This window comes from Podarcis erhardii, assembly GCF_964252035.2.
Source record: "Podarcis erhardii genome assembly, chromosome: 17".
Classification (NCBI taxonomy): domain Eukaryota; kingdom Metazoa; phylum Chordata; class Lepidosauria; order Squamata; family Lacertidae; genus Podarcis; species Podarcis erhardii.
The window spans coordinates 10,664,388-10,806,935 of NC_138515.1; the positions used below are offsets into that span (position 1 = coordinate 10,664,388).

Below are 142,548 nucleotides of genomic sequence, written 5' to 3' on the forward strand. Positions count from 1 at the left end.
CTTTTCAAAATGAGAGCAAGAGCATCAAGTAATGCTGAGGACAATCTCCTCCTATAAATGAGATTACCCTTGGGGGCATCAATGTAAATAATGATAACGTGCTGTTCTCTTTGACATGAGGGGGGGCAGGCGGGAGGGGGGGGAATTAAGATTTTTATTGAAATTGGTTCTCCGTGTGATTGCTACGTGTCTATGGAAGCTGGGCCTTTGGAACGATAACAACAACAAGAAGCAGCAGCGCTCGGCCGCTTCCCGCGTTTCCGTGGCAACCGCGAGCGTCCGCTGCACCCCAGCGCGCCTGCGCGGGACTCTCTTTCTCGAGGGCCCCGGAAGCACTTACGGCGGAAGTGGGCGATGGAAGCGCCGCTCGGACAGAGGCGGAGGCGGGTAGGTCTCCCGTTCGCCTGGGGGGGGGGGGATGTAAAGGAAAGGGGTTGCTGAGCGAGGGGCCGTGCTGGGGCGGGGCGGCAAAGCATGGGTACCCCCCACCTCACACACCTGCGTCCCCTGCATCGAGGTTGGGGGTGGGATAAGGTCCCCTTCGTCTTCTGTTTCCTTTTTCTTCTCCTCCCCCCCCCGAACATTTCTGGAGGGGTTATTTGCACGGAATTGTGAAGCTCCGGCGGCTCCCTCCACGGTTTCTCTATAGGTGGCCGTTTCCCTCGTCGTCGTTACATAGTGCGCATTTGTTTCTCAAGCTTAGGGCTCCAGTTGTTGTTGGACTACATCTCCCATCATCCCTGGCCACTGGTCCTGCTAGCTAGGGATGGTGGGAGTTGTAGTCCAAAAGCAGCTGGAGACCCAAGCTTGGGAAACACTGATCTAATTAAATGAAATGCAGGTACAGTGGTACCTCGGCTTATATACGCTTCAGGTTACAGACTCCGCTAACCCAGAAATAGTGCTTCAGGTTAAGAACTTTGCTTCAGGATGAGAACAGAAATCGTGCTCCAGCGGCGCAGCAGCAGCAGGAGGCCCCATTAGCTAAAGTGGTACTTCAGGTTAAGAACAGTTTCAGGTTAAGTACGGACCTCCGGAACGAATTAAGTACTTAACCCGAGGTACCACTGTATACTTAATATCAGTGCCTTTTTTCTAAAAACAAATGTTTAGGGGTACAGTGGTACCTCGGGTTACAGACGCTTCAGATTACAGACTCCACTAACCCAGAAATAGTACCTCGGGTTAAGAACTTTGCTTCAGGATGAGAACAGAAATCGTGCTCCAGCGGCGCGGCAGCAGCAGGAGGCCCCATTAGCTAAAGTGGTACTTCAGGTTAAGAACAGTTTCAGGTTAAGAACGGACCTCTGGAACGAGGTAAGTTCTTAACCCAAGGTACAACTGTACTCTCATTTTCCTACTCGTATTGAAACACTGCCCCTCAAAGATTGATGGGAGTTGTAGTCCAGCAACAGTTGCTGGAGACCCAAGTTTGAGAAGTCTGTTAATTGCGCCTACATCTTTAGCTGCTCTTCTTTTTCATCAGTAAGCCGCCTCAATGACCAGTGTGTTTGTGCAGGGAAACCCCAGAGTCCTATCTCAGTCAACCCCCCTTCAACCTCCATTTAGATTCCCCCCCCCTATTTTTGACAAGTACATAGAATGTAAATAGAATGCCTTATCTATTTTTGCAATAAGTGCTTTTCCTCTTCTCTCACCAATTCTAGAGTGCCTTAAACATGGACACAGGAAACTGACGGTGCTCTTCTGTGCCCAACTCCAAAAAAGTCATTTTTGGATGTTGTCATTGGGCTCCAGTCATGATGGTAAGATTTTTCTCTCTTCTGCTGTCAGATTCTGGTTTCTGAAATGCGTGCTTGGGACAGGGGAGAATAAATTAACTGTATCTTCTCTTTTTATTATTTGTAATTAGATTCAAAACATTGTGCTATAAGGCATGTTCAGACCTTGGTCAGATTAAACCACGGTGTATTAGACCAAGAATGCTACATCTGAACCAGTTCAGGGCTTTTCAAGATGATAGCAAAATGTGGATAGTGAACAGAGGAGCCAGATGTGCAGCATCTTAAGATCTTTCTTGAGGCTCCTCTCTTTTCTAGTGAACACTTGCAAGCAAGATGGTGTGAAAGGGTTATTTGCTGATTGTTGTGCAGCGGGTGGCGCTGTGGGTAAAACCTCAGTGCCCAGGACTTGCTGATCGTAAGGTCGGCGGTTCGAATCCCCGCGACGGGGTGAGCTCCCATCGTTCGGTCCCAGCTCCTGTCAACCTAGCAGTTCGAAAGCACCTCTAAGTGCAAGTAGATAAATAGGGACCGCTTTATAGCGGGAAGGTAAACGGCGTTTCCGTGTGCGGCACTGGTGCTGGCTCGCCAGATGCAGCTTTGTCATGCTGGCCATGTGACCCGGAAGTGTCTTTGGACAGCGCCGGCTCCCGGCCTCTTGAGCGAGATGAGCGCGCAACCCTAGAGTCGGTCATGACTAGCCCTGACGGGCAGGGGTACCTTTACGTTTACCTTTAGATTATACAGGCAGTGACCCATTTGCATTACGTTCTGGACTTCCATGTGCTTCGACTACACTGCCCTGTTCCTCCCCTTTTTGTGACTTTTGGGGTTTCTTGGATTCAGGCCAGTGCACATATGCACGGTTGCACACATTTTGGACAAGCGTAAAATGGCCATTGCCTGTATAACAGGATATGTGTGAGTGCTGTTGACATGTCTGTTTGCCTCTGTCGGTCACTATACTAATAGAGTATAGTCTTGAATGGATAAAATAAAAAGCAAGATGCAAATCTGATGGAAAGCTACTTTTAAGTCCTGCTACTAGTTAGTGACAAGTGATGAAAAGCCAAGAACAGCCCATTTCATCACCAACTTTTCCAGTATTGCCTGAGATTATTAATACAATTAGCTCCATTTTTGTGAATATAGTTTAAGATTATTTTCTTTATCTTGTACCAACAAGCTTTATAGAGCACATGCAGTTGTGTATCTTACTATAATTATAAAATCATATGGTCCTTTCTTCCAAGTTTTCCTGTCTAGGAAGTGAATTCTTAATTGTGATTAAGCATTAATGTTAATTGTGGATTATGATACCCAGGCTTCCTGTTTAACCCTGATTTGAAATTAGCGTTAGTTCTGCCTTGAAACCATAATTTCAAAACAATTTAACAAGAGTCTTGTTCAGCCATATTTAACAACAGTTCTGACATGCTTAACTGCTAAAGGAAAAACTGGAGAATTTGCTGTCAAGGTGGGAGAGAGCAGCCTGCTCATTGTCTCTTAAGCATATGTCTGCATCAGACTATAGTGTAGGCATTGCCAGTTATACATCTGCTTTGAGGTAGCTTCTGCTGTCAAAAACCACAATGTAAGCAAACTTGTGCTTGTCTCAAATATTGTCTTAATTGTCTGTGACTTGATGATTGTTGATAACTTATTGCTTGCACTCAAGTCCTAGTTATATTTACTGAGAAGTCTGATTAATTTTCATGAGATTTGCTTCTAGGTAACTACACTATTAAATAAGGTATTTGTAATAATAATAATAATAATAATAATAATAAAAAAAAAAATTTTATTTATACCCCGCCCTCCCCAGCCAAGGCCGGGCTCAGGGCGGCTAACAAGCAATAATAAAACAAGTTGAATGAATACAACTTAAAAACAAGATTAAAATACAACAATTAAAATATTGAAACATTAAAATATTAAAATGCAGCCTCATCACAGGAGGAGAAAGGAAAAAGGAAAAAGAAAGAGGGGAGGGAATCAAATTGGCTCCAAGCCAAAGGCCAGGCGGAACAACTCTGTCTTACAGGCTCTGCGGAAAGAAATCAGATCCTGCAGGGCCCTGGTCTCATGAGACAGAGCGTTCCACCAGGCCGGAGCCAGTGTTGAAAAGGCCCTGGCTCTGGTTGAAGCTAATCTAACTTCCTTAAGGCCCGGGACCACTAGGGTGTTGCTATTTACGGACCTTGAGGCTCTCCGTGGGGCATACTGGGAGAGGTGGTCCAATATTTGGTCAGAATTATTGGAGGACCAATAATTGGTCAGAACACTTTATCTGGTGAAAAAATGATAGAATTAATAAATATTATATGATACTATTGGTGTTCGAAATTAGCCAGGGGCCAGGTGCATTTTACACCTGAATATTGACCCCTTGTAACCAAGTGAAGATGCCCGGGTGTCAGAATGGCATCTGGCATCACCACTATCTGGAAGGGCATGCCTGGGGATCATTGATCATTGATTGTTTTCACACACTAATACCCCATCCTGTAGAATTCTTCAGTTCTATTTTATCTGCACAATCAGAATGAATTTCAGGAACCAAAAAGTTATATTGAAAAATATGGTTTTAGAAGAAGAAGAAGAAGAGTTTGGATTTGATATCCTGCCTTTCACTCCCCTTTAGGAGTCTCAAAGTGGCTAACATTCTCCTTTCCCTTCCTCCCCCACAACAAACACTCTGTGAGGTGAGTGGGGCTGAGAGACTTCAAGAAGTGTGACTGGCCCAAGGTCACCCAGCAGCTGCATGTGGAGGAGCGGAGAAGCGAACCCGGTTCCCCAGATTACGAGACTACCGCTCTTAACCACTACACCACACTGGCTCTCTTAGAGCCATTTCCCCCCAAAATGGCAACTAGGCATTCCACTTTGGCGACTAACCCTGGTTAAAGGATCCATTTGGTGCCTAGAGTTTCTAACACTGGGTACTATTTTATATCAGATGATATAGTACAAGAATCTATATTAACATATGCTTTCTAAGAAAGGTCTTTTTATCATTTTGCAGCAGCAGGCTTTAGAACTTGCATTGGATCGTGCTGAGGTAAGTAGTAGATTGTGTGAATTGCACACATATTTAATGTTACATTTAATAATCATCTGCATTGTACCAAAGTTTACCCAGTTATTCAGAACACTGTACAGAAAATAAATTTCATAATCTGAAAATGTAATAGGAGAGAAAGAGATTTATCACTCATTTTTTGTTTAATTTAATGTAAACACAATTCATGTAAACATAATTTAATGTAAACATACACACTCCTAAATCCCCTAAAGCAGTTTGCATATCTTTGTACCACTAAGCTTATTTGTGTGGGGTTTGTTTTTTTCAGTATATCATTGAAAGTGCACGCCAGAAGCCTCCCAAACGAAAATATTTATCCAGTGGGAGGTAAGAATTATTTAGTGCTTCTTGTTTACTTCAACAGACAAAATGGTTACTGAACTGTGTTTCCTCTTCACAATTTTAGAAAATCTGTGTTTCAAAAATTATATGAACTGTATCTGGAAGAATGCGATAAAGAGCCTGAAGTAAAGGTAAGTGGGACTTATTTGCCAAGCACTCGTTCCATTACTGTCTTTGTGGTCTGTACTAGAGCTCTGATAAGCCCCGCTTTCATTTTGTGTTATATAAAAGCTATTAAAGGAATTGGCATTTTCACGCAATGCCCAGTTCCTGACTTGAGGATGGGGAGAAGTAACACCTCCCTGAAAGTAAAATTCAAAAGCAATAAGAGTCCAGCCAGAATGTGTGCTTCTCCACATAGTTCTTCCCAGAGGCAGGTTACTAGATTGGCAGGTTACTAAATTGAAGGGCGCATGGTGGTTCTGGCCATCATGGCTTTGGTGGTACAGCAAAGAACACTTGTTTCCTAGATCTGACCTGACAGTAGAGCAGGTAACAATGTTTGGGTGAGATCAGGACTCCTCCTGCCATGTAGGTCTTCCTACAGATTTGTTGGCAGGTAGAACTTGAGCAATGCTAAACGACTCCTTCCTTATAGAATCGAATTTGGAAACTGTGGCCCTCCAAATGTTGAACTCCCATCAGCCCCAGCCTACATAGCATAAGGTCAGAGATGTTGGGAGTTGTAGGACCAGAGGTTCCCCATCCCACCTATAGAAGGTGATGAGGAAAGCCCTCTCTGTGAAAGATGATCTAAAACCCCACAGCCCTTATTTTTCAGCAGGAGCAGTTCAAGGGTGACCAACAAGAAGGAAATGGAGACACTCTTTTGGGAAGCGATCAAGAGATTGTATTTCTGGACAGGGCAACATTCTATGAAAATGCATTGCAGCAAACGCACGCTAAAGCCTCGTTTTCTTAGTGGATGGTTTTATTAACTCAGGAAAGTGGCGGTGTTAAATTATTTTGAGAGATTCAAAGCAGTTCTTAAAACCTTCACATAAACGAAGGTGCACCAACTTTGTTGAATAAAAGTAGGTCGAGGGGGCGCTGCAGAACTTGTATGTGCTGCCTTGAGTTCTGTGGCAGGATATACATGTAATAGATAAACAGTAAACATAATTATTTGTTATTGGGAAGTGGAGTGGATAGGAATGGTTGAAGGCAGGACAAGTGTAGTAGCGGGTGAAATTTTCCTTCTGGGAGAGAAGTCTCCTATTCTTGGCTCTACCTTCACCAGGAGAGCAGAGTGAATAATTTGTCCCACGGCTTTTCTCAAGAATGTTCCAAAAGATCGAGCCCTTCCCTTTTTGTTTCTTTCCCTGCAACCATTAGATCTTCAGCACATAGAATGAAATGTTACTTATGAAACCAAGGTAGACTTAGTAAGGTAATTATAGTGAATAGCTGCTCGTTTCCGTATTCATTATTTCATCTTGTTAGCTCCTGGATGCATTGTTTTCATGAGTGTCACCCATTTTGAAACAGAAGCTGAGGCGAAATGTGAACTTGTTGGAGAAGCTGGTTTTGCAAGAGACATTGTCATGCCTAGTAGTGAACCTCTATCCAGGGAACGAAGGTTATTCGCTGATGCTGAGAGGGAAGAATGGGTCAGGTAAAGTTAACACTAAATGGCTGTTAACCTCCTGATTGTGCTTTAAAATAAACAGTGCTTCAAGCTGTTGGTTTTATAAAAAACTCTTTTGTGCCATTGCTGTCTTTAGCTGTGAGTAAACCTGTTTAAAGCCTGATATGATCTTCTGGTTTTCTGTGTACTCTGTGTGTCTGTTTGAATTCTTTCAGCTACTGGATTTTATTTTACTTAGTAGAAGAAAGACCATAGCTGTCTTTCTCTTGATTGGGGTGGCTAACCAGTGTGCCCCTATCCCCAGAATTTTTCCTCACCACCACCCTGAGTTTTTTCTCACCATGCCCTCAAAGTTGTCATTGGGGAAAAAGGATTTTTTTTTTGATAGACAGACAGGAAGACTGCTCCTTGGGATCCTCCACTGCCACAATGTACAGTACTCCAAGGCCTCTCTGAAACATATCCTTTTTTAAAATTACTGTCTGCTCCCTTTTATCCATATATTAAACTGTACTGATCACACCTGTTGTGACACCAAAAGTATTTTTGTGACCACTGCCCCCGAGACTGTTAAAAATGTGCCCTTTACGTTTTCTGGCCACGTCCACTTTTAAACATTTTGGCTGTGCCCACTTTGACATGCTCCCCCCCCCCCACGAGAGTTGACAGTGTGGCCTTGACTAGAATGAAGGTCGGCCACCCCTGTTCTAGATCATCTATTCATTTAAAACATTTTTAACCAGCCTCTCCTCAGTGTGAGGTAGCTTGTTACGTAACAGAATCACAATTTTGTAAGTTAATTTTTTTCCTCTTTTTTCCAGAAAGGAATAATAGTGAAAGCAAATAGTTCACACACACATATTCATAGTCAAATACATTCTTTGGTTTTAACGCAGATTCAGAAACCATTCGGCTTCCTTATGAAGAGGGAGAATTGCTTGAATATTTGGATGCAGAAGAGCTGCCTCCTATTTTAGTTGATCTCCTGGAAAAATCACAGGTTTGAAAGACTTTGAAATGGTGTTTTTGTTTTAGTGGTTATGGGGAGGGTAGTGGAAGTAACAGTAACCATATACAGTAGTAACTATATGGAGGGGGGTTGTCTACCAATATGGCTGAACCAGAACTTGTCTAGCTATGCTTTCTGAGGCTGCTAGGAGCTGTGATTCAGCAGCCTTTGGAGGACCAAGGATTTCCCCATTCCTGCTGTATATAGTGTATGTTCAAATAACTGACCAAATTCAGTGCTGAAGCAATGATTCTTCAACAACAACTTTGTTGGACTGGTCATGTTGTGCGGATGCCCGATTATCGTCTTACAAAGCAACTACTCTATTCTGAACTTGAAAATGGAAAGCGTAATGCTGGTGGTCAACAAAAGAGGTTTAAAGACTCTCTCAAGGCAAATCTTTAAAAATGTAGTATAAACCCCGACAACGGGGAAACACTGGCTTGCGAGCGCTCCAATTGGAAAACAGCCTTTACCAAAGGTGTCATGGATTTTGAAGACACTCAAACTCAGGACGCAAGGGAGAAATGTACTAAGAGGAAGGCACGCTTGGCAAATCCACACCATGATCAGCTCCCACCCAGAAACCAATGTCCCCACTGTGGAAGGACGTGTGGATCCAGAATTGGCCTCCACAGTCACTTACGGACTCATTGTTAAAACCGTGTTTGTGAAAGACAATCTTACTCTGCTATGAGTGATCGCCAAATAAGGAGTATATGTTCAACTAACTGACCAAATTTGCTATCCTGTCTGGAGACCAAACTGCCATTTGGGTTCTAAAACTATGGTTACAACAAACCACAGTTTGGCATAATGTCTAAACTGAGCACTAGTATAAAATTAAAAATTTCAAAACTTAAGAGCAACCCTTGAAAAATATTTCTAACCCTTAAGAAGAAGCACCAGTTTTTACATAATTTGGTTATTGTCCTTGTTAAGTTTAATAATAATAATGGAGTTTTTAAAAAGAGAGAGGAAGTATTCCCAGGGATATAAAGATCTGTTTAGTTCCAGGTATAAATATATAGAAGTGCTGATATGTACATTTTTGTTTGCTTTTAAACAGATAAATATTTTCCATTGTGGCTGCGTCATAACAGAAATACGTGACTATAGACAATCTGGTAATCTCAAATCTCCAACATACCAAAGCAAGTACATACTTCTGCGCCCAACAATGCAGGTAAACAACTCGTGTATTTCAGCTTTGGTGTTGCTCTTAATTTTTTAAAAAAACAATCCTGATGCATCGTATTTAGAAATCCTGTACTTCACAAGTAATGAAAGGTTTGCCTCATTTTTCTAGACCTTGATTTGTGATGTGCATTCCATTACAAGCGACAACCACAAATGGACGCAGGTAACAAACGTGGCAGCTAAAGGAGTTGGTTTCACTAGTGTGGTAGTTTCCTAGTATTATGGTATATTGTGATGATAATTTCTGGTGCAATGTGGTCTTCCAACCCCAGGAAAGGCCATCTTGTTCAGTGGCATAAAGGTCTACAAGGAGATGAATAGGCCTAGGTTTCAGTGAAGTGGCAAGGTTATGTCTGGGCTCTGCTAGAGGTCTCAAATGATTTAATTCAGTGCCATAGATAGATAGATAGATAGATAGATAGATATTTAAAACCCTTCCAGATAAGATTGGAAAGCAAGCATGTTGGAGAAAAGGCTAGTTTAGAGTCTTCCCTGACATCTAACATTTTTTGTTCTGGAAATGTTTTGTATGAAGGAAAATTTGCGCAAGACCCGACCCTGGAGTTTGCCACTTCAGTGAGAATATGTCATAGTGAGTCGGAGGTGTAGACCTATTTTGCATGATTCTGTTTATTAATATCAATATTAGGCAGAATCCAGAACATTTCTTCTACAAGATCTGTTTGTATTGTGGGAGTTCAAGATCCTCTTAACACATCCCATGCCATTTGGTGGGGGGGGGGCAGGAGCTGACCTTCCGGGCAGCTTTTGAGGTTGCCCATAAGGGGCTGCAGCAGGAAAGAGGAGGCTGAAAAGCATTGTTGCCCAAGTAGAATTCCACCTGACCCCATCTGTAATTATAATTACCCATGCGCCGCCCTAAGGTCCCATTGAGATGATGGATGGCAGAAAGGGACTTGCGTGCATGCTCTGATTCTTTAGTGATGCTCACATGTGCAATTTCAAATTGGGAATCTTCCAAAGATTCTGTAATAGAAATTTCGGTTTAGATCATTGAAACTTTGGCAAGAACCATAATAGTTCTGAAGAGAGGAGAGAGATGTCAGATTTTGGGCAATTGTGTTTGCTGGTCTCCTCTCTCAAACACAATCTTAAGTCCCTATGATATGAAAGTATAATAATCACTTAGATTACAAGTCGAGAACACCCATTTCACACTGTGCAGACACTCAACTATCATGTATGTTAATGCCAAAAATACTGTTCAAATATTTACAAATACTGTTTAAAATATTTGTAACGTGCAGCCAGTCGTATGCATACTTATTTATTTATAAAAATATTTATCAGTTGAAATGGTTTACCACAATAAAACATAAAATTGTACCGTAAACACCATATAAAAAGGTTAAAAACAGGCATCAATTAAACCTTGTGGAAAGACGTACTTTAGTTGCAGGGTGTTCAGCAAGTGTTCAAAAGCTGGCACAGAAGTTGCCTGCTGTGTACTTGAAAATAAGTCCTATTGAGTTAAATGGAACTTACTCCCAAGTAAATGTGTATAGGATTGCAGTCTTTAATGCAGTTTTAGAACACTCTCTGTATTATAGGAAGACAAACTCCTGCTAGAAAGCCAACTGATACTGGCTACAGCAGAACCTCTGTGTCTGGATCCTTCAATTGCAGTAACTTGCACAGCAAACAGACTTCACTATAACAAGCAGAAGATGAATACTCGCCCAATGAAAAGGTATCTGAAAGTCATACTCTACTGGTCCTTGATTTATAAAAAGTCTGTTGAATGGAATAGGCTGCCTTAACGGGGGGAAGTTATTTGTTGTTAAGTTTCGAAGAACATTTTAGTTGCTCTTAAAAATCTGTTCAAAGACCTGGAATGTCTGTAGAAATTTTCCCCAGAACAAACGCCCTTTGTTTGGAGCAGAACACATTTGTGATGAACAGTGATCATTTTAAAAAAGAATCACTCACCAGGCCCTGGAATTGCATCATTGGATAGCTCTTTGAGTGAATGCAAGCTTTAGAGCATGGGTAGGCAACCTAAGAGACGCGGGTGGCACTGTGGGTTAAACCACAGAGCCTAGGACTTGCCGATCAGAAGGTTGGCGGTTCAAATCCCTGTGACGGGGTGAGCGCCTGTTGCTCGGTCCCTGCTCCTGCCAACCTAGCAGTTCGAAAGCATGACAAAGTGCAAGTAGATAAATAGGTACCGCTCCGGTGGGAAGGTAATCGGCGTTCCCGTGCGTTGCTCTGGTTCGCCAGAAGCGGCTTAGTCATGCTGGCCACATGACCTGGAAGCTGTACGCCAGCTCCCTTGGCCAATAAAGCAAGATGAGCAGCGCAACCCCAGAGTTGGTCATAACTGGACCTAATGGTCGGGGTCCCTTTACCTTTACCGTTACCTTTAGGCAACCTAAGGCCCGGGTCCCGGATGCGGCCCAATTGCCTTCTCAATCCAGCCCGTGGACGGTCTGGGAATCAGTGTGTTTTTACATGCATAGAATGTGTCCTTTTAAAATGCATCTCTGGGATATTTGTGGGGCATAGGAATTCGTTCATATATTTTAATTTTTTTTGCAAAATATAGTCTGGCCCCCCCACGAGGTCTGAGGGACAGTGGACCGGCCCCCTGCTGAAAATGTTTGCTGACCCCTGCATTAGAGGGACTACTTGTGTGTCGTACAAAAGAAGCAGCGGCTGTTCACCACCAAAAGAGAGGACACAAAGTTGCATAGAGGGTTGCCCTCCTGTTACCACAAGGACTTCCACCTGCACAAAGAGACTTACTTTCCCTGCACTCCTCATCGGTGCTAGGGTGGTACATTGGGTTAGGTGAGGGAGTGGAAGTCCCATTGCGCAGCCAGACATCCTTGTGCTATCAGGACGATTTTGTTGGCTGCTACCCCAGATTTGCATATATTATACATTTAGAAACAACTACCGTGGTACCTTGGTTCTTGAACGCAATCCGTTCTGGAAGTCTATTCGACTTCCAAAACATTTGCAAACCGAGGCGCGACTTCTGATTGGCAGATTGGCCCCAGGAACACTTCCGGGTTTGCGGTGTTCAGGAGCCGATTTGTTCCTCAACTAAGCTGTTTGGGAACCCAAGGTACCACTGTATTAGAATTTAGGCTCCTGAGAAGGTGAATCAATTTCCCATACAAATCACCTCAAATGAATTAATTGGTTAATTTGTACCTCTCCCCAGATCGCCAAAATAAATTCTTTTGGTTAATTTACCTCCCAGCTAATTTCCCATTCAGATACAGTGGTGCCTCGCAAGACGAAATTAATCCGTTCCGCGAGTCTCTTCGTCTAGCAGTTTTTTCGTCTTGCGAAGCAAGCCCATTGACGCCTTAGCGGATTAGCGCTATTAGCGGCTTAGCGGATAAGCAGATAAGCAGATAAGTGGCTTAGCGGCTTAGAAAAAGGGGGGGGGACCCACAGGAACTCACAAGACATTTTCGTCTTGCGAAGCAAGCCCATAGGAAATTCGTTTTGCGAAGCACCTACAAAACGGAAAACCCTTTCGTCTAGCGAGGCATTCGTCTTGCGGGGCACCACTGTACTGCTCCAGTATCAATTTCTCTTCAATTACCCTCACTCACCAATCATCATTACACCCCACTAAAATAAATTCAACCCCTTATTCAACCCCTCAACTGAGAGGTTTCTTCTGTGAGGTGATGTGACCAGAGAGTGTAGACATGGTCTTTCTTCCTTAGTTCATTATCTGTTGTACTTCGCCTGGAGACATCTGTGTGGATGATTATTAGTAAATAATAATTGTTCAGCCCAAGCTCAGCCGGTGGCCTGTTGCCATGACAGAAATTGAAACCTCATTTGCCACTGGAAAATTGCCCCTGAGAGGTGACGTCCCGTTTCCATTTCCAGAGAGGTTACACACAAAAATAGTGACTTCTGTTTTAGGGCCTAAATGGGCAGTCCTCTTTCCACATACAATGTCCATTGAAAGAAATGGCAGTCTTCCATCACAAACCGTAATTTCTCAGAAGCATTTCAGGCTTCAGCTCATCAGGCTGGCAGTGCAGTCAAGCCATTGGGTTGACACTGGATTAACTAGTGAAAAGAGAAATATTGACAACTCACTGGCCATATTGTCTCTTGAGAACTGGTATCCCCTTCCTGTATATCTGGTATTGGACACAAAGTAAATTAGATGCCTATCCGCACAGTGCCTTTCATGCTGGATTATCTGCTATGAAAGAGGATGCCTGGCCACTCTAGCAAGCTTGTATGAAAATGGTCCCAACTGCCTGTATTCTTTCCATTAATATTTTCAATATTTTACAGGTGCTTCAAGAGATACTCCAGGTCATCTCTGAATCGGCAGCAGGAGGTGTCTCACTGCACAACACCGCCGCAGCTCAGGTTGTTTGATTATTTGCAGAAAAGAAAGGAAAAGAAGGGAGCCCAGCAGTACGACCTCAAAATTTCCAAAGCTGGAAATGTATGCATGTTTTTAAAAGACAGCGCATTAGATAATTAGATAATCTTACTTACTCTGATAACTATTGTTCATTTATCTATTTGGTTTCCTTTTTTCCAGTGTGTGGATATGTGGAAACAGAATCCTTGCTATTTGACGGCGCCTTCTGAAGTGGATGTAAGTTCATAGATTTCTGGAACATGCCGAGATGAGTAAAATTTGTCATTCCTAGGATTGTGTCCAGAGCTGTCAGTCTTTTGATGGAGCTCTGGCCCAGGAGCTTGTGCATACAGATCTGTACATGCCAATGTAATCTCTCAGCTTCTGAAACATCTTGTTCAAGAAGTTCTGCTTATACAAGCCGGCCTGCTAGCAGAACAAGTTCAACACTACCTCTGTTTAGCATAGCTGCTGGTTGGACATTGCTCTTTTTCATTCTCTTCTGAAAAGAAGACAGATCCCAGTCCTTAAGAATAAATTGGCTAGCTTAAGAAGAAGAACATTTGAAAATGAAAACTTCTAGATTTGAAATCAGATTAATTACACCGTTTTTGTGAGGCCTGTTAAAATAAGTGGACATGTAAGAGCCATTATTTAAAGGATGTATTATATTTGAAGAGGGTGAGATCTGTCAAGATACAAACTGGACTGAAAACATGAGGTTTATAATCATGCCTATTCTGGGAATTCTTTTTCTCCCACTAGTAAGGATCATCACAACTCAATAAACCCTCATTAGGATTGTCTTGCCTTCACTCTCTGAACCCATCAGTATGATTATAATTCTTTTTTCAATTATAAGGACATTTACGCTCCTCATCCACATCTTTAATCTGCTCTCATTTTAATTTACTGATCTCTTAACTGTTTCTGAAGGTGGAAAAATACGCCAAAGTGGAAAAATCTATCAAACCTGATGACTCACAACCCAGTGTCTGGCCCGCTCATGTGAGTAATAGTAGATTGCTTGCTAACCTTTTCAATAATTAAGAGACTTTGTGTTCCAAAAGATAGGAACACAGAGAACAATCAGTACTTGAATGTGTTTAGGTGAGTAAGGGAAGGCTCTAGGAATCATTTCAAATTGTTATTAGGAAATACGGGGAAATGGGTCTTGTGACTTTTTCAGGAGTGCGGTTACATGGCATTGAGAGGTAACTGCTGCTGTTGCTGTTGATTGTGCAACTAAAACCAACATAGATCTGTAGTCTTCTCTGTTCATGAGCCATGTCTTACGTTGAGCCTCAGAAGCAACTGCCTCTGAACTAGGGTGTTTGATCAGTTAGACCTCCCAACTCGGTGGTATTGGTAGCAGTTTAAAATGTGATATATATTTTTTAGCAAATTGAAACCACTTTGCGTACTCCATATACTTCTCATCAATTACGTGGTCAGTTGCTCTGTGTTGTTTCATTTCAACCACCATCCCTTCTCAATTTTTTAAAAATACAGTTTAACTCAGGGATTTGATTTGCCCCTATTGAAATGAATGAGAAACTGAAACCATTAGACTGTCCACAGCAGCTTCTCAAAATCAGGGTGGGGAAAATAACGACTTTCCGCCCATATAGTGAATCCTATATTTTTGTTGTTAGATCTTTCCCCCCCATTTTTGTAGTTTTTCCCTCAGTACATTATTGTGGTGATACCCAAAGTTGGTGCAGATTCGTTGAAATTGATAGACAAACTGGGTAGACCAGGATTTTTCCTTTGGCCAAATTGCTAGCCTATATTGAATGTGCCTTGTACGCACATTGAAATCCTGTCATAGCAGAGCTGCCCTTCTGCTGTTTGGGTTCAGAAACCCAGCAAGGAGGAGGAAGTTTTAAGTCTTTGCTGAATATGAAACTGCTGAGATTAGAAGCATACAGGTCTGTATCTGAGCTGCAGAACAAGTTCTTCTGTTCACTATTGGGACAGAAGGAGTAGGGCAGACTCTTATAAAAGGCATGGACATTTGTAGCTACACTTAGCTGTGTGGTGTGGTTAACTTGGGTGGCAACTTTGCAGCTGGCAAAGATGTCACGTGCAGCTCATTGCCATAGCTGCTTTCCTCTGCTCCCTGAAACTGCTCAAATAGTGGCCCATTTGGAACTCATTTGGGGACAGGCCTAAAGGCACTGATACTCTGGTGCAGCAATAAAACTGCTAGTATATTTGCAAAGCTAAGCAGGAACAAGTATGGTTTCACATTGGATGGGGAACCGCTTGTTGAGATTCTTTATTTTATTTTATTTTATTTGCTTTAAACAAATACAGGTAAATATAAGCAACCAAAATTACCAAAGATAAATCCTTAATAATAATAGTAATAGAAAGGGATACAAAACTACCAAGAATATCAAAATACATGGCATAAAACATGAGCCATTATGGGAAAGAAAAAGGAAGGAGAAAAAGAAAAGAAAAGAAAAGAAAAGAAAAGAAAAGAACATAAAAGAAAGAAACGAACCAAAACACAGGAAGGCTCATCTATTGTACACTTCCGTCAAGGTCACAACAGATCATTATTCTTATCAATTCTCTCTATCTGCATTCCATAGAATCCCTCATCTTGGTATCAGGGAACATTTCCCTATGCAGTATCATTCTAAACATAACCAGGTCTTTATTGATGAACCCTTGCATCGTGGGGGGTTTGACCAGATGGGTGTCCCTTCCAATTCTACAATTCTGTGATTCTATTCTTCTTCTTCTAGAATTTACTTGGAAGCAAAATTTAAAAATGCACACCCATCCTCTTGTCTCAAGGGCTCTCCAGCGGTTTGCCTCCTTTTAATCTGTGAATTGGAGGAATCTTTTGAAATGGTCTGCTTGTATCAATATTTCTCTCTTTGACAGGAAATAAAAGATGATTATGTCTTCGAATGTGAAGTTGGCAGTCATCTTCAGAAAACAAAACTGACCATTTTTCAGTCGTTGGGAAATCCATTATACTATGGTAAAATACAAATGATTAAAAATGACGAAGACAATGAGAGCTCAACAATTCCATCACAGTAAGTGGCCTTCATCTTAAATTTTGGAGAAAAACACGTATTTTAAGGCAACAGACCTTCCCCTGTTGCTCATTCCCAGTATCTAATATTTTGAAATACACAGCTTCTGAATATAAAGAAGCTTCCATTTGCAGCAATGACTAATAGTCGTTTTATTTATTCCATTTATATTGCATCTATTCTCCAAGGAGCTCAAGGCGATGTACATGCTTCTTTGTCTCTTCACCCGCCATGAAAAACGTTAGGCTGAAAGATGGTGACTTCCCCAGGGTCACTGTGCGAACTTCAGGACTGAGTGGGAATTTGGACTAATGTGCTGTATTGAATGTAGAATGCAGAATGTTCCACCAATGCAAGGATTTCTCCTGTGCAGTGGAATGTTCTGCTCCTCTCCTCTCCCTGAGCTCCCCCTAATTCTGGTCTGGGGTTTGCCCAACCCTCCAGAACAGGTTTGGGAGTGGTATGGGGTGTGCAGGCCGGCAAGGGGCAAAGTCTCATTGTGTTAGTGCTAGCCCAAATATCTAGTTGAATAGTATTGGTGTTTTGCAACTTTGACCTGTTGCAGGACCTTAGCCAGACCTTAGCAGAGCATACGCAGAGTTCCAGAAAGCAATCAGTTGCAGGCAGGATGGAAGAAGCAGGAATAAATGCTGCTACTAGTAACTTGGTTACTTATAGGTGTTTATTATTTACAGCAGACTCTACAAGTTACTACAGTGGTACCTCGGGTTACATACGCTTCAGGTTACAGACTCCGCTAACCCAGAAATAGTGCTTCAGGTTAAGAACTTTGCTTCAGGATGAGAACAGAAATCGTGCTCTGGCAGCGCGGTGGCAGCAGGAGGCCCCATTAGCTAAAGTGGTGCTTCAGGTTAAGAACAGTTTCAGGTTAAGAACGGACCTCCGGAACTAATTAAGTACTTAACCCGAGGTACCACTGTATATACAAGAACAGATACACTGATCTTAACTAGCACTCTCTTAACAAACTCCAAACGGCTCTCAGAACACCACACTGACCAACAACAAACATTCCAGTCAGTAAGGTCATAAATCATTATGCCTGTGTGAGACCTTAACCAATGGAGAAGCTGTTTCCAGGCATCCATATCTCCAGGCAGGTAACTCCTCTCTGCTCAGTCATCTTGGCTGTCGGCCAACTCTTAATTGACTCTATGTGAAGCTGCACAGAATTGCACGTAGTCAAAAATCCCAACAAATAGTTCCCCAAGTTTACAGTCCTAATCAACGCTCTAATTAAACTCTAAGCATTAGTCCACACTGGCTTTATAATAGTGTCCACCTCAACTGATCAGATGTATGTCAACTCTTCTTTTTGCCTTAAACAAATCTTTAATTCATGTATTGTGTCCCCTACAGTTTTCTTATTGGCTCAAAGACAGAGGCAGAAAGGTAAGGGGTTCATCAGTATTTTTGTGATTCATGCTTTGTGATTCAGTATTTTCCATTCATGCTTCTTAGCGCTAGAATTAACACCGGTCCATCTGACCTGCATTTTCCCAGTTTATTTCCCAACTTTGCTGTCGGAACCCTTTGGGCTGGATCCATGGAAGGAGATCCCATGGAAAGGGACTGGCAGAAGCTGACTTTGGGGCCCTCTCTTGCTTACCTGCTCACTGAAAAGCCGCTCGCTAGGGTAGGAAGTCCTGGGGAATGAAGCGTGCTTGGTCTGGGGGAAGGGGGAATCCCTAAATATCAGAAGGAGACCCTTAGGAAAGAAATAAGCTTTTTATTGGCCAGTCAAGGGGAGGAAGAGGTAGAAAGTCAGCTTCCTCCAGCTCACACTTCCATGGGCATTATTCACACTTTTATACTAACAGTATATGTACATTTATTTATTTTTAAAAGGACTCCTGGTGGTACTAGGTGAAAGTCTCCAAAGCCTCTTTCACTCTTCTTTGTGTCCTGTAGCTGAAATGTTTCTTACATATTACCCAAACCCTTTTGTTACTACAATTCTGGGAAGGGCGAAATTTCATCCCTCTAATAAGGCAAAGGCAATTTGTCATCTAATCACACTCCTGTAATGGAACCTGACTGCTGTTCCTTTAATTATACAATGCTAACTTCATTAGTCATTTATTGTCTCTCTTTAGATATTTCTTGTTTTGTTAAGAACTAAGTTCTTCTGCAGAATCTTATTAGGCAGCTTTCCAAGCTGTGTTTATTTTCTGTTCCATTCTCCCTTCATACTTGCACATATAGCCTTGCTCACTAGCAAGCTTTTATTCCTGAGCAGTCTGCACCCATTAGCAGTGTGCTTTGAGCGGCTATTCTCCTGGTCCCAGATCAGCTGTGTGGAAGATGCTGGCAGCTACCCGCCACCTCTATGGCGAGACTATTGCTCCTGCCATAGTCTTCAGCTTGATAGCGATCCTCCATTTTCTTTGTCCTCTTTTTCAGGAATGAATTCTGTTCCTGAGATTTATGAACTCAGTGCCATGAGGCCAGCGCTTCTAATGTTGCAGGGCTCCAACTCTTGTCAGCCTCAGCATTGGCAATGGTCAGGGATGATGGGAGTTGACATCTTGCAACATCTGTCTTGCAACATCTGGAGGGCCACCATTTTCTCATCCTGGTTTTAGATCAGTAGCTATTAATAGACTAGCTTCCATGGTTAGTGCTGGTTATTTTCTGCATGACAGCCTGAGGATTTTTATTTTATTTTTTACAGAATTTGGAAAAACAACATGCACATAATCCAAACTCTTTTATTTTCTCTAGCCCTTAATGGTTTCAGCACGGTGTTTAGAAACAAAAGGAATCTCTGATAGCTCAGTTTGTAGAGCATCAGACCCTGAACTTCAGGGTGGTGGGATTGAGTCACATGTTGCACAAAAGATTTCTGCATTGCAGGGGGTTGGACTAGATGACCCCCATGGTCCCTTCCAACTCTATGGTTATGTGATTCTGTTGGTTTTGTTTTTTTTTTTTAAAAAAAAAAAACCTTCAGTGTTCATGGAAGAGTTTCATGCTCTACATGTTACCATGCTCATCCACCCCCTGGTTGCCTTTATTCATTATGCACATACCTCCTCACTGTCCTGCTTTTTGTACTATCCCAACCCCATCTGCTTCTCAAAATAAATATTGAGCTTGGTAGGAGAGGATGCCAAATTAGACTGTATTTGAAAAAATTGAGTAAAATCTGCTCATGTCACTTCAATTATCGTTGCATCTTAGGTATGGTCTTTTACTTCAGTTCCATAATTTGTTGATTGGAAGTAATGAATAGAGAAAAGGCAAGAATATAGAAACCTCTGGATTGTTTTGGTTCTGGAGACGCCTTCACCTAGTACTTACGTGATCTCATGAATGACCTCTGCTTAATGTTACGTTACAGAGTAGTCAATCAGTACCAGGAGCTAGTTCAAAACGAAGCTAAATGCCCAGTGAAAATGCTTCACAACTCCTGTGGATCTGTCCATCTAAGCCAGCTCTCTCCTGGGAAGGAAATGGAAGTAAGTTATTAATGAATGAATTAAATGACACCTTTGTAACTCTTTGAAAAATGCAGTGATTCCATTTAATCTCAAGTTTACACAACAGGGACAATCATTTTTTTCCCCTAGGACTTTTTAACTGCTTGGCTTTTGCCCCATCCACTTTCTTCTATCTTAAGACTCTGCTTTTCCCGATATTCATGAATGAGAGCCACGAGGATAGGGCTAAATCTGTCCACTGGTGAAATTTTGGCCCCTTTTAATTACATCTTCAAGTACAACCCCAGTAATTTGTGTGAAATAACCAAATCAGCCCCAACCAGCATAGCCCAATGCCCCGTTCTGTTTCCTGAGCAGTCTGAAACGTTTTCAGAATGTCGGGAGAGTCGGGTGGAATGCCGGGAACTAGTCTTAAAATAGAGGTACCAGTGAATTAGGGACGGGTGTTTTGCAGAATCAAAAATTAGGAACTCGGGTGTTCATTCTCCTGAAATTGAGAAAGGGAAGAATGAAAAAGGATGAAAGCTGGAAGAAAAGGTTGACATCTAGTAAGAAGGGTTGTTGTTTTCTTGTTTTGCTTCTAGCAGCCTGAGAGTGTGTCGGGCTATATTCAGTCTTCAGTGCTGGGGAAAGGTGTGAAACATCGACCACCTCCCATCAAACTACCTTCAAGTTCAGGAAGTAGCTCATCAGGTAATTGTTGGGTTTTTTTTTAAAAAAAAAATAGTAGGGTAAGAGAGCAGAAAACATCACATCTGGCAACCAGTGTTCCCCTTTGCTTTCAGATAGTACATGGGTAAAGGGGACCCCTGACCATTAGGTCCAGTCATGGCCGACTCTGGGGTTGCGGCGCTCATCTCGCTTTACTGGCCGAGGGAGCCGACATACAGCTTCCGGGTCATGTGGCCAGCATGACTAAGCTGCTTCTGGCAAACCAGAGCAGCGCACGGAAACGCCGTTTACCTTTCCGACGGAGTGGTACCTATTTATCTACTTGCATTTTGACGTGCTTTCAGACTGCTAGGTTGGCAGGAGCAGGGACCGACCAACGGGAGCTCACCCCATCGTGGGGATTCGAACTGCCGACCTTCTGATCGGCAAGTCCTAGGCTCTGTAGTTCAACCCACAGCGCCGCCCACATCCCTAGTACATGGGTAAACAAGTCTAAAAAGCCCAGGACACAAATTTTCACGGCTCTCTAGCGGCTATGGTGACTCATTTACCAGAATCAATATGTTTAGTGTTAACTCTGGAGGTGTATACTTGATTCTGACCAAACTAATCCTTCTGATGTATATTTTGCTCAATGAGACTTAGTTTGATCAGAATCAAATATACTCTTCCACAGTTAACTCTAAATATATTACTTCTGGTAAGTGAGCCAGCATAGCCACTAGAGAGCTGTGAAAGTTTGTGTCCTGGGCTTTTTAGACTTATCTACCCATGTACCATCTGAAACCAAAATGGCGCATTGGTTGCCAGATGTGAAATATATTTGCATTAGCTTCCGTTTTCCTACCCCTTTGTTTCTCCTTTGTTTCTATTGCTGCATATCTTTGAGAGAGTAATCCTGGCTGTGATTTGCTTTTTTTTGTTTCTCAGTGTCCAAATACATTTATAAATTTGCCTTCCTCACCCTTTTACTTGCTGTTGCAATACAGTAGCAACGGCCAACCTCGTCAGCTTTTATTAAGGTGCCTACCTGGCTAAACCTGCTCGAGGAACAAAGTCCCCTTGACTTAAACCGCCGCCATGCCCTCCTTGGCAGCAGTTTTGACTGGGAAGAGTCTGCCCTCTGAATAGCCTGGCAGGTACCACCTCCACTGGGAAATGAGGTGTAGTCAGGCTTTGAGAAAACGGCTTCCTCCCTCCCTTTGGCCGTGGATAAGCAGAACAAAGCAAAATTAGTCTCTTACCATTTAAAGAGATTTTAATGATCACAGCTCCAGAACAAAGAATCAATCTCAGAGAAAAGGTCTCCCAGTTAAGGTGTCCACCCACTTCCCCCCTAGTCACTTGCGTCTTGCAGCCACCATGCTTTTTGTGCAGCCACCTCACCTGCTCTATGTGACCTTGGACTGATAGGCTGGACACTTTCTAGCGAGAGAGAAAGAGTCTGTTAGCTCTCCCCCAGTTCTTCTTCCCTTTGCTGTTCAATCTGCCCCCAGTTCTTCCCAACTTTTGTTTTCAGAACTATGTCCCTCTGCAAATCACTGTTCCAAATCTATACTGCTCCACAGCTCCTGGGCATAGCTGTCAACCGTCCCTTATTTGGCGGGAAAGTCCCTTATCCCAGCGCTGTGTCCCGCTGCTGTCCCTTATTGATGATGTCCCTTAAAGCAGCTCCTCTCCCTCCCTCCCTGCTGGCCTCCCTTTCTGCCTTTGGCTCGGAGGGGCTCAGAAGTCGAACATAATTGTGCTCTGAAAATCCCTTATTTTGGCTGCTGATCCCTTATTTCCGAGGCTGCTGGTCCCTTATTTTCAAATCTGTAAGTTGACAGCTATGCTCCTGGGCAGCTTCAGGATCCTTTGCGTGGGGAGAGGTAGACTCCCACCATTCCTCATCAGAGCTGTACTCCTCAGCCTGGTCTCTGACAGGTGTCATCCTAGAGCAGGCTTCCTCTACCTCGGCCCTCCGGCTGTTTTTGGCCTACAACTCCCATGATCCCTAGCTAGCAGGACCAGTGGTCAGGGACGATGGGAATTGTAGTCTCAAAACATCTGGAGGGCTGAGGTCGAGGAAGCCTGTTCTAGAGGGTCCCTCATTTTTTTATTTTTTAACCAACAACCAAAAGACAAACAGTGAGAACCCCCAGGCGGCTGATACATTGGGTATACATAATCAATAATAACATATTCAAATCAACCATATGTACAATTCTATATACCTTAACACTCCTCCAAAAGGTTTATTTAACTTTAAACATTTTAATTGCCCCAGATTGTTCAAACCTGCCCAAATAATGCAATATTTTCTCAAATCAATGCTCCTCCTTCTCTCTGACCTTAAACCCTTTCATTTTATGTATTTTCACAGTTAGATATTCTAAGTTTATAATATTTTTCAATTTTTCCCTCCATTGGTTCACCCCTAGCTCTTCTGCATTTTTCCAATTACTCGTTATAACCTGTCTGGGTGCAATTACCATCAGTATTATAGAGGGTCCCTCATGCTTCAAACTTTGGCACAGGAAGGGGATGAAGATATTTACATACCTGCAATATGTAGATTCAAGTTACAGTGGTGCCCCGCAAGACGAATGCCTCGCAAGACGAAAAACCCGCTAGACGAAAGGGTTTCCCGTTTTGGAGGTGCTTCGCAAAACGAATTTCCTATGGGCTTGCTTTGCAAGATGAAAATGTCTTGCGAGTTTTTCCGACTTTCCCCCCCTTTCCCCCCCTTTTTCTAAGCCGCTAAGCCGCTTATCTGCTTATCCGATAAGCTGCTAAGGCGCTAAAAGCCGCTAATCCGCTAATCCGCTAAGCCGTCAATGGGCTTGCTTCGCAAGATGAAAAAACCACTAGACGAAGAGAATCGCGGAACGGATTATTTTCGTCTTGCGAGGCACCACTGTACCTTTTGCTGCAGGTAGCAATGGCAGATGTTGCTGTGCACTTCTTATTTTGCACACCTAAAGCGCACACTTTAGAGAACAAAGTAACTCTTTTCTGGTGTTGGTTCACAGAACGTAACATGGATTATTTGTGCTTTTTCAGGTAATATTTTTAGTTCACAGCAGTCAAGTGGCCACCTAAAATCTCCAACTCCTCCTCCTCCCAAGCCTCCCAGTGTGTCTCGGAAGCAGTCTCTGGATCTGAATCAACTGAGCATGCTTTCTCCAACCGCCACGTCTCCTGCAAGCTCGTCACAAAGTGAGTCCCGCCCTAAATTGTCCATTAAGTCTTCCTAGGCTTCTCGTGCTATAAACTTCCTAACCAGCTGATTGGAGAATCTAAATGCCCATTGTACCCTAGATTGTGTATAAAGTTTGCATCACTTAAGGCAGGCTGTATGTACTGTATGTACTTCGTTTGCTGTAACTGTACTTGTTTCTCTGTATAAATATATGTATGCACCGTTTGTGTATACGTTCTATTCTGTTTTACGCAAGAAGCATTAGTCCCTCGCTTTGACACAGCCTGGTAATTAATGTGACTGTAGAAGCTCCCAAAGTGCAGCCCTTTCTGCTAGTGTATAAACAGTAGCTCGTTTAATGCCTCCTTAAATTTGCATTTTTTTTTAAAGCAGCTAAAACTTCTTAAATGTCGTCAAATACGGTGCAGTTGTATCTCTGTGTATGTAAATAACATGATCAGTCTCAAGGTGGTGATACAATAAACTACAAACTGATTTTTTAAAACACTCCTATATCGTTTTACAAATCATTGCTGATGATGAAAATGTAAGAATAATTTCAAGACAACACCATTTTGCTAAGTGTTTACTCAGTTGAGTGGCAGCCAAGTTTTAATTTTGGGACAGAATCACTGCATTGCTGTGGATTTTTACCTACTTTTGAAATAGTTACATGTCTCAATAGATAGTCAGTAGCTTGTAAGGCGAGAAAGAGGGAATTGGTAAGAATAGCTCATAGCTGCCTGCTCCGTTCTTTAGACTGCTGCACAATGTCCTGTCGCTTGAGTGTGGCATAATCTAAAATTGTCTGGGTGGCTCAAAAGGTGTCATTTTTCTGCCTTCCTGTTTTGCACAAAGAAAACCTGTAAGGAAGCTTTGATCAATTTTCCAACAGTTTGATTCACACAACCCTCTCCCTTCTTTTTATGTTGCTAGTAGTAATTGTATAAATCTGTTGCACACAGTTGTTGCTGTAAATAAGGCTTTGCTCACAGCTTCTGGACATTCACATTTCTTTCCTTTCTTTCTGCAGGACATGAAAGCTAAAAAAAACAAAACATAAAACGAAAACACCTCAAGAGCTTGGTTTTTTGTTTTCATTCCATTGATATGATGTCATCATGCTAAATTTATGCTTTAAAACACACAAGTGTTTGTTTTCTGCCACAAGCAATGCTTCCTTCCTTCCTTCCTTTGCAAATTAGGCCTAAATTAAGCAAGCTGGTTACTGATAACTATTTGTACTGTTCCCCCTGCCCCAGTTTGATCATAGTCTGTGTTTTTTGTTCAGATCTGTTTTTCTTTGTTTTATGACGCAGATGTTCTATTACGTGTGTTGAATGCCTATATTTTTGGCAAGAAAAATGCTTTGTTTAAAGGTAGCCCTCGAAATGTTCATAGCAGTTGCATAAGTGTATTGTCAAGTGTTAGAACGATTTAATAGGGAAATACAGCGTTGGTGTTCATTTGCAGGATTAAGCCTAATGATATTGTTTGTGTACACCTGTAATTAACAGCAATTACTAACCCTTGCATTTCGCTGGTTTTTATTTATTATTTTAAACTGGAGCAAGCTATCAGAGCTAAGTGAGATTCCGCAAACCTTATTTTACAAAAGGACTGGCCTCTTATAACAAACTAGTGCTTTTTATTTTTCTCAATGAGCAGGGTCTGGAACTCCTAAGCCATCTACTCCTACTCCAACCAGCACCCCTTCATCGACCCCACACCCTTCTGAGGCTCAGAGCTCAACTCTGATTACCCATTCTGCCTCCCCTACTCCCCACGATTCAGGCTTCACCCCTCAGCCCACCTTGCTCTCCCCGTTCGCTCAGCAGCACATGCCTCTGAGCCAGGCACTGCCTGTAATGACCATTCCTCTTTCCACCATGGTAACGTCCGTTACTACAGGAACCTCCTCCAACCAGGTCATGGCAAACTCTGCAGGACTTAACTTCATCAATGTAGTGGGCTCTGTGTGGTAAGTTGGTTTCTGTCTACGGCGCTTCACACTTCTTGATTGTTACAGTCGTTTTGCCCCTGAATTCTGCTGTCCTGATGACACGACACCAGGCTTGAGAAGGGCTTGCCAACCCTCGTCGGCTCCCTGTCTGTGAAAGTGAACGCTTTATGCGCTGCATAAGTATTAAAAGATAACCATAATTACCGTATTTTTTGCTCTATAAGACTCACTCCCCCCCCCCCCTAAAAAGTAAGGGAAAATGTATGTGCGTCTTATGGAGTGAATGCAGGCTGCGCAGCTATCCCAGAAGCCAGAACAGCAAGAGGGATTGCTGCTTTCACTGCGCAGCAATCTTGCTGTTATGGCTTCTGAGATTCAGAATATTTTTTTTCTTGTTTCCTCCTCCAAAAACTAGGTGCGTCTTATAGAGCGAAAAATACGGTATGTGGATTTGGTGCAAAAAGCAAAGAATTGCTAAAAGCTTCGTTTTTGCTTAGCGTGGAGACGTCATTCCTTGTTAGATTTGAGAGCTTAAAGTTAACTGTTACACGTGAAAAGTGGCAAGAACAAGCAATTTCCCCTAAAGACGAGTGGCAAAGTAAGTTGATTGAATACATAGAATTAGCCAGCATAATGACAAAAGTCAGAGATCAGGGTGAGACACAGCTGAGGGTAGATTACTTAAAGAGACAAAAGAACAAAATGTCAATTAGCACACATTTTTGTTTTTGTTTTCTTTATTATTATTTAGAAATATAAGTTTAGTCATGGGAGAACTGAGATGTTATAATGTGATTCTATGAATGTAAATTAAAAGAAACCAATAAAGATAATTTGCAAAAAAAAGATAAGATCTATGAGCAGCAGTAATTAACAACCAAGAGAAAGACTAGAATGAAATGGTGGTTAAAGAGAATATGCAGCATAACAAGTAAATAGGATGTCACGGAGGGAAGGGTTGGGAAGTCTAGAGGTATTAGATGGGGGTGATATTTACAATCTGTATTGAAATATTTGAAATAATTATAATACTAATGAAGAAATAGTTTATTTCCTCATTATTCTCTCTTTTTTTTAAAATATTTTTATTGAGTTTCATTTGAACACAAAATACAAGAAAAAGCGAAGCAAGTGCATTTGAGAAAAAAAAAACACACAAATGCAACTACTCACTAAATATCTTGACAAAAAACAAAAAAGAAAAAAGCATTTAAAAGTAGGAAAAAAGTAGGTCTCCTATTTCCTCATTATTCTCACTGTCATTGGAGTTATGTTTTTGGCACTTTTTCATATCCTCCCTAATGTGGGAGAGTTCATGCAGCACTGTGAGAATGTCTAAACCAGGGTTTCCCAAACTGGGGTCTCCAGCTGTTTTTGGACTACAACTCCCATCATCCCTAGCTAGCAGGACCAGTGGTTAGGGATTATGGGAATTGTAGTCCAAAAACAGCTGGAGACCCAAGTTTGGGAAACCCTGGTCTAACTAAAAGATGGCATCTAGACAGTGCGGAGAAATGGACCCATTTCCGATTTGTTTATTTTAGAGCAGCATATTTTACTTGCAAGTTTCAGTACATATTTTTTTTCTGAGTAATAAGACATAATAAAATCAGCTGGTGATTGAACTATATAACCTCAACCCTAATGATGCAAAAGCATATTCACCCAGTGCTTTTCCAGCTGCACTGGCTCCCGGTGGAGTACAGGGTCAGAGTTAAGGTGCTGCTTTTGACCTTTAAAGCCCTTCACGGCCTAGGATCCTCGTACCTACGGGACCGCCTCTCCCGATATGCCCCACAGAGAGCCTCAAGGTCCATAAATAGCAGCACCCTAGAGGTCCCGGGCCCTAAGGAAGTTGGATTAGCCTCAACCAGAGCCAGGGCCTTTTCAACACTGGCTCCGGCCTGGTGGAACGCTCTGTCTCCTGAGACCAGGGCCCTGCGGGATCTGATTTCTTTCCGCAGGGCCTGTAAGACAGAGTTGTTCCGCCTGGCCTTTGGCTTGGAGTCAATTTGATTCCCTCCCCCTCTTTCTTTTTTCCTTTCTCCTCCTGTGATGAGGCTGCATTTTAATGTTTTAATGTTGTATTTTAATCTTGTTTTTATGTTGTATTCATTCAACTTGTTTTTATTATTGGTTGTTAGCCGCCCTGAGCCCGGCCTTGTCTGGGGAGGGCGGGGTATAAATAAAATTTATTATTATTATTAGATACCAGAAACGGTACTTTGTGCTGTTTTACGACATTCTGGTCTCATGCTTGCTCATTTCCTTTTGCACAGTGGAGCGCAGACATTGATGAGCGGCTCAAACCCCATGCTGGGTTGTAGTACTAGTGCAATAACCCCTGCAGGCCTCAACCTAAGTGGCATTTTACCATCAGGAGGCCTGGTGCCGAGTGTACTGCCTGCTGCAGTGCAACCCTCCTCACAGCCAGGTCAGTAGGAAATTCCATCTTGGTTGAATGGGAATGGCACAGTGTGGGACTACTTCCACTATAACGGGGAAAGTCATGGAAAAATTAAATGCAGTAGTTGATTGGCTCATTAATGACCTGTGTAGCCAGTGATAAAAAATTAGAAATTACTTCTGGTTAAAATTGATAGCATGTGAATTAGCCATCTCCAGGGCTCTGGAAAAATCCCTTTATGCCATGTGACTGAATCTCCTAAATACGGTCGTTCCTTGGTTTTCGAACAGCTTAGTTATCGAACATTTTGGCTCTGAATGCCACAAACCCAGAAATGACTGTTCTGGTTTGCAAACTATTTTTGGAAGCCTGCAGCCAATCCGAAGCCACACTTTGGTTTCCAAACATTTTGGAAGTTGAACGGACTTCCAGAAAGGACTCCGTTCGACTTCCAAGGTACGACTGTACTGTAAGAAGTTCATGCGTATATGTCGGCTACCTTTTTTCTTTATTCGCCATTTCTCCTTGCCCACGTCAAATCTTAATAAATTCCAGAAGACAGGTTCTTCTTTGCATGATAATGTAACTTACAGCAGGTCTTTCTCAGTGTTCCTCCATCTGCTGAGATTAGACAGGCTATTGCCAAATAGTGGGCCTTTAAGTCATGGCACCTAGTCACTGGAATTTCCTTTCTAGATTTGTTTGCCCGGTGCAAGTTGTTAAACAGAGCTTTCAGTGCCAAGTAAAATCGATATTGCTTATCTAGACATTTAAATTTGGTGCATTGGTACAGTATTGGCTGCTGTTTTTAGAGTTTTTCACTTTTATCTGACACCATGCAGTCTTCAGTTTTGCTCTGTTGCGGTTTGTTTTCTTTCTTCATTTATTTAAGAGTTTTACGTATCACCCTTTAGAAGTTAGGATGCAGAGTACCTCACATCAACAATAATATAAAACCACACAACAGAATAAAAATCAAATATAATGAAAGTAATTCCATAACTTCCTGATTTGTTTGGTGTTTCATTGATCCATGATTTGTAAGCTGCCACACACATTTTGATCTATCGGGTATAAATATATCAAATAAGTATTAAATATATGATTTGTATGCTTGCTGTCCTGCAGACTTCAGAGAGAAGGAACTGGATTCAGAGTTTGGGTGCCATTGTTCTGTCCATTGAAACCAGATAATATATGAGAGGTTCAGTGCAGATGCTCTCAACCATTCTTCTGAGCCTTAAGATTGTGTTGTTGAATATATTTAATAACCAGATTTTTGTCTCTTTTGTTGTTTTTATAAATTTTGGCTGAGTCAATGAGACAGTTTTGTGAAAAGCTTTAGTTTAATTTGAAAGGGGCGAGATATTTTTGCTTTTATCAGCTGCTGTTGTTTTACTATTACTTAGCAATACAAATCTACCTCTAATTTGGATGTAACTGAAGAGGGAGGGAAATCACAATGTTCTCTTAATCTCAGCAGGTGGCCCTTTTGGCTTAAAAAATGCTCCAGGCCTTCGCCCTTTGAATTTGCTACAGGTAATATTGTATGGTCATGTATGTTGTCCTATTTTTCTATATTGACTGGGAAATCAATACTTTGATACTGGTTTTGTGAGGGGCATATAAGTTGTGGATTCAAATAGCTCCATCCCCCTTGACTGACAATTAAGAACATCCAGGCTGTTGAAAATATTTCAATTTCACATATGCAGATGGTTATCTATCTCCCTTGGTGTATAGCAATAGGAAAGCAAATGATAAGAATGATATAGCCATGAAACGTTGAGGACATTGAAACTAGAACTGCCTGTTCTTTGGAGACCTGGGTCTCAGAATATAGTTCTCTATCAAAAATTTACAAATCAGGAGGCTGTGAGTTCACAGGACCTGGGGGTAACACTCTTGCCCACTTGCCACAAAGCCCTTGCAGTCACCTCTGCCCAGCTGTTTTCCTGCCAGCTAAGGAAGCTGTGCAAAAGCCTTTGACTGTGTCGACCACAGCAAACTATGGCAAGTTCTTAAAGAAATGGGAGTGCCTGATCACCTCATCTGTCTCCTGAGAAATCTCTATGTGGGACAAGAAGCTACAGTTAGAACTGGATATGGAACAACTGATTGGTTCAAAATTGGGAAAGGAGTACGACAAGGCTGTATATTGTCTCCCTGCTTATTTAATTTATATGCAGAATTCATCATGCGAAAGGCTGGGCTGGATGAATCCCTAGCCGGAATTAAGATCACCGGAAGAAATATCAACAACCTCAGATATGCAGATGACACAACCTTGATGGCAGAAAGTGAGGAGGAATTAAAGAACCTTTTAATGAGGGTGAAAGAGGAGAGCGCAAAATATGGTCTGAAGCTCAACATCAAAGAAACAAAGATCATGGCAACTGGTCCCATCACCTCCTGGCAAATAGAAGGGGAAGAAATGGAGGCAGTGAGAGATTTTACTTTCTTGGGCTCCATGATCATTGCAGATGGTGACAGCAGCGATGAAATTAAAAGACACCTGCTTCTTGGGAGAAAAGCAATGACAAACTTAGACAGCATCTTAAAAAGTAGAGACATCACCTTGCCAACAAAGGTCCGTATAGTAAAAGCTATGGTTTTCCCAGTAGTGATGTATGGAAGTGAAAGCTGGACCATAAAGAAGGCTGATTGCCGAAGAATTGATGCTTTTGAATTATGGTGCTGGAGGAAACTCTTGAGAGTCCCATGGACTGCAAAAAGATCAAAAAAAGATTCTTAAGGAAATCAGCCCTGAGTGCTCACTGGAAGGACAGATCCTGAAGCTGAGGCTCCAATATTTTGGCCATCTCATGAGAAGAGAAGACTCCCTGGAAAAGACCCTGATGTTGGGAAAGATGGAGGGCACAAGGAGAAGGGGACGACAGAGGACGAGATGGTTGGATAGTGTTCTCGAGGCTACCAGCATGAGTTTGAGCAGACTGCAGGAGGTAGTGGAAGACAGAAGTGCCTGGTGTGCTCTGGTCCATGGGGTCACGAAGAGTCGGACACAACTAAACGACTAAACAACAACAACAAAGGAAGCTAGACACGTATTTCTTTACTCTGCAAGGAAAAATGGATAGGGGGGAGCAGTTGAAGAAGAAATTTAGCAAGCTAGGTTAAATGCTCTTTCCAGCATTTCTCAAGTGCAAATTTTGCAGCTATTAGCAGAGATTGAGGTTCTTGGGGGGCCTAGGCTGGACATACAAGTCTGACCAAATGAGTAGAATGAATTGTGGACTGGGTGAGCAGGTTAGACTTTTTTGTGTGTGGCTGCACAAAACATACTGTATTTTTTCGCTCTATAAGACGCACCAGACCACAAGACGCACCTAGTTTTTGGAGGAGGAAAACAAGAAAAAAATATTCTGATTCTCAGAAGCCAGAACAGCAAGAGGGATCGCTGTGCAGTGAAAGCAGCAATCCCTCTTGCTGTTCTGGCTTCTGGGATAGCTGTGCAGCCTGCATTCGCTCCATAAGACACACACACATTTCCCCTTACTTTTTAGGAGGGAAAAAGTGAGCCTTATAGAGCAAAAAATACGGTACTTTGTTTTCTTTGCTTTTGGCTTCTTTCCTGATTGTGATCTAGATGCACCACACTAGAACCCCCCCCCCAAATTTTGTTGAAATGGAGGAGGGGACTTCACTAGGAGGGGTGCTATTGTAGCAAGTACTTTCCTGCTGACACCAGTCTTGAAAACAGCAATACTATTTTTTTGTGAAGCCACAAACAAAATTTTCAAAGAATATTAAATGTCATCTCTGTCTTGGTTGTGATGTAACTGACCTATCCCTCCCTTGTCTTTAAACCTAATAGCTTCCAGGTGGCTCCCTGATTTTCAATCCCCTCCAGCAACAACAGCAGCAGCTATCCCAGTTTTCATCACAGCAGCCTACAACATCTAGTCCTCAACAGCAGGGAGATCGGGTGAGGCATTCCTGTTGAAACTAATATTATAAGCACATACAGGCTGCCTGTGGGAATATGTGTGGAGAGATAGTTACTTGTAGCTACACATGAAAAGGACTTGGAATAAGGACAGTCAAAGTCAAGAGTTAACCTCATCAAAGAACAATTGAGCAGCTAAAGCTACCTTAAACTGAGTCAAGCCATTTTTTGCTGTAGATTGGAAATGTCTATTTGACTGGCAGTGGTTCTCAGCAAAATATCTTTCCTAACCTTCAGAACCATGCCCCCCAAATCTGCTCCATGGTGTTAGATGAACCCCCAGAAAAGCTGCGAGGGGTTCCATACAGGAAGAGGAAATCATCATCATCATCAAACCTTTTATTGGCATCACATACAAACAAGGAAGAGGAAATCCTGTTGCATAAGCAGAAGTCCTTGTCCAAATGGGATGACTTCTTTAGATACAACCCAATAAAAAAACATAATCACATGCATTATTTGGCATGATACTGATAAGCAAACAGCCACATAAATTTTGCTGAAATTGTTATCATGCAATGAGGTTTATTCAAGTGAGAGAGAAATATTTTTAATATCTGGGTATGTTAAAATTGCTACTTGGGCAGCAATATCAATTAGATAGTTGTTCACTGTAGGGCATAATTTCCAGAGTTGGTACTTCCCATAGGTAGCTACTCAGAGAAAGTTCCCTGTGAGTAATAAGCTTTTAGAAGTTCATAGACTCATCGTTTTCTTGTAGAAGCTTGCTTTGAACAGAGAAATGGTATGGTGGTCCTTCTTGGATAGCACCTTAATAGTCCACGAATAGACTGCACAGACAACAAGAGAACTGGTATAGATGGAACCCAGGCTCCATGCAAACCATGGTTTGCAATTTGAGAGTCAATGTTTTGAGGACTTCCCCCCCACCCCCGCTTCTCAGAATTCACCAGTTTAATGTTATGCACACCCCACTCTGAACTGTGGTTAATGGGTAATCTGTGTTTATGTTAACCATTGCTTCCATCAGCACCCACACAGAGAGAAATACAGTGGTACCTTGGGTTACATATGCTTCAGGTTACATACGCTTCAGGTTACACACTCCGCTAACCCAGAAATAGTGCTTCAGGTTAAGAACTTTGCTTCAGGATGAGAACAGAAATCGTGCTCCAGTGGCGCAGCAGCAGCAGGAGGCCCCATTTGCTAAAGTGGTCTTCAGGTTAAGAACAGTTTCAGGTTAAGTACGGACCTCCGGAACAAATTAAGTACTTAACCCGAGGTACCACTGTACTGTGAATGCTGGAAAGGGGAGATGTCACTATGGAGAGGTAGGAGTCCACATTCCTGAGACTGGCTCCTAATTTACACACTATGGCTTGCAGGAAACCACTCTGCACCATCCTAGAAAGTTCTTTGGAAATTATCTTGTGGGTCCTCATCAGTTATATGGCAGATAGCTCTTGTACTCTTGCTATAGCTAGGAGTATTGTTGGTTTTTTTCCAGAGGAAGATGAAATGCTTTGTGCTTATGCCCTGATTTGGGGCTTCCTATAAGCATCCAGCCACCCACCCAGAAAGCAACAGAACATTGTCCAGTGCCGAGTGTTCCGGTATTAACCGGGGTCTGCTCCGTTACCTTTTTTACCTATTAACACCCTCTCTCTTTGCTAGGGTTCAGATCAAGCTTCCACGAATCAAGACCAGACCTTATCAGCTCAGCAGTCAACTGTCGTTAACCTGACCGGAGTAGGGAATTTTATGCAGCCTCAGGCAGCAGCAGGTATGTTGCTCAAGCATCCTTACAGGGCTGTTTTGCTGCAAATTTGTTTCTTAACCACTGTTGCCCTGGAGATCGGGGTTTTTTTCTACTTGTGCTCTATACCTTCTTTGCCATACAGCATGACACCAATAGACTCCTCCTCCAGGAATAGCCCTATCCCATTGGTTCCCTTCATTCCACCAGGTTTCCATTATAGCTACTCTGTCTATGGGCTCATTTAAAAGCATTCCAGCACTCCCCTTGAGGCCACCTGTTACTATTGTGTCCATCTTTAAATGCATTTTCCCTTACAGACCTTCAGTTTATTACATATGGGTGTTGCATCTTACTGCACACTCATTTCCCTGTTCTAGCATGTCCTCATTAGAATACCTGGAACATTTTCATCCTCATCTCTTATGGAATAATAATCCCCAAACCATATGCTGACGAGCTTCTGTCTGTTTTCTGCACAAGCCAAGTTTTAAAAGCTGCTCTGCAACTTTTTGATACTCATTTCCTGCAGCTTGCCTGTTTTGGTTCAGAGAGAGCCCATCCTCTTTCTAGGCTTCCTTGTCCAAAAACATTTCCCAGCGCTTAACATAAACCCCCTGCACCTGACCACCACTGCGCTGACACAGATCCCCATCATTTCTAAAGGCTTATATTTTATATTGGCTTATATTTTACCTTCCACACACAAGTGGGACTGCAGTCCCATGTTTTTTCTATATAAAATGTGCGAACTGCGGCTGCCATTTGTGTGGAAAAATTAACTGATCTAGAGTGTATTCATACTGAAATTGCTAACTAACTACCACAAGTGGTTACAAAAGCCATTGGCAAGGCTGTCCTCAGTGCTCCCACATGTAGCGGACAGGGCTGGTTATTTTGACTGCATTGAATTACATAAACAAGAGTGCTCCGACTGCATGGTATATGACCTGTCTAATCAAATTGTAGTGCAGAGACAGGCAAGATCTAACCTGTTTTCACCAAACTTTGTCCACTGGGCATCATGTGAGACAGGGATAATATAAAAATAATAATTTATTATTTATACCCGGCCCATCTGGCTGGGTTTTCCCAGCCACTTTGGGTGGCTCCCAACAGAATATTTAAAACACAATAAAACATTTTTAAAAATTCCTAAACAGGGCTGCCTTCAGATGTTTTCTAATATTTCCTTGACATCTGATGGGAGGTTGTTCCACAGGGTGGGTGCCACTACCGAGAAGGCCCTCTGCCTGGTTCCCTGTAGCCTCACTTCTTGCGGTGAGAAAACCGCCAGAAGGCCCTCGGAGCTGGACCTCAGTGTCCAGGCTGAACAATGGGGATGGAGACGCTCCTTCAGGTATACAGGGAGACATGGCTTATTTGTGGAGAGTCGAAACCTGCTTGGTTGCTATCTCCCCTCACCTGACAGGCACTTTTGACTGGTGGGCAGGGCAGCCCACCTATCAGTCAACTGGCATACTATGATTCAGAAGGAATGGTCACACCCACTTGTCCAAATTAGGCCACAACGTTCGAGGAAATAAAACATCTGGGTCCCAAAAAAAGCTCCTTGCATCTACCATAGTGAGAAGTCTTGCTGATTTGTTTTCCTCCAGTGATAAGCCAAGCCTTTAAAAACTGGCAACTTGATTTTTAAAGTTCCTAAATTCATTTTTGAATATATCAAAATTTTTGTTCTTGCCTTCTTGTGAAGACAAGTAAAAGCCATATATTTTCTAATTTTTTCGAACGTCTCACATGGGGGGAAAACCCGCTGATGAATCATGTCATTGTTTTTTTCTTGAAGTGAAATCTCAGCTCTAAAAGGTTTCTTCTTTTCTCCTTCCTGGCAGCAGTTACGCTTCTTGCACCTTCAAATGGTTATGGCGGTGGCAGCAGCACAAGCACCTCAACTACGACACCATCATTCAGGCAGGCAGTCAAAAAACAAAGAGAAGCACCTCAGTGATTCTGCACTTGAGATAGAATGTATATTTAAATTTAAAGGGGGTTTTTAAAATAGAAAAATATAGTTTTCTGGGAAAATTGAATGTTGAGGTTATACTGAAGCATGTAGGATTGCATTTGACAACAACAAATCCTGAAGAACAATATTTATTTCCCTAACAAAAAATTGTGTTTTTTTATAAAAAGTCATATTTTAAGAAGCAGTTTGCAGTATTGTCCATATTTCAAGGTGGACTGATATTTTGAAATAATTGAGCTTTATAAATGTAGTCTCTGTTTGAGATAAGGAGTTTGTGCAACATAGCAAATACACTTTTTACAAATTACTTAAGAGACCCATTGTTTATGTTGGTTGTACGCTTTTGATCACTTTATCCATCAGTTTCTTCACTTCTTTGTGCCGTACTGTTGCCCGACTGATACAGTCTTGAAGCTTTGTGCCTGTTATTACACTTCCTCCTTAAAAGGAAATAGGGGGGAAAAACAATGTCAGTATAATTCTAACATTTCTATCACATTGGCTTTAAAAAAGCAGATTTGAGAGCTGCCACACTAATGAGTGAAACCTGTTGCATATTACAATTTCATGGAGTAAAGCAATACTTAAAATGGAGATGAAAATGAATATAGCGCTTTGGGGCAGGTATAGGTGCAGTTAAAATATGCTGTGTGTTCATTGCAGAACTGCAGTTTGCCAAATACTTTTAATGAAAGACTGATTAGTTGACCTATCCACAAGGTGATTACAGTTTGGCACCATACCTGGCTTATAAACAGAACACAGTTTGTCTTCTTCATCAGTTACAATCGTTAGATTCCCAGTTGCCAGGTCTTCCTCTTCTGCAGTTGGGTCAACAATTATTACTGTGCTTTTGAGGACACACAAAAATGCAAAAGTTGGAGTGATTTTATATAACAGGTACAGATATGTTGCTTGCAAGATATAGGAAGAGTTATGCAGGAATTTGCATGGGTTTACACAGTTCAGTGCTATTCTGAGATAGTCTAATGCATGAGAGTTAACAACAGCAAAGCTGTTTTGCTTGTTTACATACTCCCTGAAATAATGATTAGAAAGTTACAACAGTAGACTAGTCTTGAAATAAAACTAGGTTCTTACAAGAGGGTGATTAAAAGTAATAATAAATTCTTAGAATGGTTTATACAGTGAAGGTTCTACCAAGCTGGTGCTCTCAGAAACACTGAAGAAGCAAAGCCATCATACAAGAGCTATAACATGGTACCTGCCCCCAATCTTCTCCACAGTCCCATTTCACATTTAACATGCTTTAGGAAACTTTGTGGATACTTACTCAAGCAGCACAAATGATGTAGCCACTGGTTGCTTTTTAATAGTTAAAGGAGTCTTCTCTTTGAAGTTAACTTCTGCTAACCCCGTTTCTTCATTTACAGTAACGGCAGGTAAAAGGACTGAAATAACAAAAGCAATTATTGAGAAAGTAGAACTGAGGTCTTCCTTTAAAGAGGGGTGTTTTTTGGTAAGGGAGGAATAGGGGCATTCTGGAAGGAATGTGTGACAATGAAGAGAAAGTAATATGCAGCACTATGCTTCTGACTTAGAAGTTTGGAAAAACATAGAAATACTTGATTACTGTGTATTTGTCATTAGCAACCGGAACTGAAGTGTAAAGTAAGATATTTAGGGTGCCTTGGGTCTCTGAAAAGGCGTCTCAGGAGCCATAGGATAAATTGGATTTATCCAAAGGTAGAGCTCTGGTGTCCGTAGGGCCAATGTATCAAAAGACCTCCTGATTTAAGCAGAACCTCTCCCTTTGAAAAAGAAATTGTTTTTTCAACCAAAAAGAGAGAAACCACACTTGGAAAGAGATGTAGGAACACAAAGTTTTCCTCCATCCTTACCCTGCTGGCAGAGTCTTAAATTGTCTTTGTATCTCCCTCACCTCCTGGTTGGGGGGATATAAATGATCATATTCTTTTTGCAAACTGCAAAAGAGCAACTGGGGGAAAGGCCAGGATACTGCACAGTGCAGGATTTGAGCTAGGTTAGAATTTCAAAGCTATTTGTGGTTTTTTATTTCTATTTTGGCAGGTGAGACTTACAAGACTTGGGACACAAATGTGGGGGGGAGTATTTGAGAGACTGGGTCAATACAAAGCCGAGTACTTTTGCTTCTCAGTTGGGTTGTTGCTTCTTGAAGCTTGCTTGAAGGCTTTGCTGACCCCTTTTCCTGCTCCTCCAGTTTCGTCTCCTGTCTTTTGCTTCAAGCTGAAGCAATCCTGTCTTCTCCAGCACGCAAGCTGCCTCTACTCTTATTCACATTGCCCTCTTTAACACCTTCTTTGCTTTTCCCAGTTTCCTGTCCTCCATTCTTTTCAAACAAAAACCCAACGCCTCTTCACTCATTCCCTTTTCAACTTCATCTCATCGCACCTCCTTTTTAACTCTATATTCCAACCAGGCAGCATTCTGCAGCTAAGGTCAAAATGCAGATCGCTCATTGTCCGACAGTCTCTTGCAACAATCCCACTTGCATTGGGCTGCCAGGACTCATCCTGCAAAATGAACTCCAGCACCACCCAGCCTAGTTCTGCCTCTAGGTGGATGCTGCAGTGCCATTCCAATACCAATCAAATCTCAGTATTTTCCTGGCCACCAAATGGCACAGGAACATTCCATAAGCCCCTATGTTCCTGACTGATGGCAGTGCTACAAAGGGAACAACAAATTGATTGGCAAGAGGTACCCACAAGCTACAGTGCATAGGATCATTCGAGATACAGTGGTACCTTGGTATGCATACGTCTTGGTTTGCAAATGTTTTGGATTACAAACACATCAAACCCGGAAGTGTGTGTACTGGTTTGCTACCTTTTTTTGGATTACAACCCATTTTTTGGGATTATGGACAAATTTTTTTGGAGGCTCCATTGTCGAAAGCACGCCTTGGGTTACAACCTGTTTTGGTTTACAAACGGACCTCCGGAATGGATTATGGTTGTAAACTAAGGTACCACTGTAGTTGCTTATTATTGCCCAGATCATCAGTTTTGCTGCCCAGAGATTTATCCTCTCACTGACCCAACAATCAACCTACTCAACCACTGGGTTCTCAGGTTGACCCAACAACCAGTACTATAGCACAGGATCCTCTTCCCATGAGAAATCAGGTTTTTTTTTCTGGAATCCAAATTCCAGCAAGAAGTAAAAGCATTAAATGTACTCAAGGTGAAATGAGTTGCCCCTTTACTAAGTAAGAAATCTAGTAACTTTGCTCAAAGGCTTTCCATCCTTGAGCAGACCATGGAGGACCTTAATATCACTGCTTGTGATTAAGGACCTTAATATCACTCTTTTCTGATGCCACTTTGCCTATTAATGGGAATGAGGTTTTGAAAGATTCAGGAGAAAAATGCAGACAGGCCACCTTACAGCAGGAACCCAAGGCATCCACTTTATCAGAGGCGCCTCTTCAGGTTTCCTGTTGGCATATACTTTCCTTCTTTGCCGAATGATCCAAAAGAAAATCTGAACCAAGATCCAGCCCGGCTTTGCAGAATGTATCAGAAACTCACTAAGCAATAGCTTTCATTACTGATGCCACCCTAGACTTTCCCCACTTTGCAGCCACTTCTGCCTACGGCTGAAGCTATGAAACATGAATACAGCTTCAAGATCTAAATTGGCTTCTGTTCCCTAAAACGAAACCAAGTTGTCTGAGGTGAAGGCACTGTGAAGTCCTTGTGAAAACAAAGGACAAATGCCTTCTGTACCCAAACAAAATAGCAGATTCCACCCAGATCAGAAAGAAAGGGGAGAAATAAGTAAAGATAAGTTCTGTGAGATACAGCTTTAATTAATATGTTGGTTAATAACAAAACATAGTATGCTCCAATAGCCCATCTGTCGTTTGGGACTGACTCATGTTTTGGCCAGACCGGCAACTAACCTTTTTTTGTTTGGTTTGTCTTTTTGTTACTGTAGCCATCATTGTCTACCACATTTTCTCATGCTTTGTGCCACTACGGTGATTTTGTACTACTTTGTTTTTGTGAAAAAAGTTCAATAAAAAACTTATTTAAAACAAAAGCATGAATACCCGGGGTGCCTAATGTCCTGTCTTCTGTCCCAGTCTGAAACTTCCTGAGGATTAAGCCATTACTCAGCTGTCTAACTGTCTCCAGGTTCCACCCTGGAAACTGCACATCATCTTGCAGGGAAAAGCCTGAAGTTTCACATTTTGCAATCACTACAATAACAGAACAATGGGAGCTTTATCCCCTTTCAATAGCCAGCTCTGTATAATTCCACAGAGATAGGGGATCTTAAGGCCAAACCCTTCCTATACTCCAAAGGTTTACTATCTCAAACCCTCCCTGTTGAATAAGTTAGATATCAACTCTCCTCTCCTCTGGTTAGGTAGATTAAAGTATCTATAGCATGTGTTTACGAACCCAAAAATTCACTTTGCCCCTTCATGTCAGGACTTGTTTAGGCAGGCTGGCAGGCCCTGCCAGCTGACACCCCCTACCTCTCATCTTTGGGGCAGCCAATTTCCCCTGCAAAGGTACATCTTGTGGGGTTAGAAGGATTTGCAATGTGAGACGCCACCTCTGCATGTCTGCTGGATGGGTAAGTGGTCTTACCAAGGAGAACAAACGGTGAAGGTATAGTGCCTAGGGTTGCCATATTAACAGTGAAAATCTGGACAGAAAAGTTGTTGAGGTTTTTTAGATGGGCAAAATCACTTTTCAAAAATGGCAATTTTTGAGCTCTTTTTATGGGGAAACGGCACTGCCACCATGGGCTGCCATACGTCTGGATTTTCCCAGACATTTCACTTGATTTCCACCCAGGCATTGCTGCCAATTGCAGTATTCCAGCTATGTGCAGGGAAATCCGGGCATATGGCAACCCTGGTAGTACCACAACACTCATGAAGGTTGGGGATCCAACTTTATATTAGTATAACAGCATAATTCTAGGGTATTGTAGGCAATTAAAATTGCAGCTGCTAACCTTCAGAGGAGCACTGGAAAAAGGGAACCAGAGCAGTGATGCCAGCAGCAGTGGACACTCAATTGCTACCCAGTTGGCTTACATCTCTACTACAAGGTTCAGGCCTTCATAGGAAATTCACTGCATACAGTGGTGCCCCGCAAGACGAACGCCTCGCAAGACGGAAAACCCGCTAGACGAAAGGGTTTTCCGTTTTGGAGGTGCTTCGCAAGACGAATTTCCCTATGGGCTTGCTTCGCAAGACGACAGCCCATAGGGAAATCTCCGGGACAGTGGGGAAGCGCAGCTCGTCTTCCCCGCTGTCCTCGGACCTCCTCCGAAGGATGCCCCGATGCCGGGCGGCGAGGCGGGAACGCCTCCCCCCGCCGCCCGGCATCGGAACGATGTCCCGAAGCCGAGCGGCGGGGCGGGAAAGTCTCCCCCCGCCGCCCGGCATCGGAACGATGTCCCGAAGCCGAGCGGCGGGGCGGGAACGCCTCCCCCCGCCGCCCGGCTTCGGGGCGGGAAAGCCTCCCCCCGCCGCCCGGCTCCGGGGCGGGAACGCCTCCCCCCGCCGCCCGGCTTCGGGGCATCGTCCCGCCGCCCGGCTTCGGGGCGGGAACGCCTCCCCCCGCCGCCCGGCTTCGGGGCATCGTCCCGATGCCGGGCGGCGGGGCGAGAAAGCCTCTCCCCGCCGCCTGGCATCGGAACGATGTCCCGAAGCCGGGCGGCGGGGCCGCGAAGCCTGGGCGCGCTGGCAACTCTCCGCAAGGAGCGCTCCCGCTGCTTGCGGAGAGGTCCGCAAAGCCTGTCCTGGACCTCTTCTGAAGGCAGGCGGGGGGCAAAAGTCTTTGTCCCCCCTGCTTGCCTTCCCAGGGGCTTTTAAATCGCCCGGACAGCGGAGAAGTCCTCCGCTGTCCCGGGCGATTTTAAAATGCCGCCCGCCAGAAGAGGTCGGGGGAAGGCAGTTTCCATAGGAACGCATTAATTGATTTTCAATGCATTCCTATGGAAAACCGTGCATCGCAAGACGAAAAACTCGCAAGACGAAGAGACTTGCGGAACGAATTAATTTCGTCTTGCGAGGCACCACTGTACTTTTAAAAATACTGGATGGCACAATCTATAATCGTTTAAAGTTTGCAACTATAACGGGGCAACTTACCATTTTTTAAGGCTGCTAGTAAAGCACACATACAGGCATCCAGGAGGTTCCCATCATAGTCTAAGCATATAATGTCACAGTATAGAACCCAAGCAATCTAAGGAAATAAGCTCTGTTAATTTAAATACTAAAAAGGCTCTTAAGGGGCATCACAAGAATGAAAAGGTTTGAAAAACACTTTTGTAAGTAAGTCAATGTGTTCCTTCACAGAACTTTCCCAAAAACTAAGACTGAAAAGAATTAAAAAGCATGGGCCATTACCCAGAAAACTAAAGTCCCAGTCTGTAAATGTACACAACAAAATGCAACTATATTGTACTATAACAATGCACTATAACTTTACAGTGGTGCCTCGCAAGACGAAAAGAATCCGTTCCGCAAGTCCCTTCGTCTAGCGGTTTTTTTGTCTTGCGAAGCCCATTAGCGGCTTAGCGGATTAACGCTATTAGCGGCTTTTAGCGGCTTAGCGGATAAGCGGCTTAGAAAAAGGGGGGGAAAGTTGGAAAAACTTGCAAGACATTTTCGTCTTGCGAAGCAAGCCCATAGGGAAATTCGTCTTGCGAAGCACCTCCAAAACGGAAAACCCTTTCATCTAGCGGGTTTTTCATCTTGCGAGGCATTCGTCTTGCGGTACACCACTGTATAAACATTAACTGGCTCTTGCACAAGAGCACTGGCTGCCAATTTGTTTCCAGGCCCAATGCAAGGTGCTGGTTTTGACCTTTAAGGCCTTTGTGCAGCTCAGGACCACCTTTTCCCATATGAAGTTGCTTAGATTTCAGCACCTTTTTCTTTCCCGAGGCATCTCTGCAGATTGCGATCTACTCTCACTATTAAAAAACTGGCAGTGATCTAACCGTTGGATTGATTGGGGGGGAGACAATCTATCACACCACGATCGACCAGTTGGACATGTCTGCTGTATTATATAGTTAAATGTGGACTTGGGAGTTTATGGAAGTTGTAGTCTGGTGGAATCTGGAGAACACCATATTAGTTACCCCTGGGTTATAAGCTCCCTGTCATAATAGTAGTAGTAGGAAGATATCAGAATAATTAATTAACACTTAGAACTTTTCTATGTGAGCTGGAGCTGAACTGGTTCAAGGGTGCGCAACTAGTCCTCAAATCACTCCCCAATTAATATTCTTTATGAACTTTTACTTACCTTCTCCTCTACAATGCACAGGTCTTCTTTCTGAACCATCTGTGAACTAAACCAGTAATGCAATGAAGACAAAAATCCATTTGATCTCCCCATTTTTATTGAAAAAACAAAACAAAAACATTTCTTACTTTTCAATCACATCTGCAATGAATTGACTAGCTGCCTGAGCCTCTTCCCCTGGAGGTCCAGGTCGAAACCTTGATGAACAGAGTGGAGGAAGGTCCACGTTAGGAACTGAGGGGAAAAAATAGTGAATCAAAAAGCAAATTGAATAAATCTAGTTTGAAACACGTTTATCACTTGGTTGTTTGTTTATTAGTGGAGAATGAATCAAAAAAGCTATCTAAATTTTATTAAAGTGCAGGGTTTGAAGTGGTGGGGGAATAAGAAGCTTCATTAGAAGCTACGAAGTAGAGTACTATTCTACAAAATAGTTTAAGCTGCTGTAAGATAGAGCAGTTTCCCAACTTTTTTCTGACCATAACCCCCTTTTGACCTGGTTTCCTGCCTGTGCCCCCCCCCCATGAGCGTAGCCAAGAAGGGCAGGGCGGGACGGCTATTATATATATTTCCCTGTGAAATTTTGTGGGCTTTATTTGAAATTACTTCATTTTGAAATTTTTGTGCCTGAAAAGTGCGACTTAAAAATAAATTGCTTTCCAGCAGACATGCATAGGATAATACTTTTACTGTAAGATAGTTCGTGTAAAATCAGCAGCATAGCAAGCAACTCGGGGCGGGGGTGCGCGCGCTGCGCACGGGGCCAAGGCAAACTGCCCACAGGGGAAACTGCCCACAGGGGAAGGGTGTTCCGAGTGCCCTCCAGGCACCACACCCCGTGCTGGTTTTTTTCGGCAACGCTGGGCCCGCTGGAGGGTGGCCACGGTTGAGCGGGAGGAGGTGGCTGGGGCACCCTGCAGGCTGTACACCACCCATGTCCTATGGTTTGGCCACCCTCCGGAAGCTGCCACCCAGTGCTGACTGCCCCCGCCCCTCCTTAACTACACCACTGTGTAAAATACAAGTACTATATATCAATTCACCAATACGCTAACTACATTTCAGAATAAGGGTAATGTTGTAAAACATCAGGAGTACCATGAATTCAAATGGAATTGCCAAAGTATCATTCTAATCACTAGAGAATCATCAAAATCACTTGTCGTTTCAGGAAAATAGTAACTAACCAAACCTTACCAATATATCCCTTGTTACTGGAATCAATAGGGGGTGCAGCAAATTCCTGTATGCAAAATGTTAAGAGGAAATGTTAAGAACTAGAAGTTTAGAAATGGTTTGTCTTGACCTTAAGTTCAACACACATTTGGTATCACTGTTTATTTTCCCTATGTTTTACAAATACTTAAAGCAGTTCATTATTATTTTAATGACAAAATGTACACATCCATTAAAATACAATGGCATATCTAGTATTGCATTCTCATTTATTCATGATGTAATAAATTTAAATGGGAACATTGTAAACAGCAGGCTGGGGGCTTTTTCCTATCCGAGTATAACACTTTAATCTTTTTCATGCCATATGATTTAATGTGGGAGTAATTTTTGATTCTAACAATTTTCAGGTAACTTCTCTTGATATTTTAACGTTTTATCCCACCCAGATTCTAGCAAATTGCAAAACGCACAGCATTTAACTCTGAAAATTTTAAAATGGCAGAGGTAAAAATTCCAAACACACAATGACTCTAAATTGGAGTGGGTGGTGCTTCTGATACATGGGCCAGACAGGCCATCCCCTCACCCCGGGCCTGTTCCCGCATCCAGCCTTTAGTTTCTCCTCCACACAACATCTTACTAACTGGCATCTATGGAAGCTGATTTTTAACCCTAATTGTTGTGGGGAAGGCAAATGAGCAGAGGTTAGCTCCCACTGTGCCCTTGTGCTGCAAGCTTCCTGAAAATCCCCCTAGTGCACCAATTAAGCTTAAAGAGCTGGGGGAGAAAGAAAAAGAGGACAGAGAGGAGTGCCTCTGGGCCCTTTGCACTTTTGGCTCCACCCCCACCCACTGCCGCCATGCAGTCCCCGAGAGATGTCCTCCAAGGAAATGTGGCCTACACACACACACACACACACACACACACACACACACACACACAGCTTCTCTCTGGCTATCAAATGTTGTATACCTGCCCCCTGCCCCTGTAGGCAATATCCAAGTATTCCATTATCCAAACAGCCAATAATTTGTGCCTGCCAAATGGGCAGACAGCCTCAGGTGTAGTCAGCGATTCCTACCCTGAACAGTTCTGGTGGATAGTGCTTTATAGACACTATGGTGGTTCAGCACAGCATTCCTACTGCTTGTAGCAAAAAAAAGTGCTCTGTGCGGCAATCAATGAGATACAACACAAGTTGCATGTCACCTGTGGATAGCCAAGGGCGTTTATCCACCCTCTCACTTCATCATCTGGGCTCTTCAGGAAAGCAGTTATAGAAGGCCCTTGGAAGACACTGATCTGGCTTAGCAGTAATGGAAAACTGGTTGCTTGTTATGGGAATGCACCATAGCAAGCCTCAACTTCTGTGCTTCCCTCATTCCCTTTCCTCTTTCACACATGAAGTTGAAAGTTTCCTTTTGTGGTCAGGCATAAGCCAGTTTTCCTTTATGTCTGAATGTGGGGAAGTGTGATCAAGGCAGTTAAATGACCAGGATGCCTTTTGACCCTCCTTTAACCATTTGTAGTTTGAACAAGCCAGCTTCCCATATTTGGATATACAAGAAAGCCCGTTTATTTCAAACCACAAAAAGCCTTCATTGCATATGAAGGAGAGAAGGGGACTGGCTTAGTGCTTGAGGCCAAGGCTTGCCACTAATGGGAAAAGATTGGTTTTCGTCTCATCTGAAGTGGATAACTGTGTCAAGTCTGCTATTCCGTCAACAGAGTAAGGCAGAGAAAAAATGCTACAGAGTTCTGAGGCCCTATTGGATCCATAAGGATTGTGTAGCCTGAAACTACATTAACTTAAAAGAAAACTATTCACGAAGTTACCGCTTTAATGCCGCATATCACTGTTGTGTTTCCTAACTTCACAAGGGCAGAGCCATCCGCAGTTGTAATTGAACCTAAAAAGAGACCATTTAACAAAATCAAAGCTTTCTACCTGTGAAATAACCTTTGCAAATCACACTGGCAGCACTAACTGCTTGCAGAATAAGACATTGATTACAAACAGATTATTAGCTATTCAGAGTTGTCGAGGCATTCCATACTCAGGGGTTTTGCTGAGGTTTTTTTTGAAGAAAAATTCTAAGATTTGTTTTCTTGTGACCCTGCCTTTCTATAATTCTGCAAGAAGCCACCCACCTTTTGAATTCTTACTCTCTGGAATCAGAGCCATATTTTCTAATCTCTTTGGCTGTATTAGCAGCTGGGGGAAGAGAGTGATGCTTATACGTCTAGAGCAGCCTAGTGAGGGAGCCCCAGCTGATGAAGGGTCAAGCAAACAGGCGAGTTAAGCAGTGCTGAGCAGAAAGAGGCCAGGGCAGACTACTCTGTCCCTCCACCCTTTGAACAAACTCTCAAGTCCCCAAATAAAGTAACACAATAAACTAATAAAATAAATTAAAAGCCACAAGGGGTATGGTGGCTTTCCAGCACATAGTACAGTTTGTCACATGTAAAACTATCTGCCTGATGGACAGATGGGTCATGGGTGTGTAATTGGTGCAATGAGCTCCTGGCCCTCAGGGAATAAGTTTGTTCCCTTGAGGTCAAGTTGGCTGACCTGAAGAAGCTGAGAGAGGCAGACAGGCTGGTTTGGGATGAGATAACTCTGCCCCACTCCCAGGATGACAATTCCTCTGCTGTCATGGAGAATGAGAATGAGGAAGAGAAATGATCCCTTAGGTGGGATCTATTCCTTGAGGGGCAGTTATCCTCTCATGTTGAGGATACTCCTCCATGGGGTGGAGGGATTCTGGTAGTGGGTGACTCGCTTGTTAGAAACAGAGAAAGTTGGGTGTGATGGACAGGCAGATCACAGGGGAAATTGCCTGCCAGCTGGTGCTAAGGTTGGATGTCAGACAACTGCTTTTTGTTACATCATTAATTAAATTAGAACCTGTCTGGTTAGGGTGAGGAAAAGGAAATCTGTACAGTGGTACCTCGGGTTACAAACACTTAGGGTAACAGACTCTGCTAACCCGGAAGTAGTACCTCGGGTTAAGAACTTTACCTCAGGATGAGAACAGAAATTGCGTGGCGGCGGCAGCGGGAGGCCCAATTAGCTAAAGTGGTACCTCAGGTTAAGAACGGTTTTAGGTTAAGAACGGACCTCCATAATGAATTAAGTTCATAACCAGAGGTACCACTGTATCTGTGTTACACTTCTATCAGTTCCCACAGGAAAAGTTCTGCAATATACAGAAGACCATGTCTTTTCTAGTACAGTGGTACCTCGGTTTACGAACTTAATCTGTTCTTAAACTGAAACCATTCTTAAACCAAGGCGCGCTTTCCCTAATGAGGCCTCCTGCCACTGGTGCTCTTCCATCCTTCGGGTTCCGTTCTTAGACCGAGGTAAAGTTCGCAAACCGGGACACTACTTCCGGTTTTACACAGTTCGTAAACCAAATCATTCGTAAACAGGGCTATTCTTAAACTGAGTACCACTGTACATTCAAACACAGCCAGTCTACCAAGGAATACTCACCTATGTTGACAGTTGTGGTTCTGAATTCACCGAGGTCCCTTCCATCAGGACGGCAGTTTTCTTTCTAAAAAGATCATCAAGTCTCACAAACAAGCAACTAATCTTATCCACTAGCAATGTAAGAGATTAATTAAAACAGGCTCTTAGGCCATCATTTGATGGACTGCTATGACGTGTGGGCAGAATCCAAGAACAAAAGCGTTTTTTTCCTGATTATTCATATTATATGCACATTTTTTGTTATTTAGATTTTATTTTATCGAAGTGATTTCAATTAAAATCTAACAGTCTGAAAAGTGGAAGAAGCATGCCCAATAGGCAAATATCATCCCACGGTGCCTTGGGGGACAATTTTCTGATCCAGACCAAAGGTGCTGGAAAATCAAAAGGCCATTTTGGCTAACCTGATTTTGAAATTCAAAGATATAGCTCACTTTTAAAAAATTCAGGGTAAACAATGTTTTAACACACACAAATGCTCACTGTACTCACTAAGAATCTTCTGTAATACTCCAAAGGTTCCACAGTTCTGAAAACAAGTAGAATTGTAAAGACAAAATGTTTTGCAAAGAGACTGCTTGCAAAAAGACAAAGAGCGAGACCCGGACCGAATAATGTTTACAGTAGACCCAATAAAATAAGTAGTACAAAGTAGTCATGACTTACTGAAATCCCATTGATTTCAGTGGGCCTACTCCGAGTAAAACTTTGCTAAATATGTGACTCAGGGGACAATGGAGGAGTGCGCCCTTAGGGGTAAAGTCAAATCGCTGGAGGGTTACATCATCTGCAATTGTATAGTTTTAAAACTGACAAGCAGCTCTGTGAGGCTGTTTCCATTTTACCTCCAAGAGTAAGGTGGAGCCTAATTATTATCTATTGTGGAATAATGGTTATTGAAGTTAATGAATTTAGCTGAGATGGCAAAGTTGACATGCTTAATTTGAGAAGAATCACTGCTGGCATTGACTAATGATTGGAAACCAAATTCTGAGAAAATTAATGATTTGAAATGGATAATGAAAAATAAAATAATAAATAAAAAAAGAAATATTTTAACTGCCTGGTTGACAGATGTGTCCTATTAACTCAGATACAACTAACCACAAATGTGAATTTGGTTTTGGTAAAAATAACTATGATTAGAGACTTCTCCAAGTTACTTTGCTGCTTGTAAATGGTCACTATTTTCTAAACATTAATTACACCTCTTCAAAGCTGGGCTAGTGCCATGATGGTTTGTGACATTGAATTTATGTAGCCCTCTATCTTTTTAAATGAAAAAGCATGTGTGTATGTGTGTGTGTGTGTGTGTGTGTGTGTGTACATATATATATGTAGAGGCTTTTCTTCTTCTCTTCCCTTTCACTAAACAGATACAATTATTTTCTACATGACAACATGCTCAATGCTTGGGCTATGCTGCCATCCTCTCTTTTCTCTTTATGTGCCATCCTACATTACCAAAACACATTATTCTTGTTCCATCAATAACATAGATTTTTCATACACTTTCCTCTGCCAAAGGACACTTTCCCTGCTAGGTCTAACAATTGAATATACAAATCCTATATATGTGATATATGAGCAATGAAAATCGAAGGTGTTACACAAATATCTACTTACCTATTTTATGTGTTCCCAACTGGGGAAACAGAATTTTTGTTTTCAACTCTAGTGAGGATAAAATTGAACTGAAAGTGAGAAATTTGGCATGGAAAAGGGAAGAGAACTCCAGATATCTGACCAGCCTCATTCTGGAAAAGGGGGGAAACTCCTGTGTAATGTATTATGCAGCTGACCTCCTTTGTAATGTTCTACAGTGGTGCCCCGCAAGACGAATGCCTCACTAAACGAAAAACCCGCAAGACGAAAGGGTTTTCCGATTTTTTAGCGGCTTCGCAAGACGAATTTCCCTATGGGCTTGCTTCGCAAGACGAAAGCCCATAGGGAAATCTCCGGGGACAGCGGGGAAGCGCAGCACCTGTCCTGAAGGCTTGCGGTGGGAGGTCCGGGAACAGAGGAGAAGGCGCGCAGCGATTCTCCTCTGTTCCCGGGGCTTGCGGTGGGAGGAGGGTTTTCCTCCCCACCGCCAACATTCAGAAGGCTGTTCTGAAGGCTGGCAGTGGGAAGAAAAGCCCTTCTCCCGCCTCCAGCCTTCAGAAGAGTTCCCCGCAGGGCTCCCCAAGCTGTGAATGTCTGCCCCGCGCAAGGGGCGCTCTGCTTAAGAGCGCCCCTCGTGCGGGGCAGCAGGCTGCTACCCGCAGCTTGGAGAGCCCTGCGGGGAAGTCCTGCGGGGCTCCCCAAGCTGTGAATGTCTGCCCCGCGCGAGGGGCGCTCTGCTTAAGAGCGCCCCTCGTGCGGGGCAGCAGGCTGCTACCCGCAGCTTGGAGAGCCCTGCGGGGAAGTCCTGCAGGGCTCCCCAAGCTGCAGATGTCTGCCCTGCGCGACCTCCCTCGCACCGGGCAGCAGGCTGCTATCCGCAGCCTAGGCAGCCCTGCAGGAACTCTTCTGAAGGCTGGCAGCGGGAGAAGGGCTTTTCTTCCCACCACCAGCCTTCAGAAGGCTGTTCTGAAGGCTGGCGGTGGGGAGAAAAGTCCTTCTCCCCCCGCCAGCCTTCAGAAGAGGTCCGGGGACAGACTGTCCCCGGATCTGGTCTGAAGGCGGTCTCCCTAGGAACGCATTAATTGATTTTCAATGCATTCAGGGACGCGGACTTATAAAAAATATTGGGGGGGCCCGGGAAAGCTCATGAATAATAAATAAGCTCATGAATATGCAAATAAAGTGGCGCCGCCTCCTCGTGAGCGAATAGGGGAGAGCGTGCTGCGCCTATTAATCAGCTCCAAAGGAAATTGGGTGGAGCTTTTGCTCGGGAGGGAGGGCAGGAGGCATGCAGCCCGCCCCTCCCTGTGCATTTTGGGCTGGGGGAGGGGCGGCGATGGCGCTCTGCTGGAGGGGCGCCGGAGATTATTGGGGGGGCGGAGCCCCCCCAAACGAATTTTTGAGGGGGCTCGGGCCCCCTCAAGCCCCATGGAGTCGGCGCCTATGAATGCATTCCTATGGGAAACCGTGCTTCGCAAGACGAAAAACTCGCAAGAAGAAAAAACTTGCGGAACGAATTAATTTCGTCTTGCGAGGCACCACTGTATTTTGAAATTTTCAAGATAATATTTTCGGTTTTTCTTATGTTATAACTGTATACTCTATATTTGACTTCAGATTGTTTTATTGATGTTTTATTGACTTAATATGCTGCAAACCGCTTTGAGATTTTCTTAAAAATATAAAGCGGAATGGAAATAAATTTCTCATTCTTTTAAGCCCACTTGTGCATTGAAATGTTAATTCATATTTAATACAATTACTTCCCAGAATAACATGCTCAATGCTTGGGCTATATACTGACATCCTCTTTCTTTTTCTCTTCCTGTGTCATCCCATAGTTGGGAAGGAAAAACAAGATTCCCGCCCTCAGGGCTCGGCTTGCTCTCCGGCAACGTGAGGCAAAAAAAAAAAAAAAGGCGGCAAAACCCGCCATGAGGGAACGGCAGGACCTCGGCCGGCGCCAAAAACCTGAGCGAAACCTCCCGCCGCCAACTCCTCCTCCCTCGTGCGGTTCGTTAGGCGTTCGCGCCCCGGAATCCCGGGGACTCGCTGCGTTCACACGTGCAGAGCGCTTTCACGAGACCGGAGGGAGGGTTAGGGTAGCGGCGAGGGCCTGGGAAGCAACGACGCCGCGTCCCGGCCTCGGGCTCCGGCTGAGAACCCAGAGCTCGGGCGCCGTGAGGGGAGAAGGGGAGCCGCCGCTCGAGGCGAGTTCACCCACCTGAAGCCAGCCGCCGCCGCCGCCGCCATCGCCATCATCGCCGCCTCAGAGAAGCCGCTGCTTTTTCGGCGGTTGCTGCAAGGCCTCCCAAGCGCAGAGGGCGCTGCTGAGGCGAGGCCGGAAGTGGCCCTCCAAGGGCGGGGGAGGGGTTCTTCGCAACGTTTCCGGCAGGGACGGGAAGCTGTCTTGGTCGTCAGCTTCTCACGAAACATTAATGTTTTTTTTAAAAAATCAAGAGTAGGCCATCTCACCATCTGGGTATGGAGCTTCCGGGTTTGCGTTGGAAGGCTTCTTTTTCTTCTTCAACTCAGCGTGGAAGCGAGAGGCGCCCATCATAAACCAGCAGAGAAATGCATGAGATAAAATTAATTACAGCGAAGCAACTCACTCACTCCCCCCCCCCTGCGGAACAATGAAACTTTATCGTAAAACAAACAATAGTCAGTTTAAAAACAAGCGGAACAGACTGAACGATCATCAGTTCTGTTGTGCCCACAACTTAACAAGTTCTAACAAGATCTTAACAAGATCATCAGTTCTGATAAGCCCACAACTTAACAAGTTCTAAGACCTTAATATGCTTGAGCAAATATATAAGTCGCGGCCAGGCGCTGAAATGATTTTATAAGAGGTGGGGCTTTGGGTTCACTGTCAATTCCCTATGCAAAAACCAGTCAGCTCGCAGCATACATGAAAACCTTCGGGTGAAGTGCGGAAAACTAATTTTTATTTATTAAGTTATACCCCGCCTTTCTCCCCCGACAGGTACTCAAGGCGGCTTACAGATAAATACCAATAGTGATAATAACAACGCTTTAAGTGTGCTTCAGATCCCAAACGGAACCCTAATTTGGACGCCATTGTTATATTATTAATTATAAGTATTAATTGCAATTATTTGTTGTTGCTGTTGTTGTTATTGTTATTATTCTATAATATATCTCCCATCACCCGAAGATCACGGGGAGGTTTACAAGCACAAAATCGCAAAATGGAAAACACAAAATACATATCTTAATAAGAAACAGAACAAAACAGAACAATATCCGCCCTCCCTGTAAAGTCTTGAAATCCCCTGATTCTCCCAAACTTATCAATCCTACAGTTCCAGAGTTTGGTTCGGAGGGGGCGAGGAGAATGAGTCCAAAGCCGACTTGCAACTCCGCCTCTGTCCACGCATCTACACGCTATGGCTCTAGGATGGCCTTGGTGTCGACCAATAGCAACGCTCGACGTGCCTCCGGAAGTGCTGGCGGCAGCGCCGCGCTCTCTCTGCCTCCTGGTCCTTCTCCACTTCCGCCTCCGTGTCCCTGTGCTCCGAGTCTCTGCCGGCGGCGCAAGGGCGATGGAGCTGCTTTGGCTGACTGAAGCGTCCGTGGCTCTGGCGGTCTCGGCGCTGGTCCTGGTGAGGGGGGACGGGGCGCGGGGTCCTAGTCCTGGAGCTTCCCCCCGTTCCCCAGCCTGGTCTTCTTTCCATCCCTCACCATCATCCCCCTCCCAAGCAAGAGGACCTCTGAGCTCGCGCAGAGTGCCGTTCACTGACCGCCGAGTAGCCCTTTCTCATGACTTGGGCGCTTGGCATCCCCAGGCCCTGCTGCTCACAACTCCTCTTTATATGGGATTTAAGCAGCTGGAGCCTGTAAAACAGCAGTGACCCCAAAGGAGGGCTGTTTGCATTTCGCTTTGAGGGGTTTTGTTGTTGTTTCACAAGCATTGGATCGCAGTACAGTGGTACCTCGGGTTACATGCGCTTCAGGTTACAGACTCCACTAAAGCCAGAAATAGTGCTTCAGGTTAAGAACTTTGCTTCAGGATAAGAACAGAAATCGGGCTCCGGCGGTGCGGTGGCAGCGGGAGGCCCCATTAGCTAAAGTGGTGCTTCAGGTTAAGAACAGTTTCAGGTTAAGAACGGACCTCCGAAACGAATTAAGTACTTAACCCGAGGTACCACTGTATTGTAGAACTGGAAGGGACCACAAGGATCATCTCCTCCTGCGATGAAAGAATCTTTTGCCCAGTTTGGGGCTTGAATCCACAGCCCTGAGATTAAGAGTCTCGTGCTCTGCCCAGTTTTGGTGTGTAAAACATTTATAATGTAAAAATTGTATTAAATGAATCAGTAAATAATATCAGGGCCACCTTCAGAATTTGATTAGAATCAGAGTTGTAGAGTCAGAAAGGACCCACGAGGGTCATCTACTCCAACCCCCTGCAGTTTAGGAATCTTTCAAACCCACGACCCTCAGATTAAGGATCTCCTGCAGTAGAAGTCTATGTTTCTATGTTCAACTAGATCATACATGACAGAACTGTAGCGGTGGAGGGGAACCCAAGGGCCATCTAGTCAACCCCCTACAACCCAGCAATCCTGCCCACAGCCATCCATGGGGTGGGTTCTCACCACCAGCCTTCTGGTTAGCAGCCAGACATTGACCTATTGTGCCACTGGGGACCAGTAATTGAAATGTTCCCCACCCCTTACCAATATAATCTCCTATATTTTATATTGTGCTTTGACTTGCTAATCTTATTATTTTTTGATAGCAGGCCAGAGAATTACTGCTTTTATTACTGTTGTGTGGAGGAGGTCAGTAGCCATGAAAAGTCTCCACAGGAATCTCAATCCATGCCCACCTAGCCTTCATCCCAGTGTTCTTTTAACGGGAACCTGCTATAAATTAACTTCAACCTCTTTTGCTTTCTTCCTCTCCTCAATAAACTTAACTTGACTGGGCTATGAGTATATTGTAGTTTCTTCTTTCCCAACTTTTCTCTTGGAAAAGGCAACTGAATCTTTCCCGAGTGACTGACAGGAATCTGTGCTTGCTGTCTGTAGGTAGATGCCAGTCAGCTGATTGGAGCCCTAGGATTTGAAAATGTAGCATAAAGGCGTTCTCGTTATTTCATGCAATTTAAAGGAAACAGGCCACAAAGAAAAAAATACTTCAAGTTCTAGGCAGACAGCAAAGCAGGAGCTCAGAAATTGTGAGGGTCTGATCTAATTTTACACGTCGTGTCCACACCAAGTTGCTTTTGTGCAATCACAAGAGGCACTAATGCAACTGTTGTAAGAGCTCAAAAATGCTGAGTTGCAATAGCTTCTTACATATTATGCAGAAAGCAGTTTCTTTCCCCACAAAACCCTTGCTTGCCAATTGTATTCCTTTTGATAGTGATAGGTACTTGGCGATTGCAGCTTCACCCTTTCTAAATTTAAGAGGAATTATTTTCTCTCTGCAGAATGCTATTGTGTAAATATTATATAACTCTTAACTGGAAATCTTCTCCCCCCCCCCCCCAGATTGCTGTCATTGCCCACATAACTGCAACAAAAGTTCCAAACCTTAATCGACACGAGGATGAAAAATACTTTCTGAATGCTGAAAATGAGAAGGAACTTGTGCCCAGCATCCATGATCCCCCAACACGAGACCTTTCCGTAGTTGTGCCTTCATATAACGAGGAAGAACGGTGTAAGAATAAGTCTTTGTTTTCTTTGTGTGCATGTATAACACTGAATGTTGTCTATCTTTTTTTATTTTACCTGTTCAGCGCTACTCAAACCAGATCTGTGGTTTTATTTCCTTCTTTTTCTTACAGTACCATCGATGCTGAATGAAGCTTTGGACTACCTAGAGAAGAGACAGGTATTTTTTTAAAAAAAAATCACATTTAATTGCAATATTTAATAACCGTGAGATAAAAATATCATTTTGCTCCTGCTCTTTCCCCCCATTTTTTAAAAATGATATTTATTAAAATTTCAAAAAAGTTACAAGTATATAAAAAAAGAAAAAGGAGAAGAAATACAAAACACAAAAAACAATTGAAAACAAGTCAACCTTTCCATATCCTGACTTTCATTTGCTTGTTTCCCTGACCTCCTCACACCTCCCTTTTTTGTATTCTAGTTCAATTAGTTATTTCAGCAAATCCTTTCCATTTTTGCTTTTATCTTAATAATTTATCTTAATATATTATAACTTTACATTCTCACCTGTTAACAATCCATCTTTAAATACTCCTTTACTGCTAAAACCACATAACTTCATTCCGACATCCTTCTAACATTCCTTAATTTTACAATATTTCTGTAAATAGTCTTTAAATTTCTTCCAATCTTCTTCTACCGACCATTTTGCTCCTGTTCTAGTCATCGTGGTAAGAGAACATATGATGCTAAGGCAAATGCCCAAGATCTGTGTTTCTTTTCCAGAGGCAAGATCCTGCATTCACATATGAGGTCATAGTAGTTGATGACGGCAGCAGAGATCAAACCACAAAGGTAGGAGACATATTTATGACTCGCCGATCCTAAATATATTGACAGTGCCAGCAAAAGGTAGAACATAAACAGAAGTTCATATTTTCTGTTTTCATGATTACGATTTTGAGGGACTGACTCAAGGCAGTTTACATTTGAGGCTGCCCCTCAATGGGATGACACTAGCTATTTATGTGCTTATATATATATATATAAAAAATCCCGATTGGATTTCTGTGAATTTGTACTTAAGGTGCCTCGAGCACAAATTCTGAGGAAAATTAATAATTAAACAATAATTTGAAGTGGATAATTAAAATTAATAAAGAAATACTTTAGCTGTCTGGTTTCACCTTGATAAACGTGTCCTATTTACGCAGATATGACTTAACCACAGATGTGAATTTGGTTTCCTTAAAATAACTATTATTAGAGACTTCTTCAAGTTGCTTTGCTGCTTATAAAGGGTCACCATTTTCTAAAGATTAATACCAGCATTACACCCCTTCAAAGCTGGGCTAGTGCCATGGTCTGTGATATTGAATTTATGCCGCCTCTGTCTTTATACATGAAAAAGAATTTTTTTAAAAAATAGAGGCTTTTCTTCTTCTCTTCCCTTTCACTAAACAGATACAATTATTTTCTACACCACAACATGCTCAATGCTTGGGCTATACTGCCATCCTCTTTCTTTTCTCTTTATGTCCCATCCCACATTATCAAAACACATTATTCTTGTTACGTCAATGACATAGATTTTTCATACACTTTCCTCTCTTCAAGTTCTGCCAAAGGACACTTTCCCCGCTGATAGGTCTAAGAACTGAATATACAAATCCTATATATATGTGATATATGAGCACTTAAAGTAGAAGGCGTTACACAAATATCTACTTAACTATTTTATATGTTCCCAGTCGGGGAAATATAATTTTTGTTTTCAACTCTAGTGAGGATAAAATTGAACTGGAAGTGAGACATTTGGCATGGAAAAGGGAAGAGAACTCCACGTATCTGTCTAGCCTCACATTCTTTTAAGCACACTTGTGCACTGGAATATTTATTCATATTTAATGTAGGCTTTGTTATATCATTAATATAAATGAGGAGAGAAGGAGACATTCAGTTCCTATTTGTGATTGCTGTTCTCTTATTCTGATTTGCACATGCCCTGTAGGTTGCGCTGAAGTATACCCAAAAATATGGCAGCGACAAAGTGAGAGTCCTCCCTCTGGTGAAGAATCGTGGAAAGGGGGGAGCTGTTAGAATGGTAATGAATTTATGCAGTTTTCCTTTCTGTAATTAAGATTATTTTCTTGGTGAAAGCAAACATTTTCTTCACTGAGCATTTAGGTTAATTTTGACATAATACCTCAAAAATCCGACTATTGGAAAATACAGCATGCCCCAACTTGCACATATTTAACTTGTGCACATTCAGCTATACGCAGTTGGGGGGGGGACATTTAAAAAGGGGGTGGGCATCTGGGCGGAAAGACTTTGGCAATACCATCCACCATTGAACCAAATGTATTTTGACTGTACGCAGTTTTGGCTTTGGGTGCAATCCCAGGAACCTAACTCCCACATAAGTTGCAGGCTTACTGTGGTCATTTTCTATGAATTTCCATATGTAAGGAGAGCCTATGGTGATCATTTTATCCTAGAGTGATCATTTTTATAAGATGGGCATGAAGTAATCCGCTTCTCTGTATTTTATTACTATAATTCATTTGGTACACTATTTGTATTTATATCAAACCATTCCTGACACAAGTCTTGGGAAGAAGCAGAACAGAAACCTGGAATTGAAAGGAAATACAGTGGTACCTCGGGTTACATACGCTTCAGGTTACAGACTCCGCTAACCCAGAAATAGTGCTTCAGGTTAAGAACTTTGCTTCAGGATAAGAACAGAAATCGTGCTTCGGCAGCAGCAGGAGGCCCCATTAGCTAAAGTGATGCTTCAGGTTAAGAACAGTTTCAGGTTAAGAATGGACCCCCGGAACGAATTAAGTACTTAACCCGAGGTACCACTGTACATATAAAGGTTTCATATTTTTGACATCTGAGCTGTTCTGCATTTGATTTCTCTGCCTACCCAAAATGCTTTGAAGTATGCCTGCTTTAAGGGGAGGAGATGAAGACTGAATTTGCTTCTGATAGGATCCTCATAAGAGACACAGGGCCTTTGGCCCACTGCCTCTTTAGAATTTGCAAGAAATGGAAATGCAGTCATAACTATATAAAAGAAGTGCCCTTCATTCCACTGGAATTTAGTCCACAGCTGCAACACCATCACTTTCTAGGCACCATTCGGCTGATTGGATGCATCCCTGTATGGGGCCTACTGATTATTTTGCAGGGTTACTGTAACCGGGCTGTAGATTCTGTGTCCAGGGCAGCTGTTTACTAGCTCCATCTGGAATGCAGGCTGAGACCCTACCTGCCTGCAGACTGTCTCACCAGAGTGGTGCATCCTCTAGTTATCTCTTGCTTGGACTACTGCAATGTGCTCTATGTGGGGCTACCTTTGAAGGTGACCCGTAAACTACAACTAATCCAGAATGCAACAGCTAGACTGGTGACTGGGAGTAGCTGCTGAAACCACATAACACCCGTCTCGAAAGACCTACATTGGCTCCCAGTAAGTTTCCGAGCACAATTCAAAGCGTTGGTGCTGACCTTTAAAGCCCTAAACGGCCTCAGTCCAGTATACCTGAAGGAGCGTCTCCACCCCTATCGTTCTGCCCGGATACTGAGGTCCAGTTCCAAGGGCCTTCTGGCGGTTCCCTCCCTGCGAGAAGCAAAGTTACAGGGAACCAGGCAGAGGGCCTTCTCGGTAGTGGCACCTGTGGAATGCCCTCCCACCAGATGTCAAAGAGAAAAAGAACTACCAAACTTTTAGAAGACATCTGAAGGCAGCCCTGTTTAGAGAAGCTTTTAATGTTTAATAGATTCTTGTCTTTTAATATTCTGTTGGGAGCCGCCCAGGGTGGATGGGGAAACCCAGCCAGAATTAGGCTAATGCATGCAGGTGGAGGGGTGGCTCCGTCAAAGAGATTTGAAGTCCTGTAGTTTCGCAGTATAATTTGCCGAATATGCCCTAATACAAGACTTTTGATCATTCTTACATGCAGGGTGTGTTCAGTTCAAGAGGGGGAAAAATACTCATGGCCGATGCTGATGGAGCCACAAAATTTGAAGACATTGAAAAAGTAGAAAATGGTCTTGAGAGTCTGCAGCCCTGGCCTGTGAGTTTTCATTCAGTCACATTTTAATTTTATTTCCTTTCTTTTCCTTTCTGCTTCCTTAAAAATATATTAAAATCCTGCTTTGTTTACCTGTCTGTATGCCAAGGTACTTCTTATACCATAGGCAGATCTTGCTGCTTGCAGTTCTTCAGCCCTTAAAATTTTAGGTATAATCCAGAGAAAGTTCAATATTCTTATTTCCAACTCAGAATCAATATGACTGGAGCACACAGCTTCTAGGAGAGATTTGTGTCCCCTTCTTCTTTCTCCATTCAAATTAGGTATCCCTGACTTACCCCCTACATCTTCAGCTACTTCTTGGCAATTGCCTCTTATCTGGTTCTGTTAGACAGATCCACAGTTTTGGTCTTCTGACACAGTACACTGTGCCCTGCCCCAGGTTCCTCATTTAGCCATTTGTCAAACACTTCTCACCAAAACTCTGTGTTCACTAACTTCCTATTTAAGATTCTTGCTCAAGCTAAGTGCTCAGTTTTACTTCTGCTTATTCTGTAAGCGGTAACTGCTTGTAGGTATGCGTCAGTGTTAGGCTTCATGATTCCATAAATTTTGAGTCTCCTTGAGTTCCCCTGTAATTAATAAGAAAATGATTTATTAGCTATATAAATATATAAAGGTAAAGGTAAAGGGACCCCTGACCATTAGGTCCAGTCATGGCCGACTTGGGGGTTGCAGCTTTACTGGCCAAGAGAGCTGGCATACATGGTGCCAGCATGACTAAGCCGCTTCTGGCGAACCAGAGCAGCGCACGGAAATGCCATTTACCTTCCCACCAGAGTGGTACCTATTTATCTACTTGCACTTCGTGCTTTCGAACTGCTAGGTTGGCAGGGCAGGGGAATTTGCAGGGGAAGTCGTGGGGATGCGAACCGCCAACCTTCTGATCGGCAAGTCCTAGGCTCTGTGGTTTAACCCACAGCGCCACCTGCGTCCCTTATATAAATATATAAGGTACCCCTGCTCTAGAGGCCGTGAGCCAGCGCCGTCTGAAGACACTTCCAGGTCACCTGGCCAGTGTGACAAAGCTGCAGCTGGCGAGCCAGCACCAGCACAGCACACGGAAACGCCGTTTACCTTACCGCTATAAAGTGGTACCTATTTATCTACTTGCACTTAAGAGTGCTTTCGAAACTGCTAGGTGGGCAGGAGCTGGGACTGAATGACGGGAGCTTGCCCCGCCGCGGGGATTCGAACCGCTGACCATACGATCGGCAAGTCCTAGGCACTGAGGTTTTACCCACAGCGCCACCCGCGTCGCCATATAAATATATAAGCACACCTATATGTTTATATACACATTTTACAGTAGCCCCACATTATAGATTTTGTAGTTGGCATCTGTCTGTCTTGGGAGACAGTGGAGTGTGCCTCTGGGGGTGAAGTCAGACCACTGTGTTAGCAGCACTGAAGTCTCCTCCCCCAGGGTGCAAGCCTGGGCATTATGTATGGAGGTCCTGAGCTGTGCAGATGACAAGACCCCCGCTGTCGGCCCCACTGATGGGGTCCAAAGGAAAGCTGAGGAATACGTTTGGCACCAGCTTGGCTGTGGAAGTTGCCAGGAAGGAGGTGTACAAGGTGCCATCTAGCTGTCTTAGGGACCCCACTCCAAATTTGTGTAGGGGTTTTTTTACTCAGCCTTTTCTTCTCCCGAAGATACAGTGGTACCTCGGGTTACAGACGCTTCAGGTTACAGACTCTGCTAACCCAGAAATAGTACCTTGGGTTAAGAACTTTGCTTCAGGATGAGAACAGAAATCATGCGGTGGCGGCAGCGGGAGGCCCCATTAGCTAAAGTGGTGCTTCAGGTTAAGAACAGTTTCAGGTTAAGAACAGACCTCCAGAATGAATTAAGTTCTTAACCTGAGGTACCACTGTACTTTCTTTTTCTAAATATGAAGTGGTAAATAAATCACTATTTTAAAATGGGGAAATCCTTGAAAAGGGAAGTGGACTTTGAATGAAGCCGAATTTTGTCTCGATTATTAAAAACATGAAAGACAACAGAGGTTTAGGATCAGAGTTTTCCTTCACTAAGATGGGCTCCTTTCCAATGTTGACGAGCCCCACCTGCCCTTCACTTCCCTCTACATCTCATGCAGAAACCACCTTCTTGACTGCTGGACCCACTATTGGTCTCGTTCTATGTTATGTTAATTGGTAACCCCATGATTGCATGAATCTTGGTGTCACAACTATCCCTTACCAGCAATGGGCATGGTTGTGGTATCAGCTGAATGCGTTCATAGGTATTCCTTGCCACAGAAGCATGGTTTGGTGTATGTTTCTTAACTATTAATGTTTTTTTTTTTTTCTTTTCTTTTAGGACCAAATGGCTATTGCCTGTGGCTCTAGAGCTCACTTGGAGCAAGACTCCATAGCACAGGTAAACTTCCGTTTGCTAGTTCTTTGACTGGTGGTCCTTTGCAGTCAGAAGAAGTGGAGTACATGCCTTCCTAAGCTCAGCTTCTAGCTTGCATGATTTTTTAAAAATAATGAGATTAGACAAGACCTTACCCTCCCTGGGAGCTGCAAGGGTTTGGGGGGGGGGCGGCGGGGGTGTAGAGGCTAGTCCTCCAGATGAAGACTGTCTAGGTAGACCATCAGAACTCGTTGACTTGCCTTGCTTCCTTTTGATTGCTTGTATCTTCAGCAACAGCAGTCTGAAACTATGCACATGAGAACTTGGGGACTTGAAAAAACTAGCTGAAACTGACTTTAGTTCTAATGCTTGGTTCTTCTAGTTGCAGGGTTGTATTTGTCTTCATTTTAAATTATTCTAGTGTTTTATTAGAACGATGACTTGTACTCGTAAGCAGCAGCTATCAACGAAAGATAAGTTGGCAAAACTTTCACATGCACCCTTTGAGTAAATAACACTTAAAAAGTTGGATATAACATATTCAAAAGCTTTACTGCAGGTCTATATTGTGTCAGCACTTCTACTTGTACATGTTGAAACTATAATGGATTCGGTGTTGTCATTTCTTTTAAAACTTAAGTCACAAAAAAATGTACAGTATAGGCATTATGAACATTGATATTATAAAGTGACTGGACATATTGAGCTAGTTCCTGTGCTATCTTACCTTTTCTGCAGCGGTCTTATTTCCGTACACTTCTCATGTATGGATTCCACTTTCTAGTATGGTTCCTCTGTGTTAAGGAAATCAAAGACACCCAGTGTGGTTTTAAACTATTAACCCGAGAGGCAGCTTCCCGGACTTTTTCATTTCTTCATATAGAGCGCTGGTAGGTATCACCCTCAGTTTTATTTGATTGGAAACAGCAGTTGGAACTAGTAATATATGCATTTTCAAGAGCTTAGTTCATGTGTGTGCTGTGCAGTGTTATGGCTGGGATCTCCAGTCCCCTTTTCAGGCACATGCCACAGCTTTTGCACATTTAGTTGGATTTCTTACTTTTGTAATCGGTGAAGCACCTCATCAACGGACGATTTATGGAGATATAATGTGATGTCCAATGTTAGTCATATTTTGATTTCTGTACATTGTGTGTTGTAATTGCTAGTAATCCACCCTGTTATAAAGTCCATCTTTCTAAAAATCTCATCACGCCATCAATCAATTGAATATTAGACGAGGCAAGGAGAGTACCATAAAAGTAGCAAATGTTTGCTTAGGCTGCCTTGAATGTAATGAAAGCAAAACGAAAAAAGGCTGATACCCATGCAGGCAACTGCAAATTGGAATAGGTCTGCACTGCTTTATTTTATTGGCAATTGTCCCTCTTTTAACACACCTATAAATACTAGCTTCTTTATAAAGGAAGAGGAAGAAGAAAGGCCGATATGCCAAAATGCTTTTTCAGTTTTTTTATTTCACAAGAGAGAAAATAGCGAGTTGCAACATGTATACCTATATCAGTTTTATTCCAGTTCTTTGTTATGCTCAGAAGGTGGTCAGTAATACAAGCATAAAAAATATGTGATTTCATCACAGTATTGAGCATTCATTCTGTTCTCTTGCAGGGCATTTGATGTGGAACTTCTGTATATAGCTCAGTGCTTTAAAATACCAATAGCAGAGGTCGCTGTCAACTGGACAGAAATTGAAGGTCAGTCATCAACACTTTTCTGTCAATAGGGATTATTCTAGAAAGCAGTTAGGCCAATTCCCCCAGGAGACTGAACATTCCCCTTTAATGTCAGAATATTAAATATGGTCTCCACAAACCCCATATGGGACAGTTACCAAAAAATGAAGGTCACTGCCTCCATTCAATGCTTGTTTTGTATGCTCTCTCTTGCCCCTTAACCTCTTATTAGGATTTATGCTACATGTTAATACATTCCATGTACCTGTGGAAAACTGCCGACTTAACCAGAATCCCTGAGTAGTGTCTTCTCTATGACAGCATACAGTCACCTCACAATGGGTGGGGCAGTGGCTGCAGAGCGTTCACTCTTCCCCATGTATCCATGCTTCTTATTATTTATTATTATCATTTATTGAATTTATATACCTCCCTAAATAAAAGTTGGTCATCTTTGTTTGGGTCAGCGCATACACACACACACATATTCTTATTGTCTCCTGTGACATCTTCTGGCCATAAAAAGCTACTAACACTTATATGTCTATTTAACAGCTTACAATTTTTTCTGTATTTAATCACCATAGGTTCTAAGTTGGTTCCAGTCTGGAGCTGGTTGCAGATGGGCAGGGACCTTCTTTTTATACGACTGCGATATCTGACTGGTGCCTGGCAGCTTCGAACAAGAAAAGTTAATTAGGTTATTTATACTTACCAAATGGGTTGTTTGATACAGCAAATTATTTCTACAGTATGAAATAAGGAAAAAGCCGGGACTATTCTTCCTTACTGTTGTTCTGTGCTGCGCCTATTTTTTAAAAAATTGCCAAGAATGTGGATGTCCTATATAATAAGCCTTTTCAAGTGTTGGGTGTGGGTTTTTTAAGTTTTGCAACTGGGAGTCAGTCTTTTTACTTTTGTATCAGCATTTTCCATTTTCACAAATTATTATTTCACAAAATGTACAGCAGAAATTAATACATGCTAAAAAATCCCATGGACTACTTTTTTATTATAAAGTCTGCCATTGCGGTTAGTCAAAGCTTTGTTCTTTGTATATTAATGTACAAGATGTCAGTTTCAATGGGGAAACCCTTGTGTGTGAGTTGTCTTCAGTGCCTGCAGCAAACCATGTAATTTGGGCATCTGTTTCTGTACTTGAACTGGTCACTGGCATTTCAGAATGGCACCATCCATTTCTAGAATTGCCAAGGATGGTGTAGACGTTTTTACATTAATTGGAGGGAGTTCTGCACAAATTTCATTTGCTCATTGAATTCAGCAGCATGTATTCTTCTAAATGTACATTTGTGAGCTGGAATGGATTTCCAATAAACCCAAGGAGTTCAGAAGACAAGAAAATGTTTTTGTGACAGCCATCAGTTTTCTGCAGTAATTTTTATCATGTTAAAATTCCACCAAATTGTCAAGGCATTCTCTCTAAATTATGGAACATTAAAGGTAAAATGGTGCTGTCAAAGTGTCTGAGGATCACTGAGGTCTCTACTACCACCACCACAGGTCTGACAGCTTATGAGGGCTTGCAAAGAGCAAACCAGAATACACAGATACATTAGAACCAATAGAACATTTTATTTTAAGCCTAATTCCCCCTGCCCAGCGTCATATTTCTATACCAGTATTTCTGTCAGGGTTTCCTTATCCTCATGGAAAAGCAAAAGGTTAACTGACATTCCCAATCAATATTTTCATTTCTCATGATAGTACAGCGGTACCTTGGTTTAAGAACAGTCCTGTTTACAAACGATTCGGTTTACGAACTCCGCAAAACCAGAAGTAGTGTCCTGATTTACAAACTTTACCTTGGTCTAAGAACGGAATCCAAACGGTGGAAGGGCACCGGTGGTGGGAGGCCTCATTAGGGAAAGCGCATCTCAGTTTAAGAATGGTTTCAGTTTAAGAACAGACTTCCCGAGCGGATTAAGTTCGTAAGCCAAGGTACCACTGTATTTTAGTCTCTTAAAAACTGGCTGATGGATTAACGGTGAATCACTATGAAATCCTAGGCATTATTTTTTTTAAGTAAGGGACCCCTAACAGTTAAGTCCAGTTGCGAACGAATCTAGGGTTGCGACGCTCATCTCACTTTACTGGCCAAGGGAGCCAACATTTGTCCGCAGACAGTTTTTCCAGGTCATGTGGCCAGCATGACTAAGCCGCTTCTGGCGAAACCAGAGGAGTGCATGGAAACGCCGTTTACCTTCCCAGCGATATGGTACCTATTTATCTACTTTCACTTTGACGTGCTTTCAAACTGCTAGGTTGGCAGGAGCTGGGACAGAGCAACGGGAGCTCATCCTGTCGCGGGGATTCGAACCGCTGACCTTCCGACCAGCGAGCCCAAGGCTCAGTGGTTTACACCACAGCCAGTAGCAGAGGAACCCTCTCCGGCACCTGGGGAGGTGCAGCCTGCACGGACTGCGCATGTGTGGCATCCCGCGCGTGCTCACTCCGTACGGAATGCTGCACATGCATACTCCGTATGGGCTGCCGCTTGCGCATGGTGGCTGTACAGGCTGCTGCATGAGCGGCATCCCCTATGGGGTGCGCATGTGCGGTGACCGTATGGGATGCCGCACATGCACAGTCCGTACGGGATGCCACTCATGTGCGGTGGCATCCAGTACGGACTGCGCACATGCGGCAGCCCATACAGTTGCCATTCAAGAGGCAGCCCGTATGGATGCCGCGAGAGTGGCGCCCATAGGGACTGCGCACACCCTCTGCCACTCTACAGCTGGAGGGAGGCAGGCCATCTTGTCACCCCTCCCAGAGTGTCACCCGGGGCAGCCTGCCCCCTCCACCCTGACCCTTCCTACGCCCCTGACCACAGCACCACCCACATATTTACTGATAAGTAAATCCCATTAAATTCCTTGGACTTTACTGCCATAGGACTGTTGTCTTGGTTCTTGATGTGCGTTTGGAGTTACAGTATTATAGAACTGTATAAGGGAGGCTGGAAATGGAGGAGTATGCCATGCACACAAGTGAGGAGGCAACAACTTAATACTGCTCCATCTCCCTCAATCTTTCCAACACCCTCTGGATGTATCTGTGCCTCTAAACACCCCCGTGAGTGATCTATTAGGGTGTCCATTATAAGCAGCAAAATTAATCTTCCCTGCTACTTCCCGCTGCTTGCCATGTTGCAACTTTACTTTACCTGCAAGACTTTACTGCAGAGACTGTGTGTGTGTGAACACAGTTTTCAAACCTGTTGCAGAGCGACTTTGAGATGCAGATATCAAAATATCAACATTTGCCCTCATAAATGAAATTGACAGCATGTCCCAGAAAGCCAATACACCTTTTAACCCTAAAGCTAAAATTCTGTGGGTGGAAGAGCAAGGTAGGGTGAATGGAAACCTGCACCTTTGCTTAACAAATCCAAAAAGTGTGAACCGTGTGTGTGTGTGTGTGAGTGTAGTAGCATCCCATAGGAACCCATTGCTCTGTTTCTTTGTGTGTCTAGTGTCTATAGGCTCATTCCATAGGATCCTATTTTTGTGTGTGAACGCACGTGCGTTTGTGCATGGAATTTTACACATACACACACACCACATATGTTGTTTAGTCATGTCCGACTCTTCGTGAGCCCATGGACCAGAGCACACCTGGCACTCCTGTCTTCCACTGCCTCCTGCAGCTTGGTCAAACTCATGTTCGTAGCTTCGAGAACACTGTCCAACCATCTCGTCCTCTGTCATCCCCTTCTCCTTGTGCCCTCCATCTTTCCCAACATCAGGGTCTTCTCCAGGAAGTCTTCTCTTCTCATGAGGTGGCCAAAGGATTGGAGCCTCAGCTTCAGGATCTGTCCTTCCAGTGAGCACTCAGGGCTGATTTCCTTCAGAATGGAGAGGTTTGATCTTCTTGCAGTCCATGGGACTCTCAAGAGTCTCCTGCAGCACCATAATTCAAAAGCATCAATTCTTCAACGATCAGCCTTCTTTATGGTCCAGCTCTCACTTCCATACATCACTACAGGGAAAACCATGGCTTTAACTATACGGACCTTTGCTGGCAAGGTGATGTCTCTGCTTTTTAAGATGCTGTCTAGGTTTGTCATTGCTTTTCTCCCAAGACACACCACATATAGGAGTATTTTATTCCAGTAGTTGCGTAGCAACCGCTTGAGCAAGGGGGAACCCGTGAGTGAGCGGCTTTGGGGGGGACACAGCGTTGCTTTCAAGCGTACGCCTATGGTGCAACATATAGGTAAATATATATCGCACAGACGACGCTTCCATCGCCGGCACCAGCCGAGCTGCTACCCGCTTCAGCCAAATGACGGGGGGAAGCGCCGGACGGGCAGCGGGCGTCCTTTGCCACTCCCAACATGGCCGCCGCAGCCGCCGCCGCCGCCACTCACCTTCGCGCACTCTTCCCTTCCCGGGTTGACCGCCGCCTCCGCCGCCCCTCCCTCGTCGCACGCTGATGAGCGCATCAGCCCCTCATTGCCACGTCTCTTCAGGGCGGCAGGAGCTGCAGGCGCCGCCGCTGCTGTCGCGGCGACAACGAGCGAAGGAGGGACAAGAGGAAACGGGGAGCCGGACCGGGACGTTCCGGGACGGGTCCCCTCCGCAGCCTGGCGGGCCCCCGAGAGCGGGCAGGCGGCTGCTGCTGCTGCTGCGGCGGCGGGACCCCCTCATGGTGCTGCTAGAGAGGCGGTGAGTGGGCGCGAGCGAGCGAGCGGCCGCTCCTTCCTTCCTTCCTTCCTTCCTTCCTTCCTTCCTTCCTTCCTTCCTTCCTTCCCTCACGCTCGTGTTTTCCTCACGGCGAGGGGTGCGCGGACGGGGCGCCCCACCGTCCAGGAAGGCCCTTCCAAGGGAGGAGGAGAGGGGAGCCTCCCCCGTCGGCCTAGCTCCCGCCCGCCTTTCTTTGTCTCTCAGCCAAAGGGGAAGACCTCCTTTTTTTTAATTTCCTCTCCTTCTCCTCTTTCTTCCCCCTTCTGCTGCTCTTCATCCATTCCTCCTTCCCGTTGGGTTAATTGCCAGTTTGCTGCTGCTCAGTTACTCACTGGCATCCCAACCCGCCCCCTCCTCCCCAATACATACACTTTTCTTCCTCAGGTGCCTTTCACTTCTTTCTTTCTTTCTTTCTTTCTTTCTTTCTTTCTCTCTCTCTCTCTCTCTCTCTCTCTCTCTCTCTCTCTTTCTCTCTCTCACTCTCAAACACCACTTGAGAATATTTCTTATTTACTTACTTATGCATTATTGATGGATTGATTTATAGGTTTCTATGCCGTCCTTCACGTAAGGATCGCAGGGCGGTTTGTGACACAGAAACATGAAAACGCGTAAGAAGCAAAAAAACTCTAGCCGCGGTTTAAATGCCCATAGGTTGTATAATTAGCCAAAGGCCCCGGGAAAGAGGAACACTTTTGCTTGGCGCCTAAAGGTAGGTAATGAAGGTGCCAGGCGAGCCTCCCTGCAGACAGCATTTCACAAGCAGGGAGCCACTTCAGAACAGGCCCGTTCCTATGTTCAGGCCTTACAGACATTGATTGCAGGGTCGAAGTTGATTCATATGGGGAGAGGTGGTTCTTCTTCCTCCTACCACTCCCCTTGATACAATTTGGCACTCTTTCCCTCACCCAGTCCTATTTTTCTAGGAAAAGAGGTGCTGGACTTAACCACGAACACCTCCCTCATTCTCTTAGAATGCCAATGGCACTCACCTGAGAGGTGGCAGAACTGAGTTCCGGTGAGTTCCAGCCGAAAAAAGTCATGCCCCCACCTCATTCTTCAACAACCCCCTTTTCTGTATAGGAATTAGGTTGCCTCACATTTAAAATAAAAAATGCCACCTCCCGTTCTCCTTGGGTGATATTATGGTTGTAGATGAAAACCTAGGGTTACCTAGTTTGTTCCCTCTGAATGTTGCTAGACTTCCATCTTCCACCAGGCCAACCAGTAATGGGGGTGGTTGGAATTGTAGTCCAACGACACCTGAGCACGATTCCTAGCTAACAGGACCAGTGGTCAGGGATGATGAGAGTTGTAGTCCCAAAACATCTCGAGGGCCGAGTTTACCTAGGCTGATATGTATGTTTTTTCCATTCTGTGGAGGCTTATTTAAACTTCTCCTTTTTCTGTATCCAAAAAAAGAAATCTGGACTTGAAAGGTTTGGCTCTGCATATTAGTGTCAGGCACTTCAGGAGTATCCCTCAGAATCAGGCGTTCAGCAGGAGCTGAACGTTTGACTGCCTCTCTAAACATTGTGTAATTTTGCCTAGGCTTCATCCTGTGCACACTTTATGGGGAAATAAGCCCGACTGAACTCAAAAAACGTCTGTCTGATTAAACATGTGGCACAAGATAAGGTTGCACATCTGCTAAACAGTAAGGCTTGCCACATTTCAGTTAGAAGGACTAAACAGGTGGGTTCCAAACATAGCAGAGCAAACCCCCCAAATCAGGTTCAGAATTCTGATCAATTTGGTGCCCATCTAAGCCAAAACAGACACTGAAACTGAAACGATTAAAGCATAATATTGTTACCGTACTCAAATGTGTGCAGTTTGCCTGTGTAAATGTAACTTGCATATGTGGGTAAGAATGGGATTTGCTTTTTTCAGTTATCCCCCAAATTTGCAGGTATTTGGGATCTGTCTTTCAAAACACCTCCAACAGAATTTGTGTTCGTTAGGATCCACCTGTGGCTTCTGGCCCCAGTTGAGAAATCGCCCCAACAGGACAATGTTGATCAGCACCTTGAAAGTGTTAATTACAATGCAACCATTTACCTATGTTGTCATCAAAATGCACATTAACACTACATTCCTAAATGTTACTACCTCTGGAAGGAAATCCTGTGTGGATGATGGTGGTTGTTTTAAGGCGAAAGGTACTTTGAAATAATCTTGTGTGGTTTTGCTGGCTCAACATGAAATGACAAAATTTGTTATATTTTTAGTTCAGCCATGTATTCAGATGTAGTTAAGTAGGGCTTAACTCTCAGGAAGGTGAATTGCAGCTTTAATTTTCTAGTTTAAATAGCATCTCTTCCTACTATACAGTATGTCAGGAAGCTATATCTTGTGGTCACTTGAACTCAGGAAGTGGCTCATGAATTTTGGACTAAAATAGGTTTGGTTTTGGTTTTACATTAGTGCACATGTGAGTAATGTCTTCATGAATAATAGATATGAAATAATTAATAATTCTTATTCTTAAAAGGGTAAATTCCCATTACTGTTAATTCATTTTTCTGAAGAATAGGCAGGAGAGGTTGGACACTTTGGTGAAGATTAGAAACAGACACAATGAAAGGAAGCTGCCTGCTCCATTTTGAAAAATATGCTAATGGAAAAGTTTATGAAGGGCCTACTTCTGACTTACACTCAGAAACTTCTTGGGTCACCAAACAGTGTTTTCCTTTTTCTCAACCCTTAAAATGTGTGGATGCTCAACTTAATTTACAGCACTCTGAAACAAGTAGATTAGCTGTCTCTCACAGATTTTCCATTTTGAAGTTGATCATTTGAATATTTCCATTGGTATCTGCAAAGGGCGTGTGCCTACTTAGGTTCCTTGTAATTACTGGTGAAGAATAGAAATATGTATTCATCACTCTACTCTCTGCTAAGAACCATAGGCTGTGCTTACATGCAATGCCAACAAACCATGGCTATCAGCTGGTTTAGTATTCTGTGTTTATCTCCAAATTAACAATGAGTGAGAAGCCAGCTATTCTGATTTGTTTCTCTACTCCAGGGGTAGGCAACCTAAGGCCCGTGGGCTGGATGCGGCCCATGGACGGTCCGGGAATCAGCATGTTTTTACATGAGTAGAATGTGTGTTTTTATTTAAAATGCATCTCTGGGTTATTTGTGGGGCATAGGAATTCGTTCATTCCCCCCCTCCCCATATAGTCTGGCCCACCACATGGCCTGAGGGATGGTGGACTGGCCCACAACTGAAAAAGGTTGCTGATCCCTGCTCTACTCCTTAGAAAAAGAGGAGCAAAATAGGGACTCCTTGCTAATGTGCAGACTAATTAGATTTCTTGGTAGCATTATGGACGAATGTGGCCATTGTCCAGTGAATCGAGTGTTGAGTTTAAATCCAGTCTTTTTCATGTAGTACTGTACACTGTTGTGCTGCTGTGCAATTCTAGGTATAGCCAAGCTGTTGTAAGTGGTGTGAGCATTGGCAACAATCAACAAGGATCAACAAGGCCGTGGTGCTATATTCCTGGCTAGGAAACTGTTTTGATTCCTCCAGCTGGTTGTAGCAGTTGCCAGCTGCTGTTGCAAAGCAACTGGGCCCCACATACTGTTTTTCAGTCCTAGGTATGTCTGAGCTTTGCCATGGGCTTTATGCACATGGGCACCTGCATGGCAGTTTTGGTGGGTCACACCTTCTAGTTAGCAATCCTAAGAGTATTTTGAAATGAGAATTTAAAATAAGCATATTGAGGATCGGAGTACTGATACTTGTGGCGATAAATGATTAGATTTCATCCTCATCTCTGATTTTAAAGACAAAATGTGCTAAGGCACAATATATATATCCAAACTAATCCTTGTCACACCATCAGCCTTTATATTTTTCGTGAATGTAAAAGTCTATTTTAATTGAAGCCTCTGTCTCTCTCTCTCTAGATATATATCTTCAAGGCTAAATGCTAAGAGTGGTTTTATCTCTCCATTCCATCTGAATCAGGCTAGGTGTCTGAGGTTCTAGAACAGTGCCTAGAGGCATTAACGGGCTGGATGGGGGCCAGCAAATTGAAACTTGAGTTAGACAAGATGGCAGTATTATGCTTGCAGAGTTTTCCAAGAAATGTAAAGACAAGGCTGCTTTGGATGGGATTGCACTCCCCAGAGAAGGGCAGGTTCATAGTTCAGATGTTTTGGCAAAATGATGGTTGGTGCTAAACAGGAAATAGAGAGAGAAGCCATGTACCAGAGGCTGGAAGGGGAGGAAAGCATGCAAGTCCATGACTCATTCATAATCTTCCAAACTATGTTGGAAAGGTGCCACTCTTTAAATATGCAATATCTTGCTCCCTTGGTTAGTTAAATTAAGAAGCAGGTGACATAGCTTCTTTGTTGTTGTTTTTTAAATTTTCCCCAAGCTTGGTTTCTAAATTGGTGCAACATTACAAAATATAGTTCTGAATTTGGAAGTACTCGAAGGGTATGAACAGTGTTAGAAACTGGCACCTTAAACCTAGGTTATGGGCGCAACAAGAGATTGTCTAGGCACACTTTTTTATAACAAGAATACAAAGCTGAAAATGAATGAACTGCAGCTAAAATCTTATGTTCATTTTTCACCTGGTCTATTCCTTCCCTTGCCCACCCCCCTAATATTCTTAAGAGGGTTTCTTCTCCAGTCTTCACAGAACAGCTGGAAGTGGGGAGACAGAAAAAGGTCCTCCTTTCCTTCCACTCTGCAGTTTTAATCTGCACCCAGTACTGCACCCAGAGCTCAGAAATTGCTCGCGCTAATAAAATTCCCTGTCACAAAATGCGCCTAGAACAATGGGAGTTTCGAACACTGGATATAATCTGATGTAAGTATTACAATTTATGTAGTCATAAGAAAAGTATTTCAGGAAAGAATATTTTTTCCCATAATCTGCCTAACGGTTGCTTATGATTTCATTGGTGTCCTGAGCACACCCAGCCCAAGGAAGTCAAACGGTAGGTAGCAGAATTCTTTATTGACAAAGCACACAATTACAGTAGTTCCTAAGGTGCACAGAACACGTGCACATACTTCTGCCGACAAGTGGCTGGCATCCCCTCCTCAGGCTTATGCTCTGAGCTGGACTGTTGGTGTAACCACGTCTCCATCCAAACTCGAGTACCTCCATCTGACGGCCCACGTTCACCATCCAGGTACCCTGTCTTCCTCCTCTCCTGGTGCATCCTACCCTTCCTCTCACTCGGGCTCCTGTCTTGCATCCCTTCCCCATATGTTCCTGCTCAGACTCTTCCACTCCCTCCAGCCCTGACTCCTGTCTCGCAGGAGGCATAAACCCCATAAATCGCTGCTCCCTTCCCCTGGGAGCCAGTGTGGTGTAGTGGTTAAGAGCGGTAGTCTCCTAATCTGGGGAACCGGGTTCGCGTCTCCGCTCCTCCACATGCAGCTGCTGGGTGACCTTGGGCCAGTCACACTTCTCTGAAGTCTCTCAGCCCCACTCACCTCACAGAGTGTTTGTTGTGGGGGAGGAAGGGAAAGGAGAATGTTAGCCGCTTTGAGACTCCTGAAGGGGAGTGAAAGGCGGGATATCAAATCCAAACTCTTCTTCTTCTTCTTCTTGGGTCAGCCTCTGGCCCTGCAACCACCGCCACCAACAGTCCATCTTCTCTGCCCTGCCAGTTCACTTCGGTTCCATGTTTTCAATATGGGCACATTCAACCTTACCCATAATCTTTCCTTCTCTGGCTTCACTGTATTTCACTGTGCAAAGGTCTTCTGCTCCCTCAAAAGATACTGCAACTATCTTGATTCCTCTCTTTCTTCCTTCAAATCTCACCTCGGAACTCAACTTTTTCCATAAAGCCTTTGACATAACCCCTTAGTTCCTACGCACTATGGTAACTAGGCATGGAACTAAGCCTAAATTAAATACATATGAACAGAAGCACCTACATGTTTGATGTTTACCGCATCTCCTCTTTCTTTGTTGTAAGATTACACTGCAAGCTCCTCAGTGTAGGAAAACCTTTTTTATACACTATAAAATATCACGCTTACTGATGGTGCTGTATAAATATAGGTTTACTTTTATCTTCCTTTAATCTAAGCAAACAAATGTTACATATGTTTCAGTAAATAATTATCCCCTATGTATTTAGTTAGGCTGCTCTTCAACTCTCCTCCTGTAATAAATCCTGCTTGGTCACACTTGGTATGCAACTAGTCACTATTGATAAGAGGAAGTTGATTAATAGTTTATAAATCCTAGTTCAATAATGAGGTTGGGTGGTAGAGGTGAATCAGAATCTCTCACTTAAAAGGATGTCCCCGCCCCCCATCGTTTTTGCAGAGGATTCCATGCAAACCTGTATGTGTTCCTCTGCTAAAACAGTTTGGTGGAGGACTTCCCAACTTCAAAATTTCAAAGCACCTTGCACATTGTGATGTCATGCGATTGACAGTAGTTTGGCCCATTCACCTGTCAAATATGACCAGGAACTGCCTGTGGAACCAAAAAGGTTTCTCACTCCTGCTTTATAAGTTTAGATCCAGACTTAGTCTGGTATTCAGTGTTAGTCATACTCAGAACAGATGTACTAAAATCAGTGGTCTTACGCAATTCATAGCACAGTCCCATACATGTCTGCCTAGAAGTAAGTCCTGTTGAGGTCAAAGGGGCTTACCTGCAGGTATGTGGTGCAGGTCATCAACCTAAGTTGGATATCACCCACCGTTCTAACTTCAGTCCCAGTGATTTCAGTAGGGTCTTCTCTAAGCACGACTAAGTATGCATCCAAACTTGGTCTTTTTCCAGCACCTGTATCCCTTTCACTAGTGTCTCACTAGTCCAGAGGTCGCAAACATTTTGAGTGGGCACATTTGAGAATGTTGAGAAAGTAGTATAGGTGCATGTATTGTTAGAAACTGGGATAGGAATGCTAGGAGCTATGTGGCTCCTGGGACCTAGGCTGTGGGCGCCAAAACAAAATGTCTAGGCGCCTTTTTTCTTTCTACCCCGCTACCAGACCAGGCAGCCCACAACAACAACAAACAAAATGCTGCTGGGCCAGTCTGGAGGTCTTCAGGGTAGTGCAGCCGCTATACTCCACCAAACACCTCATTTGCCTGGCAGCAAAAATTATTATTATTATTATTATTATTATTATTATTATTATTATCATTATCATTATTGCTGCCTGGTGAATCAGGTGACTGCAGAGTAGTGCAGCAGCAAAAAATGTGTCTTTTCCTACCAGTCTACCTTGCCTTTTCCTACCAGTCTTCCTACCTGATTCACCTTGGGAGTGCGGCAGCAAAAAAAGGGGGGGGAGTGTATCTTTTGCTGCTGCGCTACCGGGCAGATCAGTTGTTTGGCGGGGTAGCGCAGCAGCAAGAGACATGCATCTTTTGCTGCCGCTGTACCTGGCAGACCAGCTGACTGCAACTAGGAAAGTGAAGATGCTAGGCACTAAGCATGGCTCCTGGACATTTCCATTCAGTCGCAAAATGTGACTGGCGCCTGGCTAATTTTGAATGCTGGAACATAGCAGCTGTAGTGTGTCTGACATAACACAAAATGGCTGCCACGTGTAAAGAAATGGAAAGAGACAGAAACAGAAAAAGATGTGGGCATCCCCCTACCACTGCCAGTCTCATGCATTTTGGATTTTTGAGGAGATACTTACTGAGCCTTTTGCAGGCATCATAGGAGGTACTAGTGGGCACACCAGTACCCATGGGCACCAGGTTGGCAATCCCTGCTCTAATGTTTTCAATCAATTCATTTTTCTAAGCTCAATAAATGTAAACTGAGAGACCAGTTCCATGCTCTTGTTAAAATGGTGCTGTATAAATAATAAATACTAATAATGTAAACTGATATTTCTTAAAAGGATTCAATGAGTTTCTGTTGTGAAACAAAAATAAAAAATAGATTGAATCCAACCCATGTTAGTCATGACTAACAAGACCCATTGATTTCAGTGGGACTTATGTGTGACTACATTAAACTGGATCCATTCCAGTATATTTTTTAAAGAAATGTCCATCAAGACAAGGCACCAATCATGCAAATTATGTTGAAATGATATAAAATACCTCTATTTTTTGAATACTTTTAATTAGCCTGTCCATCCATCTCCTGATTCTTAGGGTCATTAAAATCCCTTCCCATCACTCAACATGTCATTTCCAGTGGTTTTCAATAGAAGCAAAAAAGATATGTGCCAAGTTGACTGCTTGTATGTTAACAGAAAGAATGTGTATCCCTAATTCACACCTTGCAAAAATATATCTGCTTTCAGAATCAGCCTTAATTGTGAAAATGTCACCATGTGAAAAGCTTTTCCCTTGTTAACTCATTTTGTTTTCAAAATCCAGTCAGTACTTACGATTGCATCATATTATGCAAAAAACATTGCACTATTTTGTGCATCTTATTTAGATTATCTCACTTGTTTTGATTCTCTTATGGTGTGGAGTTCCTTGGTGGGTGGACAAGTTCTTCGTGGTGTTCATGAGGAGGGATAGGTCCCCACCTCCCTTCATTCATTTGGGCATGTGCCCTTCTGTGCACGCTACACTCTCTCTTGGGCTACAGGAGAACAAATTATTTCTAGTAGCAATTAATAGAGAAGCGTAGCATGGTTTGCCAGTGCCTGGGGTGGATGCGCAATGCTTCAGCCCTCACTGCCGCCACCACCACTGGAATATGCCCCTACCCACTAGAGCCAAGCAGAACCACATTGCACTGCCTGCCCACCCACACGGGGGGCTGGTCAACGCAGCCCTTGGATCGCCCCAGCCTCACAAATTAGATTGGGACTGGCAGGGTGGCGTACAAAGGATGCAACAGCCATGCTCCCTTTGATCCCTGCTTCGCAAAGCAAGGGAGAGGCTGGTACCAAAAGGTACATGGCTGTTGCGTCCTTCTCATATCGCCCTGCTGGGCAAATCATTCAGATCAGATCCCAGCCTTGCAAAGCAGCACAGGGCTGGCAGGGCAGCGTGAGGGGCCAAATGTGCCACGCCCCCTAAAAAAATGTGCCCAGGGCCATCAGCCTGGCAATCCCCTCCACACTACGCCCCTGAATTAATGTGTTTTTCAACCTTGCTTCCATGCATAGTATCTTCTTCTGAGGCTGCTGCGTTCGTGTTGGCTTGTAAGAACTTGTTGATTTTTAATCACTTGTAAACATACCTTGTGGTGAAGCAATATGTTATGCAGACTGCATTGATCAGGTCTGTAGCTGCATAAATATCTGGGATAACACACATAATGGAATGAATGCACCAAAATAAGAATGACTTTGATTCAGAACAGAATGACTCTGTGAGCTTCCCCCAAGTTTGGAAAAACACAAATAGCTAGGAATTGCAGCGTGCGTATACTTGGTAGAAACCATTTAGGGCTTCCCAAAGAAAAGTAAGACCCTTGTGAAATTATTTGTTGCAGTGTGGTCCTATCTTTCTGGGACCTTAACTTCATGGTACTTGCAACCTTGCATGTGACTGGGAAAAGTTACTTTTGGTGGGCATTAATCAGGTTGTGGCAGAAAAGCAGGTGGTTCCCAGACTTCCTACCTGCATGCTTTTGCCAGCTCCAAACTATCTCCATTATGGAAAAAGCTGTTGAGCTGTGCAAAACTGTCTAATACAGAGAAAGTCTAACACTTTTTCCTTCCCAGTACTGTTTACCAGCTCCTGGCTGCCCCCACTTATGGTGGCTCGTTGTGATTTTAATGGGTTGTTGGTGCCAAGTTTAAACATGGATTAAATATTTGCTACCCACGCGTATACCTATGATCTTATCTCGGTTACAGAATTTAAATTGTCAGCTGCGCTTGGGCCAGCCCTGCTTCTGACTGTCTCTGGGAGTAGTCAGGTTTTGTTTGTGTGATGTAAACGGGCAAAGTCCCAGTGCTTGATGGTGGCCCACTTTTTGGCTAATACCTAAGCCCTAGTCTAATGTCTTAGATGTGGGGTTCCTTTTTAAGACAGCAGCTGTATAGGTTCTGAGTAGTACAGCAAGAATGAACCACATAATACTGGTTCTGCTGGTGCACTGGCTACCAGTTTGTGCCCAATTCAAGGGATTAACTTTGGTTAATATAGCTTTTAATGACTTAAGAGCCAAATATCTGAAGGAGTGCCTTCCTTGCAGCGGCGTAGCGTGGGTTGTCAGCACCCGGGGCAAGGCAAGTAATTTGCGCCCCCTAACCCGGGGCAAGGCAAATAATTTGCGCCCCCTAACCCGGGGCAAGGCAAGTAATTTGCGCCCCTAACCCCTAACCTACCGCCACTGCCAGCTTCTTCTTGCTGCTTCCTGGGCTGGGGTATTTACGGTAAGGTAGCCACAGCGGCGGCGGCGGGTCCATGTCAGGTGATCTGAGGCGAGTTGCCGCCCAAACGACGCCGCTTGCCCGGAGGAGGAGGGCAGAGAGGCGAGGAAAATGCAACATGGCCCAACAGTTGCAGCGGCGGCGGCGGGGCTGTGAGGAGGGGCTGCCTGGCGCGCCGTCCGCGCCCACGCTGAGAGCAGCTGCCTGCCGGATGCCTTCAGCCCAGACGCGCGCACAGCTCGTCAGTTCCGTGAGACATGGGGCTCTGCTACAGCCTGCGCCCGAGGCTCTTCGGCGACTCCGGAGGCGGCGAGCGCCCCCCCCAGATGTTGCGGCCGGTGCGGCCGGCCCCCTCCCTGCACCCCCCACGCTACGCCACTGCTTCCTTGGTACTGTATTTGCAGGCCTGTGCCTGAGGGCCCAATCCAGCTAATCCATCTTGCTAGCAGAAGCGCGCACAAGGACTTCCACAGTGACTCTTCCTCCTCGACCACCAAATTGGCTTGGGTGGGTTGCGATAGCCCCCAGAATAGCACACCGGGACAGAGAGGGGGAGATCTTGCTATTAGGCAAGCAAAAATGATATTCCTAGTGCTGCGTTGAATTCCTCCCTTAGGATTGACTGAGGGGGTCTTTCTCATGGTTCTGCCAATGAGTGTGGCTGTTGAGGGGGAGCATAATGCAGAGCTTTCTCTGTGAGGGTGCCCCATTTTCCTGGAACTTTCTCCCCGTCAGTGGTGCATTGGCTGTCTACCACGTTAAGCTCCTTTGCATGTTTAATCACTTTTTTATGCTTGTGTGTGGAGGAGCTGCTGCTGAATTACTGATTGACTGTAATTGCGTTGTATGATCCATGTGTTTATAATGTTAATTTTATATTGATTTGTACAAAAACACACACATCCAGGGAGCGTTTACGATGAAGGGCAGTTTAAAAGTTCAAAAATAATTAATAGTAATGGTTCCTAATAAAACTGAAGGGTGCACAGTATGAGTAATTTGGCTACTGCATGTAAGCAAACATGGCAAGTTATCTGTATGTATTATGCTTATATGCAATGACACTGAATATGGTGTTTGCAGCACCAGTGAATACAACAGATAGAATTGCCCAACCATTAGCAAGACGAGGCCGAAGCGGTTTGCAAGTTCTTTTGATTTGTGGGCCTTCTACTATAAGAGGTGGAGTATATATACACATTTCAAACCAAGATTTCTTGCATAGTAAAAGTATTGCCTTACAGTATATTGGTCCAGTTCACACATAACGTTAAGCGAGTTAAAACTGTGAGCCTGGATGCAGACATAATGCTAGGCCAAACCATGGCTGTAACCCACCCAGGAACCTTAGGGTGAAGAGCGGATAATAAATTAGTAGTAGTAATAGTCCCTCATTCCATATGATAACAATTCAGTGTTAGAAACTGAGATATGAAAGCTAGGAGCTAAATGGCACCTTAAACCTAGGTTATGGGTGCAACAATGGAATGTCTAGGCACACTTTTTTATAACAAGAATACAAAGCTGAAAATGAATGAACTGCAGCTAAAATCTTATGTTCATTTTCCACATGTGCCTAGAACAATGGGAATTTCAAATGCTGTCACAGTTGTCCAAAATCTAGCCACATTTTTCTCTATTACCTAGCTCTATCCAAAGCTTAACAGAAAAGTTTCCTTTTTAGCAAGTTTTTAAAATTCTACATTTTGTGATTAGTTGTTCTTGCGATGCCAGTAGAATCACTTTTTCTAGCAAAGTGGCAGCTGTTTAGGATCTTGTCAGCCTTTGTCGCCAGTAATTCTGGCTTCCCTTTAATGCACATATGTGTTTGTGTTCTCTCACATAACATCATTTTCTCTACTCTCTTTAAAATGTTTATCTTTAGTCACAAAGCAGAAATCAGGGAATCTGAACGAAAAGTCAGTTTTATGTACATGCTGCTTTTTTCCCTACTAATAGTATTTTATTCTGATTGACAGTGTTATCCAAGGTCAGTAAATAAAAGATTTTGCCAACTTTGAACTCGAAAGTCCAGTGTGTCAATATGGAAGCTGGACTCCATAAGGCAAACAGTGTTGCTGCAATACATACAGGTCTTTAGACATTCAAAATAATTGCAACTGAGCAAAGACTTGGCTCTCCAGATCGTAACAGAATGTTGCATATATTTTAATTAAAGCTTTCAGTGATAAAACTAAGCACATTCTGATATCTCTCTCATTAGAATCAACAGGACTGAAGCACTTCTAATGTGGTTGGACCATGCCCCTATTTTGTAAAAGTTGAAAGTGAATCCATGCTGTCATGTGATGCAGTTACTAAATGATCCCAGGAAATCCGCCTAGATACGTATCCTGTCTTGTAGTTTTAATGTGGCAGTAGATAACTCTTACCATAGGCAGGAATGTAGATAACAACACTGAGAGTAAGAAACAAGAAGTGATTAGGACATTGAGTTCTTATCCCCTGAATAAGGGGTAATATTTTGATCTAAGTTTGTATGGCCACAAAACCTATTTTGATATACACAATGTTCTCATCTTTCATCTGCATCTTTTGGCAGCCCCACCATATCAACATGCTTGCTTCACATGTTAATTCTCAATAGAGGCCTATGCCTTGGCAGCTAAATGTCATCTTGTAGCATCTCAACTGGTCAAGTGAAGTAACGCCATAATCGAAGAGCACTGCTAGTTCAATAGTTCATCTATTTTGGAATCCTGTTTCCAGCAGTGGCTCCAACTGCATGAGATTTCCAGCTAAATGTCTCCAGGATGATCACAAGCAGAGCATGAAGACAAGGGACTTCCCTTGTTTTGATCCTTGGCAGCTGGTATCCAGAGGTGCAGTGCTTCTGAACATGGCGCCCCTTTAGATTAATCAGTGACTAGTTTCTACGATCGCGGGTGTCAGGGAACTGCCATCGGAGCCAGAGGCGGAGGGAAGGCTCCAGAGCGATGCCGGAGAGGGTCCCAGCAGGGAGAGAGGCAGTCCATCTGCTGGGGAAGGAAATCAGCGTAACACCAGGGGTGAAGGGGAGCAGATGGGGGAATCGGAGAGAAGGCTCCAGGACTCTTCACCGGAGACCAGTGGGGAGAGCACGGGTACTCCACTGCCCACACCCTCCCTGCGCAGAAGACTTCCGCGCAGGGAGAGTAGGAGGAGACTTGGAGTCAAAGAACTTCTTTGCTGGAAGAAGTTTAAGAAACGCCCACTGACGGATTCTGCCAGCGACTGAGACAGCCACGAGTGCAAGGCTGTCCAGAGAGAAAGGGTTCAATCAGGCAACCTAGCCAGGAGTGGCGGCAACTTACACACGAGCAAAGGCGATCTTCACAACTTACAGAATTCACTCTAATTATGCCTCATGGGATGTACTCTCTTCTGTTAGTCCTAAATCAACTGTCATTTTCACTGTGCAACCCTGAGGTCTGGTTTTGAGGAGGAAACAATTCTCTAGGCTGCTCAAGCACTTCCTCAAATGGAAATTCCTATGGGAACTCCTCTGGAACTCCCTGCCCTGAGTGATCTGGTGCCTGTTAAAGGTTCATCTGCTTTGTCAGACATTTGCCAGTCGTATTTTCTGTGGCTCTACCTGCTTTTAGAAGTTTTTATTGCATTACTTCTGATCTTGTTTTTTATAATGTTAGTTGCCTTGGGCATTATTAATGGAAAGGCAGGGTACATATTTATGTACTAAAATACAAATAAATTAAGGGACTCCAACCCTTTGAGTTTTGTTGCCCTTCTCTGAACTTATACTGTAGATGAGGCAAGCAGGACTGTATACAGTTTGCAAACACAATGTACACTATAAATACATATTGGCCGTCTTTTTTTCATTTTCTCCTCTAATAATCCCTAACATGGAATTGTCCTTTCGTTTTTGCTGTGTACCAAGTGGATTGTTTCTGTTCTGGGTTTCCACCATCCCAAATAAATCAGTGTCAACCACAACCTAGGCCACATCATTGTTCATATAAACCTCCCAAAAGGAAACGTCGTATGCTGGTTTTCAACTTTCAATACTAATTAAATATAGGACCAATAGCTATTACTGACAATTATTTTGAAGTAAAGGAGGAAAGCTTGGAATGATTGTTAGTCATGGCAACTTACTCCTTTGTATGAGTCTAGATTAAAACAATGTCATGCACATCGGTGGTGCTATAAAAATGGTCTGCATTATGTGCCCTAACTATATTATCTTCCTAATTCTGGTGGCTATGTGGCCTTCCTAATGTCTAAAATGTCTATAAAGGTAAAGGGTATAGGGACCCCTGACCATTAGGTCGTGACCGACTGGGGTTGCGGCGCTCATCTCGCTTTATTGGCTAAGGGAGTCCGGTGTACAGCTTCCGGGTCATGTGGACAGCATGACTAAGATGCTTCTGGCAAACCAGAGCAGTGCACGGAAATGCCGTTTACCTTCCCACCAGAGCGGTACCTATTTATCTACTTGCACTTTGACGTGCTTTCGAACTGCTAGGTGGGCAGGAGCAGGGACCGAGCAACGAGAGCTCACCCTGTCACGGGGATTCGAACCGCCAACCTTCCGATTGGCAAGTCCTAGGCTCTGTGGTTTAACCCACAGCTCCACCCAGGTCCCTACAATGTCTATAGTCCATCACTATTGGCCATGCTGGCTGGGGTAGATAGGAACAAGGCACAGGACATTTGGAGAGGCCACAGATTCCCCACCTATCTTCTTACCTATAATGGTTATGTTCCCTGGCGTGGGCTGAGGGTGAGGTTTGGATTTCTACTCCCAGGTGGTAGTTGGGGATCAGTGAAAGTAGAAACAAAAGCGCAATTAATAGGCTGGGATCCAGAAATCCAGGTACTGTCTCATATTTGCCATTGTTGTGAAACAACACTGTCTTCATTCAAATCCGTCTTTTCCGATGTATCAGAGCGGAAATATAATTATTTGTTTTAGTAGGATCCAAAGTATCGTGCTTCAAGTTACACTTGCCAAAATGCCCTGTTCATATGAGGGGTCCAGTAGCATTGACTTCTTTGCAGCTAGTCACCCATGTGAGGATTTCTGCAGACATTTTGCAGAAGTCAAAACTCTCGGGTACTGTAAATAGTTAAGGAATGTTGCTAATATTTTAGATAAGAATGTAAGAAGAGCCCTGCAAAATCGGACCAAAAACCAGTATAATCTTGCATCCCGCCCTTCCAATACCAATCCTAGGGGAATTTCACTTTATCCTTCCAATGGGAAAACTGCCTGTTGTTTCTTCTTTCTGTTTCCTGTTCCTTAAACTTAAGTTAGTACTCCCTAAGTCCTGTTGTCTTACCTCATGGCTGATAAGCTGGTTCAGGATTCTTTGTTGCAGGATTTTATTGAAAGTGTCTGAAGTACACCATGCCAGCTGAATTCCTCCTATCCATATGCTTCTTGACACTTTGTAAAAGGCTAGTTTTGGGGCCATGGGTGTTATCCAAGGCACTTAGTTCATTTTAGCAGATGCTCGAGGCACAGTTGAACTAATTTCTTTCTTTTTTCCCCTCATTTGCAGAGCTGGAAAGTCTTGCGAATTGTTACCTAGATCTCAGGGCAAAGGCTGCCAGAAGTGGAAGAGGTGGATTGGTTCCTGGTCATGCCCGGTGGAAGGAGGGGACCCAGTCGGCAGCAGCTAAGCCGTTCAGCTTTGCCTTCTCTCCAGACGCTGGTTGGTGGGAACTGTGGCAACGGCACTAGTCTAAGAAACAGGTTAAGTCAAAACGTAATATTGTGGGCTTAAATGTGGGAGGCAGAACTTTTGTTATTACTTGTCATCATCAGGTCACACTTGGGTTCACAAGAATCTTGTTTCTTTACACTTGTTGTTGCCCTGAATTTGTCAGTGTGTGATTGCCTGACTCTGTGTTTGGCTCATTTTATATCTCATACTCCTGTTGGGCAATGGAGGTATTCAGGTGGATTGTCACCTCAGGCATTTGTCTGGAAGACAGGAAATACCTGACCTGAAAGCCTTTGCATACCCCTTTCCCTCAGGTGGCCCACCCATTCCAGTTCATAAGGTACAGCACACATGAAAAGAAAGCAATAGTTCTTATATCAAGGTTACACATACAAGTGTTTTCATCCAAGCATCTTTAAGTGTCACAAAAAACCAGTTGTTTTTTGTTCTTCTGGGCATTCCAAGAGTTAGCGCTCAGATTTGGATATTCACTGGGTCATGGGGTGTCTCTTCCAGCTAGTTGGATTTTAATTTCCAGTTGTTCCTTCAAATTGTGGCCTTGACTTGAGCATTGCTCATTAATAAACATTGCATATCATAGAAGTTTTGAAGGTTGAGAAAGCTAAGATAAGGAAACCAGAGGATTGGAATGCACTGCTAGGCATCTAATGTCAGGGGGTTGCTTGGTTACATTATCTTATTCTTGGTACAACAGACAAAGCTGGAACAGGATTAGGCTGGGGAAAATTTGGTATCTCTGCTTGAGGGTCTGAGCTCCATTTTTTCTGGTATTGGCTTCTGCAGAAGTGGAAAAACAAGGGGCGCCTGTGGAAGGACACAGGACATAAGTGACATGTGTGCTTCCATCCCACCATACTAGGCTAAAAAGTGTCAAATTCTTGACAAAGGCATACATCGCACTTGCCTGTGGTGAGGTGCTACTCGTCATTCATGTCACAGCCCATACTACCAGAGGCTGTGTGTAGAGAGAGAGAAATCACTTGTTCTGAATCACTGAGAGTACTGTGTGTAGTACTTTGCTTTTTGGTGTTATGGACTGTTCAGTGTAGTACATGCGGTTAAGCTGCATATCAAAAAGTGCCCAGTTCAGACCTTTCTTCTGTGATTTTCTTACTAGTTGACCTTAGACAAATCTGCCCCATATCTGCAATATGGTGATGAACATATTGACCTATGTTAAAGAATTGTAAGGATCTCTTGAGGTAGTTAACGTTGAACAATTTAAACCTGGTGTGGGAAACTGAATCCGGCCAGCACACCAGATCCTTTCTTTCCCCATCCCCCCTAGTGTTAGCTTTGCAAGGAGTGAGCAAACCTTGCAAGACTTTGGAACCGCTGGAGATCATGATGGCACTTGCATCACTGAAGGTCAGTTGATTGACAGTGCTTGCAAAGTGCACTGTATTTGCAAGCAGCAATAACCAAGCTAGCATTTTGCAGGCGGCAACAATAGCTTGATTTGCCTGTTCTTGCAAAGGAAAGGTAGACCCTACAGGAGCCATGGCTAAAGCATGTGGGTGTTGTTTGGCCAAAATTGCAGGCAGAGGTTTCCCCCAGCACCGATTTAAATACTCTGAATGCTAAGCATTTAACCCACAATAGGGTGAGATATCCCAGGAACACTGGCAAGAGTTAGTGTGACGTGTTGTTTCTTTCTTTTTCAGGAATGGTAGTGCTATCAGCCTCTCTGCTCCTCCAATTACAGCCTTGATCACCCCTGAGCCTGTGCGACACTGCCGAATCCCTGAGCTGCCTGTAGACGGGAACCTTCTGTTTGAGTTCTTCTTTTTCATCTACTTGCTGGTGGCCCTCTTTATTCAGTATATTAATATCTATAAGACCGTGTGGTGGTACCCATACAACCACCCTGCCTCCTGTACGTCACTGGTGAGTCCATGTTGCTGGCCGCATGCCCTTCTTGCGGTTTGCTTAGGGAAGTTTAATCATGGTGTCTCTGTAGCTCAGCTGACATCACCAAGTCTGCCATCCTTTCTTTTTCCCAGACATTATGAAATACACCCCTTTTCTCCCTCAAAGGCAGCCTGTGGGTTACGACTTCTCAAGGCAGCTCTACACTTGGGGGAGTGGGAAGGAAGGGCATTTTGGAGGTTTTGGCCCTGGGGTTCCTGCCCTGGGGTGCACTGTCTCTCAACATTCCTTAAACTAGCTGCCTTTCTCCCTTAAGGGGAGCAATGAATCTTCTGGACTTGCCTGTGAATTCCTGTTTTTATCAAGGGAACGAGGGCAGCCAGGTCTTCCCTCTACGTGCTCTCTTTATTGGGTTACTATCTATTGGGCTAATGGAGTTCTAAAAGGTTCCCACTCTGCCCCTCCCTCCTTGCTTTGTGACTCATCCTGATCTGGTCATTTCCCCACTTACAGCCCCTTCCCCCACCTCCTGTTTTCCTTCAAGGGAGTGAGGCTGTTGCCAGCGCAGTTTTGTGTGTTTGGCCATTTTTCTCTTCACTTAATGTTTGAGTGTGTGTGTAGTGTCTGGAGATTGATGGGAGAGTCCCTTCCTCCAGACACCAAAGGCTGGCTTCACAACCCCAGAAGAGTGGGGCCTTTCCCCCTATGCTTACTGCCTTCCTTCCCTCAACCCCCCCCCCCGAAATTCACAGGTAACTACAGAATGTCTGCTCCTAGCATTTCCTTTCTAAGTGGCAGTTGTAAATACGGTAGCCTTCCCAAGCTGCTTCTATGTGCTTAATCTGTCCCTCTTTATCTGGCAGACTTGGAATGGTTCACAGTGTGTCCTGGTTCTCCTTTATAGGAATTTCCATGCTTCTGCTATGTCATCTCAGCAGCTCCTGCCTTTCTGGCCTCTCCTTCACCCTGGTGAATACGCTGTTCTTTTCTCCTTTAGAACTTTCACCTCATTGATTACCATCTGGCAGCATTTATCACAGTGATGCTGGCGCGGAGGCTGGTATGGGCCCTCATCTCTGAGGTAATGTTGTCACAATTAACTCTCCCAAAGAAATCGGAGCTTTAGAATGAGCTCAGTATGATGCTTGTCTTCTTTTTTATTTGCCACACATGAAAGCCTACATCATGGGTAGGCAAACTAAGGCCCGGGGGCCAGATCCAGCCCAATTGCCTTCTAAATCCAGCCTGCGGACGGTCCAGGAATCAGCATGTATTTACATGAGTAGAATGTGTCCTTTTATTTAAAATGCATCTTTGGGTTATTTGTGGGGCATAGGAATTCGTTCGTTATTTCCCCCCCAAAATAGTCTGGCCCCACAAGGTCTGAGGGACAGTGGACCAGCCCCCTGCTGAAAAAGTTTGCTGACCCCTGGCCTACATGTTTACTCACCTTGGTGAAGTGCTGCCATTTATTGATGTTAACAGCTGCCACATCAGGTGAAAAGAAAAGGAACTGAGGGAGGATTTGTTGGGAATAGTCTTGAGAGCCAGTGTGGTGTAGTGGTTAAGAGCAGTAGTCTCTTAATCTGGGAAACCGGGTTCGCGTCTCCGCTCCTCCACATGCAGCTGCTGGGCTAGTCACACTTCTCTGAAGTCTCTCAGTCTCACTCACCTCACAGAGTGTTTGTGGTGGGGGAGGAAGGGAAAGGAGAATGTTAGCCGCTTTGAGACTCCTTAAAGGGAGTGAAAGGCGGGATATCAAATCCAAACTCTTCTTCTTCTTCTAAATTTTAACAAACAGAAAATGGATTAGCCTGGGGTGATTTGCACTAGTGGTAGAGTCAGTGAGGTTCCAGTAGGAACCTATAGCAATACATCAGGCAGAGATTAAGTGAACAGCACTTCATTCAAGCAAGATTGACAGTGTCAGTAGAGGCTGCACCTTAAAAATATTAACCAAGGGAGAAATTGTGAGATTAACAGACGAGCAAACAGGGTGGGATTCATTGGTGAGATATCTCTCGACTGCCAGTTTGAAAGTCAGTTGTTCATAGGTCTTTTTAAAATGTGCATGGCATTCCAAGTCCAAGCTTCTGGTGACTTTATATAAGATTTTGGGGTTGAACAGAGTTTGGACTGTTATTGATTGGGCATAAAATAGTGGTTCCTAGACCTCTGATACTGCATTTTCTGTTTCCAAAACTTACTTTGCTACAAGGATCTCAGATAGCTCTAGATGCTACATGTGCAGCAACCTCTAAGGCCACTGGAAAGTATGAGAAAGGTTAAGAAACAAAAACACAACAAAACTAAAACAATGCAAAATAGACACTTAAGGCAAAGACACATTTGTCCAGCTTGGAAACCCTGTGTTGGAACAAAAATGTCTTCAGTTGTTTTGAGAAAGTGCAGATACAGTGATACCTCAGTGTTCGAACGTCTCCGTTGATGAACATTTCGGTTTTCAAATGCCGTAAACTTGGAAGTAAATGCTTCAGTTTTCAAACACGCCTCAGAAGTTGAACAAGCCACATGGCTTCCACTGAGTGCAAGATCCTAAAACCTAGCTGTGGGCTATTGAGTTTTTGGTTTTTGAACATTTCAGAACTCGAATGGTCTTCCGGAATGGATTACGTTTGAAAACCGAGGTACCACTGTAGTGTGTATCTTTCCACAGAACAAGAGCAGCCACCCTGAAAGCCTTATTATGTATTACTGTGGAGCAGGCTTCTGAGATCTTTAGAGCTTGCAGACCTGAGGGATCTACTGGGTACATAAGGGATAAGGCAGTCTCTAAAGTAACCTGGTCCTGAGCTTTACAGGACCTTATGTTAGTACCAACACCTTGAATTTGGGGCCCAATGTCCCAGGCTGTGATCTATGGAAATTAATCTATCCATGATTCCTCTGATCTTGAATGCCGCTGCACGTGTTCATGACACCAACTCGAGCAGGGATAGCCAACTTGATGCTGTTGTGCAACTCCCATCATCCCTGACCATTGGAGTCAATGGTCCATCTGGAGAGTAGAACATTAGCTATCCCTGATCTAGAGCCTTGTTACCATAGAAGTTTGGAAAAGGGAAGTGGTTGGCTCACTTGTTCTGCTTTTGGTTAGCCCCACACTTTGGAGATGGCTGGGTCAGCATGGTCCTCAGAAATCCAGTGTTTGACACATGTGCACACCCATTCAAAACAGGCATAGCCAGCCTTGTGCCCTCCAGATATTTTGAGCTCCCATTGTCCCCCAGCATGGCCAATGGTCAGATATAATGGGAGCTGTAGTCCACAGCATCAACCAAATTGGCTGATTAAACAAACAATGAGAAAACAAGGTTTATTATTTACTGAAGGCACTATAGTGGGGTAGCACTCACCCCTTGTGGTAGATTTTGTTTTGATTGGTTCTGTATCTTAACAGTACAGTTGTACCTTGGTTTTCGAACAGCTTAGTTCTCGAACGTTTTGGCTCCTGAACGCCGCAAACCTGGAAGTGACTGTTCCAGTTTGCAAACTATTTTTGGAAGCCAAACGTCCAACGGGGCTTCCACAGCTTCCAATTGGCTGCAGGAGCTTCCTGCAGCCAATCAGAAACCACGCTTTGGTTTCCAAATGTTTTGGAAGTTGGAATAGACTTCCAGAACAGATTCCATTCGACTTCTAAGATACAACTGTAATGTCATTTTTTTCCCTGTCTCACTACCGTCTGAGAGAACACTAAGCTAATATTTTACCCTCACAAACACCTGCAGTATTAAGGAGGATATAATTACTTGCTTTCAGTACTCTCCCCCAAAAAATTATATTTTAAGCATTCATTACTATTTTGTTAAGTCTAGCAAAGAAATAAAAATAAAAATGGTTTCCTTTTGGCTTTGAGAGCCATGCTGTACCGTGTGGGGATGGTAGATCAGGCTGTTCCTTGGAATGTATTGTGGCATATAGGAAGAGAAACTGTAGGGCTGATGGTTCTTGGTGTTTGAATTTGCAGGCCTCTCAGGTGGGAACTACATCAGTGATTCACTACACGGCACTGATTTTGGCACGCCTGGTGCTGCTCACTCTGTGTGGATGGGTGCTCTGCTGGACACTAGTTAACCTTTTCCGTAGCCATTCTGTTCTGAATCTCCTCTTTCTTGGCTACCCGTGAGTATCATTCTCTTGTATCCTGAATGTAATAAATAGGAAAGGGTCCCAAAGTACAAGACATGACAAAGAGAAGCCCTGTTGATCCACACAAGATTGGCATAGAATCGACAGAGTTAAAAGCCGCCAGTTGAATAGGTCTTTCGGGGGAAATGGGTAGGAGGAAAACGATGCCTCTCTCAACATCTTTTCCCTGCTAGAATCATTATAAAGGTCAAGAGGCATCTGGTCCATCGACTTAATGCAATATATGAGCCAATGAGGAAGAGTAGATTTTAAAGGTGGGTAGGAAAGGGGAGAAGAATGGCAGCAATTGAAGAGATAGAGCCAACACAATGATTGTGCTCCTTTACCTATGGCCTCACTGTTTAGCCCTGGGAGTTGAGGCATACCACAAAAGTAGCATATGAGCGAATAACCTGGGTGTAGGAAATGCAAGCCTCTTGCTCAGGAAGCTCCTTTCAGATGTTCATGGTTGGAATGCCTAATATACCACAGGCTGTAATCTCACCCTCGCCTTTCCCTTCCCTGCAGGTTTGGTGTCTATGTCCCACTGTGCTGCTTCCACCAAGACAGCAGAACACAGCCTCTTCCCACAGACTGTGGCTATTTGGTGCAGGATCAGCTGGTAGATTCTGGTGCCACGGGGGTTGGCAGCCTCGTCAAGCCCAAAGACTTCCTCTCTCTCCTGAGAGAGTCCCTGAAAGAACAGTTCAACAACCCCGTGCCCATCCCCACACACAGCTGCCCCTTGTCTCCAGACCTCATTCGCAACGAGGTGGAATGCCTGAAAGCAGACTTCAATCGCAGAATCAAGGAGGTTCTATTCAACTCCCTCTTCAGTGCCTATTATGTGGCATTCCTGCCACTGTGCTTTGTGAAGGTAGCTGTTGCTCTACTCCTTCATTGCTATTGCTGCTGCTGCTGCTGCCACCGCCTTCTAAATCTTGTCTGTGGATTGTTAACACAGTGGGTTTCTGGTTAAATTTCCCTTTCTCTGTCTCCCCTCTGGCAGCCTGGATGGCAGATTGTGGCTGATTCTGGAGTATCACTCCCAATTGGCAGATAGGTGTTGCCATACATGTAGTGCCGCTGTGGTTCATCCACTCATTTTTAATCGTATCTATTAGCCCCATCCTCTTTCCCAGACAACTGTAACAGCTATACAGTGGTACCTTGGCTCTCGAACTTAATCCGTTCCGGGAGTCCATTTGACTCCTGAAACTGTTCAAAAACCAAGGTGCTGTTTCTGAATGGTTGCTGGAGCTTCCTGCACTCAAGCTGAAGCCGTGTTGGACATTCAGCTTCCGAAAAACGTTCGCAAACCGGAACACTTACTTCAGGGTTTGCGGCATTCAGGAGCCAATTTGTTCGGGAGCCAAGCCATTTGAGTACCAAGGTACCACTGTATTTTGGTACTGTTAGCAGGCATTTGATGCCCAGCTCACATTCATGATTTGGCAGTGCCTTGGGTGTTCATACTACTACTACTACTACTACTACTACTACTACTACTACTACTAATATTTTGTTCATATTCCGCCCTCCCCAGCCGAAGCCAGGCTCAGAGCGGCTAACAACAATAAAAGTAACACAGCATTCTAAAATCAATTCAAAATCAAATTAATGGCAACCATTCTGTGAGGATTACCAAAGGAGGGGGTCAGACTGTGCCTTGGCCAAAGGCCTTGTGGAACAGCTCTGTCTTGCAGGCCCTGCGGAAAGATGTCAAGTCCCGCAGGGCCCTAGTCTCTTGTGACAGAGCATTCCACCAGATCGGGGCCACAGCCAAAAAAGCCCTGGCTCTGGTTGAGGCCAGCCTAACCTCCCTGTGGCCCGGGACCTCCAAGATGTTTTTGTTTGAAGACCGTAAGGTCCTCCATGGGACATACCAGGAGAGGCGATCCCATAGGTACGAGGGTCCTAGGCCGTATAGGGCTTTAAAGGTTAAAACCAGCACCTTAAACCTGATCCTGTACTCCACCGGGAGCCATTGCAGGATTTGAATTAATATGGTTAGAGAATAGGGGCAGCTGTGATAGCCAGGCTGACTTACCAGAGACCTCAGAAAGCTGTCCAGATAGATCACAAGAGGTCTTATCAGGCTGGTGTCTAATGTGCAGATCTGGACCTTCCACACCCAATCCAGTTTCTCTCTGTGTACCCAAGAAGCGTTCTTGGGCTTGTTGTTTTACTTCCATGCCAGTGACCATGGGTGTGCATATTCCACAATGGCATATACATCGGCTGTGCAAAAATTTCATGTAATGTATGCCAAGGAGAAAGGAGGATCTCAAAGAGTCCTTTGCTGGCCTTGCAGTTCTTAAATCTACTTAAATCTATGGCTGTAGGGCACCGCCTTCCCACTCTTGAGATCTCTAGGGCGTTGGCATTAACACCCTCTTTGGTTTCTTGCAGAGCACACAGTACTATGACATGCGCTGGTCCTGTGAACACCTCATCATGGTGTGGATCAACGCCTTTGTCATGCTCACCACCCAGCTGCTTCCTCCCAAGTATTGTGACTTGCTACACAGATCAGCTGCCCACCTGGGCAAGTGGCAGAAGCTGGAACATGGTTCATACAGCAATGCCCCCCAGCACATGTGAGTGTGACCTCAAAGCATTTGTTGACAAGGGTCAAGGGAAAGAAATAGGGCAGCTGAAGGTATCCTAATTTTGTACCTTTCTTTAGTTGGACCCAAGACTACATTGTCTGTGTCAGTATTCTTCAATGATTTTGTTGTGCGCCAGACTTTCATTTACTGTTATTGAGATCTGTTTTTGATAGGCTTACCGGAGACTCTGCAGAATTTATTGTGGTAACTGGCAGGGTGGGGGTTTTGTTTTGTTTTTGTCTTCTCATCCAGTGAGAATTGTAGGAAAAGGGCGCAGAGAACTAGTGTAACATCATTCTCCCTAGCTTAAATCACTTAACAGACAAATCACAAGTTTTCAAATCATCATTTCGTCTCATTTGAATTTAGGTGATCTAGTGCCTGCCCTTTAGGCAACAAAGTGGGTCACCCACAAATAAAACAGTGGATTCTACATACTTGGGGCACTGCCCAGGTATGGATAAAAATGGGTCCACAAACCAAACCAAAAATTGTGAGCGCCCAGGACCCTACCTCTCTCTTTCAGTACATTTCTATTCTGAAGCAAGTCCTGCTGTGTTTAATTGGGCTTACTGCAAGGTAACTGCAAGCATGTGCATGCTTAATTGGAAGTATATCGGATTGAACTCAGTCGGATTTATCTCTGAGTAGACAGGCTTAGGTAAGGATTAGACTGTGATTCTTGACCTCACACTGTGGCTAGGGATAAATCCCTTGCTTCCCTCTGCCAGCTCCAAATTTGAAATTGGACAGGATAGGGTTCTTGCAGTTAATACAGGGCAGTTTCTGCGCTGTGCACATTAGTGGTACTAAAGCAGGCCTACTCATCAAGTTAGCTTACTTCATTGCTAATCTTTCCAAAAAAGTCCACTTGCTTATTTCAGCTTTTAGTGTCCTATTTTTCATAATTTCATCTGTATACCCCCAGAGCAAAAATAAAGACGAGAATTAGGATTCCTATGAAATTGGTACTTATTCAAATTCACATCTAATTGTACAATTGGTTATAGGTTCAAAGTTGTAGTCCAAAATATTTTCGAGGGTATATGCAAAGCTATTTATGATTTTACCCTCGGGGTTTCTTTCCTTTTGTTCTTCAATATATACCTGAGGTATTCTTCTTTTCAGTTGCATATATTTTTAACCTGCATACAAGAAGATTGTCAGCTTTATTACATAACTCAATGTATCTTTGTTTTGTGTATTTCATGGCTATCAGTGAAAGATTCTACTTTCCAAAACAGAGTTAAAACCTCAGATTTTATGTATGTTTGTATTGACCAATCTAATTCAGAATTCACAACTCGGTTGAAACCTCTTGCTGTTATTTCAGGCTTGAAAATATGTGTATATAAATACCTAAACCAATCAACACGAATTCGGGGTGTATATATTACCAAGTGTATATATATATAACATTTTGAATTGTGAAATTACTCCGGGTTGGCTTTCTGATGCTCACCGAGTCCCTTTGTCATACTCCACAGCTGGTCTGAGAGCACAATATGGCCACAGGGAGTGCTAGTGCGACATAGTCGATGCCTATACAAAGCAGTCGGGCCTTATAACGTAGCAGTGCCTTCAGATGTGTCCCATGCCCGCTTTTATGTAAGTACCGTAAGTATTATTACGTAAGAATTCATACACCCCACCACCACATTTAAGCACAATTTTTCTGACGCCTGCAAATAAATAAATGGATGTAAACTGCGGAATGGGCAAAAATGGCCCCAAATAGCGGGAAAGCTGCTGACAATCCCAGGAGCCTTTGCAACTGCAATCCCATGAGTCTTTGAGGCCTGTTGGAGGAAGTGATTGTGGTGAAGTTGGGAGGATGATTGTGGGTTTTTGGTGGAGTTTGGCTTTTTAAGATGGCGTTCCCCACTATGCACAATTTCACATATACAGCAGTACAGTGGTACCTCGGGTTACATACGCTTCATGTTACAAACTCTGCTAACCCAGAAATAGTGCTTCAAGTTAAGCACTTTGCTTCAGGATAAGAACAGAAATCGTGCTCCGGCAGCGTGGCGGCAGCGGGAGGCCCCATTAGCTAAAGTGGTGCTTCAGGTTAAGAACAGTTTCAGGTTAAGTACAGACCTACGGAACGAATTAAGTACTTAACCTGAGGTACCACTGTATCTGGGAATATAACCCCTGAGTAAGTTTTTGTAGTTCAAAAACAGCCAGAGACCCAAAACTGGGAAACCCTGTATTAGCCATATAACGGGGTGGATTTCAGTGTAGCGCTAAGCTGAGGAGGAGGGGGAGTAATCATAATATTTTATTATTTATACCCCGCCCATCTGGCTGGGTTTCTCCTGCCACTCTGGGCAGCTCCCAACAGAATATTAATAACACGATAAAACATCAAGCATTAAAAACTTCCCTAAACAGGGTTGCCTTCAGATGTCTTCTAAAAGTCAGATAGTTGTTTATTTCCTTGACATCTGATGGGAGTGTGTTCCACAGGGCGGGCACCACAACAGGCCTTCTGCCTGGTTCCCTGTAACCTCACTTCTCGCAGTGAGAGAACCACCAGAAGGCCCTCTGAGCTGGACCTCAGTGTCCGGGCTGAACGATGGGCTTGGAGACGCTCCTTCAGGTATACTGAGGGGACTCTTCCATCAACACAAGCATTACTGCTTTCCCGACAGAATGATCTCCTTGCCTCTAGAGAAGGTTTGGGATAGGTGCATGGTGGGGGGAAGCCCTGTTGCACTAGCACAAGTTCTTGCATGGCTTCCTCTAGCAAAACTGAGTAGTTGAATCTGATCCAGTGGTTCAAATAACAAAACCACAGCAGTGTTCTTAGTGGCTACAGCCCTGGGGCTTCAGATGCAGTTGTTGGGCCTCTATTCCTTTTCCCCTGCCCCCCAGAATTTGGTTTTCATCAAACGGTCTGCTTTCTGACCCTTCAAGCACTGTTTTTTCCCCTCCCTACAGTTCCTCTTTCACCGTCCATTACGGCTTCTCAACCTGCTGATTCTCATTGAAGGCAGCGTGGTCTGCTATCAGCTCTACTCCCTGTTGCGGTCGGAGAAGTGGAACCATACCCTTTCCATGGCCCTGATCCTCTTCTGCAATTACTATGTCTTATTTAAACTCCTGCGGGACCGTATAGTGTTGGGCAGGGCATACTCGTATCCTCTGAACAGCTACGGATTAAAAGCCCATTAATCACCTGAAGAAGGGAAGGATATTTTCATACAGTTCTATTTTTTCCTTGCAACTGTTTATAAATATTTAAAAAATATTTTATATTTTGTATACTGCTGGTTTTTTTTTGTGGGTTAAGGAAGGGCCAAGTGGCAATTAAATGTCGCTATATAAACAAGGTGTTATTTTATATAAAGCAATCATTGTGTATATACTGTATTATCAACATACATCTATGAAGCAAGAGCATTGTATGTGTGGTCACTCCATCTACTTTGCATGCACAAGCTTTAGGGTCCCCGTCCTGCCCCCTTCCCTCTCACCACTTCTGTTCTTGCAGCTCAGCTGAAGCATGCAGCTGGCGGTTTTGCCTCCCCAAAAACCTGGCTCTGAGAATGAGACCGCTAGAAGCCTAGACTTGTGGACTACCTCAAAACAGCAGAATGAAAAGTATTCCGCATCTTCTTGTCAGGAAGGCAAGATGGATTTTTTGTACTCTGCACCTGCCCTAATCTGAAACCACATATGCAGTTCGTGGGATCAGGAAAGCAGCAGAGGGAGAGGGTTCAATACCAGGTGACTAGAAGGGAAAAGAACGGCAGCACCCCCCCACCTCTGCCACACAATTGCTTTTCACTGCTGCTTCCACAGCTTGCCTATATATAGCTTAAATGCAAGCAGTAAGGTATATATTTCCAATATAACCAGCAGGCTACAGTGCACTGAGGTGTAGACACACATTCAACCCACTGTAGACCGCTGGGGAGTTAAGAGGTTGGTGGCTAAGGCCCTTGCAGGCTAGGCCTCACCCTAACAGAACTGACAAGTCCAGTTTGTTACTTCATCCATGGGAATGAATGGATGAATGACAACTACACGTGAGAAACTAAGGATCAGGATGGGCGTGGGCACTAAGCTTGGCCCTTTCCCTTGGTACTGCTAGTCCCAGCCTGCGCCAATTTCATTTTAACCGCACTCTGAACCTAATAGGACCAGGTTTGATTTCAGATGTTTAATTTGAAATGTAAAATTTGAAAATTTAATAAAAATTATTAATGAAAAGAAAGAAGGAACCAACCAACAAGGAATGCACCCCTGCATTTTGGGGGTGTGACACTTGGTCACATTATGGTGCTGCTGTCTTTAGCTCAAAACTACTGCACGACCAAAGAGGCAAGTAAAAACTTGTTTTTAAAATATACTTTGAATTCTACCAGAGCGGAACCAGGAAGGGTTGACGCGATCAGAAAATGACATCTCTATGCTGCACCCAGTTCCTCAAACGTGTGGCTGTTGGGTGATAGAGGTGCAGCAGAAAGTATGTTTGCATGCCCAACGTATTCTGTGCCAAGCTCAAGTAGCTAAACTTAGTTTACCTGCTCCGAGCGCTCTCAGGAATTGGGTACAGCTAACACAGTGTGGTGTAGTGGTTAAGAGCGGTAGACTCGTAATCTGGTGAACCGCGTTCGCATCTCCGCTCCTCCACATTCAGCTGCTGGGTGTCCTTGGGCCAGTCACACTTCCTTGAAGTCTCTCAGCCCCACTCACCTCACAAAGTGTTTGTTGTGGGGGAGGAAGGGAAAGGAGAATGTTAACCGCTTTGAGACTCCTTCGGGTAGTGATAAAGCGGGATATCAAATCCAAACTCCTCCTCTTCTTCCCATTCATTTTGTGATTTGATGTCTACACACCTTGATTTTACACTGCTGTAGTACCAAGTGGGATGTGGGTGGCGCTGTGGCTAGGACTTGCCGATCAGAAGGTCGGCGGTTCGAATCCCCGCGACGGGGTGAGCTCCCGTTGCTCGGTCCCAGCTCCTGCCAACCTAGCAGTTCGAAAGCACGTCAAAGTGCAAGTAGATAAATAGGTACCGCTCCAGCGGGAAGGTAAATGGTGTTTCCATGCGCTGCTCTGGTTCGCCAGAAGCGGCTTAGTCATGATGGCCACATGACCCGGAAGCTGTACGCCAGCTCCCTCGGCCAATAAAGCGAGATGAGTGCTGCAACCCCAGAGTCGGCCACAACTGGACCTAATGGTCAGGGGTCTCTTTACCTTTTAGTACCAAGTGTGCTCACTCTATTCAAAAGGGAGGAAGTACTGTACAGGAGGAGTTGGCTTGAGGGGGACTTTGGTAAAACATTTTATTTTGGACTGAGTGTCACAGATTTAGTCAGATAAACAACTACTCTCCCATTTTGTGTCTGTGTGAACCAGTGAACAAGTGAAACATTACTGGCACATAGCTGTCCCAAGAAACAATGAGTGCACTTCTGGGGGTGAAATTAAACCACTGAAGTGATCTGCCTGGGATGCAAGCCTGGGCAGTGTGTATGGAGATCCTGGGCTGGCCAGAGAATAAGACACTCCTCTCATCTTCACTGATTGGGTCCAAAGGAAAGCAGAGCAATACGTTTGGCACCAGCTTGGCTGCAGGAGTAGCCAGAAGGAAGCGTACAAGGCTAAGTACAGAGCCTCAATTTGGCCTGATCTCAGGATTACTGTGATTAACTATAAGCTAGGAACAATAGGGCATGCCATTTTAAGGGGGGGTGAAACTCAATTTTTGCAAATTTCTTCAGTGAGGGGTCTTAAAAATACGTTTCTGGGTGTTAGAAATTCAAATCTTCTATTACTTTTGAGATTGGACCACATTCACAAGTCTACATTTGATGAACCAGCACATAAACTGCTTTCAGAAAACCAAACAATTTTACTTTCTGAAAATGACAGGTAATTAGAAATAAAATAACTGCAAGTACTTAGTATTCATTTTAATGTTTCTTATGCAATTTTACACCATCTTTCCTTACCAAGGAAAACTAAATTATATTATATTTATTTAACCACAATATCTTTTGAATTCCCAGCTCATGTTACAACTTTTTAGAATCCCTCATTTTTGGAATCTGAAAGTTGCAAAATTCAACACGCCCTAACAGGACAACCTGCAGACCACAACTCATCAGTTCAGACCTCTGGCAAGAGCAGTCTATTCCTCCTACTGGGTAGGTAGGGGGAGAGAAGATGTGGGGAGTTGCCTGAACCATGGCATGCAGCACCAAACAGATTATCCCCCTCATCCAGCCGGGTTCATCAAATCCTGTTTATATATAGATCCTATGTTTATATATAGATATATAGATATAGATATTTATTCTTTGGTTCCTCACCAGTTTGCCTTCTGTATAATGGTTTTGTACGCCTGCCAAATTTTGTGAATGGGTGTATGCCCCACCACAGCCCTCTTAGTCTGAATCCTGAGAAAACGATCCTGTCTCCATCAGCGCAAAGATCTTAGCAACCCCCTAGCCTTAACCATTTTGACTGCATTTGTAAGAGAACCTATATGGGAACAAGCCCTTTTTCATGCCCCCATAATCATGGCAACAGATCAATATTAAGGTAATGAGCTATGACCTTATCTATGCTGTTTCATTTTGAGGGGATGGGCAGTTTTTTTTGCAAAAGCCCAAGGCCCATCATTCCTCTGTAACTGTGGTTTAAATACTCTGTTTACAGATAGGTAGCCGTGTTGGTCTGCCATGGTCAAAACAAAATAAAAAAATTCCTTCCAGTAGCACCTTAAAGACCAACTGAGTTAGTTCTAGGTATGAGCTTTCGTAGCTCATACCTAGAACTAACTCAGTTGGTCTTTAAGGTGCTACTGGAAGGAATTTTTTTATTTTGTTTTAAATACTCTGTATTAACCTTTCTACCTCTAAAAAACAAAGAGGCAAAATGAACTTTGTAACCATGGCCATTCTCCCCGATATATTTTCAATTAGGCTTTTAGTCTATTTGATTTGGAGGGTTATTAGTTCAGAGCACCTATTTCTGCTGGCCTCTGCTGCATGTAATTTACGCCGTGGAGCATTCATTGGCTCAGGATCGGGTACCCTAAATCTGGCCAGTCCCAAAGTAGCATGGGTGTAGATCTAAAGATCTAAAACCTCAACCCAAACCCAAACAATAAGTTATTACTTCATATTCCATGAATAACAAAGATTTTTATGCACAGAAAAGGTGCCTGTTCTGCACAGAAAAAGTGCCACCCAAAACTTCCAAACGCTAAAAAAAAAAAGTTTTACTTTGTATTGGTTCGAGACAGCTGGCCCTATTGCCCAAGAATGTCGTAATAAATGGCTGGTTTTGCTGTTATGCCATGAAATTGCTCCAGCTTCAGGCCAATCCGGAACAGTAGTGCTTCATCCCACCACTTCGCCATGATCTGTGTGAGAAAGAGAAGAGTACAATAACAGGGATACGCTCTGAGGAAGAATACTTCAAAGTAGTTACTAGAATACACCATGCAAAGAGGGCGGCAGCACCTCCATCAAGGTCATTTGTGCTCTAAGTAGACCAACTGAAAGGGCCTGAAAGTATCTCAGTTAAGGGAAAGGGGACTTGCTAGCTGTAAGAGAACTGGGATGTGAAGTTGGGAAGAGAACCGGCACAACTTCTTCAGTGTTTTACGGTACTGACATTTTAGAAGCCTGCCCCTTATCTATTTGAAGGAGGCTCAGCTAGACATTACGAATACCACAGAGGGAGCTTCCTGCAAAGTCAGTTCCCCACTTGCTACGAGCCGTGAGGGCTAGTGTTTACCTTGGTCATCCGAGGCTGGATGACTTGAATACCAGCTGATGGGAATAGCGAGAGGGGACATGGCGAAACTTAGGCATCTGGTTGGCATGGGGCAAAACTAGACTTTATTTCACCTGGGTCAAAGACCCAGTTTGGCATACACACCCCAATGCATATTTGTGCACGCACACAGGCTGGGAGCCTCAATGGCACCTCTCTGGGGACTTCCACTGGGGGCAAAAAAACACAGCTAGCACCCCCACCCCCAAGTTATGGCTCTGGGTTGGTCCCTGTGAGAAGGGGTTGCTGGAATAGATGACTTCTGGGTTTCCTGCAGCAGGGCTGCTCTTGCGTTCTTCAAAATCACACCCTTTGAATGTCCTCATATGGCAGGTTCTCCTGCTTGTATCCTAACAAACCACGGGGGCAAATGTGTCTATTTTGAGCTACCACACCTGCCAGCGGATGTATTTCATCTATATGACGGTGTGTGAAAAAGAATGGGGTAGTTGCATTTCCATTGTTACATGGCGTTAGCATTTTACGTCTGGCTAACACATTTAGTATTTGGTCACTGTTGAAACACAACCAGCCAAGGGTTTCTTCGCCAAGAAGCAAGAAAAAGAGGCCTACATACATTTCAGTAGGATCCTGCGGTAATATAAAATGTGACCAGAGAGCACCCATTTTTTCAGAGGAAAACAAACCAGCTTTCAGAGCAGCACACGTGATCCTTGGCCAGGAAGGGGCAAACTCTCATCCTCATTGCCACATTTGAGAGGAACCAGGGTGAGAGGCATCAGGCAGGTGCCAAGGTAGGAGTGAATTAATGTGGTTGTTTCTGCTGTGTGTATGGGGATGAGCTATGAGAGGTGCCAGCAAGAGAGGGAGGGGGTGGAGCTGAGCTTCTTGGGCTTGGTGATCGTAAGGTCAGCAGTTCGAATCTGCATGACGGGGTGAGCTCCTGTTGCTTTGCCCCGGTTTTCTGCCAACCTAGCAGTTCGAAAGCACACCAGTGCAAGTAGATAAATCGGTACCGCTGCAGTGGGAAGCTAAATGGCGTTTTCATGTGCTCTGGCTCCCGTCACAGTGTTCCATTACACCAGAAGCGGTTTAGTCATGCTGGCCACATGACCCGGAGAGCTGTTTGGACAAATGCTAGCTCCCTCGGCCTGAGCACCACAACCCCATAGTCACCTGTGACTGGACTTAACCATCCAGGGGTCCTTTACCCATTTTACTAGCCAGAGAAAGTCGTATTTACCTGGATGCTGATCGGAAGCCCTGAAATAGAATATCCAACTGGTATTACCAGTGCTGGGATGCCAGTCAAGTTGGCCAGTTGCATGTACCTACAAATATCAAGAGAGAAGGGGCACATCAGAGGTGGCCCAGCAGACATCTTTCTCTGATCCTTAGGACTCCCTAAGCCACACCCTCTCCCTCCTAGACCATTGTTTCCCAAACCTGGTTCTCCAGTTGTTTTTGGACTACAATTCCCATCACCCCTGACCGCTGGTACTGCTAGCTAGGGATGATGGGAGTTCTAGTCCAAAAACAGCTGGAGAACCAAGTTTGGGAAAGTCTGCCCTAAGACCATATCCCTCAACAGCCCAGCTTCACATCCTCCTTGAGTACAGTGGTATCTCGGGTTACATACTCTTCAGGTTACAGACTCCGCTAACCCAGAAATAGTGCTTCAGGTTAAGAACTTTGCTTCAGGATGAGAACAGAAATTGTGCTCCGGCAGCACAGCAGCAGCAGGAGGCCCCATTAGCTAAATGGCGCTTCAGGTTAAGAACAGTTTCAGGTTAAGTACAGACCTCTGGAACAAATTAAGTACTTAACCTGAGGTACCACTGTACTGGAATGTGAACTGTGACAACTGAAATACTTTATTGTCGCTTGTACAACTTGTATACAGTGAGATTACACGAGCACCCCCCACTCAGCTCTTTTAGTCTTAATTCCCCTCGTTTACTGACGCACACCCACCAAACCCGAAAGTCAGTTGCCCTGTTGTTATTTTTCATTCAGCAGCCTAACAGCCCACGGATAGAAGCTGTTCTTGACCCTGTTGGTGAGACTAATCATGCTTCTGTATCTTCTGCCTGAGGGCAGGAGATCAAGAAAGTCCTGGCTGGCCAGGGTGTGAATCATCCCTGAGGATTTTCCTCACTCTCCTGAGGCAACATTCTTCCGCTACTTTCTTGCCTGGATGGAAAGATGTTTGTAGAACCCTCCAACATCTGCATGCCTTAAATGCAGCCTACTGCTCAAGGGTCACATCCATGCCCACTTTTCCCTTTGGCCCCATCCTCCATTGGCATGCAGCTCCCAGCCCTGCTATAGCAGATATATACTTGTTGAGCAATGAAGGTCAAGCTGGAAAACGACTTGGGCTGCAAATCTAGAACCCCTTACTCTCCCCTCAAAGAAGTCCAGCCAACTGGGGTGTTTCTATCAGCTGAAACCCAGCCAACATGGAGTGTTAAAAATCCCAAGAGCATTATTTCTTCTTTAAGATGGCAAAGACACCAAACCAAAGCAAGTCTCAGTTTCCATGTATCCAATGGCCAATTTCACTTTGGAGGGAGCCAGGTCCCCCTAGAATCCTGCCCTCCTTCCTCATTGCCACAGTTTTCCCTTGAAAAACACATGTCTTTACCTCATGGTCCGGAGCGTTGTCCTAACATCGCTACACCCAGTCAGAAGATCAGAGTCCTGGATTCTTGGGGCACAGCATGCAGTACCTTCAACAAGAGAAAAATGTTTGTGTGGAGTGGGTTTTTGGGGTGTTTTTTATAAGTTGCATGCTTTTATCCTGAGTTATATAGGCTCTTATATAGGTCCCTCTTATCCCTCACTGTGAACGTTTCCAGTCAACCCCCATAATTGTTTCCCAGTAAAAAAGGATCAGAAGGTTGGTGGTTCGAATCCCCGCCATGGGGTGAGCTCCCGTTGCTCGTTCCCAGCTCCTGCCAACCTAGCAGTTCGAAAGCACGTCAAAGTGCAAGTAGATAATTATGTACCGCTCCAGCAGGAAGGTAAACGGCGTTTCCATGTGCTGCTCTGATTTGCCAGAAGTGGCTTAGTCATGCTGGCCACAAGACCTGGAAGCTGTATGCCGGCTCCCTCGGACAGTAAAGTGAGATGAGCGCCGCAACCCTAGAGTCATCTGCAACTGGACCTAACGGTCAGGGGTCCCTTTACCTTTATGCCACACATAAGACTTAGCTGAGCTGGTTCTGAAAGCCAAAATTTACTGAAAACTGCAATTTACTCACAGGAAGGTGATGGATGACTGATGAAGGACCCTGCGTGAGAGGCAGGGAAGAAAAGAACTCCCAGGATGGGAGACTGGCAGAAGAAATGGAAGCTCCCAAATGAGAGCAGGGAGGGTCCTCTCCCTTTTGTGTGAGATAAGGGTTAAAATCTACCCCTGACAGAGGGTTCTGTATTTTTATATTTTTCCCTCTTATTTTCTCTCTTTGTTTTCTCTCTCTTTTCTTTCGGTTTTCTTCTCTATTTAGATTAGTCTGACTTTTATTGCATTGTATGTTGAAAACTTTCAATAAAAAAATCAGATAATGAAAAAGGGATGTTAGGTCAAAGGCGAAAAAACATTATTTTTTTTTTGCTGATGAAATCTGCCTGCAAAACACAAATCCTTTAAACAGGCACTATGGATTGAATCTGAAATGATACACATACAAAGTGCATGTTCTGCTATCTAAGTACCACTTTAATTCACCTAGTTCAGCAAAAAATCTTTAGTGTATTTCTGGCTGCATTAGGCCAGGTTTTTTTTAGTATATACGTTTTATGACATAAATCCATATTTTTCTTTACTTATTTAATTTATATCCCCTGCTTCCTCCCAAAGGTGCCCAGGGGAGTAAAAACATCAAGAAACTGAGCCAAGCCACAAGTTACAGTTCAAATCTCCCTTGATATGCCTTATATGGTGAGGGCATTATACATGTAGAAGATGGCTTAGGAAACGTGCCCATTTTAGAGATTCAGCGCCTGGTAGGTGACAACGCATATAACCTCCTTTTTTTAAACATACCCAGACAGAGGTCATACCAACCAGTCACAAAACACACACCACCTCTCTCTAGGAACAAACAGGGGAACCGTGTTGACCTCGCCCTGCTGCATTTAAAACACCCAACGTCATGTAGCCGGCCACTACTACACTCAGTATGAAAACATTTTAATTTAGACCAGAGCACATGCAGGACGGGAAGCAAATCAGGCCAATAAAGCCCCTACAAGTTAATATAAATAGTGTTAAATTCAGCTGACATCAAGATACCTGGGGTAATAAGACAGTTCACATTTGCAAACATCTGTCGTAGAAGGGCCATGGTGCGGCTCCGCTGCCGATTTGCCTGCAAACACAAGTGGGAATTGAGTCTATGGGGAAAACTGGGTACTGGCCCATAGGAGGAACAGTCGTACAGTGGTGCCTCGCAAGACGAAATTAATCCGTTCCGTGAGGCTCTTCGTATAGCGGTTTTTTCGTCTTGCGAAGCAAGCCCATTGACAGCTTAGCGGATTAGCGCTATTAGCGGTTTAGCGGCTTTTAGCAGATCAGCTGATAAGCGGCTTAGAGCTTAGGAAAAGGGGGGGGGAACCCCCGCAGGAACTCGCAAGACATTTTCGTCTTGCGAAGCAAGCCCATAGGGAAATTTGTTTTGCGAAGCGCCTCCAAAATGGAAAACCCTTTCGTCTAGCGGGTTTTCCGTCTTGCGAGGCGTTCGTCTTGCGGGGCACCACTGTACTTTGGTTCTCAAATACCTCGTGACTCAAATGTTTTGGCTCCCGAATGCTGTAAACCCGGAAGTAAGTGTTCCGATTTGCGAATGTTTTTTGGAAGCAGAACGTCTGACGCGGGTTATGTGGGTTCCGATTGGGTGCAGGAGGCTCCCATGGCCAATCGGAAGCTGTGCCTTGGTTTTTGAACGTTTTCTGAAGTCAAACACACTGGTGGAGGAAGAGGAATGCGGGGGGAGCGCACCACCCCCGGTAGCACGATCCCAGTGGGGTGACATTGCGGCTCCCCCCCATGCACACTGGGTGCCACGCCCTCACAGGTGTGCCACGCCCCCAGGACGCACACTAGCCCCGCCCCTGCCTGCTCTTCACCCCCCCCCCGGTGCCAGAGCATGAAGCTCCACCACTGGTCAAATGGACTTTCAGAACAGATTCCATTCGAGAACCAAGGTACAACTGTACTTGAAACTTGATGGCCAAACAGAGAGACTCATGCAAATGCTGGGTTAATTTAAGAATAAAACCCATGAAAAGCCCCTACAGAGGGAGAAGCACATCTGAACAAACCGCAACCTCTAGGGTGACCACACCCCTTACCTGCAGGAAATGGCTGTCCAGCCTGCCTCCTCATCCCAGGCTACACCTGGAGGTGAGAAGGAAGGCCTATGCTACTCTGCTACTACCCTAGGGCCCCATAGCTTTGGGTTGATTAAGCAGTTAGGCTTCCGGGGTGGCCAGTGTCCTAACCCAGAGCCACAGGACCCAGAGAGCAAGCCTCGGGACCAGCCCATCACCTAGAAAGGGAGTCGCCAGGCTGGAGCACAATTACTCCCCACACCTGAACCGCCAAAAGTGACCCAATTAAAGACCAGGCTTACGTAATTAACAGTACAGCAGACCACCTATTGCTCAGCAGCTATTCAGTAGGCGAAAGAACCACCCCAAAACGGCTGATCAGCCAAAAATTCTTACACAGCCCCAAAGCGACCAACAAGTCACATTGAGGGACAGGGAGCGAGGGCAGGTGCCCAGCCCTTAAAAGGGCAGCCCATCCATCCCACCCACAGGTGTGTGAGTGACACAGGAGCGTCAGACAGGTTGTCTCAGCCTGAACAGGCAGCAAATATGCCCACTGCCCACTGACAGACCCTCTAAGTGTCCTTATTTTCCAGAGACAGTCCAGGGTTTTACACAAGAGTCAGCAACCTTTTTCAGCAGGGGGCTGGTCCACCTCCCTCAGGCCATGTGGTGGGCCGGACTATATTTTTTTTTTGAGGGGGAGGAACCAATTCCTATGCCCCACAAATAACTCAGAGATGCATTTAAATAAAAGCACACATTCTACTACTCATGTAAAAACACCAGGGAGCATCTTATGTCGTGATGTTTTTTCTTCTGTATTGAATTTTTCTATACTTACTTTGTTGTAAATGACCATTTACATCTGTATTTTAAACCTATAAAGATTTACCATGGGGGGGGGGACCACCAGGCAGGCCCCACAAATAACCCAGAGATGCATTTTAAATAAAAGCACACATTCTACTCATGTAAAAACACGCTGATTCCCAGACAGTCCGCAGGCCGGTTGAGAAGGCAATTGGGCCGGATCCAGGCCCCGGGCCTTAGGTTGCCTACCCCTGGTTTTACAGAAGCCGTCCCAGTTTCTGATTTGATCCTGGAATGTCCCGCTTTTCCTTAGGATGTCCCTATTTTCATCAGGGAAATGTTGGGAGGGTATGGAGTTATGCGACCCGCAAACCAAGGAGATAAGTAACTGTACAACCTCGACAATTTTCATCGGAGAAATGTTGAGAGGGTATGCCCTAAGGTGGAACGGGCCTACTTTGAAGAGGGGGGATTTGAGGTAAATGTGTGTGATTTAAAAAGCAAGTAGCCTGCCGTTCACCAGATACTGCTGTCCTTCAACTCAAGTCATCCCTGACCACTGGCCACGGTGGCTGGAGCTGCTGTGAGTTGGGACTACAGATTTAACACCGCAAGCAACCTTCTTTTCACCCACGACCAAAACAAAGGGCGAAAGCTGAAGAACAGGAAAGCATACCCTACTGTAATACAGCAAAAAATAATAATAACTGTGCAATCTTGCAATTAATTGCCTTTTACCTTAATATAATCCAGAGCTGTGAACTGAGAAGCGATTGCAAGATTAAGACGAGTCTCCAGATTCTGGAAAAGGAAGAAACACGGGGGTAAAAGCCTAATCCTAAATATTCATGGACAACCTGCCCACCTAGAACAGACATGTAGGTATGGTAACGGAATAGAGCTATGCTGAAGTTAAGACCCCTCTACACACACCAGAGAACAGAGAACAGAGACAAAAAGGCACAGATACGGGCAGAGCTGAGCCATGTGCAGATGTTTTTTCCTCCTCCTCGCCTCCCTGTCCACCATCGTGTCAAGAGCTGCTTGGTTTCAGAGCAGCAACTGCTTGGATGCTCCAGAACTTCCAAGCCCCTTCATCTGAAAGGTGGGCTTTAGGAACAGATTTTAGGACAATACGGGGGCTCCGCTAGGGGCGCCGCAAAAGATGGCTGACAATACCATCTCTCCAGCTCCCACAAGGTAATTTAGAGGCTGAAATGGGAGTAATCAGCCTCCCAAATTCTTCCTGGTCGAAGGGAAGATGCAGTCTCATCCGCGGATGCCTACAAACCACCCCCGAGTTCGTAAAGGAGGGGGTGGGGGGACTGGATGGAAAGCCCTCGAGGGAGTTCGGATCTCCTGGACGCTGTCTTCATGAGCGCTCCTAGTTCCATTTCTAGTTCCAACCCCCCACCCCGGAAGAACCGTCTACATTACTTATAGCAAGTGAGATCGGAAAATATAAACTGTGTGGAAATAATAATACTAACTAAAGCCTTTGAAATATTTGGAAGAAGATAAAAGACTCTCCTGTGACGCACTATTTAATCGGGATCCGCCATTATGGGATAGACTGAGTTGCAGAGATAAATAGTCATAGGGGGAGGCGAGCTCTTAATATGTTAATATATCTGTACTTTAAGTCCGATTTGGCAAACCTCCCCTGGAAAGACTAATGTTTGATGCAACCTGTCTGAGAAAATTAATGAGCAAACGCCTAGATTTTATTTCATTGGAAGTGAGAGAAGATGGCGTCTGCCACCAGAGAAGGACTTTTGGATTGATTCGGCATAAACATCAGTGTGTGAGGACATACTGCAAATGATAGACTTACCAGCTGCAAAAAAAATAAGGAGAGTCATATAAAGTTCACACAAAAGTATATTATCGTTCACTTCAACTCGCCTGTGGAAACAACTCAGAGGCCATGAAAGAAGGAAGGATAGATAACAACAGGAGGATTTAAACAAAGAACTATTGGAAACTCAAGGCAGTAGAAACATAAGATGATTGGACCCCAGTGAACTTGAAGCATGGGAAGCCCCCCCCAAAATTTATAATTTGCCAAAATATTTGGACTTTATGATATGTATCTGTATAATTTGGAATATTTAATGTGATCTGATTGGATTGTTAACATGGAAAACTTAATAAAAAAATATTATAAAAAAAGAACAGATTTTAGGACAATACATCATATTCCCGTTGCATGGCGGTCACGAAACAAGCAAAGGGGTACGCTAAGCATTACACGTCAAACATGTTTACAGAAAAAAGGCCTAGCCATGTAGACAGTTCAAGCCATGCAAGGTGTGTCGCAGGGCCAAAACGGAAAGGAATATGGGAACTGCTAGATCAGTTCAAGTGCCACTCAGTGCGGTAAGCAAGAAAAAGAAAGCATTTCTGTGTTTGGAGAAACTGTGGTTAATCGGTGGCCCTGGCGAGGAAGATGCGGCTTCACAATCTATCCCAGGGTTTCCCAAACTTGAGTCTCCAGCTGCTTTTGGGACAACACTTCCAAGTCAGCCCTCCACTTACCATTTGGTCAAAGGAATTGTTGAAGTCAGGCTGCAGGAAATCTCTCATCTCACTAAGGATGCAGATCACATGAGCCACTCGGATCTCCTCCAGTTCTGGCAGGGACACATCAACCACTGAGGCACCTAAACCTTCTAGGAACTTCACAGCTGATCATCAGTGGCAGCCGACGCCAGGGGGTGGGGGAGGGAAATAAGAGAGACTTAATAGCCTAACAAGTGTCCCCATTTGTTTCAGCAAATCTGTGATGTAGTTTACCTTGCTTTCTTTTTTGAGTTTTTTTAAAAATTAAATTTCTGTTTTACATTTTAGAATATTCCCTTAAAATATCAATGACTTCCCTTCCTCTCTTTCCATGGTTCATTTTGCACAGCATAAATCCCTGCAAATTTTATATAAACTAAGCCATTCAGTATTCTGTTATTACATCTGTCAAAACTTATTTACACTGTTGAATTTATCCACGTTTTCAAATAAAACACAATTTTCCTGCATGTATTCAATAAACATTTTCCAATCTTCTTTAAACGTATGTTCTTCTTGTTCTCTTATTCTATATGTTAGGTCCACAAGCTGCACATATTCCATCTATTTAAGTTGCCTATCTTCTCTGGTTGGGACTTCACTCATTTTTCATTTTGGGGCAAACAAACACGAGTCGCAGTAGTGGCATACATAAATAACCTTTTCCGACATCTGTGAATTTCCTTCTGAGTTATTCCCAACAAAAAGGACTCTGGGTTTGTTTGTTTTTTGGGAAACTACTTTTAAACATTTTTTTTCAGTTCATTATTGTCAGGGAACTGCCATCAGGGCCGGAGGGAGAGAGCGGGCTCCGGAGGGGTTCCAGAGAGCATTCCGGGATGGGGAGAAGCAGCCCATCTTCTGGGGAAGAGAATCAGCGTAGCACCAGTGGAGAAGGGGGGCAGATGGGGGAAGCAGCGAGGCGGTCCCATGACTCCTTGCCAGGGACCAGCGGGGAGAGTAAGGGTCCTCCGCTGCCTACACCCTCCTTGCGCAGAAGGCTTCCGCGCAGGGAGAGTAGGAGGAGTCTAGGCGTCAAAGAGCTTCTTTGCTGGAAGAAGTTCAAGAAACGCCCACTGACGGATTCTGCCAGCGATTGAGTCAGCCACGGGTGAGTGGCTGTCCGGACAGAAAAGGTTCACTCAGGCAACCAGGCCAGGCGTTGCACCGGTTTACGCACGAGCAACCCCTAGAACCACTACAATTATGAATGATTTACCTTTCTGGCAGGTGGCTAGGATTTCAGCATCACATGCCTGGCAGACAAGCAAAAAAAAAGAGTTATCCCCAAGGATCCACGTTTGCGGAACCACAATTAAAGAACTTTTCTCCTCCTTTCATCTATGGCACCCACCACGTTCCCAGTCATGTGACAGAGTCATAGGGCGGCCTTACATCTCCTTAGGGGACGTGGAATTGTAGAGTTGAAAGGGGACCCCGGGGTCACCTGATTCAACCCCCTGCAATGCAGGAATCTTTTGCCCAACAAGTGGGACCCAGACTCATGATCCTGAGATTAAGAGCCGCATGAAGTGCCCGGAGTCCCCCATCTAACACCCAGGAAGCATCATTCTGAAGATGGAATGGCTGCATCTCAATATAATAGTAAAGGTAAAGGGACCCCTGACCATTCGGTCCAGTCGTGACTGACCCTGGGGTTGCGGCGCTCGTCTTGCTTTATTGGGCGAGGGAGCTGGCATACAGCTTCCAGATCATGTGGCCAGCATGACTAAGCCGCTTCTGGCGAACCAGAGCAGCGCATGCAAACACCGTTTACCTTCCCGCCGCAGTGGTACCTATTTATCTGCTTGCACTTTGACGTGCTTTCGAACTGCTAGGTTGGCAGGAGCTGAGACCGAACAACGGGAGCTCACCCCATCACAGGGATTCGAACCGCCGACCTTCTGATCGGCAAGTCCTAGGCTCTGTGTTTTAACCCACAGCGCCACCTGTGTCCCTCTCAATATAATAATAATATAATAATAATTTATTATTTATACCCCGCCCATCTGGCTGGATTTCCCCAGCCACTCTGGGCGGCTTCCAGCACAATATTAAAATACAGTAATGCATCAAACATTAAAAGCTTCCCTAAACAAGGCTGCCTTCAAATGTCTTCTAAAAGTCTGGTAGTTGTTGTTCTCTTTGACATCTGGTGGGAGGGCGTTCCACAGCGCAGGGGCCACTACTGAGAAGGCCCTCTGCCTGGTTCCCTGTAACTTGGCTTCTCGTAGTGAGGGAACCGCCAGAAGGTCCTCGGTGCTGGACCTCAGTGTCTGGGCAGAACGATGGGGGTGGAGAGGCTCCTTCAGGTATATTGGACTAAGGCCGTTTAGGGCTTTAAAGGTCAACACCAACACTTTGAATTGTGCTCAGAAACGTACTGAGAGCCAATGTAGGTCTTTCAAGACCGGTGTTATGTGGTCTCAGTGGCCACTCGCAGTCACCAGTCTAGCTGCCGCATTCTGGATTAGTTGTAGTTTCCGGGTCACTTTCAAAGGTAGCCCCACGTAGAGTGCATTGCAGTAGTCCAAGCGGGAGATAACCAGAGCATGCACCACTCTGGCGAGACAGTCCGCAGGCAGATAGGGTCTCAGCCTACGTACCAGATGGAGCTGGTAAACAGCTGCCCTGGACACAGAATTGACCTGCGCCTTCATGGACAGCTGTGAGTCCAGAATGACTCCCAGGCTGCGCACCTGGTCCTTCAGGGGCACAGTTACCCCATTCAGGACCAGGGAGTCCTCCACACCTGCCCGCCTCCTGTCCCCCCAAAACAGTACTTCTGTCTTGTCAGGACTCAACCTCAATCTGTTAGCCGCCATCCATCCTCCAACCGCCTCCAGACACTCACACAGGACCTTCACCGCCTTCACTGTTTCTGATTTAAAAGAGAGGTAGAGCTGGGTATCATCCGCATATTGATGGACACCCAGCCCAAACCCCCTGATGATCTCTCCTAGCGGCTGCATGTAGATGAAGGATGCAAGAGAAACGAAGAGGTAAACAGGCACCTTAAAGAAAGTCCAGTCAATCCCTAACTTCAAGTCCTTCAGATCAGGTGTGAGGACTCCAGAGAGGGATGGTTTGGGCTGGCCTAATCCTGAAACAGGTGAAAAAGAAACCGTCAACAGGCACGCAGTGGAAGGAAGATAAGTCGTGCTACCTCGGATGGGAGCGAACGGGCAGTTAAGACTCACCATACGGATAGCGGGGGTCAGGACCAGCCAAGATCGCATAAGCAACAGCCGCATCTGCCACTGATGTAGACAAGGGGCCTAGCCAAAAAAAAAGGGGGGGGAGAACTTGCATTCTGGATCCTTATAAAATAAAAGAAGTACCTTGCAAGTAGAAAAAAATCACAGCAGGCCAAGGTTCTAGCTGGAACTCTCCCCCGCCCCATGTGCTAGCTTTCTATCTGCAGGGACAGGTAGGTAGCCATGTTGGTCTGCTGTAGTCAAAACAAAATAAAAAAATTCCTTCCAATAGCACCTTAGACACCAAGTTTGTTATTGGTATGAGCTTTTGTATGCATTTCAGAAATAGAGTGAATAGAAAGAGAATTTCAGAAATAGACTGGAAAGAGAAGTTGCTGAATTGCAATTTATTACCAAACTTAAAGCCATGGAGAGACCTGGTCTGAATAGAGACATTGGATTCTTCTCACATTATACACGATAAAGCTATTTTCAGCCATCTCACCCCTTGCTTTTTCCTGTAAGACCAATTGCAGTCATTAACAGGTTTACCACACCTATCAGCCAATCACCCATTCCTACCACCCTTCTGAGTAATACCCCTCCCCACCCTCTCACTTTATATAAGGATCTGGTGACTTCTGTTTCAGTGTATCTGAAGAAGTGCGCATGCACACGAAAGCTCATACCAATAACAAACTTAGTTGGTCTCTAAGGTGCTACTGGAAGGATTTTTTTTATTTTTTATCTGCAGGGAGTTATACGTGTGGAGCATCAGAATCAATTGGCTGCACGTATATAATCTGATGTGGCGCAGTCTGTTCCACCACCTTATCCCAACCCCTTTCAGGTGGACGGAAGAATGTGTGAGGGTTTGACGTGGCAGGCGACGTGGGAGCTTCATCTTCGTCTGGTGCTATAATTGTTCTCTCTGTTTTATATTATACAGTGAAATAAGAAAGTACATTAACAACAAGCAAGTTTCCAGTTCATATAGAAAGCTGCCTGTGTTCTCAGGAATATGGTAGACACAGATTCTCTCTCTCTCTCTCTCTCTCTCTCTCTCTCTCTCTCTCTCTCTCTCACACACACACACACACACACACACACACACACCAAATTCACACATCACACTAAGCCAAACCACGGCTTCGGAGACTGCAGCTGTTTTGCTTTTCAGATCAGTGCACCACAGCAGCTAAGCCAAAAGTCTGGCTTTCCCCAGCCACTCTGGGCAGCTCCCAACAGAACACTAAAAACAGAATAAAACATCAAGCATTAAAAACTTCCCTAAACAGGGCTGCCTTCAGATGTCTTCTAAAAGTCTGGTAGTTGTTCTTCTCTTTGACATCTGATGGGAGGGTGTTCCACAGGGCAGGTGCCACTACCGAGAAGGCCCTCTGCCTGGTTCCCTGTAACCTCGCTTCTCGCAGGGAGGGAACCACCAGAAGGCCCTCGGCACTGGACCTCAGTGTCGGGGCTGAATGATGGGCGTGGAGATGCTCCTTCAGGTATACTGAAGCCACATTTGCAACAGGTCCTGGTTGCGACACGCTAAACCAAACCTTGATTTAGCTGCCAGCTCACACTGACCTAAAAAGACCAGGCATAAGCTCCTCTCTGGAAGACGGCTTGTTCATTAATCTATTTCAGGCTTTAATCTATTTATAGACATGCCACTATTCATTTAAAAAAATCAGGAAGTCATACAAATAAAAAAAATGATATACAAAATTAAAATTGAAAACCAGCCAACTACCCTACCTGCCCACAGACTGTCTCGCCAGAGTGGTGCATGCTCTAGTTATCTCCCGCTTGGACTCTTGCAATGCGCTCTACGTGGGGCTACCTTTGAAGGTGACCCAGAAACTACAACTAATCCAGAATGCGGCAGCTAGACTGGTGACTGGGAGCGGCCGCCAAGACCACATCTTGGAAGACCTACATTGGCTCCCAGTACGTTTCTGAGCACAATTCAAAGTGTTGGTGTTGACCTTTAAAGCCCTAAACAGCCTCGGTCCAGTATACCTGAAGGAGCATCTCCACCTCCATCATTCTGCCTGGACACTGAGGTCCAGCACCGAGGGCCTTCTGGCGGTTCCCTCACTGCGAGAAGCAAAGCTACAGGGAACCAGGCAGAGGGCCTTCTTGGTAGTGGCGCCCGCCCTGTGGAACGCCTTCCCGTCAGATGTCAAAGAGAAAAACAACTACCTGACATTTAGAAGACATCTGAAGGCAGCCCTGTTTAGGGAAGTTTTTAATGTGAGACATTTTAATGTATTTTTAATCTTTATTGGAAGCCGCTCATAGTGGCTGGGAAAACCCAGCCAGATGGGTGGGGTACAAATAAATTATTATTATTATTATTATTATTATTATTATTATTATTATTAACTGCCTGCAAAGGCATGACGGAACAAGTTTTCAGCAGGTGCACACACACTTTCTTCCGCTAGACAGACAACTCCAAAGACCTCCTTCTTACCAAGGCTTACAGTAGAATAGGAGAGAGGGTGACAGCCAAATTCACTGGTGCGTCCAAAGGTACCTTCAGATGACACAAAGCAAGTGGATTAGAGGCATGATGAAGTAGCAGGTGGCCAAAAGGAGAGGCCAGAGACTAGTTTGGCCTGAACGCTGAATCATATCAGGCTCCAAGCAGCAGCCTATGGAAGGGGAAATATGGAAGGGCTCCATATTCTCCTTCCCCTGCTTTAAGCACCAAACCAAGCAAGGGTCTTAGTCCAAGGGACCAGCTGGTACCCAGGATGGAGTGCTGGATTTGATCCCTGCTCAATCATGAAGCTCCCTCGGTGGCTGTGGTGCCATGGCTGGCTCTCATGATAAACAGAGAATTATCCATTTCTAGTTAGACCTCTCACTACAGTTAATTGGTTAACGGTGCGCTGGTACCTCTGGACTGGTCATGTTGTGCAGATGCCCAATTATCGTCTTCCAAAGCAACTACTCTATTCCAAACTTAAAAATGGAAAGCGTAACGCTGGTGGTCAACAAAAGAGGTTTAAAGACTCTCTCAGGGCAAATCTTTAAAAATGTAGTATAAACACTGACAACTAGGAAGCACTGGCCTGCGAATGCTCCAACTGGAGAACAGCCTTTACCAAAGGTTTCATGGAATCTGAAGACGCTCAAACTCAGGACAAAAGGCAGAAATGTGCTAAGAGGAAGGCACACCGTGCCATCACCGTGATCAACTCCCGCCCGGAAACCTATGTCCCCCTCTGTGGAAGGACATGTGGATCCAGAATTGGCCTCCACAGTCACTTATAGACTCACTGTTAAAACCGTGTTTATGGAAGGCAATCTTACTCGGCAATGAGCGATCACCAAAGAAGAAGAAGATTACCTTTGAGTCCCACAATGCCACAGAAAGACGCAGGGATCCTCACCGAGCCGCCCCCATCTGTACCAAGAGCCAACGGGCAAAGGCCTACAAAAAGAAGCAGAATTACGAGCCTTCCGTTGAGGGAAACCATCTAGTTCTGCATTCCCCCACACAATCTCCTCAGAATCACAGAACTGTAGAGTTGGAAGGACCCTGCCGCTGCAGAGGCACGGCGGGACCCTCTGCCTCCATGAGAAGGCCCCTGCTGCTGCAGGGAAGCGTGGCACACCTGCCACTGCAGGGAGGTATGGTGGGACCCTCTGCCGCCGCAGGGAAGCCCAGCAATGCCCGCCGCCGCTGCCGCCGATATATATCATGATATATTGAGATATAGTGATATTTAAAAAACACACACACACACATGTGTGTTTTTTTTTCCTTTGTTTTTCCTTTAAATGTTTTTTCGTTTTTCTGTTTTGGTGATGTTTGTGTTATGATGAAAGTAACTCAATAAAAAGAATTTTTTTTTTAAAAAAAAAAGAGATATAGTGATATTTAGCTGGCGATAACCAGCTATCGCCCAGCTCTATCACTGATGGAGTGCAAAAGGTTATGAAAAGCAAACTTGTTGAGTTTCTGGTCCATTGTGGTGGTATGTGTATGGGCAGGGGTGTAGGAAGGGGGGGGCGTTCCACCCCAGGTGCCATCATGGAGGGGGTGACAAATTATCAAGGAATGATTACTGCCCTACTAGGGTGGTTCATAAAAAACTTTTTTTCGAAGAACTGGAAGGGGGAGAAAATATCATCGTTATTAGAATGGCAAAGTAAACTCTGTGAGTTTGTGGAAATGGCAAAATTGACGGCAACTATTAGAAGCCATTCAAATCAGAGAATAATAAAAGAGTGGGAGGGAGTGAAGGAATATATGAAAAAATATGGTTTCGGAACTGGAATATTAATAGATAACGTGTAAAACGTGCAGGGGTAAGCAAGGAAATAATAAAAAAATCAGCTGAACAATGATTAAATTATAACAACACAACAAGACGGAAGTAAAAAAAAAATGAGATCACACATGGGTGAAGGAACATGGTGAAGGGGAATTTGAAATATTATAATATAAGAGCTTTTATATAAAATTTCTAACTGTGTTGTATTTGTATACAGCAAAGAAGTTTATGGTAATTAAGTATATTTTAATTTAGTTAATCGTGTAATAGGTTTATGTTAGAAAATGAATATGGATGTTGAATATGGATAATTTTTCGGTTTTGGAAATAAAAAATAATAATAATTATTTTAAAAAGCCTTTATTTTTGAAAATGCCTGCTCCAAAGGTCTTATCTTACTACACTAGGGATTATACAGCCATATCTGAAATTTCCTGCATATCAGTTAATATCTTGACCCTCCTCCACGAAAAGAACTGTTTACTTGGCCATTTTTATATGTTGTGAAGGCTAAAATTTCAATTCAGTGGAGCCAAAACACAACCCATCCTGTAGATTTAAGTATCTGTCCACAGTCGCCCAGAATCCACATTCCTTTGTAAGAAAATATGAAAGAACGTAAAACCATTTTTGCAGGCAAACAAAAATCAATGTGTGTGTGGGGGGGGGGTGATAAGAAATTTTCCACACCAGATACCACCTGACCTTCCTACGCCTCTGTGTACAGGGGATAGATTTCCTTGCCAGGGGAACAAGGGAACCAGTCGATGCCTCTGTTGAACTGCTGCTCTCCTTCTTCCCGCCTCCCCAACTCATTGGACAACCTCACCTGAAGCCACGGCTGCTGCTGACCCACTAGAGCTGCCCCCAGTGAAGTGCTGGGGGTTGTACGGGTTCCTCGCCGTACCGTGATATCTGGAGGGAGACAGAGAAAGATTCTGAAGGCAGTGCCCCCAAGACCGTTGGAGGAAGGGAAGGATCTCACCATCTTGCCACACAGGTGAGGTTCAAGGCAGAGGCCACGAGGTACGGCACCCAGTCTCAATGCTCTACCTAGCCCCATGGTTCCCAACGTGGGGCACACGCTCCACAGAGGGGCAATTTGATTTTTAAGGGGGGGCAATTTGAGAATGAGTTAGACCAAGTTAATGGCCTTTTAGGTTTCTTCCACATGAATAGGAGTTCATTTTTTGGGTACAGTGGTACCTCGGATTAAATACTTAATTCATTCCGGAGGTCTGTTCTTAACCTGAAACTGTTCTTAACCTGAAGCACCACTTTAGCTAATGGGGCCTCCTGCTGCTGCCGCGCCGCCAGAGCACAAATTCTGTTCTCATCCTGAAGCAAAGTTCTTAATCTGAGGTAATATTTCTAGGTTAGCGGAGTCTGTAACCTGAAGCGTATGCAACCTGAAGTGTGTTTAACCCAAGGTACCAATGTAATAAGTATTTTTCGCTCTATAAGACGCACCCGACCATAAGACACACCTAGTTTTAGAGGAGAACAAGAAAAAAAAAATGTTCTCTCCCTCTCTGCTCAGCACCTCTCCAGCAAAGCGGGAGAAACAGAGCCCCTTCCATTTCTCCTCCCGCTTTTGCTGAAGGGGCGCTGCGCAGAGAGGGAAAGCTGTGCAGCGCCTCTCCATCGAAGCAAAGCCAGGAGAGCAAGAGGGATCGGTGCGCACCGACCCCTCTCGCTCTCCAGGCTTCAGCGAAAGCTGCGCAGCCTGCATTCGCTCCATAAGACGCACACACATTTTCCCTTACTTTTTAGGAGGGGAAAAGTGTGTTTTATAGAGCGAAAAATATTGTATATGTCACAGAGGGGGCATCAGGATTTTAGAGATGCATAGGTGGAGCATGGCCAAAAATGTTGGGAGCCACTGACCTAGCCTCACAGAGCCAGCGAGACCTCAGCAGTGGCTGAACTGGGCAGAGACCATGCAAATGGTAAAGGGCAGCCTCCCTCTCAAATTCCAAGACCTTCTATTTTCTCTTTAGTGGGCAGCGGGGTTATTGGGTCATTCTTGCTTTTATTTTTATTATACATTCTGTTTTTATATTGCGATTTTACCTTGTGGACTGCCCTGAGACCTGCAGGTATAGGGTGGTATACAAATTTAATTAACAACAACAACAACAACAACAACAACAACAACGCCACCCATATTAACATTTAAGGAACCACACAATTCAGTGTTAATACCATAAAGATTTACAGTGGTACCTGAGGTTAAGTACTTAATTCGTTCTGGAGGTCCGTACTTAACCTGAAACTGTTCTTAACCTGAAGCACCACTTTAGCTAATGGGGCCTCCTGCTGCTGCCACGCCGCCAGAGCACAATTTCTGTTCTCATCCTGAAGCAAAGTTCTTAAGCTGAAGCATTATTTCTGGGTTAGTGGACTCTGTAACCTGAAGCATATGTAACCTGAGGTACCACTGTACTTTAAACTCTTCCTTTTTCACGTCTCTTCCTTTAAAGTGAGTTTTACTGCTGACAGCGATAGCTAGTGGTTCTAAACATAATCGCAATTCAGACTTTGTCTGGTCCCTTTTGACCAAAATTATTCACCAACCTTTTAACTTGAGCATTCCAATACAGTGGTACCTCAGGTTACATACGCTTCAGGTTACAGCCTCCGCTAACCCAGAAATATTACTTCGGGTTAAGAACTTTGCTTCAGGATAAGAACAGAAATTGTGCTCCGGCAGTGCGGCGGCAGCAGGAGGCCCCATTAGCTATAAAGTGGTGCTTCAGGTTAAGAACAGTTTCAGGTTAAGAACCAACCTCCGGAACGAATTAAGTACTTAACCCGAGGTACCACTGTATAATGCTTTGCTCCACATTTATTACCTTTCTTATTCCACTCATGTTTTAAAGAGAAAGCTCCATTCAGTGTTATCAACAAGCCCCTGTTTAATGAATGTGAGCTATTTTACCTGTTGGGGTTACAACCAGTGGTTCCAATACCCAATTCGTGCATGTTTGAGACACCGATAATAATGGCCCCAGCCTCTCGCAGTTTTTGGGCTGCAGTGGCATCTTCGGTTTCTGGCTCTGTGCCCAGGTATTGCGTTCCACTTCGGTGATGATAGGGCACCTAAAAAAACACAGGGAATCAAGGGTTTTTCCCCTATAGAATCACAGTATTGTAGTTCAGTGACGGCAGCAAGAATATTATTGGAACAAAAATGGAAGCAAGAAGAATTACCGACAAAAGAAGAATGGAGGATGAAATTGATGGACTATGCAGAACTGGATAAACTAACTGGAAGAATTCTAAACCTGCGGGACCAGGGATTCACAGAAGACTGGTGTAAATTTACGGACTATTTGAAAAGTAATTGTGATGACCAGATTACGCTTGTAGGTTTGCAAGAAGTTTTGTGAGGTAAATGATTTGAATTATTGCAAAAATGGTTAGAGGTGGATTGTGAGTTAAGATAATTAAAGGCAATATGAATTTAAGAAATGCAGAAGAAATGATAAAAATGGTGGATCATCAGAGGTGCTGATGGAAGTCCAAAAAGATTGAATAAGTTATGATAAGTTATAACAAGTTATAATAAGGATTTGCTGAATTAAGAATTTGAACGGGAATACAAAAGGGGGAGGTGAGAGGAGGTCTGGGAAATAAGTTAATGGAAATGAGTAAGGGAAACTACATTTGTTTTTAACTGTTCTTTTTTGCTTTTGTATGTTTGTGTTTTTATTATTATTTTTTGTGTATGTTTATTTTTTGTATTAATTGGAAACTTTAATAAATATCATTTAAAAAAACAACAACAAAAAGATTGTATAAGATGTGAAGTTCTGTGAAATGTATAATAATTGGTATGTTGAAATTAATAAAAAGTATATATATATATAAAAAGAATCACAGAATTGTAGAGTTGGAATGAACCATGAGGGTCATCTAGTCCAACCCCCTGAAATACAGGGCTATCTTTTGCCCAACGTGAAGCTCTAACCCATATCCCTGAGATTAAGAGTCTCATTTCATTTCAATGATATATAATGAAATGAAAAGGATGTTTTAAAATAACCTTTGTAAAAAAACAACCCATAAGCTTTTCTCTTGGGAATTATAGGGACAGAACTACCTAAAATGTATAGAAACTTATTCATGTAAGTTACTACAGCGGCAAGAATGTTACTCGTCCAAAAATGGAAAGAAGCAGAGGTCCCAGCAAAGGAAGAATGGATACAAAAACTTATGGAATATGCAGAAATGGCAAAACTTACCAGAATAATAAGAAACCAAGATAACAAACTTTTTATAAAATAATGGAAATGGTTTATTGGATATTTACAGATAAATTGTAAACAGATAAGTACATTGGCAGGGTTATTGTAGTAACCTGCAGTTTTATAAGAGTATATATTTAAAGTAGGTGAATAAATGAGCAAATTACCGTATTTTTCGCCCTATAGGACGCACTTTTTCCCCTTCAAAAATGAAGGGGAAATGTGTGTGCGTCCTATGGGGCGAATGCAGGCTTTCGCTGAAGCCTGGAGAGCAAGAGGGGTCGGTGCGCACCGACCCCTCTCGCTCTCCAGGCTTCAGGAAGCTATCCGCAAGCCTTGGGAGCTCCGCGGGAGTTCCCGTCAGGCTCACAAGGCTTGCGGATAGCAGCCTGCATCCCGAAGCCTGGGGCGCACTGCACAGCGCGCCCCGGGCTTCGTGCAGATATCAGGCAGCCCCACAAGCTCGGGGGACAGCGGGGAGGCGGAGCGCCGCCATCCCGCTGTTCCCCAACCTGGTTTGGAGGCTGGCGCTGGGAGAAGCGGGCTTCTCCCCAGGGCCAGCCCCACAAGCTCGGGGGACAGCGGGGAGGCACAGCGCAAGCCTGGGGAGACCGGCGCGACTTCCCGCCGGGCTCCCTAGGCTTGCGGATAGCAGCCTGTTCTGGGGGCTGGGGTCAGGGGAAGCTCAGGCATCCCCCACCCCAGCCCCGCGCCTGGGAGAGGAACAATTCCCCCCCTTTATTTCCCCCCAAAAAAACTATGGGCCGGTGCGCCCTATGGGGTGAAAAATACAGTAATTGAATTTGGATATGCAGAAGATATTAAATATAAATTTAAGGAACCGCAGAAAGAAGGAGAAGTTAAGTTTTAAAAGGTCAAAATGATTGTAAAATTAGTGAAATGTATGAACTTGAAAAGCATAAAAAAATAAATTAAAAGTTATTAAGAGTTTCATGTTCCACTGCTGGTTCTTTTCATAGGCTCGCCAGTTTAGGATTACATTTCATTGTATTTGATGAAGTGGACTGTGATCCAAGGAAGCCTATTTCATAATAAATGTCTTAGGTCTTTAAGGTGTCACAAGACTCTCATTAAACAAACACACAAGCTGTAATATGCTGTGATTCCTGGTGAGCGCAGCCAAGCTGCCCCTTTCTCCCCCCTGTGGCAGTCCAAGCAGGATTCCTCAGATCAATCCCAAACCCAGCAGCAATAATTCAGGCAGACCGCCACCTCCCTTTCTTAAAACCGGCCTTACTCAGCAAAGGCAACTAAGCGAACTGTGCCTACCACTTTAATCTCCTCCTTCAAGCACACTGGGATCCCATCCAAAAGAGAGAGGGTCTGCTTGCTTTGATAGCGAGCGGTGGAGTCCTCCGCCATCTGAGCAGGAAGAGATTTGTAAAGCCGTGTAGCATTCATTAATATAATTGCTGAGCAGGAAGAGAGATAGGAACAAGTGGCAGACCAAAGCAGTCCCAACCTGGTCTGAGTCAAAGGCTTCAGCATTAATAATAATAATAATAATAATAATAATAATAATAATAATTTATTATTTGTATCCCGCCCATCTGGCTGGGCTTCCCCAGCCACTCTGGGAGGCTTCCAACAAAGATTAAAAATACATTAAAATGTCACACATTAAAAACTTCCCTGAAGAGGGAATAATCAGACCCTCCTTCCCCCTGGCCAAAGGTTCTCAGTGGTTCTCAAACTTTTTTCCTCTGGGCCACATTTTCAGAACAAAAATTTGCTCGCACCACACTAATTCCCCCCCCCCCCGATACAAAATACATTGGAAAGCAGAAAGGAACAACTCCCAGCAGTGCTTTATTTATAATAAAGAACACAACTACTTTATAATATGATGATAAAAGTACAAAACAATGTAGCTACAGAAGAATATGAATCCTTCCCCGAATATAATGATAAACGGGCCTCTTACATATGTAACTTAAGTAGGTATACAAACTAAAGGAGAGGTGTGGCACTTGCTTTTGCTGAGCCATCTCATTTATACGACGTCTCACTTGAGAGAAACAAACTCATCTCATCCCCACAAAGAAGCCTTTCTCTTTTCTGATCTCCCATCTTTGTCAAGAGTTTAAAATCCCTGCTCACAACAATATGTTGTGGAGAACTGCAGAAAAATAGCAGAGGCTCTCAAAGAGAGGCACAGAAGCAAAGAAGCGTAGAATTGGAAGGGACCCTGAGGATCATCTAGTCCAACCCCCTAAAATGCAGGAATATGCAGGTGTCCCAAATGGGGATCAAACCTGCAACCGTGTCATTATCAACACCATGCTCCATCCAGCTGCTATATTGGGGTCAGCAACCTTTTTCAGCAGGGGGCTGGTCCACTGTCCCTCAGACCTTGTGGGGGGCCGGACTATATGGGGGGGGAGGATGAACCAATTCCTATGCCCCACAAATAACCCACAGATGCATTTTAAATAAAAGCACACTTTCTACTCGTGTAAAAACACCAGACAGGCCCCACAAATAACCCAGAGATGCATTTTAAATAAAAGGACACATTCTAATTATGTAAAAACGCTGATTCCTGGACCATCCGCGGGCTGGATTTAGAAGGCGATTGGGCTGGATCCGGCCCCCGGGCCTAAGTTGCCTACCCCTGTTGCTATAACGTGGATACTATGTGTGTGTGTGTGTAGGGATGCAGGTGGCGCTGTGATCTAAACCACTGAGCTTCTTGGGCTTGCCGATCGGAAGGTCGGCGGTTCGAATCCCCATGACGGAGTGAGCTCCCGTTGCTCTGTCCCAGCTCCTACCAACCTAGCAGTTCAAAAGCACATCAAAGTGCAAGTAGATAAATAGGTTCCAGCGGGAAGGTAAATGGTATTTCTGTGCGCTCTGGCACTCGCCACTGTGTCCTGCTGCACCAGAAGCGGTTTAGTCATGCTGGCCACACGACCTGGAAAGCTGTCTGTGGAGAAACGCCGGCTCCCTAAGCCAGAAAGCAAGATGAGCGCCACAACCCCAGAGTCGCCTTTGGCTGAAACTAACATTTTATAAATAAATTATGTTGATATTATACTAAATTACACTGAAATGTCTCTTTGAGTGTCCTTGAACCTTCCCTCCACACTTGCCATCCTCTTCTGCCACACCAGTGTGGTAAAGCACAGCCTTGGGGAACGAACCACAGCTGTAATGTTTAGGTAAAGGTAAAGGGACCCCTGACCATTAGGTCCAGTCGTGACCGACTCTGGGGTTGCGGCGCTCATCTCGCTTTATTGGCCAAGGGAGCCGGCGTACAGCTTCCGGGTCAATGGCCAGCATGACTAAGCCACTTCTGGCGAACCAGAGCAGTGCACAGAAACGCCGTTTACCTTCCTGCCGGAGCGGTACCTATTTATCTACTTGCACTTTGACGTGCTTTCGAACTGCTAGGTTGGCAGGAGCAGGGACCGAGCAACGGGAGCTCACCCCGTTGCGGGGATTCGAACCGCAGACCTTCAGATTGGCAAGTCCTAGGCTCTGTGGTTTAACCCACAGCGCCACCCGCGTAATGTTTAGATGAGCCCTTTAAGTAAAGTAGCACAGCTTCGGCCCACCTACTTTGAGGATCTCTTTGCGGTCCCACTGAACAATTGCTTGGAGGGGGAGACTGGACCTCTCGTCATCTTCCAACGTGGCAATAATGTTCTTGGCGACCTGAAGTGGTGTAACCTCACCGGATCTAGCAAACAGAGAACAGTCTCCTTGTAAGCCTGCACACTTCCCCACAGTCAGGCTGGGGCCATGGGAAGCTGTACCCAAATCCAGCTCTAAATGGCAGAGTCTCTATTATTCGTTATGCTTCTATCCCACCTTTCCTCCAAGGCGTGCTTTTCATCATCACAAACAGCCCTGAGAGGGAGGTTAGGCTGAGCGAATGTGACCGGCCCAAAATCACCCAGTGAGCTTCATGGCTGAGCTTGAACCCTGGTCTCCCAAGTGCTAGTCCAACACTCTAACCACCACACCACACTGGCTCCATGTAGGTATCAACCCCTGGGTCTCCAAAGAGCTGGACGCCTCGATTCCACCCACTGGGAGCCCATTTCTGTTTCTGGGGAGGCTACAAAGTCCCGCTTCTGTCAAACAAAGGAGGAGGGTGACCCGTGACAGTTTTGCTGAATACCTGCAGTCACTTACCGGTAGCAGTTCAAATAATCCTGGATCCCTTTGAAGTTGAACATAGGGTGAGCAGAACGTGAACTGTAAAGAAAGGAAAGGTAAAGAACAAAAGAGAACGGCGTTGGTCGCCTGAGAGCGAGAGATTGATGATCAAGCCATCGTGGACCCAGCACTCATTTCTCATCATCCACAGTTAAACAACTTGTGCCGATGACCAATAACGCTTCGCTTTCTGCTGCCTGTTAGGACCTTGTGGAAGCAACTGCATGATGCTGGCAGATGCCCCAAATTCACATGTATAGGGAAGTTTTTAATGTTTGACGTTTTATTGTGTTTGTATATTTTGCTAGTAGCTGCCCAGAGTGACTGGGGCAACCCAGTCAGATGGGTGGCATATACTTCTTCTTCTTTTTATTAATATTACAAAGAAAATACTCTGCTTAGCACACCTGTGACCTTGCGATGAAGAAGGGCGGGGGGGGGGGAGAGAGAGAGAGAAAGGGGGGAAATACCGTACTTTTCCGTGTATAAGACTAGGGTTTTTTTACTTAAAAAATAATGTTAAAAAGGGGGGGTAGTCTTATACACGGGAGCAACCTCCCCCCATTTTCTTAAATTTGAGTCCCCCAAAATAGGGGGCATATTATACACGGGGCGGGTGTTATACACAGAAAAATACGGTAAGTGACACTCTGGGCTCTGGCCCCACCACCAAAATTGCCCTCCAAGGGAACATGTCACTTGACAGGAAGAAGATTCCCTCACCCATTCTGGAAGGATTCAGTACGTCACAAACAGCATCATACACGCCTATATGTTCCGTATACATAAAGAACCGGAGCCAATATGATAAATATGCCTGCCCTTCTTACCTAAACATCTGTTTTCAACAGAAGCAGCTGCATATTTAACCGCTTGCCTAGTAATCATAGGCGACCAAGAATTCCACACAGACGACTGAGTGGATTGGCAGGGAAGTTGTTATGTGCTAAGTTGAATAGGATCCAAAATGCAGCAATCTGATTGGTCCTAGAACAATAGGATCCAGAATGCTGATTGGTCTGATTGGTCCTAGAACAATAGGATTCAGAATGCAGCAGTCTGATTGGTCCGCAGGAGCCACCCAATCCAACTCCAGGTGGGAGTGAATCCGCAACCTGATTGGCCTACAGGAGAATCCCAGAATTAGCCAATCACGTGGGGCCCATTGTGTAAATAATGTATATAAAGCAGACATTTCGGGGGAACTTCCAATTCCTCACTACTATGAGCTGAATAAAGAGCATGAAATCCACATTCGACTCCGAGCATATCTCATAAATGGTGGATCAACATTCCATATCCGCTTTGGAGAAGCAATTGTTGGCCAGCTAAAATGTTGTAATAGCCTTCAGTTCCGTGTTGGTCGTGTGGAAGAGTTCTTCAGCAGCTTGATCCTTCCATCACCAGCATGGAAACGCAGGCGGGGGACTTTTGAGGGCAGTATACTAAATGCCTCTTCCACTTTCCCAGCAAATGATTTCCCCTGAGCTATCTAGTGTCCATGCAGATCAGAAAGTTGGTGGTTCGAATCTCCATGACGGGGGGAGCTCCTGTTTCTCGGTCCCTGATCCTGTCAACCTAGCAGTTCGAAAGCACATCAAAGTGCAAGTAGATAAATAGGTACCACTCCGGCAGGAAGGTAAACGGCATTTCCATGCACTGCTCTGGTTCACCAGAAGCGGCTTAGTCATGCTGGCCACATGACCCAGAAGCTGTATGCTGGCTCCCTTGACCAATAAAGCGAGATGAGCACCGCAACCCCAGAGTCGGCCACGACTGGACCTAATGGTCAGGGGTCCCTTTACCTTTACCCTTTTATCTAGTGTCCAAACGTTGCTCATTTCCAACCGTTCCCAGCGCCCCAGATCTCCCGCCCCTTCCCATTTCTGTACTTACCTTACTTCCATCAGTTTGGGGAGAATTTCCAAGACATTTTCAGACTCTGGATGGTTGTTTTTCTCTTCCTCAGAGACTACCGGCACAAACGTAGGGTCTTCGGCAAGATCAAGGAAGCGCAGGGCGGTAAAGTTGTTGACCCTGCAAATAAGTGTGTGAAATGGGGGCTTGAAACAGGAAGGGAGCGTGGCAACATTTTAATTCAGAATTGCACTCCTTCTCTCTGTCGCCCATAGTTTTCCTTCAACAAGATGCTACAAAGAAGGTCTTGCGGATCCTGCCAATAAAAACCATCTCGGCAAACAAATTTTAGCAGAGAAGACCAATTTTTACACCAGTAGTTCGATGACTGTCAAGAAACAGCTTTTTTTTTATTTGAAAAAAAGAAAAAAGAAAAATCAAGAGGGTACCAAGACTCGGAAGGATGTCTCATTGCATCCACAGATTGTAAGTCACAAATCACTTTCCCACACCTCCAACATCCAGACTACCTTCAGAGGATCCTCTAAAGCATAGAAACCATCATGAGGCGCAATGCCTTCTTCCCTGACACACTTCTTCATCCACAAGAGGAGACGCTTCCAATCATGGTTTCAAACAAACCACAGTTTCCCATGTTTGGGTAAACCAGGCAACTGTGGTTGGAAGTTTCATATCTCCTTCCTTTGCACCCAGAGGACGGGGAGAGCATATGGGCACAAACGTTGTGCCAGATTGTTGTTATAATGCCAAGTAACAGAGAGAAGGAAACAGCTGGTTTCTCAAACTCTCCCTTAATTTATTTCTCCCCACCCACCCAAATAAGGTTGTGATCACATGTGAGAAGCGAGCCAAAGTTGCTATTCAGACCAAGTGAAATCAATGAACATGGCTAAGTTAGGTCCGTTAATTTTGATGGGTCTGCCGTGAGTAAAACTTAGTTGAATCTCACCCCTTGTACCCAGTATCTTGTTGAAGTGGCCCCCACTGAGTACCATTACAGTGGTACCTTAGGTTAAGTACTTAATTCGTTCCGGAGGTCCGAACTTAACCTGAAACTATTCTTAACCTGAAGCACCACTTTAGCTTATGGGGCCTCCTGCTGCTGCCGCACCGCCAGAGCACAATTTCTGTTCTCATCCTGAAGCAAAGTACTTAACCTGAGGTAATATTTCTGGGTTAGCGGAGTCTGTAACCTGAAGCGTATGTAACCTGAGGTACCACTGTAATGCCAAATTGATTAAAAGTTAATTGGGAAACACAAGACGCAGTTAGTTTTGCATGTCTGCACAGCTAAAATTGTCCGATGTATTCCCTGCAGTGGGACATGGGAGTTTTCTGTGAATTCTGGACTGTTTAACCAAACCAACCACATAGATATACTGCAAAACACAACTTTGTGATGTATAAATGCATCACGATGCCGTTGCAAAAAACTGGCTGCGCTCAGTCTGCATGCAAGTTAGAGGAGTTGGCGTCTTAAGAATTTTAGACCATCTGTTTAAAATGCTAGTATTACCACCCAGAAGTGCCAAGGTGCCACTCATCTTCTGCACTTTGCCTTGGCTGGGATACGGTGCTGCTTCTATTCAGACCCGCCCCTTCAAGATGCCAGTAGCTTGTGTCAGGCATTGCCAAGCGCACCATGCTTGATACAGAATGTGTATTAAGGCAAGCAAGGCGTCAAAATAGGAAACAGTCCCCACAGGCTCATCTCTTCAACAGAGAAGGGAATACCAGCACCCAGATAACAGCAGAGTTCAGCAAAACTGGAAGCAGGAGCCAAATCAGATCAGAGCCCCAGAAGATGCTGAAAAGCAACAACCATTCTCAAGTTCCTCCATATATGGCCTATGGAAAATCTGTAAAGTGTAGACACTGGGCAGCATTCTATGAATTATTTGCACTAGTGCAAGGATTAGCACTAATGTAACAAATTACATTAAGTGAGGAGGAATTGAAGAACCTTTTAATAAGGGTGAAAGAGGAGAGTGCAAAATATCGTCTGAAGCTCAACATCAAAAAAACGAAGATCATGGCCACTGGTCCCATCACCTCCTGGCAAATAGAAGGGGAAGAAATGGAGGCAGTGAGGGATTTTACTTTCTTGGGTTCCATGATCACTGCAGATGGTGACAGCAGTCAAGGAATTAAAAGACGTCTGCATCTTGGGAGAAAAGCAATGACAAACCCAGACAGCATCTTAAAAAGCAGAGACATCACCTTGCCAACAAAGGTCCATATAGTTAAAGCTATGGTTTTCCCAGTAGTGATGTATAGAAGTAGAGCTGGACCATAAAGAAGGCTGATCGCCGAAGAATTTATACTTTTGAATTATGGTGCTGGAGGAGACTCTTGAGAATCCCATGGACTGCAAGAAGATCAAACCTATCCATTCTGAAGGAAATCAGCCCTGAGTGCTCACTGGAAGGACAGATCGTGAAGCTGAGGCTTTGGCCACCTCATGAGAAGAGAAGACTTCCTGGAAAAGACCCTGATGTTGGGAAAGATTGAGGGCACAAGAAGAAGGGGATGACAGAGGACGAGATGGTTGGACAGTGTTCTCGAAACTGCTAACATGAGTTTGACCAAACTGCGGGAGGCAGTGGAAGACAGGAGTGCCTGGCGTGCTCTGGTCCATGGGGTCACGAAGAGTCGGACACGACTAAACAACAACAAATTTCCACCCTCTCTTTCTCTGACATGTGCACTGTGCTGTCCCCAAATCTGCTCTGGAGAGTTGGTGATCCCCTTCCTTGCAGATACAATGGTACCTCTGGATGTGAATGGGATCCGTTCCGAAGCCCCGTTCGCATCCTGAAGAGAACGCAACCCGGGCCTGCGCACCTGCGCGTGGGTGGGTTGCGATTCGCCGCTTCTGCACATGCGTGTGACGTCATTTTGAGCGTCTGTGCATGCGCGAGCGGCGAAACCCGGAAGTAACTCATTCCGTTACTTCCGGGTCACCGCGGAGCACAACCCAAAAGCGCTCAACCTGAAGCAACTTTGACCCGAGGTATGACTGTATTAGGGTGCGTAGCGAGAAGAAGGGGAGAGCATTCCATTGCGCAAAGAGAAATCCTTGCGCAGACAGAATAGTCTCCTTGGCGCTATGTTGAATGCAACCCACTTCTTCCAGCAACACAGATCTGCTCCCCAGTTTGAACTCTAAAATAAAAAAATACTCACCGCATTAGAAGTGGAACTAAAAAATGCTGTCCGAAAGCCTATAAGTGGGTATAAAAACAAATAAAATAATTGCAGTTCTAGTAGATTTGCTGTCGATTCTCTTGAGCTGCTTAAATATACACATAATTTCAGGGGCAAACCTGCTGCACGTTCAACACATTTTGGGCATATGGCTCATCTCCTCTCCTGGATTATATTCAGCATAAACTCATTCTTTCAGCAGGAGCCAGATTTGCACGATATTGACTGGTCAGGCCTTGCATCAATGATAAGGCTCCCTCCACTGTTTCTGGAACAGTTTGTGAAGTGTAGAAAAGCCATTAAAAAAGAATGTGATTAGGAGCCCAGGTGTGTCTCATCGCAGGAGCAATGATGGAGAGGCAGAGAAGCAGTCCTCCTCCCACAGGAGTAGTAAGTGGAACACACATTTTGTGTGCCAAATCTGGTTTAGACGCATCTCACTCTATTGTGTTCAACAGTACAATTAGTCGCAATCCAGTTTTGATGGCTTAAAGGTAAAGGTAAAGGGACCCCTGACCATTAGGTCCAGTCGTGACCGACTCTGGGGTTGCGGCGCTCATCTCGCTTTATTGGCCGAGGGAGCCGGCGTACAGCTTCTGGGTCATGTGGCCAGCAGGACTAAGCCGCTTCTGGCGAACCAGAGCAGCGCACGGAAATGCCGTTTACCTTCCCGCCAGAGCGGTACCTATTTATCTACTTGCACTTTGACGTGCTTTCGAACTGCTAGGTTGGCAGGAGCAGGGACCGAGCAACAGGAGCTCACCCCGTCGCGGGGATTCGAACCGCCGACCTTCTGATCGGCAAGTCCTAGGCTCTGTGGTTTAACCCACAGCACCCCCCGCATCCTGATGATGGCTTGCCTGTCCTAAAAATATATGCACTCAGGGAGCCCACACATTTTTTGCCTACAGGCAGGATCTTCTGTAGTGCTGTGGGCAACTCTGTAAGTTTTATCTGATCAAAACGAGTATATGAGTTTCGTCACCAATGTACAGAAATGAAGCGGCTATCCCAGTGGTCGGCAAGACTACAGTCTAGTCCAACTGCAAGGCATTGTTTTGGAATTGAATTTTCCCTCCAAAGAGCTCTCAGCATCATGCCTTGGGTTCTCAAGCAGACTCTCATCCAGCTGCTGGCCAGCCTGAACTTGCCTAGCTTCAGGGACGGAGTTTCATCAAGGAACCATAACAAGTTGGACGCTTTAGCCCCACACCAAAAAATGTGTTCTGATGACTTCTCCCAAACACTGAAGCGTCTTGCAGAGCAGCCCTGGCAGCAGCTGAAGGACTTCCTTCAGGAGACCCCTTTGGCTAGGAAAAGGGGGTTCCATGTAGGCTTGTCTCAAAAGCATGCAGTTTGCAGGGAACCAGAAGCACTGACCACAACCGCACCCTGAATTTAGATCACATGGCAAAAGCAAAAGCAAAAGCAGCACAAGACCACTCCTTCCCTTATTTTTGCAGTTAAGTGTGAATAACTGAGACTAGCAGAAGTTCTGCACATCAAACCCAGACTGAGCTAGATTGCTTGGTCTCTCTAAGTCAGTCACATGCCCTGAAACCATGAAATGTTTCAGTATAGTATTTTTTTTTTCATGAAAGTCAAAGGAGCTACTGCTAAGCAGTAACTGAAAGTAAATCTCCTTTTGACTGCCAACTCCTGCTCTCCTTTCACTTTCCTAGTACAAGTGGGAGCCACAACAAAATGCTGCGTCTCCTCCCAGTTTTCCCATCCCGCACACCACTTTGCTACTCAGGATTCCGTGCTGCTGAGTCCTTATCATGCTGGTTTTTGTGGGTTCCCCTCCCATTTAAGGTTTAACTGCTAGAGATTTAGTTGTCCTTCTGCAAATCTTCACATTCTTCCCAGCCTGCTACTACCTCCCCCTCTTGTGCCGGAGGTATTATGTTGCTGTCCCGGCTACCCACGTGAAGGCATGGAAAACCCGAATGCTGGAAATGCAGGTGCAATGATTGCTTAAGAACCGGAGCCCAAACCCAGGAAGCTCAAGTTGCTGCAGCCGTGCTCGAAATACAAAGCATGGTTGGGCCATTCTAGGCTGCTCAAGTTCCTTCATTATCACTGCTCCATCTTGGGAGGGTCTGGCTTCACTGAGAACAAGGATAGGAGTTCTAGATATTCACAAGACACTTTTAAAAAGGGCAAAGACTAATCAGATTGAAACGGCTGTATACTCACTGTGTTTGCCAGGTGTACGCAAAGCCGCAGCGAGAAGCCAGACAACCTGGGACTCCACTGTGAGGGGAGAGAGGGGAAGGGGAGACAGAAGAGATTAGGGTTAGGGTTGTACCAATAGCCCCCCCTAACTCTCCAACAACATTCAAAAACCAGCAGAAGAACATTTCAGTCCTCTAAGACACACTGCTGCTGACCTGGAGGAAATTACAGGGCACTGTACTGACCTTGCGTCAGTATGACCCACAGTTAAATTCCTCTTCAGCACAGAGGTTTGGACTGCAAAACTTAGGGAAAGGGGAAAGGAAATAGATGCACATGCATACTGATTTGGAATGATACTGGGTTGTTTTTGTGGGAATGTTATGGATAGTAGGAGAGGATATATTGATTAAATATTATCCTCCCTCCCTCGCGCTAGTGAGTCACGTAGCAGAGCACATTTCCCTTATACACCAGGAAGCTAGTTTGCAGATCCATTTGAATCTCTTTAGTTAAGCAATCCAGTCTGGCAATCCCAGATTGGATTTATTCCTGGTAAGTCCCCTTTTGATCCCTCGCTAAAGAATAAAGACACAACAGTCTTTCTTCAAAAGTAGCAAGAAGCTTACTTACATTCAGTTCACAGTATGATCCCTGAAGGCAAGCTTTGGCTTATAGTTACAGAGAAAGGTGTGGATTCATCCCATGTGCTGAGAGCCAGCAGTGAAGTCCAAGAGAATCAAAAAGAGTCAGAAGGGAAAAGAGAGCAAAAAGAGAAGGATAGCTACGTGACTGCACCTTTTGTGGGGTCTCCCGGGGTCACGCCCACCTACCTGGTCACATGCAGTGGGAAGATGCTCCAGACCAGGTGTAACAGGAAGTTATACTGGCTGGAGGAACATCCCCCTGTCTGTGTCCACTCTAGGGAAACAAGGACTTACAAACAAACAAACAATGTTGTATTTGACTGCTCCAATGGATTACATCCCAGAGTTTTTGTTTTTTAATAGGCCTAGGCTCTGGTATGGCTACAGTCCCAGAAGTAGTACGGAACCAGAGGTTATATGGGAATGTTGCCACAACACCCACAACAAAATGACGCCACATTTCCTCAGCCCAGCCCCTAAGCAGGAGTGCTCCTGTTCAGCCTGGCATAGGGGCATTTGGGTGCTCTTTGGGACATGTGGCAGAGGGTAGGGGTGGTTTTTCATCTCCCAATGTGCATCTGCTTTTATCTCTCCTCGGAATAATCTATTAAGAGCTCAAGCAGGCCAATTGCCCCACCCCCAGACGACATGCTCAGCATTATGTATGTCCCAGAAGTTCAAGGGGCCTTACCAAGACATTTAGACAACATTTTAATATACAAACTAATATATTTCCATGTACAGTGGTACCACGGTTGTCGAACGTAATCCGTTCTGGAAGACAGTCTGGCTTCCGAAACAACCGAGGCCCAATTAGAAAACCGAAGCATTTACTTCCGGGTTTTCGGCATTCAAAAACCAAAACGTTCAGCTTCCAAAGCGTTCTACAACTGAGGTACCACTGTACTAGGAATCCTCCCCTCTCCAAAATGACTTTATTTTGGGGTGGCGCCATTTTCCTTCTAAATCTATAGGTGTGGGTTCACTCATGTTCAAATATTTTTCTTTAATACCAAATTTTTAATTCCATTACAGAATTAATATCGGAGAATGACATTTAGCATAAGGTTAGTACAGTTAACACTCTCAGTCATAGGTTCCTGTTTTAGGTAAGAAGCCGAGGGAAGGAGTAATGTTATTTTATTATCCATTTATACCCCACCCCCATCTCTGTTTACAAAAATCAGCATAATACAAAACCAGATTAAAAATACAAAACGTATCCGGCAAAGGTAGCAATTCAAAACAGCAGACAAATTCAAAAACCAATTTTAATTGCTGCTCTGAAGGGAAGCTAGTAGTGGTGAGGCAAGGAAGGCTAAAAAATGACCTTTGCACAGAGAAAAAGTAGCTCTTGAGGTGTCGACATTCAAAGTGTTTGCTATACACATTAGCCAAACCAGTCATCATATGCTCTTTCTGGCTGGAATAGGTTTTAAAGGGAAGAGAAAGTAGCTTGAAAGAAAAGCCACTTCCCACAGTGTCACACGCATTTATTTTGTCCCACTATAGGGATGCCGGTGGCGCTGTGAGTTAAACCACAGAGCCTAGGACTTGCCGATCAGAAGGTCGGCGGTTCGAATCCCTGCAACAGGGTGAGCTCCCGTTGCTCGGTCCCTGCTCCTGCCAACCTAGCAGTTTGAAGGCACCTCAAAGTGCAAGTAGATAAATAGGTACCACTCCGGTGGGAAGGTAAACGGCGTTTCTGTGTGCTGCTCTGGTTCGCCCGAAGCAGCTTAGTCATGCTGGCCACATGACCTGGAAGCTGTACGCCGGCTCCCTCAGCCATTAAAGCGAGATGAGTGCCGCAACCCCAGAGTTGGACCTAATGGTCAGGGATCCCTTTACCTTTTATCAAGTATAAAACCTGATAAACCTTCTTTCCAGAGGCAAAAGAAAGCAGCATGATGGTACAGAAACTGAACACACAGTTCTGAGGTATCCTCTCATATACAGCAGTCTTTTCAACCTGGGGATCGCAACCCGCAGGTAGATCCCAAAGCCCGTGTAAGTGGGTCACGGGCTTTATAAGTAAACCCAAAATAATGACTGCTTTTAGTTCTTAATTGGTATGATGTAAACCTCTTAAGAACTTTTTGTTTCGTTGGGACATCAAAATGATGTGTTAACCTATGTCTGACATTTTAACTCTTAGGAAATGTTCTCTGGCAGGAGACGGCAGTCAGCTTGCGACAAAATGCTCCGACCAGTCAAACCACTCTGCCGCCAGGGTTAATTAACAGTTAAATCAAGTCTGACTTGAAGTTTGCTTAGGCAACGTTTGTCCATTACCCTTCCTCTGAATAAACAGAGAAGTCTGAATTATGTTACTCAAAAGTGGTGTTTGTCATGGCTCCAAAATAGCATGGCTCCATCAGCAAGCTCAGGCTATTCAGAGAGAGTTGGAAGGATCCTCTAGTCCAGGGGTCAGCAACATTTTTCAGCTGTGGGCCGGTCCACTGTCCCTCAGACCTTGTGGGGGGCTGGACTATATTTTGAAGGGGGGGGGGAATGAATGAATTCCTATGCCCCACAAATAACCCAGAGATGCATTTTAAATAAAAGCAGACATTCTACTCATGGAAAAACACCAGGCAGGCCCCACAAATAAAGAATTCTACAATTCTACAAAGAAGCGTAGAATTGGAAGGGACCTTGAGGATCATCTAGTCCAACCCCCTGCGATGCAGGAATATGCAGCTGTCCCATATGGGGATCAAACCTGCAACCGTGGCATTATCAACACCATGCTCCATCCAGCTGCTTTTTCAGCAGGGGGCCGGTCCACTGTCCCTCAGACCTTGTGGGGGGCCGGACTATATTTTGAAGGGGGGGAAATGAATGAATTCCTATGCCCCACAAATAACCCAGAGATGCATTTTAAATAAAAGCAGACATTCTACCCATGGAAAAACACCAGGCAGGCCCCACAAATAACCCAGAGATGATTTTAAATAAAGGGACACATTCTACTCAGGTAAAAACACGCTGATTCTCGGGCCGTCCGCAGGCCGGATTTAGAAGGCGATTGGGCCGGATCTGGCCCCCGGGCCTTAGTTTGCCTATCCAACCCCCTGCAATGAAGGAACCTCAGCTAAAGGATTCGTGACAGATGGTCATTCAACCTCAGCTTAAAAACCTGCAAGGAAGGAGAAACCACCACCTCCCGAGGGAGTCTGTTCCACTGTTGAACAGCTCTTGCTGTCAGAAAGTTATTCCTGATGTGTTGTCAGAATCTCCTTGTAACTCAAAGCCATTGATTCGAGTCCTACCCTCCAGAGCAGGAGAAAACTAGCTTGCTCCATCTTCCATGTGACCGCCCTTTTAGGTATTTGAAGATGGCTATCTCCTCTCAGTCTCCTCTTCTCCAGACTAAACACACCCCACCCCTTCAACCATTCCTCATAAGGCTTGATTTCCAAACCCTTGATCATCTTGGTCACCCTCCTCTGCACACGTTCCAGACTGTCAATATCCTGCTTAAATTGCGGCACCCAGAACTGGTATTCCAGGTGTGGTCTGGCCAGGGCAGAAATGAGTGGTACTATTACTTCCCCTGATCTGCACACTATACAGTGGTGCCCCGCAAGACGAACGCCTCGCAAGACGGAAAACCCGCTAGACGAAAGGGTTTTCCATTTTGGAGGCGCTTCACAAAACGAATTTCCCTATGGGCTTGCTTCGCAAGACGAAAACGTCTTGCGAGTTCCTGCGGGGTTTTTCCCCTCTCCCCCCCCCCTTTTCCTAAGCCCTAAGCCGCTTATCAGCTGATCTGCTAAAAGCGGCTAAACCGCTAATAGCGCTAATCCACTAAGCTGTCAATGGGCTTGCTTCGCAAGACGAAAAAACCGCTATACGAAAAGCCTCAAGGAACGGATTAATTTCGTCTTGCGGGGCACCACTGTACTTCTGTTGATGCAGCTGAGAATAGCATTAGCTTTATTTGCTGCTGCATCACACTGTTGACTCATGTTAAGCTTGTGGTCCACTACATAGGCGCCATCTCCCTAGGACCCTGGGTGCCAAGGAACCCGCAATATGTCCCATATAGGGACCAGGTGCCCACAAAATGTGGGGACACCACGCCCCATGGAAAGAGCAGGGAGTTCATGCCAGGGTGTGGAAGAGAGAGCACAGAGTTTGGGCGGGGAGAGGGAGACTCCAAGATCCTTTTCACATGTACTGCTGGTGAGCCAGGTGTCCCCAATCTTATCACAAGCATAGTTGTCAACCTTCCCTTTTTTTGCGGGAAATTCCCTTATTCCTACGCCTTTTCCCGCTGCTATCCCGGATTGTTAGCTATCCCGTAGGCTGTCCCCGGGACGGGTGAGGCTGCTGATCCCTTATTTTCGAGACTGCTGATCCCTTAATTTTCAAATCTGACAGCTATGATCACAAGGTGCAGCCAGGATATGCCAAGGGGGCAGAACCTCCCTTACTTAAGCAAATTTTATTTCCTCGATGGCAGCTGCCACTCTTGGCTACGCCCATGCATCCGATATTGGAGCATCTGGTTCTTCCTGCCTAAGCGCACAACCTTGCATTTGTCCCATTATTATGGTATTATTATGGTATTATCCCATTATTCCATGGTAGCCGTGCAGTTTTTGGTAACAGGAACCCCCAAATTCAGACTGGAAACCTTCTACAGCTGTCAACCTTCCCCCTTTTTTTGCGGGAAATTCCCTTATTCCGGTGCTGTTTCCTGCTGCTATCCCGGATTGTTAGATATCCCATAGACTGTCCCCAGGACAGGTGAGGCTGCTGATCCCCTATTTTCAAATCTGAAAGTTGACAGCTATGAAACCTTCTCTTTTAATAATAATTTATTACTTATTATCATTATTATTTGAGGTTCCTATCGCAGAGCACTTAAGTATCCCGGGCTGGCAGGGCGAGCATCCGAGATCGAGGCTCTCCAGCCGCGGGGCCCCGACGCCCCCCACTCACCGCATCGGCCGGCGGCCTACCGCCTCCTCCGGCGGCTCGGCCGGGCTCCCTCCGCGGGAAGGCGGTGCGCGCAGCCCCGGTGACGCGCCGCACGAAGCCCAGGTAGAAGAGCAAGAGCCCGGCGACTGCCGTCGAGCACAGCAGCAGCGCGCCGCTTTCGCCCTCCATCGCGGCGCAGCCCGGCAGCTCTTCTGCAAGCCCGCCGGCTGCCCAGCGCCGCCGCCTCCCTTCTCCTCCCCTCCGGCCTTCGCGGGCTGGAGGCGGAGTTGCGCCTGCGGGGAAAACAGGCCGTCGGGGTTTTGCGCCCCCGGAAGGAAACGGCAACGGTTGCGCCTGTGGTTCTTTTACTCCGGGGTAACTGCCAGCTTTTGCGTCTAAGGGGGACCTCCGCGCCGAGACCACGGAGAGACAAGGCCCCTTTCTGACCCCAAGGGAAAGAACTGCGTTAGCCGAGTCTTTCCGCCAAGTTGGATAAAATATGGGGGGGGGGGCTCCAAGTAAGCGATCGCATGACACTATTTGAATGGCAATGCCCATCAACTTTGGGGGGAGGCCCCTGCACCCTCAATTTTTTATTGGGGGGCTTGGCCCCTAGGACTGGCTCCTATGCTTTCTGCACTCTGGGTTTTTTTGGTTCGCTTTTACGCACAGCACCGGTGCGGCAGGAACAAATTAATATTAATAATACCCCGCTTTTAATTGATTTCTGAATCATTCATTCAGCCTAAAGACAGAAAGACAGAGAGCTAGAGCAATGGGGATAAGCCATATGTAAAGCATTAAAACTTAGGCCGAAATCCTAAGCACCCTTTACATACTGATTGTGGAACTTCTGAATGTACAAATACCGTGTTTCATGGCGGAGGCAGCAGCAAGCTTTAAACTTTGGGAGTCCAAGCGCTTCTTTATCTCGCCTCTTTGCTGGCGCACAGCCTCCCTTGCAGTTCAGTAACTGCCTTCAAAGGGAAAGAGTTACACCCCGCTTCCTAAGGAGAGCAATTGGCACGTGGAGCTCCAATTACTTTTATCAACAGCCTGGGAGAACCTTTCATTAAAGTCCTATATCAGCTCTTTGGCTCTCCCTCTACGATGAGATAAAAAAAAAAATTGCACTCCCCACCAAGGATTCCCTTATATCTTGCAGCTGCAATTATCATAGAATCATAGAAGAGTTGGAAGAGACCACAAGGGCCATAAACGTGGTGAGTTTATAATCAAAGGGGTCTGGGTTAAAGGCAGATCTACACGGATCCTCATGGATCCTCCAATTTTTAAAAAATAACTCCAACAAATCCAGTGTCAAATCACACCTGGAAGGCACGCCTACAGACTGGACTATAAAAAACGTGGATCTAACACTTTGCCACGCTGCAGCACCACAAAAGCATGGATCCGAGGCATGGATCCTCATGAATTCATATGATTTTTATATTGAAAGAAAATAAAAACACCATGATACTGTAGACCACACCTTAGTCTGTAGGCAGAACCAAAAAAATCACACACCCACTATTTCGTGGTGCCGCAATGGCACAAAAACATGGTTAAAAAACACGGGTCCTCATGATTTTTGCACTAGATCAGCCCAAAGTCACCATCAGATCAAATATCATGGCCATGAGCACAGCATGCACCACGAAAATCACGGATCCATGGATTCCTGGCGACACAGTGGCCCAAAAATGTGGTTTCGAAGCATGGATCCTCATGGATCCTCACGCTTTTCGCATTGGGCCAACCCAAACTCATTGTCAAATCTCACATCATAGCCAGGGGCACAGCCTGCACCACAAAAAACTCAGATCCACGGCTTCTTGGCCACTCCATGGCCCCAAAACGTGGTTCTGAAGCACGGATCCTCATGATCATCATGCTTTTTGCATTGGGGAACCCCAAATTCACCCTTTATTCATATATCTTGTACATAACCACAGATCTGACCACAAACATCATGGATCTACTGCTTCGTGGCCCTGGCCAGATGCTACCCTGGATATATTGGCCAGTTTTTAGGTGGGTGTGCTGGGACGGAGGAAACGGAGTCAGCTGAATCTCAATCCAATAAAGATGGGGGTCCAATGGCTTGGCCGGAATGATTTCGGTTTGGTTTCCAGCTCCCAGCTCTTCATGGGGCACAGTAGTCACCTGTAGCTGTCATCAGGAGTCCCAGTGTGATCCTGGACGCTTCTGTCTCTATGGAGGCATTGGTCACAAATGTAGCCAAACTGGCATTTTTTAATCTATGTCAGGTTAGGCAATTGGTACCGTACCTGTCCCTTTCCAACCTAGCCATGGTGATCCATGCAGCAGTCACCTGCAGACTAGACTAACTTGCTCTATACCTGAGCCGGGGAGGGCAGGGTATAAATGCCATAGAGAGGGGGGGGGAGGGAGGGAGAGAGAGAGATGCAGGGCTACCTTCGAGACTGCTCCAGAAACTCCAAATGGTCTAAAATGCAGATGCATGAGTTCTTACTTGGACTTTGTGGAGAGCCCACATTCAGTTGGTTGTTCATCAGCTGGACTGGCTCCAGGTGGAGTATCGAATCAGGTTCGAGGTTTTGGTGCTAACCTTTAAAGCCCTAAACAGTCTGTGACCTTTCTTATCTGTGGGAATTATATTCCAATACACTCCCAAAGAGTGTGACGCTCATCTAACAGCAACCTACTGGTGGTCCCTGGCCCAAAACATATCCAGCTGTCCTCAACCAGAGCTAGAGCCTTTTTGGTGGAACGCTTTGTCTAATGAGACCAGGGCTCAGTACAATCTATCTCAGTTCTCTCACTTGTTGTGGTGAGTGTTTACATCGATCAGGGGTAGCCAACTTGTGGCCCAGATCTAGCCCCTCGTGCCATGAGAAGTGGCTCACCAGCCCCTTTATTTCTGATCAGGAAATAAAACAAAGCGCACATAGAGGGTTTTTCTTTCTGATTTTGCACTGAGCACCATGGAACTAAGATTGGAGCACACAACATTTCCAGACACTCTCATCCCAGCACTGGAGTGGTGAGGATTGGCAATGCTGTGTGTGCACATGAGTGTGGAGAATGAGAAAAGGATGAGTGTACTTTGTGGTTACATGTCTGGTGAAAAAAACTGTGTGTGGTGAATGTGCTTGTGTAGCGAGTGCATGTGTGCTGTCTGTGTTGTGTTGTGCTGGATGCAGTCACAGGAAGCTCTGCATAGTGCATTGGATTAGCTGTGTTGCTGAGCCAAAAACCATGTTGAGTTCCATGCTGCCTTGTCTTTTCCTCTCTCCCTTTTGGTACCAGCAGTGACACACGGTGTTGGAGAGGTGGAAGAGCAAAGCAGCCTCAGCCATGCTGGCTACTACTGGCTGTATTTGTAGTGAGCCTGTACGCACACATATCCTTTGGCCATGCCCAATGCTGCTTGGACAGGTGGCTGATGCTCAGTGTGGCCCTCAGGCTGAAAAGGGTTTGCCACTTATACCATAAATAATAAAGGTGTTCTCAAACCTGATAGCTCAGTGTGCTAAGGACTTCAGTGGAAGTGGAACTTGTGGTAAATTGGCTTTATTGCTGCTGATAAATCCAAAGATGATCAAGGTAAAGGTAAAGGGACCCCTGACCATTAGGTCCAGTCGTGGCCGACTCTGGGGTTACAGCGCTCATCTCGCTTTATTGGCCGAGGGAGCCGGCATACAGCTTCCAGGTCACGTGGCCAGCATGACTAAGCCGCTTCCGGCGAACCAGAGCAGCGCACAGAAACGCCGTTTACCTTCCTGGCGGAGTGGTACCTATTTATCTACTTGCACTTTGACGTGCTTTCGAACTGCTAGGTTGGCAGAAGCAGGGACTGAGCAATGGGAGCTCACTCCGTCACGGGGATTTGAACCGCCAGCCTTCTGATCCACAAGTCCTAGGCTCTGTGGTATAACCCTTTCTAAATCTTCTGTTTATTCAGTCTTGTGCACTGTACTTATGAGGAAAGCAACCCAAGGTTGGTTTATCTGGGGACAAAGCTGTGTTGAACGGGTCACCTACATGAATGGAAATACTCTTACTGTGAAACGAAACAGTGCGTGAAGCATTTGCTAGATTGCTTCAGAAGCCAAGTACCATACCATTCGTATACATCTGAAAGAGACAGCTCTCACTTCCTAAGACTGTAGGCTGTTGATGTGGAAATACACAGTTAAAAGCAGATAAAATATTCCTGATAAAATTCCATTCCTCAGCTGTCGTAACTGAGTGGTTAGAGGTAGATTTGGGGCTGAACTAAATGTTGTGAAATTCATTTTTCTGATTCCATTTTTAAAGGAAATGCTCCCACAGGAGGCTGCAACCTTGAAGGAAGAACTAATTTGTGGTGGGTAGCAGGTGGGAGAGAAGGTTGCTTAAAGTTTTGCTAGCTCTTTGTCTGCTCAAAACCATAACTGATGTTAATGTGAAGAATCCTGAAACTACACATCATGTGAAATGTTGAGAAATTCTACTCAGCCATGAAGATTGGGGCCAGGTCATCAGCGTAGCCAGGATCTTTGTTGGGGGGCAGGACTTTTGAAAGGGGGGCAGAGCTAATGTGATTGGTCAGTTAGTTAAGTATTTCTATTGCTTTACTTGATTGGAGGAGGGGGAAGCTGCTCCCCTTTGGCTACATCCATGGGCCAGGTACTAATTCTTGGTCCAATGTACATCATACTATTGTTGTGATGATAAAAGGAGATAAAGCTCATTTGTATGCTTCAGAATCCAAATGAGATAAATTAAAAGTTTGAAAGGGGGAAAAATTTTAAGCC

General features: G+C 44.6%; 5 protein-coding genes across 11 annotated transcripts; 3 read left to right on the forward strand and 2 right to left on the reverse strand.

The window, feature by feature from the left end:
• Positions 1-303: 303 nt before the first annotated feature.
• Positions 304-36,216, forward strand: SUPT20H (SPT20 homolog, SAGA complex component). 6 transcript variants are annotated; one of them, XM_081845011.1, is made up of 24 exons: positions 304-387; positions 1,668-1,766; positions 4,768-4,803; positions 5,096-5,154; positions 5,234-5,300; positions 6,658-6,784; positions 7,654-7,757; positions 8,836-8,952; positions 9,076-9,129; positions 10,538-10,677; positions 13,263-13,419; positions 13,519-13,575; positions 14,275-14,346; positions 16,240-16,397; positions 17,778-17,810; positions 19,762-19,879; positions 20,446-20,554; positions 23,579-23,734; positions 25,386-25,698; positions 27,960-28,114; positions 29,568-29,626; positions 31,923-32,033; positions 33,690-33,798; positions 35,631-36,216. In XM_081845011.1, the coding sequence occupies exons 2-24, from the start codon at positions 1,761-1,763 to the stop codon at positions 35,741-35,743; spliced, it is 2,430 nt and encodes an 809-aa protein (XP_081701137.1). In that variant the 5' UTR covers positions 304-387; positions 1,668-1,760; the 3' UTR covers positions 35,744-36,216. The 6 variants fall into 6 exon arrangements, with proteins under 6 accessions (XP_081701137.1, XP_081701138.1, XP_081701135.1 ...); XM_081845012.1 differs by having other exon boundaries at positions 305-387; positions 4,771-4,803; positions 35,628-36,216; XM_081845009.1 differs by having other exon boundaries at positions 306-387; positions 35,628-36,216.
• Positions 35,874-51,690, reverse strand: EXOSC8 (exosome component 8). Its single transcript, XM_081845467.1, has 11 exons — positions 51,561-51,690; positions 48,224-48,260; positions 47,732-47,795; positions 46,069-46,142; positions 44,251-44,296; positions 43,182-43,287; positions 43,054-43,099; positions 41,886-41,982; positions 37,056-37,173; positions 36,505-36,611; positions 35,874-36,201 (listed from the first exon to the last, which is right to left on the reverse strand). The coding sequence occupies exons 1-11, from the start codon at positions 51,596-51,598 to the stop codon at positions 36,086-36,088; spliced, it is 849 nt and encodes a 282-aa protein (XP_081701593.1). The 5' UTR covers positions 51,599-51,690; the 3' UTR covers positions 35,874-36,085.
• Positions 51,691-52,734: 1,044 nt separating this feature from the next.
• ALG5 (ALG5 dolichyl-phosphate beta-glucosyltransferase) lies at positions 52,735-64,632 on the forward strand. The gene is made up of 10 exons (XM_081845431.1): positions 52,735-52,965; positions 54,862-55,033; positions 55,161-55,207; positions 55,777-55,845; positions 57,002-57,094; positions 58,965-59,078; positions 61,423-61,482; positions 62,197-62,348; positions 63,088-63,173; positions 63,740-64,632. Exons 1-10 carry the CDS (start codon positions 52,750-52,752, stop codon positions 63,850-63,852), a joined length of 1,122 nt encoding a protein of 373 aa, XP_081701557.1. The 5' UTR covers positions 52,735-52,749; the 3' UTR covers positions 63,853-64,632.
• Positions 64,633-67,628: 2,996 nt separating this feature from the next.
• On the forward strand, positions 67,629-95,775 carry TMEM39A (transmembrane protein 39A). Of its 2 annotated transcripts, none has more exons than XM_081845305.1 (9): positions 67,629-67,843; positions 83,701-83,894; positions 85,551-85,773; positions 86,753-86,836; positions 89,747-89,901; positions 90,436-90,784; positions 92,320-92,507; positions 94,007-94,136; positions 95,466-95,775. In XM_081845305.1, the coding sequence occupies exons 2-9, from the start codon at positions 83,782-83,784 to the stop codon at positions 95,697-95,699; spliced, it is 1,476 nt and encodes a 491-aa protein (XP_081701431.1). In that variant the 5' UTR covers positions 67,629-67,843; positions 83,701-83,781; the 3' UTR covers positions 95,700-95,775. The 2 variants fall into 2 exon arrangements, with proteins under 2 accessions (XP_081701431.1, XP_081701432.1); XM_081845306.1 differs by having other exon boundaries at positions 67,631-67,843; positions 94,007-94,127.
• Positions 95,776-99,750: 3,975 nt separating this feature from the next.
• Positions 99,751-138,087, reverse strand: LOC309332192 (uncharacterized protein). Its single transcript, XM_081845156.1, has 20 exons — positions 137,786-138,087; positions 132,210-132,266; positions 129,990-130,027; positions 126,822-126,962; positions 124,902-124,964; positions 124,323-124,443; positions 122,031-122,123; positions 119,432-119,592; positions 117,320-117,405; positions 115,560-115,643; positions 114,678-114,740; positions 112,196-112,273; positions 112,010-112,098; positions 110,215-110,251; positions 108,972-109,120; positions 107,172-107,234; positions 104,584-104,659; positions 102,931-103,015; positions 101,527-101,614; positions 99,751-99,906 (listed from the first exon to the last, which is right to left on the reverse strand). The coding sequence occupies exons 1-20, from the start codon at positions 137,951-137,953 to the stop codon at positions 99,793-99,795; spliced, it is 1,854 nt and encodes a 617-aa protein (XP_081701282.1). The 5' UTR covers positions 137,954-138,087; the 3' UTR covers positions 99,751-99,792.
• Between the last annotated feature and the right edge of the window lie 4,461 nt (positions 138,088-142,548).

Coding starts and splice junctions, on each gene's coding strand:
- EXOSC8 (XM_081845467.1), bottom strand. CDS start 51,598: ATGATGGCGATGGCGGCGGCGGCGGCGGCTGGCTTCAG. Junction 44,297..46,068: donor TGATATGCGGCATTAAAGCG/GTAACTTCGTGA, acceptor TTTTGCATACAG/GAATTTGCTGCACCCCCTAT. Junction 36,202..36,504: donor GTGTTCTGTTTATAAGCCAG/GTATGGTGCCAA, acceptor TTTCCTTTTAAG/GAGGAAGTGTAATAACAGGC.
- TMEM39A (XM_081845305.1), top strand. CDS start 83,782: ATGCCCGGTGGAAGGAGGGGACCCAGTCGGCAGCAGCTAAGCCGTTCA. Junction 85,774..86,752: donor CTGCCTCCTGTACGTCACTG/GTGAGTCCATGT, acceptor TTTCTCCTTTAG/AACTTTCACCTCATTGATTA. Junction 92,508..94,006: donor AGCAATGCCCCCCAGCACAT/GTGAGTGTGACC, acceptor CATACTCCACAG/CTGGTCTGAGAGCACAATAT.
- ALG5 (XM_081845431.1), top strand. CDS start 52,750: ATGGCTCTAGGATGGCCTTGGTGTCGACCAATAGCAACGCTCGACGTG. Junction 57,095..58,964: donor AGGGGGGAGCTGTTAGAATG/GTAATGAATTTA, acceptor TCTTACATGCAG/GGTGTGTTCAGTTCAAGAGG. Junction 63,174..63,739: donor CAACTGGACAGAAATTGAAG/GTCAGTCATCAA, acceptor TAATCACCATAG/GTTCTAAGTTGGTTCCAGTC.
- SUPT20H (XM_081845009.1), top strand. Junction 5,301..6,657: donor ATAAAGAGCCTGAAGTAAAG/GTAAGTGGGACT, acceptor ATTTTGAAACAG/AAGCTGAGGCGAAATGTGAA. Junction 33,799..35,627: donor GCAGCCTCAGGCAGCAGCAG/GTATGTTGCTCA, acceptor CCTTCCTGGCAG/CAGTTACGCTTCTTGCACCT.
- LOC309332192 (XM_081845156.1), bottom strand. CDS start 137,953: ATGGAGGGCGAAAGCGGCGCGCTGCTGCTGTGCTCGACGGCAGTCGCC. Junction 115,644..117,319: donor AGCAGCAGCCGTGGCTTCAG/GTGAGGTTGTCC, acceptor TTCTTTTTGTAG/GCCTTTGCCCGTTGGCTCTT. Junction 101,615..102,930: donor ACAACGCTCCGGACCATGAG/GTAAAGACATGT, acceptor TGATATTTGTAG/GTACATGCAACTGGCCAACT.